Here is a 144,179-nt window from a genome sequence, read left to right as displayed (position 1 = left end):
CTACGAAACGACAACGACTTCTTTTGTACAACTGATTAATAGCAAGATGGATAAAAATGAGTTTATTCTCGGACTGTTTTTTGACCTCTCGCGTGCTTTCGATAGCCTCAATTTTGATTTTATATTGTCAAAATTATCAGCAATAGGATTACGAGGTAATATACTTGATTGAATTCGGTCATTCCTACAAGGGCGAAGACTCATTGTCAGGGTGAATAATGAAATTTCAAACGAATTCCTGGTTAATTCGGGAATACTTCAAGGAAGTGTGCTCGGTCCCCTGATTTTACTATTATTCATCAATGATCTACCTGACTACATAAGTTGCGGCGAAGTCTTCATGTACACATCTATAATCGTATCTAGCATAAACGAAGATGAAGTGATATTTAAAACGAGAAAGGTCCTCCACGAATTCGATGAATGGTGTCACCAAAATGGCCTGATGATGAACCACTCATAGACAACACTACTTAGATTCCACAGACACTGTGTAGATCCCATAATCGCCCAAAATATCACATTTAGACAATAAAGTTTCCTATTCAATTCCAAGTTCAATTTTTTAGGCGCAGTTCTAGATGTAACTCTCAACTGGGACGAATACATCAACAACATGAAAAGCTACCTGAACGAAGAAGGGCTAATCGCAGTCTACTATGCCCTCGTCTACTCGACTATTAGTTACAACATCTTAGTCTATGGGCTAGAAACTTCCAGTAACAGAGTTTCTCTGGCACAAAAAAGAATAATCCGTGCTATGTTCAGACTAGACCAGTGGTCGCCAACCTCTTCAATGTGTTGAGCTACTTTGTTAATTTTGGAATAAACAGCGAGCTACCCACACGGAAGCCACGTAACGCAACGTAAATGAAATAATCCGCAGTTAATTTATCATTATATGTATTTATTTTACTATTCAACTGGTAACACATAATACATAGGTACTAATAATGAACTAATAACAAAATAACTAATATTACTAGTACGTACTTGTTCATATCTACATTCCTACCTATCAAACGAAGGTGTTTGAGAAATAAACACGAACTTTTATCCAGCCACAACGGCATGTCACGTATGATTTAAAAATAGTTAATAATAACAACAAAAAAGTAACGCACTATCATGAACATAAACATTGAAAAATAAAAAGCACGTTCAATGAGAAGGCTGACACTCAGACTCATCGATAATTTTTTTAATGTTTGCAGTATAATTTGATGCAGCCATTCGTATACAATTATCCAAATGTTCATCTGTAAGTCTATTGCGATATTTGTTCTTAATTAACTTCATATTGGAAAAAGAAGATTCACACCAATAGGTTGAACTGAATAATGCTCTCACTTTCAAGGCAACCCGGCATAGAACTGAATATTTACTTACAATAGGCCAGATACTTTCAGTAATTGAGACTAACGATTTTAAGGCTAAATCATTTTGAAACTCAATGACTTCCATTTCTGTTGCAGCGATGTCTTCGCCAAAGTTCTGCATAACACAAGTTGCAAACTGTTGGATATCAATTTCCATAAAGGGTGAAACAACAAACTGCGCTACTTAAGCCATTTCATTGAAATCCTTAAAACGACTTTTGAAGTTATTTTTCAGGGTAGAAATTATTTCTATATGATATTTGTTGTCATAGGGTTCTAATGGATTTTGAGATATTTTTTCCGAAAGAATAGGAAAATGCTTGGCATCGCTGTTAATTAGGTTTTGTTCCCAAAACTCCAGCTTTTGATAAATGCTTTTATATCAGAAATCATTTCCGCTAGTTCTTTGTCTCTCCCCTGAAGCTGCAAATTAAGTTCGTTTAATTTCTCTGTGATGTCCACGAGAAAACCAAAATATCTAAGCCAGATTGAATTTTCTAGTTCCGGAGTCGGTTCATCGCGTTGTTTGAAAAATTGAACTATGCCAGATAGGACATCATTAAAACGTTTCAGCACCCGTCCTCTACTTAATCATCGGACTTCAGAGTGAAGGAGTAGGTCCCCGTATTGACAGTCAACTTCATCGGCCAAGGTTCTGAATAATCTTCTTTGTAACGCTTGAGCTCTAATCTTGTTCACAATTTTTACCATCAGTTTCATAACGTTGTTTAGTTTCAGGAAATTTCCACATAATGCTTGCTGATGGATAATGCAGTGGTAACAGAAAAATTGCGGAAAAGTTTCATCTTTACGACATAACGCCACCAGACCCTTATCACAACCCACCATAGCTGTAGCGCCATCGGTTGTCAAGCCTACCATTTTCGATATTGGAATTTTCTCGAAAGAAATAATATTTTTTAAATGAGAAAACAACTCATGTCCAGTAGTGTGTCCTTTCAGTGGAATGAACTTCAAAAGATCTTCTTTAATCGTAAAATCACTAAAAATCATCCTGACGAACGCCGCCATCTGGGCAGTGTCAACGACATCTGTTGATTCATCCAGTTGAAGTGATAAATAAATACAGTTATCTAAGTCAGTTCTTAACTGTAAAAAAATATCATTGCTCATTACTTCTACACGTCTCATCACTGTATTAGCAGAAAGTTGCATAGATTTTAAAGCTGAAACTATCTCGTCTTTATTTCTAAAGTTGGCAAATAACGAATCAGCAGCTTCTAAAAACGCCTGTTTTATCATTTCCCCGTCTTCATAAGGTTTCTTTTTTTGCAATTATCTGGGACACACGGTACGATACTTCAGTTGCAGCCTTATTTTTGTCGACTGTTCTTAAAAATATGGATTTTTGTCCAATTAACTGCTTTTTTAACTGTTTCAGTTTCTCCTTTCTGGCGGCAGAATGTAGTGGGAATGATTTTTCAAAATTAGAATGTACAGTTTTATGATGTCTCTCAATATTTCCTTTTTTAGCAACGGAGACCGAAGTATTACATAACAAACATAAATTTTTATCTTTAACTTCTGTAAGAAAGTAATGTTCTTTCCATTCCGAATGAAAGTGGTATGTCTTTACCTTCTTACAACTGCTTGCCATAATATTATTTTTGTTGTTCTCTACTAACCCAACTGCTGGACGTTGGTTACGCGTTCAGTTTTAAACTAAGCGCAATGTCGCCGCGCCGTGCATATTTATCCCGTTCAAAGCAATCCAGATCGTTCTCGAACACTAACGCGCTGGTCCGGCTGGTCGGTTCTAGCCGATTCTAGCTTGATAGCGTCAGCGGCACATCGCTCACCGCAACGCTGCCGCTGTTTATGTTTGAAATTATGACAATTAGATTTTTTTGTGGAATTTTCGGAAGCTTCTCTGATTTTTGCAGTTTGTATTTTTTAAATTAAAATCGTTTTGAGAGCTACCAGAATTGCCTCCGCGAGCTACCGGTAGCTCGCGATCGACAGGTTGGCGACCACTGGACTGGACTATCGTGAGTCCTGCCAAGAAGTATTCAGAACAAAGCAATTATTAACTTTCACAGGTATTTATTTATATAAACTATCAACATATTTTCACAAGAATAAAAATAACATTGAGCTTAAGAGCGACATTCATGACTACCAAACACGACAAAAAAAGCAATTCAGATCGCAAAAGGTGAAATACTCTAGTTATAAAAAATCACCAGTAATATTTAACTTCTTCAATTACTTGTTGAATGTTAGATGATTGATCGCTATGTATTAAAGTTGTGGCATCTGCATAAAGAATGGACTTATATGAAGACATGAAATTACATCATGTCATTAACATAAATAACAAAAAACAGGGGCCCAAGTATTGAACCTTGTGGAACACCGTGCTCAACAGGTTCAAAATTTGATGTAACACCATTACACGAAACCTCCTGATACCTATTTGAAAGGTAGATTTGTTATTAGCAGTTATTATTATTACTGTCATTGAATTCTCAGCAGCATTAAGATTCCTAGTATTATGTGATAAAATATTCAAGAGCATAGGGCGATCAGAGAACCAACACTCCTGATGAGTACGTGTCGCAAATAACCTCAAATCGTTGCCGAGTTTTTCTACTTTGTTTGATAGACTGGATTTATTGTTTCTCTTGTACTGCAAAGCAATTATGAAAGTATGAGTTATTCTGAGCCTCTTTTTGTTGGTTAAACATTCCAAATCTCTTCGAAATCAGATGATAGTATTTGAGAGGGCAGTTGAATAGAGTAGGTATTTTTTAGCCATAGATTCGAAGCAGAAGAGAGATCCCCATCTTCAGGTGGTAGAATTCTTGATTAGCAGTAAAACTATTCTGAAGGACTAGATCCATTCTGATTCCTATTCTTTTGAATTTGCGAAGGTCTTCTATTCCAGATGAAACCAGTGCTTTGTATAATCTCATACCAGATAGTCATCTCAGACTTTTTGTATTTGGTGAAGAGCTTTTGAAAATGAGACCCAGATCTGTCTATCACCTAGTAATATTCTTTGGAGTTTCGTTCCGGTTTTGCATCCATCATCTTCACTGAAGCTAATGGCGATTATGGACTTCAGAACTTTTTTTACTATTGATGAATGAAAAACCTTCAATTTGTCATTCACCGTTATTTGTTTATTGCATTTTATTGGTATATATTTGGTCTTGTATATATTTCTTGGGAAGAAGAATTTGCAAATTTCCATGAAATCTGGGACTGATGTTATCGATGCAATGGCAAATAATTTAACGTTGAGCATTCCAACCAGGTGAATTCCATTTTTGGTCTCCAGTGGTGTTATTGCATTGCTATTTCATTAATAAAAAATCATCAAGGTGAAAAATAATGTTTAACATACATATGTATAAAAAACAAAAATCACAATATAATTGACAGGTAAAATATTGATAATGGAAGTATACTATAGATAGTGATGGGCTGAGTATTTCAGAATTAATTTCGGACTGTCGATGAACAGTATACAGTGTACTCCCTACTTTCAGTGTTGCTTGGTTTGAAAATGTTTTTTGAGGTGTTTTATTGTTTTATCATTCTAACATTGCTCTGTTTTTGACTTATCAATACAGTGTAAATTGGTGTATGATCAATAAATGTCTATCAATCTATCCATCTATGGGTTTCTTTGTCTATTACCAATGGTCCTAGAGTCGGCAGGACAGATAATGCGTTTTTTTCTTATTTAATGTTAATTTATTATATTTGAACCAATCGCATATATGTTTTAAATCTCGTTCTACTTCAACCTATGAATCTAGCCAATTTTCCCCGTCGTATAGGATAGCCATATCATCTGCAAAACTCATGAGCCTCCCTTCATTTCTGGGTGGCATTATGCTGTTTACATAAATATTCAATGAAAGTGGTTTTAGTACCGTTCCCTGAGGTACACCGTACGTTATTGTCCTCAAGGAGGTTCTAACTCATTCAATTTCAATAACTGTTTCCGATCTGATGAATACTTCTGCATTAGCTGATAATGTGGTCCTCTTATACCACAATAATATAATTTTTGTAATAGTCTTTTGTGGCATACGATATTAAAGACTCTTGCTAAATCAACAAAAATGCATATTATATGTATTTTTTCATCAAGAGCCTTATAAATACGAGTATACATAATTAATACAACCACTAGAAGGTCTAGTCATCCACTTGAAAGGCTTTCCTTCCATTAGAACGGAAATGGCAGACAGTCCCTCAGATTTCACCACAAATTAACTTCTGCCACTGTTCTCGGCGGAGAAATAAAAACGAAGTAATTCGGGAGTGCAAGGCGGACCTCGAATACATTTAAATGGAAATTTGAAGATATTTCCAATGACATCCACCCTTCGCAAGGAATTAAAACTTTGTAACATTAAAATACGTCATTTCCACAAATGATTGAGTATTTGGATTCGACGACGAACAAAGTGAATGGGGAGCGACATAATTTCGTTTTTAGAACTCGAGATTGCTTGTGATTTTGCATTTTCCTCCGAGAAAATTAATTTCAGAATTGGAAATGTAATCAACGGAGGGAAGATGTAAATATTTTAATTTCGGAATGCTGAAGAATCTTACACAAAGAAAAACAGTTGTCTCTTTCCTTCGTGGATCTCATCAATATGCTAATGAGAAAAATAACTTTTGAATCGGTAATTTTCAAGCAGAGAATTCCGGTGATGGATTCAAATGAAAGGGAGTTTTGTTGATGAACGATGGTATTTTTGATCATTTTGCTTGAAAATAAAAAAAGTGAAGAGTTTGATGTTTTGTATAGAGATTGAACAAGTTATTGAGATTTTCACGTCATGTGTTCGTTGTAAAATATCTTATTTCTGTTTATTTTATCATTCTTTGTAGTTAGTTGTAGTTCCTAATGATAAGCATTTATTGTTTCTTGAGACAATAAACTGAATTGAATTATCTGAGTAGACTTTGATTTGATCGACTGTGTCGATCACAGGATCTTGTCAAATACATTGTTACCGATCATCAGTGTATATTCAAATCCGTAACTCAAATTTTGAAAATTGGGATCCCTCAGGGGTCTGTTTTGGGACCAATATTATTTATATTATACCGTAATTATGTGAATACCGCAGTCGCTGATAACACAGCTCACCAAAAAAAATGTTTATCTTGCTGCCGAAAAAAATCCATTGATTTTGGTTAATTCATCTGTGCTGATTCCAAAAATACAAACCTTTTCTTTGTATTAGCTCTAGTTTTCGAGATATAACATACTCATCGGATACTTAAATATTCTTACATGTCTGTATATTCCACCACTATAATTGCAATATGTTTATAAACAAACTTAACAAATTCTAAGACAAATGCACACTAATGACTTCTATTTAAAATGCACTTATTGGAAATGCCCATAACATGAAATTAGCGCTAATTGCTTCTTACCTATTGTCCGATAAGTAAATAGTATTTTCTCGGAAATGGCCTTACTAAATTCCTATAAAGTAGACTGCATTCCATTGTGAAATTCAGTCTGAACTTGAGTTTCGTTGCAAGAGTTTGTTTGTGACAACTGAAATCCATGGTTTCTACAAGCAGGCGTTGTTGTGTGAATAACCAAAACGTTTTTTGCTACATATGTGGCGAGTACATTGTAAAGGAAAGTAGAAAACCAGTTTGTGATTTTATAAAAGGGGCATATCAAGCCTATTTTGGTGTTCATTTAGGAGATCAAGATAAATCATGAACTTTTCTTAAAAACTTGCGACAGTAGACGAAAGGACAACGAAAATGTTTAAAGTTTGGTGTTCCAATGGTATGGAGGGAACTAATAAATCATTTTGATGCTTGCTATTTCTGTCTTGTGAATATAAAGGGCATTGATCGTAACAATCAACATACGTGGACATATCCTAACCTGGATTCAGCAATAAGACCAATTCCACATCAGCTTGAGCAGATACCTACGTTACCAGAGGATAATGTTGAAACGTTATCTGACGAACTACAGACTAATAGAGTTGAGGAAGACGACAGTGATTTTGAAGGGGATTCAACACGTCCTGAGCGCTCTACTCAGGAAGAACTAAGCAATCTTATTAGAGATTTGAACTTTCCAAAGGGTTCTTCCGAGTTGCTTGCCTCCAGACTAAAGGGCGAAGCTTGGATGGTATAATCAGGGTCAAAATCAAATCAATCTAAAAGACAGAATTGCAAAAAAATTGCAAAGTTCGAAAAAAATGATAAATTTTTAAAGACTTAATCTCTGAAACTATTGGGTCTACAGAGACAATTCTAGTATCATATTGTAGCAAATTTAGTCTACCCTGAATACTTCAAAGCAAGTTTTTTCAAAAACTAGTCCTTCAGGATTTTAATCGCCAAAATTTGAAAAAACCCGATTTTTCGCGGTTTTTCAGAGGTCATAAACTTGGATTATTCATTAGGCCAACATCATAAATAATAATAAATAATGTGATGTATAAAGTTACTGGACTATATATCCTTTCCAGAATTCAGAAAAACAACTTCTCAAACAAATTATGAGATAATATTACTTCAAAACTGAAAACTGAAGCCATAAAAGAAATCGACATCCGTAACGCCGATACTGTTCTCTTTTAGTGGTCTATGGAGGTCATTATGACAGCAATGAAAATAAATGAAGCCGGTACGAAAACTACGCCCGCTCCGGGGAAAAACTTATAAAACCCTAACTGGATTTCTTTAATGGAACTTTGGAGATATTGTTGAGAGCAACCAGAGGCAGGCAGGAGGATATTATTTGCAGGTGTTTCCAACCCCGCTGGACCTCCTCTAAGAGAATAGCTTTGGTCGACCGCCATTCGGTTGTTTTGTTGCCACATAAATAAGATTGATGTTCGTGGGAGATTAACAAAAGGAAATTTTCTAGGGAGTTTCTTTGCCGGCGATGCGATCGGGGAGAGAATACCAAAGTTGCTTTCCACTTACAGCACACAATGTGGGGAATATAACTGAAATATACAGAGTCAGCGGATGAAAATAGAACAAGGTACATCTTATAGTGGCTTTAAAAATATTGCTCTAACCTAAATATTTTCATTCTGGAAGATGAATCTTTTATGCATGCAGGGTCTTTCACGACGAGAGTTCGTTAGGAATATATGGAGAACGATTCAAAATAAAAACTTGAAATTTTGTGCTAATGGGTTTTACAAAATAGCCTTCTCAACTGAAATATTTTCAACTTCTGGTCTCTTTCCGTTATACCGGAAGTTGAGGGTAACTTCCTTATTTCAAAAGAAACACCCTGTATTTTATTACGTTTTTGATTTTCTCAGCACATATTAGGCCCATTTTGTATAACAATGCCTATACCCAATATATAATAATTTTTTTCTGAAAAATTTGACAGTTACAGCACCACACCGAAGAAATCATAACTCATAGACAGTAACAGTTGAAAATGTGAAATTTCACACCTTAAGCATCAAGTAATTGAAGAACAGGGTGGTCGAAACTTCCACCTAAAACATAACATCGAGAATACTGATGAAACACAATTTTTTCAAATGGAAACCATACACTATTCTATTATTTTTGAATACTACGAAAACAAAGATATCAAATTCATGAAGAATACCTAAAATACACCCCTGGCGAGATATATCCGATTTTGGGAAATATTTGAAATGTAAATCATTCGAAGCAATAACAAACTAAGGAAGCTTTGAAAACAAATGAAGTTACAACAAATATTTCGAATTTTGATGCGATATAATTGACGTGTATTCCGTAGTTTTCTATTTGTGTGCAAAATGTATCGTTTAGGGTATTTTAATGAAGATTCCCTGATTTTCCAAAATCGGATATATCTTGCCAGGGGTGTATTTTAGGTATAGGACATTCTTCTTGAATTTGATATCTTTTTTTTTTCGTAGTATCCAAAAATAATAGAATAATGTATGGTTTCCATTTGAAAAAATCGTGTTTCATCAGTTTTCTCGATGTTATGTTTTAGGTGGAAATTTCGACCATTCTGTACATTATTTTCGAAAATTCGATGGACCTGTTCATGACTTGATGCTTGAGGTGTGATTCTGTGAAATTTCACATTTTCAACTGTAAAATCTGAGTTATGATTTTTTCGGAGTGGTGCCGTAACTGTCAAATTTTTGTGATAAATATTAATATCTCGAAAACCAACAAATTTGGGTATAGGCATTGTTATACAGAGTGGACCTGAAATGTGCTGAGAAATTCAAAACTGTAATAAAATATAGGGTGTTCTATTTGAAATAAAGAAGTTGCCCTCAACTTCCGGTATAACGGAAATAGACCGGAAGTTGAAAATATTTCAGTTGAGAAGGCCATTTTGTAAAACCCACTACTGCAAAATTTCAAGTTTTCATTTTGAATCGTTCTCCTTATATTCCTAACTGACGCTCGTCGTGAAAGACCCTGTATTTTAACCTAGTCACTTCCACCATCCGATCAGAAATGTTTTCCAAGGGCAAAACACAAGCACTAAAGGAAAATCCTTGAGGCGCTCTAAGAGCGGTGCCTGTGCGAAAGTAGCGATTCACATTGGATTTGATCGCTGGAGATTGAGTTGATTTGGAATAATGTTCAAATTCAAATTCAAATTTATTGCATCCATATCCTTTTAACAATAAACAGATCGGATTAGTCCAAGTTCACAAATTAAATTGTGTACGATGAATATATACAAATAAAATGACATACATAAATAATGGTTTGAAAAACAAAATTACATTCTTGAAAATTATGAAACATCGAGTCAAAAACCGAATTTGAATCGGGTATTTCAGTGATGCATACTTCACCGCCTGTGAAAAATCACACAAAAATAAAGCAAGAAATGAAGAAATATGAGAAGGTCAATACTGAAAGTCACTTACGACAAAAAAGTTCGAATTCACGGAGGGAGTAAACGCATCCTTCGGCCAGTACTTTCTTTAATTTGCGTTTGAAGATATCTGGACTTCTGCTCTCTCTCAATTCGAGGGGTAGAAGGTTGAATAGACGAATTCCAGTAGTCACTGGAGCTTTTTTGCATGGAGTGACAAATTTTCTTCGGTAGGATATTTCTTTTGTTTTTGGTGTCATACATGTGAATATCGCAATGCCTTCTAAAGCTGCTTAGGTTATTGAAAATGTGAGTCAGAAGTTTTAATAAATATATACAGGGCACCGTGAGAATTTTATTACTTTTGAAGGTGTCTCTGCATGATGTTCTATAAGATAAGCAGAAAATACGTCTAATAATACGTTTTTGCTACACAAACACTCTTTGTAGTTCGGACGCTTGACCCCAGACAACGATACTATATGAAATAGCGGAGTACCCCAGTGCATAGTAAACTTCAAGCAGACAATCTCGTTCCAGCATGTTTTGGAGTGTGGTGACCACATAAAAACAATTGTTCAGCTTGCCACAAACTACATCGACATGCGAGTTCCATGATAGGTTGCAGTCGAATTGTGTTCCTAAGAACTTCACCATTATAGATGGTTCAATTGACACTCCTTCAAATGAGAGCGGAAAATGCAGAGGTGTTCTATGTTTGCTACAAAACTCTATATATTTCGACTTATTATGATTAATCATAAGTTTATTTTTAAAGCACCAGTCCTTGAACTCTTTTAGGATTGTGTTGACCTTCTCAGATAGTCTTACAGATGAAGTATCTGACACAGTAATGCAAGTATCATCTGTGTACATAAGCACCCTTCCTTGAGATATGTGAATGTGAAGGTCGTTAATGAAAATGAGGAAAATTAGAGGACCGAGTACGCTTCCCTGGGGTGTACCAATATCTGTTTCAAACTCCTCCGAGATGACGTCATCAACCTCAACAATGAACTTTCTTCGTTCGAGGAAGGACACGATCCACTCATTGATTGGGCCGCGGACACCAAGGTTATTCAATTTATCAGATATGAAAGGAATATCGACCGAGTCGAAAGCTTTAGTAAGATCAAAGAAAATTGAGATCACAAATTCGCCAGAGTCCATTTTGTTGTTGACATATTGAACAAATTCAATCGTGCTTGTTTCAGTTGATAAACCACTACGGAATCCATGCTGATTGTCACATAATACCTGATATGTGATGAGAAAATTTGTGATCCTATTGGCCATTACTTTCTCTATCAGTTTAGAAAAAATCCTCAAAAAAGCGATTGGTCTATAATTCTCAATATTACTTGGATCGCCTTTTTGTTCTCAGGAATTTCATTTGACATTACCGCAGTTCTTCAAATAAAAGAGTTATTCAACCGAAGGAGTTCGAGGTTTACTGAGTTGAACCTCAACACGATGAGCAGCCACAGTCCGTCACTTATTTCTTATATGTGCCACTCTTGGTGGAATCAAATATGAACAGCTCCCGTTGAAAATATCTAAAAGAGAGACAAATCTCCCAACTTTTCTTCATTGTTCGAGACTATCAAGGTTGCAAGTGATGTTGGTGTCTCCAATCGGGCGGATAGCTCTTTTCTGTAAAGAATCCAGTAGCTTCAGCGTGAACAATAATCCAAAGAAGGTTTTATCTGAGCTTCATGAAGCATTTGAAGTTGCTGGTGTTTGTACAGCTTTCTGGTTCGGAACAGTTCCAAGCTTTGCCTGGGTTCTCTGCATCTGTAGAGTAGGGAGGGTGAGTGTAAGCCCACAGCACTTAGGCCACATGTGACCCATTGTACATCTTTTCGAGGAGTTGTCCTCCTAGGTCATCGTCCATCCTGTCCTGCCAAGACTCGCCGAACACTCACTCCCTTATTGACGATAACTCCGGATACTCGCATGCCTGACAGTCTCATCTTCCTGTTCACACATCCTGCATGGAGATGTGTACACTAGTCTCATATTATGGAGGTGTTTCCTTAGTTGACAGTGGCCAGTGAAAATCCTACTGTTAAGCGTAGTTTTTTCCTGGTCATCGCCAGATATTTCTTCAGCGCCATCTTCCCAGTGTCGCTCAAGGTGATCCTGGTAAAATTGCAACCTTTGATTCCATCCCATCTCTGTAGGTATTGAGCATGGGTGTAACATTGAGCATGGGTATGACGTTTGGCTAGTTCCGCAGTTGTCATCAGGCTGTAGGTGCCACTGGGTCCTAAAATCCTTAGTCCAGTCGCTTCCTTCGCTGAAGAGTCGGCAATGCGATTACCTTCACTCCTGTCGTGCCCATTCATCCACCTCAGGATAATGTTATTATCTACCAAGGCTTTGGCTGAATCTTGATGGCACTCTAGTACTTGCCCTGAAGTAACACGTTGTCTGTTCAAAGCTAATAGATCTTGTCTGCAGATTGTTATGTTTTTGCCAGAAATTCCTTTCCTGGTTATTTCTTTTGAGGCGATTGAGATACCAGACAGTTCTGTTTGGACCACGCTGGTATTTTTTCCCATTCCCCACTCACTCCTTTGGCTTAGTGATCTGGAGTACACTCCACATCCTGAGCCTTCGTTAGTTTTTGAGCCGTCTGTATATATGCGTATTGCATCTGTAGCATCTGACTGTTCTGCCTAATTTGTATTTTGTGGGGTTTATTAAACACAAACCGGGGTTCAATTGCATCACTGGTTGCCTGCAGCAGAAGTTGCGCAGTAAGCGCTTCCCGCCATAGGCCCAGCCTCAATTGACCCGTTTCTACTTCGAGGTTCACACCAGCTGTGCGCAATCGTACCATGGCCATTAACGCAACCTCCTTAACATACAGGTCCAGAGGGGCCAGACTCGTAATTAATTCCATTGCCGCAGTTAGTGTTGTTCTCATCTCTCCTGTGATGTTCAAACAAGCCAGTCACTGTATTTGATATAATTTTTGGATGCCGTTCCTTGTAGGTCTTTCGGTCCCCATGCAATGGCTTCGAACGTTAACATAGGTCTTATCATTGCAGGATAGATCCAGGTGACCACACGGGGTGATAGACCCCATGCGCGTCCCACAGTCCTCCAACATTGCTCATAAGCCACATATGCTTTACAAAGAGAGTGGAATAACAAGTATTTGGCAATATTCGAAAGTTCCTCAAAGAAAATGGAACTAAAAGGCTGATAGCGGAGTATTTTCCTCGGTAAAACCCTGTACATCGCTCATCAAACATTGGGTAATTATTCCAGTTACTTTATTAGCATTATGAGTAATATATTTTCTCTTCATGTCTACAATCGCATAAAATCAAACCATCTATCATTTCCTTCAGTCTTTAGTCTGTGAAGTAAGCGTCTCATGTTTTGACTTTTACAGCTTGATAGCAATAATAACGGATTTATTGCCTTTCTCGAATAGATCATTCCTTTGTTTCATCTCCTGGATATTTATATAGAGAACAAAACGATCCGTTATGTTTTATTTCTCGTATATGCATAATCTCTTGAGTCAACAATGAGTTGTTGGGAGAATGGATTCTATCAATAGGTGCAGATGTTCGCACGCCTAGATTAAAATAGAAATTAAACTGTATTTTGATGTGCTCTTTATATCGCCAGCTTCATTGTAGCATTCCCCTCTATTTACTCTCAGAAATGAAATTGAAAACTTCAATCACACAGAGTGAAATTTCAGCCGATAAGTTCCACAATTTCCCTTTGACTCCGGATCGAATATCAATCGGAGGAGAAGATAATCATCTTTGTTAATTTTATATGAAATAATAATGATCATTATGATGAAGAGGAAAGTTGAAAAAATCGTATCGATTTTTGAATAAACTACCTGAAAAGTATGAGAAAACAACACAATTTTTTTGCGATCGGTGCCAGCAATTGAAAAATTCATTACCTTCTCATTAAAAAAATTAAGTTAATTAAAATTTCCACGAATACGTATTTAACCTCGGGTAAAAGTGTTAAGCTACTGGGGGTTCATATAGACGACAGATTGAACTGGTCATGTCATGTTGACAAACTGGCCAAGAAATTATCAAGTGCAATAATAATGATTCGTAGACTGAAGGATTTCGCCGGTATCAGAGCGGTCAAATCTTCGTACTTCGGACTCTTCCATAGTCACATGGTATATGGCATAGTGTTGTGGGGGGATTCTTGTCATTCCAAAAACATTTTTATATTGCAAAAAAGAGTTATACCTCTAATATCTAATGCCATCTTTAAAGATCATTGTCGCCCACTTTTTATTCATCTCAAAATAATGCCGCTTCCTACAGCTTTAGTATATGAAACATTGATTGAAATTCATAAAAATAAATCAAAATACATTTTACAATCGCAACAACATGAATATCCTACAAGATCAGGAAATCTGATAAGAACTGAGAGATTCAGACTGAGCACCTCACAAAATAATTCATTGAATTTGAAATTCTATTATTTATAAGTTACCATGTCACATAAACCAACTCAGTTTCTATTGTTTCAAGCAGAAACTGAAATCATTTTTTTCGAATCACTGTTTTTATTCTACAGATGAATACATGTCATACAACATAGATAATTCATGTGACTTTGAGTGAGTAACAATTGTTCTTATTTTTACCATTACTTGATTGATTGTTTTCATTATTATGTACACTGTTCTGTTATACAAGCACTGTGATAGTTTTATTTGTATATATGACGTCATATTTATGAATTTTTGTGTTTTGACTTGCTACAAATATTTGTTCAAATGTATCACGTAGCCAATAAACTATTCTATTCTATTATATGTAATCTAACAAACGAAACGTTGCATTGTCAATTGGTTTATATCAGACATTACAAATATGACACAGTATATCATACGACGGGTAGGCGGTAGCGCCAATAGACGAAATTCAACAATTCTAGTTTTTGGCGAGTATTTCAAAAATAACCGCTCGCATTCTCAATCTGAAGAAGGATTATTCTAGTTCTCCAGAATAGGAAAGTTTTGTCCACTTCAACCGACCTTGTAGGTCTTACCATTTCTGAGATAGCAATAGTGGAATCAGCTAAAAATAACAGCCTCTATATAAAATTATAACTTGTGAGTCGATTGATCTACCCAAGTTGACAAGAATGCTGTATATTCAGTTCTTCTACCGTTTTCACTCAAAAAATTGTCGCTCAACCACTAAAAGATTAATTTTAGACCTGACTCAATTTGACGATGAAACTTTTACCCACGTTTTCCCGACAAAGAATATAGCTGTGTAATCAGCCAAAGAATTGATTTTTCTATTGAATTCGGAAATGTTGAAGATATTGTTCGTGTATATGAGAAATAAGGTAGGCCCCAGCACAGTATCTTGAGGAACTCCTCTTGTTATCACTGCCGAATCACTACCTGAGTTATTCACTTCCATCCTAAGGACCCCATTTTTCATATATTCTTTGGAACCATCTAAGGCAAAATGTATTCGTTCGAAAAGTTCCTTATAAGATGAAACTGCAAGTGGTATAAAAATATAAGAAGTGTTATTCGTCATTTTTCATCTTCCAAATAAGAGCTTTCAATTTGGTAACCCTTCTCAGCACTCATAATTGAATTTCTTCAAAAAATCAAAAATCGACCTGCATAAATGAAGAGCTAACTAATCTTTCCAGCTGGGCACATGTACCGCTTTTTCGCACAGGATCAAGAAACGAGTAAGGTTACATCGAAGAATCGATTGAAATAATTGCCTCTCGTATGTTCTTGTATTACTATTTGTGAGTTCGTTTATATTTTGCCATTTTGGGGGGGGGGATTTGGAATAAGTGGATCGATTCATTTATGTCCAGCAGCAGCCAATGTGTAACCATCACCAATGTGATTGAAGATGACATAAAAAACAACTCTCAACGGATACCACTGTCACTAGCAGTACCACAAGGTTCAGTCTTGGGCCCTGTACTATTTCGAGTATATATAGATTAAGTTAATGAATCTGTACCTGATGGAAAATGCGTGAAGTTTGCTGATGACGTTGGTGAGATTTCAACAGACTCCGGCCAAACGAATATTTCCGCGAGCAAACAATGAGATCTTTGAACGGGTGGTACCCCAGTAACTAACTTGTTTTTTATTCAAATGAAGCAGGTATTATTTAATTTTGTGACTATAAAAAATTCTTGACCCACTATATATTGATGTGGATAATCAGCCACTTCCATTGTTGACATTGAGACTAACAAAAACCTGAGTTTTAAAGCAATTTACGATGAACATATACCAAAATTACATTCTTCAGCAATTGAGCTACAAAATCTTAGCTATATTTTCAGTTCGTACTAACTAAAAGTTATATAGTATGCTCAAGTGGAGTTGAGGTTGCGCGATGGTGTCCGTTTCTGGCGTTGGTCAAGTAACGCAGGTTTGGCTCAAAAAACCATCATCAGAAATTTCACTGTTGTAAGTTACTTGGAGACCTGTAAACTTTTTTTTAAAGAAATTCGGAATACCGACTATACGCTGTTGTACATAGAAAGCAAAGCATTAGAGAGGTTTAAAATAATAATTATTAATAATAATGATAAAATTTATTCATCAATCAAAGGTTATACAAGGCATTATTCATACACACATGCATAACACTTATCAGACTAGTCAATAAAGAAAAGAAGGTAATCTACAAATAAATTGTTAAGATAGTATAGTCGCAAAACAAACCAGAAAAATTGTACATACAATAGTCAGTCTCACAATTATGAGATGTCACGAATTATAAGATTCTTCAACATTATAATATACTTTTTCAAGAAGAAAATGTTTCAATTTATTTCTGAATAGAATGTCATTCAGATTCACATTTATCAAATTTCTTATTTTATTGAAACACTTGATACCAATATGCTTTGGTGAATTTTCACAGACCGATAACCTTGAATAGAGTTGTCGAAGTTTTTCTTTATTCCTAGTATTATACATATGAGTGTCTTCATTCCTCATTAGTTCATTTTAGTTACGTTTTATGTACATAATCAGTTCAAAAATATATAAACATGGAAGGGTTAGTATTTCGAGATTCTTGAATAAAGGTTTACATGTTGTGGTTGGATGAGCATGACAAATCGTTTTTATTATCCTTTTTTGAGATACAAATACTCTTTCGAAGTGACAAAACGACCCCCAGAAGATCACGCCATATTGTAGAGTAGATTGTACCATCCCAAAATATAATAGTCTCAAGATGTCTGCTGATACAGTATCTCGCAGATTTTTTATTATGTAGCATGTAGTGCCTAATTTCGAGCATACAGTATTTATGTGTGCTTCCCATGCTAGCTTACTATCCAAAGTAACACCTAAGATCTTGATGGTTTTTATAGATTATATAGATCTACCAGATGAGGTTAAGTATAGGTCATAATTTGGATTCGTGTTTTTTGTCAAGAACCTGACATAATTGGTTTTTTTTCTATTCAGGCTGAGGCCATTCTCAAGGCTATACCTTTCTATTTCATTAGATGCCTTGTTACTTAATTTTGTTAATTGATCAATGTTATTGTGTGACATCAGAATATTAGTGTCATCGGCATATAATATCATTTGATTTGCGAATTTATAGGTGTCTCCAATGTCACTCAGAAAAGCTACAAACAATAGTGGTCCCAGGATTGAACTCTGTGGAACCCCTGAATGTATTACTCTTGAATCTGACTTCACACCATTCACCACTGTCGTCTGGGTTCTGTTTGTTAACCTTTCGGCGGTCGCATCCAGTTTTCAGACAAGAAAGGTCGCGAGCGGACTGTCCGTCACACATTTCACACATGAAAATCAAGTTGGTCTATTTTTATTTCGATCGCAATAGGCACAACGACCACGAGCATTATCTAAAGTCGGAGGAGGTAGAGGTTCTCCTAATCCTAAAATTTCTCTTATTCGAACTTTCATGATGTTTGGAATTTTCTGAATGGCACGGCGACGAAGATGGCCTTCAATTAGTTGAAAACATAACGTTCGTAAAAATTGTCGTCTTTGAAAGTTCCATTTCGAATTATTAGTTGCATATACGACAAAAGAATTAATTCCAGCAACATTCAACAATGAATAAAAGACCCATGGTGGTCTTCGAGTGTTTCTTGAAACATCATGAGCTGCACAGAGCTTATCAACGCAGTCAACACCTCCTTTGGTCTGATTGTAATTTATAATGATTTCCGGCTTATTAGTGTTTTCATCAATTTTGTCGTCAAAATGAATGCCCGATACCAATAAAATATTTTTGTTCTTTTTTGGTATATAAGAGACTAATGTTGCATTTTTCTGAAAAGCAAACATGCTTGATAGAGGAGGACGACTTGAAGGACGAGCAAATGCTGGAGGCAGTTCTCTCTTGTTTTTTCTTATGGTACCCAGAAGAGTAAAGTTGAAATTTTTCTGCAAATTTTCAAGAAGCGCCATGCTGGTAAACCAATTGTCAACTGTAACATTTCTGCCTGTTCCTCTTATTGGTTCACAAAGTCTTTGAACAACATCTTTCGGCGAATTACTCACTGCAAAAGGTCCCTCAGGTTGCCTGCCAACATACACTTCCAAATTGGTCGTATAAAATGTTTTTGGATCGGCTAACGCCAACATTTTTATGTCATATCTAGCAGGTTTGCTGGGTATATATTGACAGAAACTACACCGCCCGCGAAATGCCTCGAGTTTTTCGTCAATGGTTACGTATTCAAACGGAGAGTAAGCAGTTTTACAATTATTGATGAAGTTATCAAATATTTCTCGAATGGGAGCAAGCTTGTCGTATTTCTTTCGTGCGTCACGTGTAGTTGAATCATCAAACCTTATATGTTGCAAGAGGAAACAAAATCTTTGTTTAGACATCGTAAGTCGAAATAGCTCTACCCCTGTACCATTTTTATCCCACAATTCCTCAAGATTCAGGCGACTATACTTTAGAACTCCGTATAAATATACAATTGTAATCCGGAGACCTCTCATAGAATGTCTATGTTCTATGTTTAGGAATTTTCAATAAGTTGCCGTGTCTGGTGTTATATTCATGTTTCTCAGAATTACACGGATAATTATCTATATTCTGTTTGGTATCTTTAGCATCTCTTTCTCGTTGATAATGAACACGTTTTTCTTGTATGTGTTGATTTGTGTACTCCACAATTATATTCAAAATTGTATCAGAAAAAAAGTGAGACCAAATTTCTGCTTCCTTCTTCAAGTTTGTCACTGGTGGTTTCATACCAGGAAGATGGTTTATCAGGTTCTGTCTCCTAGTTCGTCCATGTCTGGGTATTGGAAATTTAGACCAAATGGTTGTATTGTCTTTTCCTGTGAATGTTGGTCCCTGAATTGGAGTTTTATCATTGTAATATTCTAGGTCTGAAATTTCTTGTTCTGTGTCACTATCGATATTTTGTGTCTCAAGAATATCCTCTTGTGTTTCGACATTATCCTCGTCTGAAACGTCATCTTCAAAATCAGCATCAGACGTATCATTATCCATCAAACACTCTGACATGAGTTTTTCCAAATGCCTTTGTTCTTGTTCCCAGGAGCACATCTAAAATTTTTGGATGAATTGAACACATTTCAGAAATCGAATATTATAGACTTACCTTTGATGACAGCAATTACTGAAATCTCACTTCAAGTAAAAATAGGTACTTGAAATAAGAATAGGTACAAGAAAGGTCGCGCGCGGAGTTTCACTCCGCAACGGACACAACACTGGAACAAATGCAACCACTGACCTGTGACTCTATACTGATCATTATCAAGATATTCCAGGAGACTACTGTTAGTTGCAGCGCCGCCAACATGCTTATCAAAAAACTATCGCAAAAATGTTAAACTTGCGGAGTGACAGTCCGCGCGCGACCGCCGAAAGGTTAAGTATGATGTCACCAATTGAAGCGGAACACCCTCAACTCCTAATCCTTTCAATTTCATGATTATCAAAAGATGATCAATGGTATCGAAAGCCCGACTGAAGTCATAGAACTGTCCTAGAACATTATTTCTATCATTCAGTGCACTGTAGATAAACTCTAGGCAATCAGAAATTGCCGAGCTGGTTGATTTGTGCTTACGGAAACCATTCTGAGTTGCTGGGATGAGTACTTGGTCAATCTATCACAATAGGATGCTTAGAATAGTTTAGCGATTTGATGTATGCATATAGCCCTATAGTTATGTATGTCACAACCAAAACCCTTATTTTTAAATACAGGAATACATTTTGATTCCTCAACATCTGGAAATGTTCCAGATGTGAAAGATTTATTTATTAAATATGATATAAGATCTATGCCAGCAGACTGTTTAGCTGTTGTCTTATTCATAATGGATGCTACTTCTATGGGTGTCGCTGGTGTTAGAAAAAAGCTTTTGTGGAATCTGTTGATTTTTTTATTGGGTTTGGGTTTGTTGAAATTATGAGACGAGTCTATGAAAAAGTCATTGATGAAGTTACTTTTTATCACTGGATCAGTAATTGTCTGTTCTTGATTATCAACAATATTGACCTTATTTATCTGCTTGATACAATTTTCCTCTTCAATAATTTGCCAGCTCTCTCTTGAAAATGGTTTTGAATGCGTTTCACAACATTAATGATTATTTAACGTAAGTATATGTGTGTTGTATGCATACGTTTCCGTGTGTGTGCGTGTGTCTAGTTTGAGTGTAGTAGTCTGTAATCCTACTTTGTCTTTATAATTCAGTCATTGAAGTCAATTTGTGCTTTGGCAAATGCTTCGTTATTAATTTTTCATCGTCATGATTAGCTTCCAACGACATCGAACGAAATCCAAAATATTCAAATTCAGCCACCTGATCCGTATGAACGGTTCAATCGGCCCCTCCGTCCAATTTTGGAGACATTTCCCTGTTACATTTTAGTAATTATCCTTCCTAACATAATCGAATCGCCAGTAATTCGAGGACGGATGTCAATAGTAGTTATATATCGATTGGGGTGAGCATTTGTCATAGTGTGGCGGACGGCCGCCGTATATGGCCGGGGCTGACCGCCGGTCAGTGGCCCCCCGGGGTCCGGAGGGGGAGCGGGGGCGGCTGCAAGGGGAAACTCTCTGATCAATACCAGGTCTACCGCCGTACTGCCAACAAAGCAACTATAACGGATCCTGGACTATTGTTCATCTGGAGATAAAACGGGAAAATGGATTTTCCGAACGCGCTCTTTTCTTTCCCTCTCTTCTTGTTTCGTTCCGTTGTTTTATGGGCACCTTTCGCGCGTCCTCGGTCCTTCATGTCTCGTAAAAACTAATGGGGACGCGTACACTGATTAACTACGTGATTATTCTCGTTGGGCGTTTTTGAGACGCCGTCGAATGCAATAGTTAAGATGTATTCCCTTCAAGTTATTAGTTCACAATCATTTCGAGAGAATTGATTTTCGATATCAGGACAGCGAGGAAATTTATTTATTTCTTTCGAAATATTAAGTTGTTTCAAAAGTTGTATCCGTTTTAATGTCATGTGCTTGTGTAGCGGTAGGACTGACTAGGCAGAACATTGGTCCTTCGAGCAAACGAAAAAGAACCAAAAGTAATCAATTTCAATATGTCCATGCCTAAGGAGGGTGAGGGGAAAACTAAAGGAGTTCCTTGGGAAAGATATAGCGACGTATGTTATGACCCACGACAAGTTTCGGAGTTGCAGAAACGTTCTTCTTCTCTAGAAGACCCATAAAATGCCGAAGACAAATCAAAAATTACGAAATCTTCAAGCTCTAGACGACGAATGTTGGAAATAGAATTGGAGGAAATGAGAAAATTAGTCGAAGTAGAAAGGAGGAGAGCCAAAATTGAGAGAAGGAGAGCCGAAATTGATGCTGAACTAATAAGAAATGAAGCACAACTACAACGTGAACTGATTCAAGATTCTTCATCTAAAAAGTCCACAATCTCTAGTGGCAAAAACATTATTGATTCGGAAGAAAAGATGCTACAAGAAAAAGTTGCTGAGTGGAAAATCGAAGAAACAGAAAATAAAACCGATTTCGTACTGACAAACAATTTTATTACGATGACTGTTGATAATTTCAACCAGATTTTAGACGTACTGAGGATAAATAAATCAAAATGTTCGGAAAAAACAGACAATGTTAAAACAAATTTGCCGATTTTCGATGGGAATTCAGAGGATTGGCGTTTGTTGTACAGTCGGTTCGAACATTCCACCAAACTTTTTGATATAAGTGAAGATGAAAATATAATCCGTCTACAAAGATGTTTAAAAGGAAGGTCTAAAGATGCAATACAACCTCTTTTTGTTTCACCAAATAATATCAAGACATAATAGAAACTTTGAAAGTTACATTTGGACGACCTGAATTTATAATTTCGAATCTAATAGAGAAAGTTCAACGAGTCTTTCCTCCGAGGGAGAAACGGTTCGAAACATACCTACCATTTTTAATGTTATCGAAAACTCAGTAACTACTATGGAACTCTTTGAAAATACGGGACATATGAAAAATCCATCAATCTTGAATGAAATATTTATCAAATTACCCCCATTCCTAAGGCTCAAATGGGCTGAGGAATCGTCTTTACAAAATTAAATTACTATGAAAACCTTTTCTGTGTGGATGAGAAAAATCGCAATAGCTGCATCAAGTTGTGCTGACTTCAGCAGTTACCACTTCTCTGAAATAAAAATGAACGAAAATGGTCAAATATTGCTAATTTCGATTAAAGTGAATGAGTATTTACTGAGATATTAGAGTTTCAAGTAGACTCAAAAAAACGAAAAAAACATTTGAAAAAATCTAATACTTTAATTTATTGTGATCATATTTTTCATTTTCATCAAAGTAACAAAATGTTTGCATTACTACTTATTACTTCCCAAATATGAACGAGAATAAAAAAGTACCTTTTGACATGAATTTCACTAGTTCGGACTTCCATTGTCTATTATATAAAATGATTTGAAATCCCTGAAACAAGTAAAAAAGAATAATTGAAAAAGAATAGCTGAAAATAACAATTATATTAAGCAACAATAAACCTGAACTGAAATGATAGTGTTTCATTTCAGGTTTATTTCAGGTTTATTGTTGCTTAATATAATTGTTATTTTCAGCTATTCTTTTTTAATTATTCTTTTTTACTTGTTTCAGGGATTTCAAATCATTTTATATAATAGACAATGGAAGTCCGAACTAGTGAAATTCATCACGAAACATTGTCAATCACCTTCAAACATACCTTTTGACATTTTGCATGCATTATAGTCATTATAGTTTACCTAGAATATTTATTGGATTTCCGAAAATACAAATCAACCTATGTTATTCGTTGATGATGAAATGTATATCAGTGAATTTTTTTATTGAAAATTGGTTAAAAAGTTATAATTCTCGCGATTTTCGCTATACAGTAGGTTTTTCAGGCCTGTGAACGGAAATACACATTTTCGTTTCAGATACAAACCAGTAGAGAAAACCCATGGAAACAACTGATATCCACAATCACCTATAGAACTTCGGAACTTTGTTTTTTATAAATGCATTTTTAGATTATCCTCCACTCTTATACATGTTCTAAAAAAGGGTGGAACTAGTTTGATCACACATTCAATGATCACACATTGAATGAAAAGACCTCAATAATCCTTAGCTCACAAAAGCTCAGATTTTTTGATGCTGTCATTTGTATGCAACAGCTGGTTAACTAAAAACCTATATCACATACATACAAACGGGATATACATAAGAGAATCACTGATTTTGTGCGGAAAACTGCATTTTTCACAGTTTTTGATCCTTCACATCTAAAGGTATGCCACAATCTATACCACTATGTTCTTTCTGATCGAAGACTACTCAACTATATATATATATATATATATATATATATATATATATATATTAAATGAATGGCTAAGTATGTAAAATGATCATTTTTCGTAACTGTATGATACGAATATTTTTAAGTGACTAGCGATGAAAAATATTTCGAAGTACTGGAGGCCTTCATCATAATATGAACTTCAAATCATATAAAGCTATTTTCAGACAATTTCTATTTTAGATGTCTGCAAGAAAACTGTTGTTCATATCAACAACTATACATGAATCAAATTCTCAAAAACTTAGGTTAGGTTAGGTTAAATTAGGTTAGGTCAGGTTATTACGTCAGAATGTTAGGTTGGGTTAGGTAAGGCTAGATAAAGTTAGGTCAACTCAGATAAAGTTGGGTTAGGTTCACTTAGATTATGTCAGGCATGGTTAGATGAAGTTAGATTATATTAACTTAGATTATCTATAGTCAGATCAGGTCGGGTTCGGTCAGGTTAGGTTAGGTTAGGTTAGGTTAAGTTGTTAGGTCAGAATGTTAGGTTAGGTTGTTGTGAGGTTAGGTTAGGTATGTTTAGACAAAGTTAGATTAGGTTATGTATGGTTAGTGAAAATTAGGTTAAGTCAACTCAGGTTAGCTGAGGTCGGATAAGGTCAGGTCAAGTTTTCCAGGAGAAAAAAAACACATTTTAGAGACGGTCTGAAATCTTAGAAATATCAAGTTAAACTACCCGAGACAATATGTCTTCGTTTTTGTATTGTATTATTCCAAAGACAAGTTACATTATCAATTTGATCGTCGTATCTATCTCAAATTCATTCGTCATGGAAAAAAAATCGTATACTCTTTTTCAATTCAGGTAATACCTTCTTACTTTTACCACGTATCATCACTCATTTGGTAAAACTACATTCTTTTTCAAAATCTTCGGAATGGGTAAAATCAAAAGCTGAACTGATTAATTTGAATCATCATTTTGAGCCACAAGACTCAAAACCTAGTTATAGTTTATCCTTGAACCTAATACCCGACGACAATATGCAAAACTCTACAGTTCCCCAATCCCTATAAGAACGCAAGAAAGGTGCCCTACGTGCTACTTGTACCCGTATAATTTTTTTTAGCTAACAGAGTTCTTAACCAGAAATTTAGCAAACTTAGGACTTTGATATATACCCGTTTCGAAGTGGGTATATTTCTGAATGTACAATAAAACCATTATGAACAGTGGACCTACTAGTTTCATCTAAAAAATATATTTTAGTTAATTGACTCTGAACCATATCTCATATCTCAAACCAGTCACATTGTTTACTCTTGTCATCATCCACAAAACGGAATTTCTCGATAAACTCCTTTCCTGCACAGAAACTCCGATCATTTTTCACCACTTTAGATGATTTACAGACGTTGAGCTATTAATCTTCCGGCATCAGATCCATCAAGAACAGACGGATTCAATGACCATTACATCTCTCAACAGCATGTATTGTAGCGATTAATCACAGTAAATGTCAAAGTTTCAATAATAATACAAATAAATGTTGGTAATTGTGAACAGTGCAAAACGGGGAATATTTGTTAATGACACATTCCATGTTCGATCCTGCAGTGTTATTAGACAGTCAGCTGAGGGATTAAGCGGTGACTTGAAGGGGATGTTTGAATAGGGTTGATACTGACCATCGGTCAGTGGAATATAATTCCGGTTCACGAAGAATAATAGACACAAATTGCAATTTGGAAAATGACAATAAACAGTAGAAAGTATCCCAGAGTGACTCATTATTTCGAAACCAGCTTCAATATTCAACATGGTTCAACAACTCTTTGTCAGTTTCACATCGAAAAGAATACCACAAAATCCCAGAATGTTATCGACTTATTTCCAGTTTTCAACAAAATCTGCCATGAGAGCAAACAACATGATGAAATCACGAGTCCATATATTCAAGAAATATTTTAGGAGGAGATTTTCCCTTAACAGTTTTACAAAAACGCAAAACGTGTTTCGCTATACAATAGCTTCTTCGGGCGTATCTATAGTTAGTTTATTTGGTCTCTAGTTGTACAGACACGACTAAAGAAGCTATTGCATAACGAAACACGTGTTGCATTTCACTTAAACTATATAATAGCTTCCTCGGTCGTTTCTATAGTAGCTATAGACTGAATATACTAACTACTAACTGTAGACGCTCTTAAAATATCCATTGTATAGTTTTACCAAAACGCAACACGTGTTTCGCTATACAATAGCTTCTTCGGGAGTATCTATAGTTAGTCTCTAGTTGTACAGATACGACTAAAGAAGCTATTGTATAGCGAAACACGTGTTGCATTTTGATGAAACTATACAATAGCTTTCTCGGGCGTGTCTATAGTAACTATAGACTGAATATACTAACTTTCAACTGTAGACATGCCCGAAAAATCTATTGTATAGTTCTACCAGAATGAAACACGTGTTTTGCTATACAATAGCTCCTTTGGGTGTATCTAAAGTTAATATAGTTAGTCTATAGTTATTACAGTTAGTCTCTAGTTGATACAGATACGCCAAAAGAAGCTATTGTATAGCGGAACACGTGTTGCATTTTGGTAAAACTATATAATAGCTTTCTCTGGCGTGTCTATAGAAACTATATACTGAATATACTAACTCTCGACTGCAGACAGCCCGAAAAATCAATTGTACACTTTTACCAAAACACAACACGTGTTTCGCTCTACAATAGCTTCTTCGGACGTATCTATAGTTAGTAAAGTTAGTCTCTATTTGGTACAGATAAGCCTAAAGAATCTATTTTATAGCAAAATACGTGTTGTATTTTGGTAAAATTTTACAATAGCTTCCTCGAGCATGTCTATAGTGACTATAGACTGAATATACTAATAACTAACGATAGACACGATAGTTTTACCAAAACACAACACGTGTTTCACTATACAATAGCTTCTTCGGGCGTATCTATGGTTAGTATAGTTAATCCCTAGTTGGTACAGATAAGCCTAAAGAAGCTATGGTATAGCGAAACACGTATTACGTTCTGGTAAAACTATACAATAGCTTTCTCGGGCATGTCTATAGTAAGTATATACTGAATATATCTAAAGTTGATATAGATAGTCTATAGTCAGTGTAATTAGTCTCTAGAGTATACAGACACGCCTGAAGAAGCTATTGTATAGCAAAACTCGTGTTGCATTTTGGTAAAACTATATAATAGATTTTTGGACGTGTCTATAGTAACTTTAGACTGAGTATACTAACTATAGACACACTTGAAGAAGCTATTATGCAGCAAAACAGGTAATGCATTTTTGTAAAACTGTTTAGTGAAAAATCTCACAATAAAGTGTTTCTTGAATACGTAGACCTGGTGAAGTATAATAAACCCGTCTATACCAGCTGTGACAAATCATAACAACATGACGAAATTTTGTTTGAGCACTCTATCAGCGTTTGTTCGAATGGAGTACCCAAAATCCCCAAGAAGGGTGTTCCGCTCAGGCCGATCATACAGAGGAAGCTATGCGAAGACAAGGGCCTGGAAGAAAGGATGAACCTATGAAAGTAATCATGGAAATACTAAGATGATGTGTACGAAACTGCTATTTTCAGCTGAAAGACGAATTCTTTTTGCAAGATGAGGGACTGAAAATAGGATCGCCACTTTCACCAGTCATAGCCAACATATACCATTACCTTCACAAAAGAGAAGGAAGTCCACAACGAATTACCATTCTGACGTATTGGTGCCCTCCCTTATGTCAGAGAATTGTGGAAAAGAATAAGAAGAATTCATTACAAGTACAACATCAGAACCTTCTTCAGATTCAGAAACACCATCCGTAGCAGCCTCACAAGTACCGGGTCACCAAACGCGGACTGCGATTCCAACCATTACATTTTCCGGATACCCTGTGAATGCGGCAAATCCGCATGAAACTAAGAGGCCATTGATAGTTCGCATTGCCAAGCACAATAGAAACACACAGCAGGAATAGCAGAGCAAGTTTGGACTCATCAACATAACATCAAGTGGTCCCAAGCTGAGATAATCCACAGGGAGTAACACTGGTTCAAGAGGAAGTTCAAAGAAGCTGCATATATGTTGTACAACGACGCAATCAGCCAAGCTAGCGTAGAGTTTCGAAACATATGAAAATCTGTAATCGAGCAGAAAAAACGCTAAACCGGTGAAGTGGAGAGAGGGAAGAGCAGATAGGAGAAAGCACTCGAATGGCCTATAAATAGTCATCTCTCGGAGAAATAAGTCGAGTCATCACCCGAAGACGATTGTGAATACTAACAATCGAAACGTCGTGAAATAACTTGGTTTGAAATGTTTTTTGCTTTTTGAATATCTTTTTAATTTTTTACTTATTTTTTTTTTGCACTGTTCATTTTCATCTTTCATCTTGATCATTTTATTCGTTTAATTGTATGTTTATTTCACGTTTTATTGCTTAATATGATTGATATTTTAACTAATTTTGTTTGTTCTTTCATAGATTTTGAATCATTTTAGAATCGTATGAGACAATGGAAGTAAAATGAAACATGTAAAATGACTCCTAGTAACATAAAACTTTTTCAGCGTTTTGCATTTACAATGACCATTAATTATTTTTTACCACCAGGAAACAAAGTAATGGTGAAATTCATCCACCAGAGAGTGTATAACTTTTCTTGAAACCCTAATATGTGTCAAATTTAGAAGGTGTTCCACTGATTGAAACTAATTGATCCATCCCAATGAACACTCCCGATGCTCTTCGTCTTCGATACCTGTGGCTGACCGCCAGTCCTTGGTCCTTTCACTCCTGCCGTGCCAGTCAAAGGAGGCGACACTCATCGAACCGGAAGTAAGAAACTTCGCTCCGTTTCTCGCCACGGACGCTTTTCACGGCCTTCCGCAAGATCTGCATACCGACTCCGGTCTCTTAGTCTTTTGTCAGTGATCTCGTTGCCAAGTTTTATCTGCTTAATGACGCGTGGGCTCAAGTGGCGAAATCCGAACTTGTTGGTTGTGATTTCCGTTCTGGCGATCTATTTTCGATTTGGGATGTATAGGGGAGTGTAAGAGGAAGAGTGAGTGTAGGTACTGAGTGAATCAAACTGAGCTAATGTCAGAAATATGGCCAAACAGAAACTAATGATCTGCTTGAGAATGAAAATGGTGCTGATCAATGGAACTAGCTTTTTGTTGAAGTTTCGACAAATCCAAAATTCCACTTAACAGCAATCATTGCAATATTAATAATAATAATCATTTATTGATGCTAATATACAGCAGTATTTACACAAGTCGAAAAGAAAAGAAAAAAAAATACGTTATTAGATAAAAATTTACAATAAATGCATATAAACAAGTATACTTGACAACTAACACTTACAGATATAAAAAAAAAAGATGCACAGACATTGTTAAAAAGAATTAAGTGATTTAATGCATGTCCCTAAAGTTATTTTGAAGGTACTCCTCAGTGCTATAGAACGCTTTTCTTTTTAGGTATAGTTTTATTTTGTTCTTAAACTGTGTGAAAGGTAAGTTTTTCACTTCTTCTGGAAGAAGATAGCTGCAATGATAGCTAGTTCCGTCTCTAGTACGGGAGAGTCGCAAATAGTTTTGTACAATTCTTTGACTGTTTTGAGTAGAATAGTTGTGTAAATCGCAATGTCTACTATACATGTTTTGATTTTGTTTCATATACAATAGACATTCCAATATGTAGACACATGGCAAGGTAAGTATACATAGTTCCATAAACTTTTGACGACAACATTCCCGGTAACCTATGTGGGCTATAATTCGTGGGCATTTTCGCTGTAAACTAAATGCTTTGGATGCGTGGGTTGAGTGGCCCCAATTTAGTATAGCATATGACATAGCTGAGTAAAAAAAACTATAGTAAGCTGTCATTAATACACTATACACTAGATTCCTTATTAGATAGATAGTTCTTGAGAGTTTACCCGAGAGGTACGCAATATGCTTTTCCCATGTCAGTACTCATATTATAATTTACATACTGTAATCTGTCTGAAAGGTAAGACTTTATTAGTGTTAGACTGTTATTCTCAAACTTATAAGCTTCGAGTTTTTTCAATAAGATATCGTGAGACACACAATCAAAAGCTTTTGTTATTTATTGTTTATATTTGTTTATAGTTATATAGTTTCTGCGTTGGGAACAATTCGAGCAGTTCACCGTTACCTCATAGCCTTTGATAGATAGATGTCTACTCTAGAAGTAATTATATCTTTTTCAGAAATAGGCTTAATCGAGTTAGTCAATGGATCAGATGTAGTTTCGAAAAACTTTTCTTTCCCAGAAACGTGTTGTGTCTTTTTTGTAACCATGGTGATATCGTACTTTCAAATATGCTAATCTAGACAATATGAGGGTTTTTCAAGTGGAAGTCATAATATCTCTACTTTGATAATAGAGTTGACGTAAGATACTGTACGAGCTACGACAAAGTGAATTTATATGTTTGTGAAACCTCTGATCAGCATCTAGCCACAAACCCAAGTTCTTGCTTTCTGTAATTATTTGTAGTAAGTCTTGTCCAAGTTGGATTTCAATTCTTCCTTCAATTTCCCACCTTTTGTGTTTCAGGCCAAAAAGTATCAGCTAAGATTTTTCAGAATTCAATTTCAGGTTATGGGCTATAGATCGATCCAGTAACTTTTGTAGATCGCTGTTAATTTTTTCCATTGCCACCTGCTAGTTATTTGGAGGAAATCGATAATATAACTGAGTGGCGTCTGCATAATGATGAACTGTGCAATGATCAATTATTTTATGGAAGTCAGATATATATAGAGAGAACAGAATTAGGCCAAGGATAGAGCCTTGAGGTACTCCATAGTCAACAGGTGAAGCACTAGAACACTTTCCATCCAGACATACTGACTGAGCCCGATTTCTGAGGTAACTTTTCAATAGATCTACAGTCCCTTCACTAAATCCGAGAAATGACATTTTCCTACACAGAATATTGTGGTCTAATGAATCGACTGCTTTAAAGCAACTGATAATACTGTGAAACAACTGAACAAATCTTGGATGATATTGACAAGAGTGGTGGTGGTGCTATGGAATGTCGAAATATAGATTGAACATTTGTTATTAAATTATTATTGTATACAAAAGAATCAATTTGATCTTTCAGAATCTGCTCGAACACCTTAGATAGGATAGGCAGTTTGCTAATTGGCCTCAAATGAGATAATTCAGGCAAAGGGAGTGAAATTGCATGTTTCCATGCAAAAGGGAAATGATTTGTTTCTATAGAAGAGTTGAATATTTGTGTTATGTGGTTGATAAGGTAATTTTCAATATACTTCAACATAATGAGAGAAATGCTGTCAAATCAGTGGCTTCCGAAACTCTTCGTACACTCTAACAAGTGTTGGACAACTCAAAAGACAAAGTGACGAAGAAAGATAATTCACGAAAAATGCTATGAGGATTGCGACAAAAACTATATAGATCAGACTACGCGAACTAAAATAACGTGTTTCAAGAAACGTATTTCACATATTTGGTTTAGTAGACCTGAGAAGTGTTGCGTCGCTCAAGATGTCTTAGAGAAAGGTCAATAATACGTGAAAATTGTTCGAAATTGTTGAGACAACATGACAAAAAGCTTTGAAAGTTTAGGGATCTGAAAATTTCGAATGAGATCTATGGACTGCAACATATTCCCTATTCCAAATAGCTCATTGTTCACTATCTTACGCAATAATCAGAAATATAAGCCAGGTTAATAGTAAATAACAACTAATCACTAACATACAGTGTCACCATTAAAGTGCGCACCATATGGGAAACTTTTTTTTCGAAAAGTTTCAATGAAGTTTAACTTCGGCACTTGTTTGTGCTTTAAATTTGACTTGAAATGATGCGGCCAACTGCGACCGACTGACGTTCAGTGTTTGTCAAATTCAACTTTTTTTTTGGAAAAAAATTGAAAAAGTGCATTTCTAGATCGAATTTAACAAAAAGTTACTCGAAAAAGTTGTGTCTACGGCAATTTTATATCCATATGCCAAATTTTATGCAACTAGGATAGTGTTAACGTTCTGCTTATTTTTGACAGATATCCTCTTTATTTTAAAAAACAAGTTTGGTTAATTGTCATCAATTCATGTATACATAACAAACTCATCATAGAGTTTAACTTTTCTGATACATTTTTACTTATACGGACATTTTTAGAGAGAAATTAAAAATTTGCTATAAAAATTTTAACATGACTTGGCTATTTTCTTGAACAAACCTTTGATTTCGAAAGAGCAGAAGCAAATGAAAAAAATGCAAATAATTTCGATAAAACTATTATTATTATTATTATAAATTTCAAATAACAATAATATTATAGAAAATACAAATGGGTACAAAAAATTACTTATTGATCTAATTGAGGTTGTCAAACACTTATAGCGTACATTTCAGTATGTCGTCCTCCACGTTCAATACAAAATATGGTCCTTCTACTGACATCTGTAACTGCATTTTTAATAAATCGGGGATTTATATTTGCACAGCACTCGCGAATGGTATTTTCCAAATGTTGTATGTCAGTAAATGGTCTACTTCGGCACAATTTTTGTTTCAGGTAACCCCACAAGAAAAAGTCTAAAGGCGTCAAGTCGGGTGATCTAGGTGGTCAATAATGTTCCCAGTTACGTCCAATAACTTTGCCTCTGAACATTTGTTGGGACTGTTTTACAGCAACCATGTGATGTATTGATGCGCCATCAAGCTGATACCATAGGTTGTATTCAATATTTAAAGGCATATTATTTAAAACTTCACTAACCTCATTATTCAAAAGGTTGAGATAACCGACGGATGATAAATTTTCCCTAAAGAAAAATGGCCCAATTATTTGGTCATTAAGTATCCCACACAATACATTAGTTTTAAAGGAATACTGATCACCACATTCAACTGTAAAATTGGGATTTTCTTGGGCCCACCATCGGCAATTTGGAGAACTTACCGTTCCATTTGAAGAGAACGTTGCCTCATCTGTTCATTAAATTTTATACCGAAACTTTACATTTTCTTCTCTCTCTCCTTGACACCAGAATGAAAACCCCAAACGGACATCAAAATCTCGTTCTTTTAATGTGTTGATACATTTTGGCTTGTAAGGCCAAAATTTATTCTTTAATAAAATTTTTCTAACACTTTCTCTCTTGTAATCGGAATTTTTTATAATATCGGTTATGCTCGTTTACCCGTGTTCAATAACTTTTAAATGAATGTTAAGTTGGGCCTCCTTATCATATTTACTTGGAGTGTGCTTTTTCTTAAATTGATTTGCTACGGATCCTGTTTCTCTGAATTTCGACATTATCCTTGACACAGTAGTATATTGAACATTTTTTCCTGGATGCCGTTCATTAAAAATGTTAGCTACTTGCCGGTATGGTGTATTCTCACCACATATCAAAACTATTTCTATTCTTTCCTGAAGAGACAACATTATTGCAACAATAACTATTAAAAATTTGACAAGTAAATCAACAACTTGACACTACCATAGCATGCATTTGGTTTGTCAAGACCTACTTAAAAATTTTATTCAACGTGATTAAACATCCTTACCGCCCTAGTTAGTGTTTATAAATAATCTGTAAATACTGAATATTGAAATTTTAATGTAACTTCAACTCTAGTAATGTTATTGATACTTATTGCAGTTTTTGAGTTGTGTTTGCTTTTTCAAAATTGAAGGTACTGACGTTTGTTCAAGAAAATAGCCAAGTGATTGAAACTTTCCACCAGTCATGTTAAAATTTTTATAGCACATTTTTAATTTCTCTCTAGAAATGTCCGTAAAAGTAAAAATGTATCAGAAAAGTTAAACTCCATGATGAGTTTGTTATGTATACATGAATTGATGACAATTAACCGAACTTGTTTTTTAAAATAAAGGGGATATCTGTCAAAAATGAGCAAAACGTTAACTTCATCCTAGTTGCATAAAATTTGGCATATGGATATACAATTGCCGTAGACACAATTTTTTCAAGTAACTTTTCGTTAAATTCGATCTGGAAATGCACTTTTTCAATTTTTTTCAAAAAAAAAGTTGAATTTGACAAACACTGAACGTCAGTGGATCGCAGTTGGCCGCATCATTTTAAGTTGAATTTAAAGCACAAACCAGTGCCGAAGTTAAACTCCATTGAAACTTTTCGAAAAAAAGTTTCCCATATGGTGCGCACTTTAATGGTGACACTGTATAAATCAAAAATTCATTATAAAGATATCACTACAAATTAGTACATTACCGGGAGTTCATTCACTCAATATAGAATAAGGAAAATATCTTTTGGTCTAGTTTCTACTAAGTGGACATCCCCTGTAACTTGTATATTGTTAACTCTTGAATGCTTGTCCAAAAGTCTGAGTAACTAATAACGTTTGACAGGTGTCTGTACCAAAACTGATGTTCTTCATCGGAAGGTCTATCCCGGAAAGGAAAACCCGAGATCATCCCCCTTTCCTGGTCGCTCCGCGCCCCGGGAAAACCTGAGACCGTCGTGAACCAATGGCCGACCTCCTGCTTATTACTTCCATAAATCCATCATATTCATAGCTCGCGGTTCCGTCGGAGTCAGCCATTGGTGGACGTGGCGCATTGCGGGCATCTTTCTCTCCGCCCTGCCTGCCGCCGGCTCGCTCCGATATTAATATCGAATTTTTGCCAAGTCGAAGTCGCGAGATGCGCGCGCCTCTGCCGGACACTCGCCGGACCTCATTACAGAAGAGGAACGATATTTACTTGTGGGGGCGGCGGGAGGCAGGGGGCGGCGGCCGCTCCGCTGCTGCTGCTTCTGGCAGCGGCGATTCTGAAAGATTTCAATTTAGCGCGCCGATGGCTTGTATGTGTGTTATGTGTGTGTGAATAGTGGACAGGACATGGGCGGGGAGAAGGGGATCGAGGAAAGGGCTTTCCTTTTTTTCTGAACTGTACATTCATGATGTTCATCTTAGTATTATTTCTTGTATGAATAAAACAACAGTGAATTGGTCAAGAACAGGATGACAAATCCAAATCTACGCCAATTCATCGAAGCTCTTTCAAAAGTCTTGTCGATTTTTATGAGTCTACTTTAAACTGTAATATCTCAGTGAAAACTCATTCAATTCAATAGAAATAGGCTTCATTCGAATCAGTGAACTTTTGCCAACGTAACCCAAGTTGATCAATTCCATCATCATAAAAATTGTGTGATCTGGATTCGACGAAGTCGACGAAGGCTGTTTTTACCTGGTCCTGATCGGCAAAGTTTCTACCGGTGAGAAAGTTAACGAAGTGCTTGAGCAGACGATAGTCGTTTGGTGAGAGTTCTGGAGAGTATGGGGGGTGAAGCAGAATTTCGGCGCTCAATTCGTTCAATTTTCAAACGGTGATTTGTGAAAGTCCGAACGGGCTTTGGCGCAGGATCAAACCTCTTCTGTTGACAAGTGCCGGCTGCTGCTGATGCAGTTTTTGCCGCTGGCCACCATACAGTGATCATGATCATTTCGTGGTGTGTTTCCGCCTTTGCTTAGTGCCTGGGTGGCACCAAAGAAGAGCAGACTCCAAAACGTGACGATTCTTGTCGATCGTTCAAATCATGGACACATGACGTTGTTCAGGATACGCATAATAGCGTATTATTCCAGTTAATCAACTATTGAAGCTACCATGTAGTAGAAACTGCTGGAGTCTATGGAAATCACCATTGTCAAACCTGTTTTCATAATACCAGTGATTGTATTCTCATACAAAAACTTACTCGCTGCTCAAGATCAGTTCAAATTGTAATTGGCTTACAAATTCTACCTGTTATCGCTTTTACTACGAGTATTACCCAATTAACTTAGGTACTTACTACTGTTGTAGGTATATAAGAATTGTGATTCAGTGTGTAATATTCATTTCTATCGAAGAATGTATGACCCGGTATATGACAACAGGCTTCTAGACATATTCTAATGTTTGGAAATCAAAAAATGTGGAAAGAACAACGAAATAGATGAACACTTCAATCTAGCAGACCCCTATTATAATCTCCATGCAGACATTGTTCACTGTGGTTCTGGCGATGCATTGAATTCAGTGGAGCCTCCGGAGACACCCTACATTTTCTTTTATGGGAGAGAGGACATTGCCAGATCGAGATCTTCAGATGATGTGCTGCTGCAGTTTTTTCCGGGTTTTCCTGCAGCTGAAAAAGCAAATGCGCCACTGGAATCAATGAAGTCGCCCCGGAACGCCAATTAATTTTTGTTGTTGTTTTTTAATTTCATGATTTGTATTTTAGAATTATATTGATATAATGGTCGTAATTACATTTTACGACAAAAGTCCCTTCCTAAAAAGCCACTTGTTTCTTTTTGTACCATGGGAGCTGTCTGACTTGTCCATTTAGTCCAAGTCTCCAGAAAACACTGCAGCCTCTTGGGCTTATTGCGTTTATTCTCCCATCTTCTCATGACACCCATTCCATCAGTCTCGTTCCCTGTACTAGTTTGTACAGGTTCCGTGTTGGATGTTCGTCATATTCTTCTGGGCGTAATTTTGTACGTCCATATATTGCCTCCCTCCTGAGATTCAGAGCCTCACATTCGCATAAGTGACTGTTGCCAGGTACTTTTGTCCAGTACTCTGTGTGCTTCTTATTGATCCATGTCCTAATCTGGTTTCGTACCAATGATTCTGGTACCCCCAGAGCTGGTTCAGGACCTATATATGAAGTTGATGATCCGCGTCTAGCGCATTCATCAGCTTTATCATTACCTGTGATTCCTGAATGCCTTGGCACCCAGTACAAAGTTAATTTGTTCCTGTTTGCAAGTTCATTCAGTTCTTCATGGCATTCCCAGACCAGTTTTGATGTCACCTTCGGGTTTGTCAGAGCCCCTAGTGCGCTCTTGCTGTCTGTGAAAATATTGAAACGCTCATTTCTTCGAGGTCTCAATTCAATAAGCCTTGCACACTGAAAGATAGCATACACTTCCGCCTGAAAGACGGTATATCCAGCTCTCGTTCCATGTTTGGTGTTCGACCCATCTGTATACCAGGTGTTTTTTCCAAACATGTTTTCGGGATGACTAATGGTCTCCCACTCTTCACGGCTCATGATTTTGGCCGTGAAGTTTGTGTTGAAGGTGTAATTCGGTGTCAAGTGGTCCGTGCACATATTCAATATGTGCTCCTCCACTTGTTCCGAAATTTCTGTTCGGTCCGATCTTTTGTAGTTCGGTGAGTTTTCCAGTCTGAATTTGCCCATCCTGGCCTCCCCCATCATCACAAAGTGTGAAGGAGGTAGATTCAGGAGTGTCTCAAATGCAGCTGTTGGGGTAGTTCTCATTGCTCCAGTCATTCCCAAACATGCAAGTCTTTACACTTCGCCTGGTTTGTTGATGGCGGTCGCCTGCTTCATCTTTGGCCACCAGACCAGAGATGAGTATGTTATTATGGGTTCAACCACCATCGTGTATAGCCATGTCTGGTTTCAGCCCCCATGTTTTTCCATATGTGCGTCTGACGAGCATCAGTGCTACCTCCGCTTCCTTCTTTATCCTGTCCAAGTGTTGGTTCCAGGTCAATTTGGAATCTAGGATTACTCCCATATTCAACCTCCCCCGACACTTGTATTTCTTCTCCTCGAAGTTTTAGAGGTCTGAGACCCTCCGTTTTAGTCCTCTTGGTGAATGCTACTATGGACGATTTCGATGGGCCTATGTTAAGCCCTTTTTCTTCGGTCCATCTTGTTATAATGTTCAGGGTCTGCTGCATGAATCCCTTCACTACATGATTGTATTTACCCTGGACTAAGATGACTAAGTCGTCTGTATAGCCCAGTGCTTTATACCCATTATGGTACAAGAGACATAGTAGCTCGTCCATTACAAGGTACCATAACAGAGGGGATAGAACCCCCTGAGGACAGCCCCTTGCTACCCGTGCCACGACTGTTTCCCCCATAATGGTTGTATATACCAATCTTCCTCTAAGCATGCAGTCTATCCACCTACAGCTTGTCTTGTCGATCCCTCTTCTCCTCGACTCCTGAATGATTGATTCTAAAGACGTATTATCAAATGCGCGTTTTGTAGCGTTTTCAACGCTACAAAACGCGCATTTCTCTCTCTTTTCTAAGCGCGAAGTTTAAAATTCAACTATAAAACATCTCAAGGAGCCCGTCGTGTTTCCTTTTTCTCATGTATATGATAGAGAAATTAGTTTTGAACAACTGTTCTCATTTATAGCAAAAAAATAGGGGCATCCACTTCTTCGTTGCCCATGACCTCCATCTATAGAAAACTACTTTGTCGCCGCTAAACACCAGCTGCATTTTGTTGAGAGAAAAAAATAGAGATCTTTAGGATAACTGCAACAATGGAATTCAAGGTAGATATCAACAAATTTTTATATAAAAGGTAATCATTTGGCATACGCCCCAGGAAAGTTGCTAGTTCAAAATAACATCTCATAATTTATAAAGTTTTTATTCATCATTTCTGGTGACCCGTACTGTCGACTTCTCAGTACACAGCAGTTCAAATGAATCATTGACTTCAACTAATTATTTTTCCATTACTAGACTCTACAGATTGAATTTTTGTATATTTGTTTGTAGTTAAGAATCCCAAAAACTACTCAATTTCTTCGGTGTGAAAACTATATTCGTCATCTCGTTCTCGAGACCTGACACCACTTGACTTCGGATTCGAACATATCGAATATAGGGATCTTGCTGTGACCATTATTTTTTGAGACTCCCTCCTCTGGTCCCGCCGCTGCCGCCAGAAACGGACAGGACACCGTGCGCTCGGCCGCACAACTTGAAAATCAATAACATCTTTGAGCAAACACTTGGCAGTGCACACACGCATCGCTTTCCCAGGGGTGCGGATGGATGTCGGGGGGACGGGGAGGCGGTAAGGGTCAGCATCCCCACGCGCCCCGGACCGGACTCGAAACTTTCTGCCGACTACAGCTCGACGTCCGAATCCGTTGAAAAGCCCGAGGCGAAGACACGGAACAAGACAATGGAGAGTGACTTCGGTGCATTCTGCTGGAATTTCGGCAGTGAGTTATAGACATTTTAGGGTTCGCTGGACGAGATGATTTACCGGAATTATTTTTGGGGGCAGGAGTGGGATGATCAGGATAACATTGAAAATGTCTCCGATGACAATTTCGAAGGAAATTTACCTTTTTAATATATTTCAGGAATCAACTCTGAAATTATTACTGACATTTTCAAAACTTGAGTTTAACCTGAGAAAGATTTTCAATTCCTGATTCTGCTGACGAGTATGAACCTATCCCTATAGTTCCCTGCATGCATATCAGTTCACTAGATTTTTTTATCGACATTATTTTCAGTATCAGTCTGATATAAGTAACTATTTTTCTTTATTCTGTATTTTTATTTATTTGTAATCAAAAATTGCACTCGTAGCTACTAAGAAACATATTACTAGGCTGTGCTTGTTTGTTTCGGAAAAAATAGCATGAGAGTGAAATTTTTCTATGATTTTTTAAAAAAGCGTCAACTATGTGACAGTTTCTTGTTAGGTAAGTAGGCACAATAATCCATTACTCACAACTCCGAACCAATCACTGTTGAAAATATTCGTAACCTAACCTAACCTAACCTAACCCAGTCACAGATAAGCAAAGTTTGTTCCAACCGAACAAAGATGGCGTTTTGCGACGATTGAGAAGATAACAACCTGAGGGGAATGAAATAGAAGAAAACAAAATAGAAATTGATGAATGAATTAATATTCTTTGAGAAACATGAAAATTCGCCTCATTTTTTGAACAGACCGCGTATATAGTTTTGAATAAAAAAAACAGGAATATAAATATTGCGAAGTGAACACGAGTATATTCCGACAGAAATTTGTAATAATAATGATACTTGAAAAAAATTGTGTTGACTTACATCAAAGTATAGAAGTAATGTCCAAGTTTTCCTTACCGATATGTGGAACAATGCGTGCCTCAAAATTCAATTAGAGAAGCCAGTTTGAGATAGAATTCGGCTCTTTCTGCAGTATTTGATTGCCAGGGAGTGGATTGGAGAAGAATTTTTATATCGTCTTCGTAGAACGATTCGTAACTTTTCATGTGAAACTGGAATGGAGCTTTAGGGATCAGCACTTGTTGTACATGTACACTCATTTACACTCACACAAAAAGGCTATCGCATTAAACAATCCATCAAAACATAGAATGAGGTTTACTTGTTTATTTCAATATTATAAAAAATATCAGTGGGTCAACAAAGACTCCAAAATATTTATCGATCTCATCAGTAACAAAATATAGGGGTTGTAATCTGGTTGTAATCCTAGCTCCAAGTACAATGAAGGAAACAACGATTTCCTTCTTGTTACTCCTTTGATATGCAATCCAAAATTTTGGCAAGTTTTATCGGCAGTTATGTAGGATCTAAATGCTCCTATATTCTAGTCAACTGTTGAAAGAAGTACTCAATATCGAGATCCAGCTTTGGTTTCTATTCCTCACTGATAACTTAATCACAACATTGATTTGATTAAGCTCAGAACGTCCACTACAAGCCTGATGTTGACCCAAAATCATAACGTCGACCTGAACCTCGATTTCGCCTCAAAGTTTTTTTTAATTTGCCTGAATTCGCCTGGCAGAACTCTATCTACCATTAAAAGAGAAAATAAACTGTTGTTAAAGTCCTAACGACTCATTTATTAGTAAAAGTTAACTGATACGGAAGGGACCATTTCAAATTCCATCCTTCACACAGAATCGGTTTCAGTTCAGAACCCAGACAATGTTACCATCTATTCCATCAGTCCTTTCAAACGTATACGCAGAGGGCGCGCACTGATTCTGTTTCTTGTCTGTTCCCCACTTCTCACTCTGGCCCAATAAAAGAAGAAGAATATTTGACATTAGTCAATCTAAATAGTGACTGGCGACAAAGAACTTCAAAAGAGGCGGCCGACGCTGTTTATCATATTACGTTAAATATAGTATTAATAGGCGTCGGACTGGGGGTATTAATATATATTGAAAGCTGATTTTGTTGGAATATTTTATTTTGAAAAGGACAATTTACATTCGAAATAGTTTTTTATTTAGAATTGTTACCTTCTATAGATCTATAAAATAATCAGAATATTAAATTTTAAAACAAATACAAATTTAGAAATTACTGCATTTGATAAATCAACTATTTAAAAAAAAAGATAATCTGTCAGTAACTTAAATTTATAAAATTTTGCATATAAAAATAGATATGTATCATCCGGTGATGTTTTGAAGACTATCCATTTTCTTTATCCATCCTATTCAAATCAAAACATTATAATTTGTAGTTATAATTCGTCTTTTTATATAAATCAATTTGACTTTATTATTATTGACACTGATGAATCCATATTGATCGTAGGTTTAATAATGAAGATGGATTAAGTCTTCGAAACGTCACCAGATAAGTTTACAAAAAGAATGGGTTTCCGTCTGATTTTCGGTTTGAGCCGCGCTCAAAGTTTTGCATTGTTCAACGTTTCGGCTTCGACTTTGAAGCCATTTTCAAAAAGTAGAAAGTTGGCTGTACTGAGAGACAAACTTTAGGGTTTTGAAGTCCTGGTATTGTCAAACCTCCGAGACGGTATGATATGATCCTCACTGACACATGTTTCATCCAAATAAAAAATAGATTTACCCAGTGTTCTGGCTTTCTTCATTTGTCTTGAATAGTTTCTTCTCCAAAAGTGAAGTTCAGGTCTTGTTATATAATGTAGTAGCTTGGAATTGGCCTAAAAGTATTCTTTGACACCTCTGAGATATACAAATTCATATTTTTTACATATAATCTACTACAGTGATTTTTGTGGGAATGGAAAACTCACAAATCCGGTCCATTTATCCCATTTGGAAGACGAATTCTCCTGTTGCATTATAAAGAATGAGAAATGCAATATCAACATCTTATCTCCTAGTCCATCTTGGACAGTTCCTTTGACTGGACATGGCATCTAAAGCGGTCCATTTTTCTCGAGCTTTCTCAACTCCCGAGGGACAACAAAGAGGTGCCGTTCGACGGAGATAGTAAGTGCTTTCGACAACTTCACTTTATTTCATTACGATTTTCTCGGGCTTAAATACGCCAGAGGTTACGAGTAGATCGGGAAATCTAGCGACGCGCCAAGGAGAAAAAACTATTTTCGAGAGGTTCGGGTTGAATGAATTATTGCGTTTTTATTTTTTGAGATCATCTGGAAGTCGTTTTGCCTTGACATTGATCTGAGAGCGTTCAGAACGATGACCTGGATAAGTGAACAGGTTTATTTATGAATTTTATGTGGACATGTATCACAGATTTGTTCTGTCTAAGAATGTCATTAATGGGGATATCTGACTGAATTAAAATTTGGCATACTGATCAAAATGAATAAAATAAAAATAAAATAAAATAAAATAAAATAAAATATTTATTAATCCTTTCAACTATTGTTAACAATAGATAGGATAAGTCAAAAACACTGTCATTAAGTTTTAATTGACAAACAGGACGAAACAAGCACGATGATGACTAACATAGACTATGTAAAATACACTTCGATATCATCTCAAAATTGAAAAGTTTATAGGAGTTCCCTAAGTCTATACTTAAAATCCGCCGGGGATCCCGCGTATTTTATTTCGTTCGGAAGACGGTTAAAAAAACGGCAGCCTGCATTGATGGGAGATTTTTTGTAATAGGAGTGTTTGGGCTTGTTCAATTTGATATCATTTTTATTTCTGGTGTTGTAAGAATGTGAATCACTATTGATGGGAAATGAATGTTTGTTATTGAAAATATATGTTAATAGTTTCGTTAAATAAACTGAGTCAGTTTTTTGCTGTAGTCTTTGGCGATCAGTGTCAGACACCACAATAGAGGTGTCATCAGCATACATGAAAACTCTACCGTCCTTTATGTTATGAGGCAAGTCATTGACGTAGGTAAATAGATTATTTGGTCTAAAATAACCTTCTGTAAATATTATGAACAGTCGTATTCCAAAAAACGATTTATTTTGAAATCAGTTCGGTAATCGGTCCAAATGATATAGGGTCATTCGTTCTATGACTCTGGCACATTAATCAGTCTGAATTTGACCGATAGAATGGGTTATGTTGGCTATTTATAAATACCTCATCTTGAATTTCAACTACTTATCAATTAGTTTTTCTCTCTTTGATGGCAGTTCTTCATCGTTAGATTCGAGAAACCTTTCCAATTCTAATTTATCTTCAAAATTTTCAAGACCTTCACCTTCTTCGTCTCAATTATTATTTCCGGTCTGGTTATTCATTCATTCATTCATTCATTGGTTATTCAACCAAGTTTGAAACTGATAATATGCCCTATAACAATATTATTCTGTTACTCTTTCTATAGGTGGGAGGTTTGTCAAAATGGAAGATGATTTAATTTTTGCCAATTAATATTTTTGAAATCTCAATTGATTCAGTGTTACTCTTCATTTTCACATTTATAAAAAAAATTAACAAATTTTTAGCGTCTAATAATCAATTTACGATACTTTTCTTTCCTTTTCCGGCAAATCCATATGTTGTATCGCAACCTGAAAAACAATGCAGAAATGCAACAATATTTTTGAAGGATTCATGGTTGAAACTATTAGACGTAAAAAATAGATCCTTTACATTTCCAGAACCTGGTTTGAGACAATAAATGTCCTGATTATTTGATTTGAAAGGACCAAAAGATCAATATCTTCGCCCACAACAATGATAGTTTTATTGGTATCTCCAGCAGTTCATCTAGAGGTCTTAATTATGTCAGTAACAACATCTTCTTCTACTTGTTTACAGGAAAACCCTTGTGACTGTAATCTTTTCGATGAAAATTTTATTATTTTGTCCTTGTTTTTCTCGTTAGATAAAAATTTTTCTTGAAAAAATTATATTTTTATATGGTTTCAATAATCAAACTCTTTGATAATCAAAGATTTTTTGAACAATCAAAGTGTAAATTCTAATAAATAGCTCAAAATCATACATAATGATTGAAAAAAGTTTCGAATTCGAGTTTTTTTTAGAACATTTACTACAGTAATGTATACTTTTTTTACACCATCAGAAAGTAGAGATTTCATCGACCAAAAAGCACACCGATTTTTGGAAAAAAGCTGATATTTTGACGCGAGAATTATCTATTGGAAATTAGGGTGCTTTTTTGATATTAAGTCAAAATAAGGTGAAAAAATTATTATTTTATATCAAATGAATTACAGTGTATTTGGGACAAATTATATATGAAAAAATTGGTTTTTGAAAAAGACAAAAGTGAAAAACCAAAAACTTGGCTATTTGAATTTTTTTTTGTAAATACGAAAGTTGTAGATCTTTTTATTACCTACATTACATACATATTTCCCTCCTTTTCTAAAATGTTTCATCCTACAATTTTTTTTCATTTTTTATCATTTTTGAAGACTTCATTACGTTTTGCATTACATTTTAGTTTTTTAGTGTATTTTATGGAATTTTCATCTTAATTATTGCAATAAACCTGAAAGTGATAACATTTTTGAATAGAGACAGAATAGACCTTTCAAACGATATATGACAAACCTATACTTCCCATTTAAAAAATAAGGAATTGTAATAATAATAATAATAGTCATCATCATCTTTATTTCAGAATATGTCAACAATACAATAAACCAAATCAAAATCAAATCAAAATATACTTTATTGTCCAAGAATAACAATTCTTATGACAAAGCATACAGTCACCATTATTTATAACATCACAAATATACAGTTAGCAAGGAGATCATAAATACACATAAATTCACACTTAAATAAGCGGACATAATTGCCTATACAAAAGCAACAAGATTTACACCACTAAGCCAAATAACATCGAACAACAAAACTGTGCCAATTGAATGAATAAAGTAACATGCCGGAAAAACAAAAAGAAAAAATTTTCACATTTTGTACATGAAATTACAAGGACTACCTCTAAATATATGAAGAATTAGGCATACGTTATATGACCGCCGCCAAAGATAGAGATCTCAGCAAAAAGAATCCTGAAAGTATTCTTCCAGGGTATAGTAGGCCCTCCCAACTATGAGCATTTTTACAGATTTTCTGAACTTGACTTCGCTTTTGATGACACGCAAGGTTAGGGGAAGGTGATTGAAAATTTTCTTCCCCTCAAAAATTAGAGAGTTGCGAATTAAGTTTGAGGAGGGAATTGGAAGCGAGATCAAGTGAGAGAAGCGAGTGTTATAGGTTGACTCAGAAGTAATTATAGCTTGGTATTTCTTGTGCATGAGGCAAGTCATTTCCAAAATGTAAATACAAACTCCATGTTGCATAAACAAGGGACGACAGGATTCACGGTAATCAGAACTACATAGGTATCTAATTGCCCTTTTTTGCAGAGAGAATACTCTTTGAAATAAATACTGAGCACAAGCGCCCCAGAAGCAGATTCCATAACGAAGATGAGATTCTATTAGTGCGTAGTATACGTTCTTCGCTATACCCAAATTCAACTCATTGGCAACGACACGAACCGCAAAGCAACCTGAAGCTAATCGATTGCATAGTTTTGTAATATGGTTACCAAACTTCAATTTATTATCAATCAGAAGTCCCAGAAATGTATTATCCGTAGAAATGGAGATTTGTTCCTTGTCCAAATAAACATCATCTAAGTCGCCTTGAATGTTATGATATTTGTTTTGCTTATATTGAAAGCTAGAAGATTGGAATCACACCAATTCTTAACTTTTTCTATATCTATGCAATAAACATATAATGACAACATATAACGAAATGACGTCACTGAGGGTTACAAGACACCATAATTTTACGTAAATAGAAATATAAGATGCATAAAGGAAAATAATTTTAAAAAATATGAATAAAATATTCCCCAATATTATAAGGTTCCAGATGTATAAGTACCTTTTTAATTTTTCTTTTGAATTTATTGATGCTGACCAATGCTTCTATTCCATCTGGTAATTTATTGAACAATCTAATGCACATGTATTGTGGGCTATTTTCAGTTACTGTGAGTCTGTGAACAGGGTAGTTGATATTTCTAGTCCTAGTTTCATATTTGTGAGGGGCGTAATTTATAATAAACAAAGATTTATTTAAAAAAAAAAACATTAAACATTCATAAATATAAATTGCATAAATGGTCAATATATTGTTTGATCGGAAAATACTTCTGCATGATTCCCTATATGGCATATTTAAGATTATTCTTAACGTTCTCTTGTGAATGATAAACACTTTTTCCGTATCAGAACTACTTTTCCAAAACATGATGCCATATTTAGCAGCTGCTTCAAAGTTTGCATGATACATAATTTTCATTGAACTGAAGTTTAGAAATGTATTGAGAGTTCTCATGGCAAACACGACTGAATTTAGTTTCGTGCATAGTTTTGTTATTTGCTCAGACCAGCCCAAATATTCATTAATGTAAGCACCTAAGAATTCAGTACAAGGAGCTATCTCTCTCTTTCTATTTTTCATATTTATGCTTGATGGACGTTCTATCTGTAGCTGTCTTGGACGAAACAGGATCGTTTTAGTTTTTGATTCATTAAGAATCAATTTATTACTTTCAAACCAATGTTTGGTACACAGATTACTTGCATTTTGCATAAGATCAGGAAAATTATCACCCCCGCATAAAAGGTTTGTGTCATCAGCATAATTTGTAATAAACTGATCTTCTTCAATACTGGTCGCACATAGATTATTCATGAAAATTATGAAAAATATTGGACCGATAATACTACCCTGTGGTATTCCGATATTTGATGATAATATTTCAGATTTATACATTTTTCCTTGATTCTTAATGCACACTCTTTGAGTTCGTTCAGTGAGATAAGATTTAGCCCATTTCAGAGCATTCCCTCTAGCACCATATCTCTCTAGTTCAACCATCAACAAGTTTCTATCCAAACAACCATAAGCCATTATTCCATTTAGCTTTTACACACTGTAAAGTCGATACAAGTGGAACTAGTATGACCATGGCTAGAAGTAAAAACTCTAGTTGGATCCACTAGTGGTTATCCAGAAGAAAACAATAGAAAGGCCACTCGTATTTTTGTCTGATAACTTAAGAAAATCTACATTAAATTAATCTGAATGATCCGTAACCATGCTTATTGCCTGGGTTAAGCAATTGATGAACATATTAATGCAACCATCGGGTAATTCACACACAGATATAACACATAATTTTTTGCCGTCATATACTTCACAACAGTCATTTAAAAAACAAAAGACGCCGAAATTGATCTCTATGATTCGAGATATGTTTCCATACACGCCTCGGCGTTTCTCCACCACTGAAAATCGCGCCGACGCCCAGCGTCCCGACGGCGTCCAACCCCGTCGGTATATAATTTCATATTTCATCTCGATTGGTGGCTCGCCCGCTTCTCGGCCAATCCCGGACCGCATATGATATTTCATAAGTCGCAGTTATGATTGGTAGAACGACGCCCCGATATCATAACTCGTCGTCGGTATGGCGTCGGGACGCCTCCGAGGGTGCTTGACCTTGGCGCTATTTCGAGACAACGGTGCGCAGCTGTTTTTTGTTTACATATTTTTTCCGGGTAATTTATGAAGATCTCGGAGACATTAGCAGCCTTTATGACATTGATGTACGCGAGAGGACTGGGCCCGTTGTAGTTTCGAAATAACGAAATCTTTGGGAAAATGTGTTTTCGAAAAAAGACCTATAAAAGTTAATGAGTGAATGGTGGATGGAGAAACACAAAACATATTCGTTATTTTCGGACTGACAAATGGCGCGGTTGTAATATATATGAGGTGTTTGTTGAAAGCTGGAGATTCTAATTGAAGTCTTCTGCGGTTTTTGACGTCGGTCCATTCATAATGCAGAGGGCTCATATTTTACTCTTTATGTGAGGAATGCAAGCACAAAGAACTGCGGTGTATCATTTATCAAACATTCTAAATGTAAATATCACCTGCTCGTTTTATCTTTTGACAAGAAGAAACTGATAAATTATAAACATACACAACGTTATGAACACAACACAAAGGGGTTAATAAAATTGTCAGTTGATAAAATTTTGAGAAAAATAGAAGTTTTGTCAAGTTGACAAATAAAAAGATTCAGCGTATTAACCTCCCAAAAATACTGTGAATTTATGCAGTAACTGATTGTGGTGAACTAAAAAGTTAGCCCTTTCTACACGTATTTAAAGTTCTCCATTAAAATTTTTACATTTTTCAGATTGTGGAAGGAAAAATTACAACAAAAAATGACTTCGGTTCAAAATTCAAAAACATCACACTAATTGAATGAGGGTCAAAAAAAAGTCAACTAATACAATTTGAAGTTTTTCACAACTAGATGTTCGGCTGATATATCTTAAGTTTCATAAAATGACTTCTTATCATCACGATATACAAAGTGTCCATGATAAAGAGGGCAAGCATAGAAAAATCGCAAACTGTAAGAGATGCAAAGGCGGTCAAATTAGGAAAAAGCTGATCATTTTCTAGCGTATTTACACTCATATCGATTCTTTGGTCAGGTCCAAATAAAACATTCTAATTAGCGGTGGTTCCTCGGAACGAAACGTGGAATTGAACGTCATCCTGTGAATGCCATCTTGTATAGTATGAAAAGTCGCAAGAAGAACGTTTCAAAGTATATTTTCGAATAACTCCCGACAGGACAGGACATATAGAGGACATTAAAAGAACATTGACCGGACATTGACAGAACATATACCTGAACAGAACATGGGCAGGATCTGGACGGGACATGAACAGGACATTAGCCTATACATGAAGAGGACATGGACAGGGCATGGACAGGATATAGACAAGACAGGATATCAACAGAAAATTGACAGGACATAGACAGGACAATAATAGAATATAGACAGGACATGGACAGGATATGAATAGGACATGGACAGAACATTGTCGAGACATAGACAGGATATTGACAGTACATGAATATGATATGGACAGTACATTAACAGGACATTGACAGGACAGTGATCGGACATGATCAGGACATGCCATGTATAGGACATGTACAGAACATTTTCAGGATATAGGCAGCATCATGTCCATCATGACCGGATATGAACAGGACTTAGACGGGACATGGACGAGACATGAACAGGACATTAACCGGACATGTACACAACATTTTCAGGGCATAAGCAGGACATTGACAGAACATGACGTGGACAGGACATTGACCAGACATGGACAGGACATTGACGGAACATTAACAGGACGACATTGACTATTTACTCTATTGAATACATAGCTATTTTTCTGCGTTTTGAAAAAAAAAGTGTGATTTTTTTCATTTGCCATTTATGTATATTTATTAAATCAAAGTTAGTGCAACAAACGTTAATTATTGAACATTTCCATTATTAAAAAACAGTTGTGTTTTTTAGTCTTTGAAAATGGTAAGTATTTTTGGAAAAGAAAATTTTTGGTTTTCTACTACTCCATCTTGATACAAAAAAATGAGGGTATCTTCCAAAGAAAGAAAGGAAGCAATTCATTTAATTTATATTGCAAGCTTATGAAAAACAATTGTGAATACTTTATCGTATATTTCAAAACAAATTGATGCTACAAATTAGAATGTTATAGTAAAATAAAAATAGCAATTATCATTCATGATATAAACTTAAGTTATTAATATTACTAATACTTGTTGTTACGGCCTCATATCAAAGATGACATTGAAATTTTGGAGCTCTGTAGTGAAAATGATCTTTGACCGATGGCTTTTCCAGCTTTCACTGTTGTAAATTCAGAATGCCTTGTATTGTATATATGAATAATGTTTAATATAATTTTAATAGCGTATATTGTAAATTTGGAACTGAAAAGGCCTCAACACAGAACCCTGTTATAACCTCATTACTTTTGTTATCATTAATTCCTTTATATATTCTCAACAAATCTCAAAATACTATTTTCATCAGATGATGAAAAAATCATTCAGAACGAGTAAAATACATGACTCAATTTATTAGAACCCTGTGGTACACCCCCTCCTTCCCCTTCGAGCTACGCCTCTGCATCGAAGTTCTCCGATCGATACCACGTGAGGCCGATATCATATTCCATATAGCCACTCGATGCTCCGGATAAAACAACTAAGTACTCACTTACCATGAAGGTGTCGCTCTGATCTTCTTGTACATTTAGATGCGGTTGTTCCAAGGAATCACTCGAATCATCACTAGAACACTAGCAACTCGCGGCATTAGCATGCATACTGTAATCAATAGGACAGAGTGACGGTCGGCGTCGTCGACGTCGGCAGCGTCCACGTGGAGCGCTCGCTCATTCCTAGACGACATGGGACACTGTTGTAATGGATAGTTTTCTGGTAAGAAGCTATTTTGAGTGCCAAAGAAATATGTTGTTATTGTAGCACGAGGATTTTTTTGGAAATTTCAGTTGGAGCAGTAGCGGATCCAGATATTTTTGTACTAGCATTCATTAAGGTGATCGTTAATTATCAGGTTTCTTCAACAGTTTCATCCGTTTTTACACGATTTATATCAGCTTCAGCTGTATGTATGTATGTTTGTTTGTTTGTAACTCACCTTTTCATTTCATGTCTAGATCTGTATTTGACATAATTATTGCTTGATCTATTCGCCCATATTTTCTGTATATCAAGCGCCTGTCGCTTTTCTCATAATAATACTAGTATTTTCCGTTCGTTATTGTTTTACGCTAATTACAAAAAAATATTTTTACCTTTTTAGTTCGATCTTCTTTAAAAGGGTGTTTTTTAGTTTTCCAAATAAACAAAAGCATTTGACTGTGTAAACCATAAAATTCTACTGCGTAAACTAAACCAGTATGGTTTCAGAAAACAGAGTTATGATGGGATAGAATCGTACCTTAAACAGAGAACTCAGATTGTGAGAACACATAGGCTCTCAGATGGAGGTTCCGTCGAGTGTGGGGTTCCTCAGGGCTCAGTGCTGGGACCAATTTTGTTCGTACTGTATTTTAACGACTTAGTAAATATTACAACCGACGGTTCTTTCACAATCTTTGCTGATGATATTACCATTCTATGGTACGATAAAGATGCTGATAACTTGCACTCAAAAATAGTTTTAAGGATTACAAAGATCAAAGAGTGGTGCGATGCTAACTTACTCTCCTTCAATATTAAAAAAACTAACTGCGTATCATTCCACTGTGCTTTGCCGGATATCCCTCTGGGTGATGGTGCAATAAGAAATAATGCATGTAATAAGTTTCTAGGGGTGCACATGGATGGGGAACTAAACTTCCAGCATCATGTTAGACAGCTAGGTTCAAGGATCGCCTCGGGTGGTTATGCACTACGCATCGATATAAATGAACTAGGTACAGCGACAGCAATGCAGGTTTATCATGCCTTGATCGAATCGCACATTCGATATGGAATCGCTTTCTGGGGAGTCTGTAATCAAGTACATTTTAGCTCAATCTTTGTTCTTCAAAAACGTGCAATTCGCTATCTTTGTAAGGTGGCTCCCAGGGTATCTTGTAAAGAACTATTCAAAACTCGTAAGTTGTTAACTCTGCCCTCATTGTTCATTCTCGAAACTGCCTGTCTAGTATATAAAAACAAAACACTTTACAAGTTCGCTGATGGAATCACCCGCCAGAGAAATGACATAAAACTTCGAATCCCAAAAACAAATTTAATAAAAAATTCATGCTTATATAACGCTGCCAAAATATTCAATCATCTGCCAACAGAAATGAAACATTCTGAAACATATGCTGTGTTCAGAAAAAAATTGAAAACTTCTCTTCTGGATCTGGCTTTATATAGTATTACGGAATTTTTTGAGACAGTGTTCACTGACATCTAACATCAGCTCAGTATGTTATATGTGTTATTTAATTTATTTATTTTAATACTTAGTTATAACCAATTGAAAATTAATGTAATTGATAGTCCTATATTTTATTGACAATATCATGTGAACCATGATATATCAAGTTTTATGAATGTCTACACTTTGTCGATAAGATTATTGTATCTTCAGACAATAAAGTATATTTATTATTATTATTATTATTATTATTATATATTGTACCTATTTTTAAAAAATGTATCAAAATCTGTTGCGTAATTTTGAAAATCTAAGCATATATGGGGACATACAGCGGAAAGCAACTTTGTTTTATACTATGTGAGGATTGTTATCATTCTTACTAGTAAAAACATCAGGCCAACGGTGTTCACCCTATATTCAAATTGTATGTTAATCAAATTATTTCAATTACTTCATCAAAAAAAAACTTTCTGAAGGATATTTGTACTTCACAGATCGACTTGTGGCCACTTAATATTTCTCCTATCCTATTTTTTCCGGTTAAATATACAGGGGTGCGCAAAAATCCGGAATAAAATTAATATCTTTTCAACCAGTATTTTAGAAAAAAAACGCTGAAACACATTTCACGATTTCACGTTGTACGCATTTTTAGGCAATAAAATGAAATATTTTTTTTAACCCCTTAGCTGCAACCCTCCCCAACTTTTTGTTTCAATTGCAAACCTATGTCGTGTATGGGCTCATTGAAAAGCTCATAAAAAATGAAATCTGACCATACCCTTTATTTTTTTTTACTCATGCGGTTACGACGAAATGAGAAAAAACTCTTTTAAAACTAAAAAAGTTAGAAATACCTACTTATTGCTATCTACGGGTGAATTAACGTTGCAAAAAACAAATAAATGGTGATGATGTACATTGCTCAACAATTGCTAAGGATCACCAGTACCTACTTCCTGAAAGTTTACAAATTTTAAGAACAGACCAACCGGGCCAGGCACCACAACAAATTTTATTGATTCATATGTAAAACTGATAACGTAATGTAGCATCAACATTCTGTGGATTTTATTTTTTCACCAAAAACTAACACATAAAATTAGTTCCATCCCAAGCAATTGTTGACCAGTGTACCTCAAAAAGAGAAAAAAGGTTGTTGCATTTTTTGTACCAAAATGAATGCCCTGATAAGAACCTTGACTCAGTTTTAAAATTGTGGCATTTCTGGGTTAAATTGAAAATATGTATGTTTAGTTTATTACTTGGGTACCTTCAAAGTGTTTTTTTTTATTTGCTAAACAAAAATGGTATTGTCAGAGAGGCAGCGTATCGAAGTCTTGATATTGTTGGAATGTGGGGATAGAATGCGGAGTCAAAGTGAGGTGTACTTTATTTAATGCAAAATATCCGGAAAATCACATTTCCCAGGCTACCGTGTGTAAGATCTTACACAAATTTGAAGAACATGGTACAGTGAAGGACTTGCCCAGAAGTGGCCGGCCACATGTTTTAGACGAAGATCAAAAATTGGACATTGCCGTATATCTGCAAGAAGATCCACATTTGTCAACGGTTTCATTAGCCAAAACAATCCTGCGTCAAGACGTACGATTGGGAGGTTTTTTAAAACAGAAAAATACCTCCCATATAAGGTATGTCTTGTCCAAGAGCCCTTGGAAGATGACTGTGACAGGCGTTTGCAATTTTTTGAGGAAATAATGAGGCGATGTGACGAGAATAATGGGTTTTCACTCAACATACACTTTTCGGACGAAGCTACTTTTTATTCACATGGAGTAGTTAACAGGCACAACTATCGATTCTGGAGTCAGAAAAACCCACACTGGATATACGAAGCTCGTACGCAGCGTCCTCAGAAATTAAATGTATGGGCAGGCATCATCAACAACAGAATATTAGGGCCATAATTTTTTGAGGGAAACTTTACAACTGCACGCTACTTAAGATTTTTTACGCTTTGAATTAGTCCCTGCTTTACCTTTTATGTTTCCCAATGAAGCAGATCCAGATATCCCCACTGAAACACTTTGGTTCCAACAGAACAGCGCTCCCCCACATTTTGGTATTAATGTCAGAGAATATCTCGATGACATATTTGCAAGACGCTAGATTGGACGACGTGGTACAATTGAATGGCCGCCAAGATCCCCAGACCTAACACAATTAGATAATTTTTATTGGGGATATATGAAAGACAAGGTTTATCAAAATAGGCCGGCTAATATTGAAAATCTAAAAAGCAGAATTAGAGTGGAATCATATAACATACCGGTCATTCAGAATTCCGTAGACGGGTTTTACCATTTCCTAGGAGCCTGCCAAGTAGCGGGTGGAGACCAATTTCAGCATCTGTTACGTTAATTCACCCGTAGATAGCACTGAGTTAGGTATTTATAAATTTTCAAAAAAGTTTTTTCTCATTTCGTTATGATCCCAAAAAAAAAATTAAGGATACGGTCAGAATCCATTTTTACGAGCTTTTCAATGAGCCCATACACGACATAGATTTGCATTTGAAAAAAAAAGTTGGGGAGGGTTGCAGCTAAGGGGTTGAAAAAAAAATCATTTTATTGACAAAAAATGCGTACAACGTAAAATCTACTGACGTGTTTCAGCGTTTTTTTCCTAAAATACTGGTTAAAAAGATATTAATTTTATTCCGGACTTTTGCGCACCCCTGTATACCATATACCATAACATCGAAAGTGTGGAAAAGGCGGATGTAGCACTGATAGTGGCCAGAAGTACTTTTGGAAAAACATGGAGGCTTAAACAAGGCATGATCTATTGTTGCTACACCATAGTAACATTTGCACCTTCTGTCTCGTGGCCAAAGATGTAACAAACAAGCGCTCTGAATAAACTGAGCAGGGTACAATAACGGGAGCAATACCAATTTAACCAACACCTATATTGGAAACACTCTTGAGTCTTCCATCCTTACACTGGGGAAAGCAAGAGTTATCCATTCACCGAGTTACGAAGATGTTAGCCCTACTTTATAAAAACCCACGGTGGGGTGACAAAGTTAAACTTGTCTTCTGAATAAAACTTAGGGTCAAGTTGACAATTTGACAATTCGCAACTTACAACAATTCGCAACTTGTCAGCAATAAGGCATTAGGCGGTTTTTTCTGCGACGATAAGTTAGGTGTAGTTGACCAGCGATTCTTTTCGTAAACAATCTGTTTGAATTTTCAGTGACAGACATATCTCAACCAGGAACCCCAATAACCAGGTTCAAAAATCAATCCTAACGAGAAGTAAGGCTCTTATATCAAGGAGAAAATAAGTTAGGCGATTTCTTTCGTAATCTATTTGAATATCCAGTAACAGACAAACCTTAATCAGCAACCACGATAACAAGATTGAACAGAAATAAGGCTCTAGTATGGCTTTGTATCAAGACAATAAGTTAGGTGTAGTTGACCAGCGATCTCTTCTGTAAACAATCTATATGAATTTTCAGTAAGAGACAAATCTAGGAACCCCAATAACGAGGTTCAAAATCAATCCTAATGAGAAATAAGGCTCTTGTACGGTATTGTATCAAGAAGGCAATAAGTTAGATGTAGTTGACAGGCGAGTTTATAACCAATATATTTGAACTCTCAGTGACAGAAAAATAAAAAGCAGGGGTCAAAACTCTTATCTCGATTAGAATTGAGGTTTTTGTAGGGCTTTGTATCAAGGAGGCAAAAAATTAGGTCTAATTGACCAGCGATTCCTTTCATTAATAATCTATTTGAATTTTCAGTGACAGACAAATCTTAATCAGGAACCTCGATAATGAGGTTCAAAAATCCATCGTGATGACAAATGAGGCTCTTGTACGGCTTTTCATCAAGAAGGCAATAAGTTAGGTGTAGTTGACCAGCACCATAAACGTGCATATTCCTGGTTCAACCGTCCAGGATAAAGGGCCGGAATTTGTTGGCTGCGGAAAATGACGGGCCTATCCATTTGCGGTTTGCGTATTAAGCTGGAAATAAGTGGGATGTAGGATGAGCGAAAGAGAGAGAGGAGGTTATAAAGCGCCATTCGGCGTTCAATTACGTTTCTGTTAAAATTTAATTTGTGCCTCGACGAAATGTAACTTTGTTTTGTACTGTTAAGCCGTTGGGAGATGATTCGCAGTCAGGATATAATTTTAGTACGGTTCAGGGTGAAATTATGTAAGTTTCTCTATTGACGTTGGTGGGGTATGTGGTTCCATTTTCAATGATACAATCTGTGGCAAAAGTTTTCTGTTAAATATTGTTCAGTTTGATGTTTCCACTTTACTGTCGAATTCAAATTCGAGGTGTAATTCCAACGTGAAAAATTGGGAGTACACTGTCTCATCAACAAGAAATTTTCTTTAAAAACGTTGGCAAAGGAAATGTAGAAACAAAATATACTCTTCCAAAAGTTTTGATAAGTATCCTCGTTCAAACACATTTTGTTTCTGTACGCATTAAGTGACGGTGATACGACTTCTGCGCTTTTTAAAAAAGTGAAAAAACACATTGTTGAGGGAATTTGGGAAACTGCAGAATTTGGATCGACTTGCAGCAGCATTTCATGAAGAAAACTGTCCGTTTCTAAGTGCAACAAGTGCAGCAGCTCGCCAACATTTCAATCGTGTTTATTATCAAGTTCAAACTTGGTTAGGGCATGATTTGGAACTCCAGGAATGGGTTTTGACCATGCGTAACGAGTTCTTGGAACTTATCACGACAATTTCAGCACCTGCTCCAGAAGAATTGTTCACGATGTGTGTGCAGGAAATTGAGTTCAGCTTGTGGCCAGTATAATGGGCAAGCTTGTCTCAATGCCACCATAACAGAGCGACGTCAATGTAGACTGAACCTTTGACCCCAAAATGATGATAGACAGCGGTTGGAAGATGACGATGAAAAATTCAAGTATTTTGCTTAACGATTCTATAAGTACACGAGCAGGAAAGTGTTATTGAATGAGTTTATACTTTAATTTCACTAGTTCAGACTTCCATTGTCTACTATATAAAATGATTTGAAATCCCTGAAACAACTAAAAAAGAAGAATTAAAAATGAATAACCGAAAATAACAATTATGTTAAGCAAAATAAACCTGAAATGAAATAATATGAAATAAAATACAAGTAGAAATAGAACAATTGAATAAATAAAAATGAAGAAATGAAAAAAAAAGTGGAGATATTCCGTTAGGTCACGTTAGTTCACGACGTTTCGATTGTTAGTATCTACAATCGTCTTCGGGTGATGACTCAGTTATTCATTTTTAATTCTTCTTTTTCAGTTGTTTCAGGGATTTCAAATCATTTTATATAGTAGACAATGGAAGTCCGAACTAGTGAAATTCATCATGAAACATTGTCAATCACCTTCAAACAAAAGTTTATACATATTCAAAAATAGATCAAATATAATGTAATAGTTGATAAAAAATGAAAATTATTGATAATTATGTATTTATCATAGATTAATAAACTTTATATATCGTGTTTTCACGCTCTCCCTCCTCTATCTCAAAACGATTGAACGTATAAAAAATGGTTGAACCAAAAGTTGAAGGGATGAAGAAATTATACTGAAAAAAATTACATTCAATTCAACTAAATTCACGTATTACATATTCAATTGACAAATTACAAATGATACCAATAATATAAATGAAATAATATAATTAGATTCAATTGACATATTATAAATGAATTAGCCTTCACAATGTTGACATAAAACAATTAAAAATTACATTAAAGAAAAAACTATAAATGAACGGTTCTATGTAAGATAGAATCCTTGATGAAGTTCAAAGAGTTTTCATTAGTCACACATGTTACATACTAAATACACATTAAATTTACTGGTGCTTTGAGGTTCACATTTGTTCTACTACTCTGACAATGAAATGTTTTCTCGTATCTTGAGTTGAGGCGTGATACATACAAATTTATTTTTTGTAGAAGCGGAGCACAGGAGATGTTATTATTTATTAAATGATATAGAACCGTAATGAGGATTCTGCGTGTATTCACTGATATAATAATAAATTGGTTTAAAAGGATAGAATAGTCAATTCTCAGGAACTTTTTTTGGGCAGCTTCAATTTACTGTATGTGAAAATTATAAATGGAATACCAGATCATCGCTCCATATTCTAGTTTGGACCTCACATAAGCATATAATAGCGTGATTATCACCTTTATATCTCTGAATTCTCTGGTGTTCCTCATTATGAAGCCCAACATTCGACTAGCGGACGAAACAGCTTGGTCTAATATGTGGAACAAAAGTGAATTTCTGATCAAAATTAATTCCAAGGTCTTTGCTTTCATTAACTCGACTTATGGTATTGTTATCAATTTCGTAAGTAAATTGTATTAGACATGTATTAAACAATACATGACATTTAGCAATGTAAAGATTCAAACGATTTTTGGAACACCAATCATATATCAGATCTGATTCATACTGTAAGCCTAAGCAGTCTCCATAATTTTCTACCATTTGAATATTTTAAGGTCATCGGCGTGAAGCAGTTTTGAATTGTTTATTATTTCAGTTAAATCATCAATGAAAATCAAGAACGAAAGAAGTCCTAAATTCGAGCCTTGGGGCACTCCGCAACAGAGAGTATATAAAGCAGATTTGAAGCCTTCATACTCTACATACTGTTTTCTATCGAGTAGATAATTCAACATGAGTTTCACCAAATTTGCTTAGAAACCAAATTCTGATAGACGGTTGAGAAAAATGAAAAAATATATTTGATGAAAAGCTTTTTGCATGTCTGTATAAATGACGTCAACCTGCAGTTGATTGATGAAGCCAATTTTGAATTAAAATAGGGTTTTCTTTCTTAGGCCCCGGACTTTTTAGCCCATGTTAATACCTTATAAACGGTCCATTTCAGTGTTTTCCTGCTTCTGGGTCTGTCATAAATATGTGTCCAATATCAACCAGGGGAAGTAAAAGTTTTTTTATTGTACTGTAAGTAGGTACGTTATGAGAATTAAACATTTCATGATTCCATATCTTGATTTTCGTTTTCTTTTTTTTTTAGCTTATAGATCATTACTACGAAAAACAAATCTGCCACCAAACCCCTATGAATAGACTATAACTGTCCATTATCAACCACTAACACTTTCAAAACAAAAAACACCATGGTATAGGAGGGATATCCAGAATTCATATCCTTTCTTCTCTCTCTTTTTCCCTCTCCGTTCTCTTTCCGAACATGGAACAATCCAAGTCAATTAGTTTGATGCAAATAAACGACCAAATGTATTTCTCCTAGGTACCATTTCGGAGAAATATCGACGTCAGTCGCCCGGCCACTGTCCCTCGCATAACCCAATTTCGACAATTATCCGCCCTTATAACCCCCGGACATCCATCTCATTGATGGTCACTCCAAGAAATGCTAACACAGGAGATGAGATAATGAATCCCACTATTTCTCAATCAGAAGGCACTTACGGTCGAAATGTTCGGACTCTTTCTTATGGATTCATCTCCGGAATGGGATGAAAAAGTGGTCTCCCAGGGGTGTTTGAGATCGAGGAACTTTGGAGGATTTCTTGTGAATTCGTTGAGTTGCACAGTGCTTTTCTTTAATGTCCTCCCTCCTTTTATTTTTTGAGAAGGTCAACTCAAAAAATTTAGGATAATGAAAGAAAGAAAGAAAGAAATTTATTCATTCATGGACCAACTACATGGTATCGAACATGTCAACTTATACTTATAAATATGTAAACAAACAAACATGTAAATATACATTCAATACATATAAACATAGAACCGTAAAATTCAGATATATATATATATATATATATATATATATATATATATATATATATATATATGATGAGCTGTTTTCTCGGGTTTCGCTCCGTGTTCTGTGTATTTTCTCCCCATAAGGATTATTTTCACAACGTTTCGGCAAAGTCTCATTTGCCATCTTCTGGTGATGTCTGGTTTTTTCAACTAGACTGATTACTTCGAACTCTGTGTCTCAATTTATAGGGATGGATGTTTCCCTTTACCTGCGTTGCTGCCACTACCTGTGTTTGTTCGACTACCTGTTTTGGTCTTATTACCTGAACTGCCTCTCCTGTCTCTGTTATTGTACCTGTATTGTCATGTACCGAGTTTTGCCTCTGAAGTTGAGCGGTCTGATTGCTTGTGCGAAGTGATAAAACGGATCTCCATGTTGATGGTAATCTTTGCGCATCATCCCTCTTGTTCATATTATTAGGTCGTTTTTCAATTTCGATTGCCTCTCTGATTGTTCGTGAGTAAAAGTTTTCGTTGCTTGCTAGCATTTTTGTGTTGTCAAAATTGATGTTATGTCCTGTTTGAAGTACGTGTTGGAAGAGAGAAGACATGGTGACTTTTCCCTTCACTGCTAGTTTGTGTTCATCTTTGCGAATGTTGATTCGTCTGTTGGTCTGGCCGATGTAAGTCCTGTCACAATCATGGCATGGTACTTCATACACTCCTTGTGATTCCAGTGGTATCTGATCCTTGGGATTACGGAGCATGGACCTTATTGTTCGTTCTGGTACGAACGAAGTTGATATGTTATGTCGGTGAAGAATTCTGCTGATTTTATCTGTTGTTCCTGCAATATATGGTAGTGTGGTTGTTATGACCGGTGTATCTCGAGTTTTTTGTTGTTTCCGTGTGGTCTTGGCAGCCGCTTTTATACTTCTTTCTGAGTAGTTATTCATTTGTAGCGTTGTTTCGATGGTGTTCAACTCTTGTTGTCTGTGATCGTTGTCTGCCAGCCTCCTCGAACGTGTAATGAGTGTTCTTGCCACCGCGTGAATTTGTTTTGGGTGGTGGTGTGAATTTGCGTTTAGGTACCTGTTCGTGTGTGTTGGCTTTCGATATACCGTGTGACCTAATGTTCCGTCTGGCTTTTTCATAATCAGTACATCGAGAAATGCGAGCTGGTTGCCTTCTTCAACTTCTTTCGTAAATTTAATGCGTGGATGGATTTCATTCAAATGATTAAAAAACCTGGACAGTTCCTGGTGACCATGAGACCAAATCACGAAGATGTCATCGACATACCTCAGCCAGAGTTTAGGTTTCAAGGGTGACGTTGCTATTGCTTCGGTTTCGATTTCTTCCATAAAGAGATTGGCAACAACGGGTGATAGTGGCGAGCCCATTGGTGCCCCTTCAATTTGTCTGTATCGTTGGTCGTTATAGATGAAGTAAGTGTTTTTGATGCAATGTTCCGCCAATGTGATGATATGCTCTTCCGGTTTGTATTTCTTTTTGATTATTTCTAGTGCCTCTCCGGTGGGTACCTGGGTAAATAACGAGGTTACGTCAAAGCTGACAAGGATGTCGTCCGGACTAACGGTTTGTGTTTTCAATATGTCTATGAGGTGGTCGGCATTGCGCACATATGAATCGACCTTTTCCGCATGTGGTTGAAGTACATGAGCAACGTGTTTCGCTAATTGATGCACTGGTGAACCTACCGAGCTCACGATTGGCCTGAGTGGTGCCCCTTCCTTGTGGACTTTGGGGAGTCCATAAAGTTTAGGGCACTTGGATGATTTCTCTCTTGGAATCAGATGTCTTTTGATTTCGTCGTCGATAGGAGAATTATTGATGGCAGTTTTTGTGGTTTTCTCTAGGTAGGTAGTTGGATCTCTAACTATTTTCTTGTAGGCTGGATCCTCTAGTAGTTTCATCATTTTGGATTCATAATCTATGGTGTTTAACAATACTGTTGCATTGCCTTTGTCTGCTGGTAGGATGATGATATCCTCATTCTCTCGTAGATTTTTCAGTGCTTTATCCGTGAGAATCTTCGAGTTAACATATATATATATATATACATATATTTATAAATAAAAATGTAAAAACCTTAGCCAATAAGAAATCTTTCAGTGATTTTTTTAATTCGATATTATTACAGGCCTTCATTAGATTAGGGAGTTTATTATATATTTTTACCCCAGCATAAGTTGGCGATTTTTCAAATGCGGATGTTCTGTGAGTCATTGTTATTAAATTTGAAGCATTTCTAGTGCAATACTTATGGTGGTAATTGTTTTTTATTAGCTCATTTTCATGCTTTTTAATGTGTAAGCAACTTTTATAAATATAAATGCCGCAAACTGTCATAATCTTTTTACTCTTAAAAATTTCCCTGCAAGAATCACGTGGCTTCATGTTGAACATCATTCTAACAATTCGTTTTTGTGTAACAAATATCCTATTTATTTCTGTAGCATTTCCCCATAACGTGATGTGAAAAGATAGTGCAGAATATACTAATGCATAATAAACTTGGATAAGTATATTCTCATGAAGTTCATACCTCAATTGCAGAATTGCGAAGTATGATTTGGAGAGTTTTTTAGATAAACTTTCAATATGCTCAGACCATGAGAGTGATTTATCAATCATTACACCCAGAAACTTAGTGGAGTTATGTGTCTGTAGGACTTCACTATCGATCAAATTGTTCTTATTGAAATATATAATTTTTGTTTTCTGTGCATTTAGCATCAGTTCATTGGAATGAAAATATTTTGTCATTTCACTAATACAGAGTTCGACCGATAAAATCATATCCTCCGTAGATGACTCAGCTATACCAAATGTTGTGTCATCAGCAAAATTGATTAGATAAAAGCGCCTATCGACATTAATTGGGAGGTCATTGAGAAATAGTAAGAAAAGCAATGGTCCCAGAATTGAACCTTGCGCTACTCCAACATCAACTGAATATCTTTCTGACTCAACACTATCTATTTCTACAAAGAATTGTCTATTTGATAGGAATGAAATGCTCCAGTCAATGAAATTAATGCATGAATACTTTATTTCGAAGTGAAATTGACAGATGAAATTGACAAGATGGCGACTGGGCGCCATTTGGGAAAAAAATTAAATGGAAGGGGGATCTTGTAACAAATCTTTTTGAAGCTCCTAGCAAATGCTTCACAACCCTAGAATATAATGTCAATATCTTCAACTACTACAAAATGGCTAAACTTTTAATAATTGCCTGAATACATTGATATTCAACTACATAATATGAGGTATTGAGCTTGAGGTCAGTTCAGAAGATGCTTCTTGACATATCAACAGCCTATTCGATACTTCACGATTCGATTATTCTCTGCCGTATATCCACTATTGAAGCAGGTTCAGTTTCATACACCTTTTGCTTGAAATAGCTCCATACAAAAAGCTCAAAGGTGTCAAATCTGGCGAGCGAGCTGGCTATTCTGTAGGACCTCGAAGGCCAATTCAACGACCGGAAAAGTAGTATACAAATAGTTTCTTACTTGTCTGGAGTATGTGGTGGTGCTTCATCTTGTTGGAATATAATATCCATATCGAATTCATTAGGATTCGCTTCGACGATTTCAGTGATGAGAGGGTCAACAGTAGTTTCCAGCATATTCAAATACAGTTCCCCTCTTAAATTTTGATATTTCACAATATCCCTGCCCAAACGCTAATTTTTTCTGGTAATCGAGGAAAACAGTGAGCAAAACCTTGACATTTGGTCGAACTTGGCGTGCTTTTATAATAATAATAATAATATTAATAATAATACGTCTTTATTCATCACGTCCCAGGACTGAACCTTGTGGTACACCAATTTTTTTTGTTATTATTGTTGATTGGTTACCATCAAGGTAAGTTGATTGGGTCCTTCCGGACACTGCATTATGGGTGAAACCAAAGCACTTAAGTTTTATGGACAATAAAGAAGGATCCAAGGTATCGAATGCTTTACTGTAATCAAGCATTAAGAGACATGTGAAATGTCCTTCATCAAGTGATTTGAATATGTCGTCAGTGACGAGACTCAGAGCCGTAGTAGTGCTATATAGAGGGCGAAATCCAGACTGAACGGAGGTAAAAAGATTTTTTCGTTTAACGTAATCCGAGAGAGTTATAATCATTTCAAAGACTTTTGAGATGGCAGCATGTTTTCATTGAGAGGGAAATTTACTAGTCTCAATTGCAAAGTTGAAGGTATATGTTATGTATTCCAATAAATGGGGCAAAACTAAATCCCACACAAATCTTAACTATAAACCCATGATTCGTCACCAATTATGACCCTTTTCAGCTATTTCGGAACGAACTTCGCTGCCACACGCTTCATGTTCAAAATTCCGGAAAAAATTTTGCTCGTCGTTTTGAGATTCAACTCAGGACACCTCGAACTTCACTGTTTCAGAACTCTTTCATTTGGAGAATTGCGTTCATGTGGAATACACTTCCTGAGAATGTTTTTCCAAGTGGATTTAATCTCCACCGATTCACTATAGGCGCTCTTAGAGCGCCTATAGAACACTATAGGCGCTCTAAGAGCGCCTATAGTGTTCTGACCTTAAAAAAATTCGAACAGACCTTCTGATACGAAACTTAATATAAAAATATGTTATTTATGTACAAGTTATTATATAATTTCTATTCAGTAAAATTATTTTCACCCGGGGGTTCTGGAAACAATTTCAGTATCGCGTAATGCTAGATAATTTTTTTTCTAATGATTATTTCATTTCAAACAGATTGATAGTGCCAATACTTCATGAGAGGAAATGTCATCTTCTGTAATATAAGTGTGAACGAAATTGGCAGAATGCAGAAATGAATGAAAGAAAAACTGAATCAATGGGTCACACTTTTTCAATTCAGTTTTTTTTTTCATTTATATCTGCATACCGCCAATCGACTATCAAATACATTATTCTTTAATAAATTAATTCTAATTATTTACAACACGTTCATTGGGCGACATCTATGAGTGAATGTCCCTACTTGTGACGTTTGTTTAATCAAGTTTACAACCGTTCAGGAATATAATAGTCTTTGTATACAAAGATATCGTTATTACATTGTTTGAAGAAAGTTGGACTTTTGTAGTCTAGTAATGCACTGTTTGGAACCTTTGGTGTAATAATAAATATTATCCCAACACGAAACCGTTATTTTTAACACCTCGGCACGTGCTTCAGTTTCAATCACCAAGAGAAATCATCTTCAAGAGGAAGATTAAACAATTACTCTTGAAGATGATCACTTGGTATTTTTATTGTATTTGTACCTGTTTTATTCAAACCTTTATTAATTGCCGGTTTTTATCTATACACCATTAGTTATGCTTATATTTATACCTACAAAGCTTTGTCGTTGGGATACAAAATCTTCTGACAATATAGTATATTTTGATTTGATTTGATACATATGGAATATTATCAGCGTTTATTGTTCTTCTTACCTTTTCCACTGATTATTTATGTTGGTTCTTCTGATAAGAAGAGTGAAATAATCAATAAATTTCGTTTTTGTTTTCAAAGGTCACGAGAAGTCAACAAACCATTTCGTCTCAGAGCAACAAATTAATTTCTGATAAATACATATATTCATTCATATAAATAAATAATAAATAAATAATTCACAAAGATGTTAGTCCGCCAAGATGTATTCAAGTGTTCTGCTTCTGCTTTCCATAAAATATAGGAGCAAATTCGCTTCTTTCATTATTGTAATAACCGGAGTAAGGACTGTTGTTTCTAACATGCCCATGACGACCGTATCTATGAGGTATTTGATTGTAACCATAACCTTTCCTGTCATGATCCTCCTCACTTTCGTACTTGTCGTACAAGGGCAACGTGATCACCTTGACCTGGGGTTTGGAGCTACCGTTTTCGAAGATCTTTTTCAGCGTCACACTACCCACTATAATCAGGGCTGCTTTGGAAGCTAGAAGTGACTGCGCAGCCATGATACCAAGGATCTTCATAACCAGAGGTCCAGTGAGGAAAAAAATTCCCAAAAGTACCATGAAAGCGTACTGGTAGTATTTTCTCTCCCGCTGAATCGCTTTTTTGTCCATGTTGAAGAATCCAGTTCCCCCTGAACCTCCACCGCCTCCCGTTCTGGGGAATTCCCACTGGACTCCATCGGAGTGTCGGTCTTGGGTCAGATCAATGGAGAAAGTATGAGTGTCGATAAAATTTGATAGGGCTCTGAGAAGTCTTCTGAAGCCCTCCAACGATTTGGGGTGTCTGGTGGGAATCGGGTATTCGTTTCTAGCAAAGGTGATACCTTCTGAGAGCAGGAATGTGTTATTTGTAGCACGTTCGCTGGATCTAGCAACTTTGCTGGTATTACAGGAAACGCTGAAAATCACATTTATATAGTAATATTTGATTTCATAATTATCGATATCACTATGTCTTATGTAAGACGATCCTTCTGTATACTGATTTAATAACTATTTTTAATGAAATTCTACCTGTTTTTTCTATTGAAATGAAAAGCTCTAGTTGAGTTCTCAGCACAGAGTTTATTTTCTTTATAGACCATTATTACAAGATTTCGGAGGATAGTGTTTATAGCCGACAATAGATGGCACTACAACATATATTTTGGGCATTGTTTTGGGCTTTTCCAACACTTCCACTAGCACAAAATATTCAAGAAAGGATTACTTCACATCAACACTACCTAATAATTTTATAAATTCAGAATGTTTAACTGAACTAAACCAGATCAGATGTTTGCAAGAACTTAACACTAAATAAATTATTTTCAATGGCTTCTCTAATGAAATGATGACAAACATCAGTGTTTCGATCTTTCATTTATAATAGGATTAACTGCTAATTTTTGAGCACTCTGGCTGTTATTAAACAAAGTCACATAAAACATCACACTAGTCTCTTTTAATGGGCTTGTTTCATGCTATGGAAAATGATACTGGTTTGCTTATAAACTGATCGAGTTAGGGATCTTAGATTATACTTATCAAGCCTAATCGGTCCCAAAATCTCTTTATATTTGCAGAAAAAAAAATAATTCGAAAAGCAAGAATTTAAATTAGCCGCGTGTCTATTGACCAATAAAATTGATCGTGTCTAGAGCGGAGTTGACAAGTGTATTAGTTTTTAATCCAATCACTGATCTGATGATCTAATTAGACAGACGCCATTTTTGTTGTTATTGTTGTCAACTCGGTGTGAATACAACTGTTACAATTATCTAATTAAAGAACGTTTTTTTGTAAAAGGTAGGTCTCAGGCTGCATATTCCGTGTCATTAGTTTATATTCCGAAAAATATTTTTTCAGGTTACTTTTGGATTGATATGTTCTGGAGTAATTCTACATTTCACTATACATATTTTTGTTTCTCTTTTCAGTCACGATACTGCTCATTGGCCGAGATAAAATAAAAATTAAATCAACACTTTCCATCCTTCGATAAAAGACAAAGTCTGAAATGAATGTCATATAAATAAAAGGGACTTACTAAATATACCACCTACCGCTTCAATTTTTCATTCTTCATTTCGGTACCAGAGTATTGCAAATTTTTCAAGTAAAATTCATCGATCATTTCAAAATCGACTCTTGGTAAGTTGTCGGGAGTCAGCTTTAACAAAACTAGGCTCAACATTCATTTCGAAATTATTTTAACAAATCAGTGTCACTGCTTTTCGAGTTTGAAAGCCGTGGATTTTTGGAATTTATTTTGGAAGAAATTCCAAAAGAATGTCAAAATCCAGTAAAAACTCTACCTCGTATTCCTGTCCAAAGACTCAAATACTGTATCAAGCACAGTTCCGTTGGAGTCCTTTTTCTCGGAGATCACTTCAATCCGGCACAAAACAAGAAGAACCAAGAATTTGTCCAACCACATTTTACAACCAACTAGAACAGGAAAACGGACTAATGGGTGAATTATGGCAATGCTCACGATTTTATAGCTTCGCTGGCCAGTTGCATGTATGACTTAACCATGCAGATCGTATTGCATCTCGTGCAACATGCTTTGACTTTTCTTTCCTCTGGTGTTAACCCAATTTCTCACTTTTACCGGAATTCATCAGATTCGGTATCTTTTGCACGAGAAGATTTCTTGTGAATAAACAACTAGCGACTGAGATTTTGCTGTCATTATCATTCATGAGTTGTTAGCATATCCATTAATGTGCACGCTGCAATAGAAAGTTATTGTTGATAACTAATAACTTCACAATCATTTTGAAATCATGAAAATGGTGATTGTTCTTTGTTTAAATAACTAGTTTCCATCCATCATATAGTTTGAATAAATTCAATTGATCTATAGTAAAATAGGCTTCAGTAAAATGTGGTGATATCTTATAGTTATTTATGTATCAAGGGAATTAGGAGGGCCTTAATTACCGATGGCAAAGTTTGCGTCCCGAGGGCCTCTGGCCCGAGGGACAGCAATTGCCTGAGGTTATTAAGGCTCATTAATTCCCGTGGTACATAGATAATTTTATTTCTGACCGATTTCAATAAAATTTTGTTCATTTTTGAAACGGAAAAATGTACCAATTCATTACCTTCCCGGTATATTTGAATCAGGTACCTTTGATTATAGTAGAGTTTTCTTGTTGCTAGGTTGTTGCTATGTTACTTGTTTATAAACAGAACTTTGTTATCAAGCTGTGTTTGCGGTGAAAATGTGTTTTCTACCCCAAATATAATGGAGGGTATTTTGAAAAAAGCTGAACAAGCAAGAGAATCATTAATTCCATCGAAAAGTGAAGCCGTATACCAAAAAGAATACAAGATATATCTGGACTGGCTGACACGGAAAAATGTTATGCCAAAAGATGTCACTGAAACTGTATTTCTGGCATATTTTCAAGAACTGGTAAGGAATTTTCTATGTTTTTCGGTAGATTTGGTAGTAATTGTGTTTATTCGTTTCAGTCAGAAACGTATAGTCCGAATTCTTTATGGACTAAATGGTCAATGCTAAAATCGATGGTGACTATACATGAGAAACGAGATATCACCAAGTTCAATGAACTACAGGCTTTTTTGAAACGGAAGAGTAAGAGTTATAAGCCGAAAAAGTCTGCTGTTTTATCTCCTAAAGATGTTATCAGATTCCTAAAGGACGCTCCTAATGATATTCATTTATTGCATAAGGTAATTTTTTTCTCATTTTCCTTTTTGTGTGTATTTATTTCCTTTTTTTTTTTGTTATAGGTTGTTTTGATTATGGGTTATTTTGGAGGATGCAGAAGTCAGGAACTTTTGAATATGAAGATATCGGATATAGAGGACCGGGATTCCGTTATGGTAGTGAACGTACCGGAAAGTAAAACTGGTGTATCGAAGAAATTTACAGTTGTGGATGAAAAAGAGTTCTCCGCTTTGCCTTTATTAAGACTTTATATGTCTTTGCCTCCTAAAGGTATTGAACGATTTTTTTTGAGCTTCCGACAAAATAAATGTACATCTCAGCCAATTGGAAAAAACATGTTTGGGAAAATCCCCAGCAAAATCGCAATGTATTTAGGATTGCCAAACTCATCTTCCTATACGGGACATTGCCTTCGTCGCACTTCTGCTACTGCTCTAGCCAATGCAGGAGCAACTATGACTAACTTAAAAAGACACGGAGGTTGGAAAAGTTCCACGGTGGCGGAGGGGTATTTGGAGGATAGCATCGAATTGAGAAATAAAACGGCGCGTATGTTGTCTACTTTGTCATCAGAAGAGGCAGGTACCTCGACTGTAGTGAACAGAAGCTCCAGCCATACAAAAGAAGAAATTGTTTCCAGTGGCGGAAGTAATTTTCAGGGAACATTTCAAAATTGTACATTTATTATTTGTAATGACGTGAATAAATAAAATATGGTTCAGTTTTCATTTCTATTTATTTTTACTTGTGAAAGGTAGAGGGAATTATAAAATCTATAATGTCCCAAGGGAGTTATGACCCGCTTTATTGATTGCGTAACTATGACGATATAAGCTTATAATATCCCGGTCAGAAATAAAAGATTTTATCTAAAACTTCATGGGTATGGACTCAACACATTTTCTTCAACGTTGAATCACAGGTGTAGACACATAAGCGTCATGTAGTGACATCTAGCAAGTAAAGGATGAAACTGTATGATGCGTTCTGAAGTAAACTATGTATATTTTCTTTCGAGAATTTACTGCTTTCTTTCTTCGAAAGATGGCGCATGTGTTGAAATACATGAAACATTTCATTTTGTCGTGTAATAAAGTTTAGAATTTTATTTAAACTGTTTCAATTGATGGCTATCAGTGAAGGTCGTGTGGCTGTGTAAAAAATTCAATCGTTACTGTTTTCCGTAAAAGATATGATTGCAATATTTCATTAAGTACAAAAGTATATATGATTTAATCACTAGTTGAATAATCCTGACATCTTTCATGAGTTCCGACTTCCATTGTCTAATATAATGTAAATTGATTTGAAATCCCTGAAAGAATATTTGAAAAATTAAAAACATTAACCAAAAAATAACAATTTTATTAAACAAAAAATTGAAATTACAAAGAAATAACATACAAGCAACAACCACAAAATATAAAATTGAAATATCAAAACAAGCTGAAAATTAATAAATATTATTAAAAAAAAAATGGAAAATTGAAATTAAAAGATTCCAAACCAAGTTACGTCACGACGTTTCGATTGTTAGTATCCACAATCGTCTTCGGGTGACAACGAGATCTGACTATTTATAGGTCATTTGAGTGCTTTCACCTATCCCCTCTTCCCTCTCTCCGCTTCATTGGTTTTAGCGGGAGATTACATTTTGGCGGGAGTTGGCCGTTTTCCACTTGATTGGAGGTTTCCATATGTTACGTATCTCTACGCTAGCTTGACTAAATGCATGGTTGGACAACATATACGCGGCTTCTTTGAATTTTCTCCTAAACCAGTGTTCCTCTTTGTGGATGATTTCAGCTTGAGCCCACTTGATGTTATGTTGATGAGTCCAAACATACTCTGCTATTCCGGATTTGCTGTTTTCTCCTCTCTGTGTGTGTTTCTTGTGCTCAGCAATGCAAACTTTCAATGGCCTATTAGTTTCACCGATGTATGATTCTCCGCACTCGCAGGGTATCGGGTAAATGCAATTCTTGGAATCGCAGTCCGCGTTTGGTGGCCTGGTCTTCATGAGGCTGCTACGGATAGTGTTCCCAGATCTGAAGCAGGTCCTGATGTTATACTTGGACCCAATCCTTCCTTTCCGATAATCCTCTGACGTAGGGAAGTACAAGTACTGGTTGTGGCAGCTTCTTTTCCTTGTGGAGCTCTTGCTGTCTTCTAGCTAAAGCCTGTTCTACCATCACTCTGGAGTTACCATTCCGTTGAAGGTCATTTTTGATGATGCCGAGTTTTTTTTACAGATAATTTTCAAGGATTTCGAATAAATTTATATTATATTAGACATCATCAACACCTTCAAACAATCCTGACATCTGTTGTAATTTCGCTTGGTGGGTAAATACCTTCACCAAATACTGGGTTCTCAATGAGGAAAAACGCTGAATTTCTTTAGTTTTTCCACATAGAAATATCGGGAAATTTTATGAAGCGCCATCTCAAAACTAATAGAAAAACTAATTCTTATAAGGTTTTCTACATACAAAGCAAAAACGTTCGTTCAATGACACTTCAACTTCTAACTAATAGATGACGGTAGTTGGATACAATTGTTTTCATTTATATTTTTAATTTTAGTGTTTACACAAGCCCGTTTTCTTTCAATAATAGTAACTGTTACTTATGAAACTCTGGAATTCTTTATTTTCAATCGAGTTGCAATCTAGGTAAAAAACAAATTTGGTTTGAAAAGAATCGCAGAATTACGATTTTTAATGATGTTGACCATTTTTGGACTTTTGCTTACTGCATCAAGAGTTCTTTCCACATGGTCGTACGGTCAATAAGAAGTAATATCTAGAAGTTGTAGTGCTGCTTGCGAGAAGCAATGTGAATGCCTGATGAAAAACTACTTCCCTTCCCTTAATCTTCCACTCGGAGATGATCACTTGGTGTTCGAAAAACGTGTCGATGTGTCTAAAATAAAGCTTTAGTGTTGGAAAGTAATATTCAACTACTTCTCTGGCTAATAACTGGATATTGAATTATATCCGACAGACATTTATGCAAAATACATACCTCACAGAGGTTAGTCTGGCAGATGTTTCTGGTTCATACAGCAGCAGGACTATGCTGAAATCATTCAAGTAAGTCACCTACAGACCAGTTTCGAGGTACTACCTCTCATCAGTGCAGGAACGATCCGACCCAAACAGCAGTATGTCTGAGACTCGATTAATTTTAACGCAGCACGACTGCACATATGAAGCTTTCATCTAAGAGAAAGACTGCTAATTAGTAACAGCTCCATCTCGTGAACAAAGCCCCAACCAGGAAAGAAACATCAAATATATCTGTATTCTACTCAGCTACTGTCAGCCGAACAAAATCGTTCATCTGACAACAGTGAACCACATTAGAATAATACAACCAGTAGGCTCTCTTAGGCTGAGATTCTCATCCAACGCGTTCAGTGCTGTAGTATCGAAGGATTCGACGTTACCACGGGCATCGGATTAGTTATAATAAACGATCGGAAATTGATACCGAGTTTAGTTTATTCGCTGTTGTTATTATTGTTCTTGGTTTTTTAGTTGGTTATAAGTAACTTACCACAAAATCTTCTATATCTTTAATTTCGTTTTTATATGAGCGCACGCCTATGGTAAAAGAACGAAATTGGCTCCGCACTTCATTTCGAGGTCACCGAAAACTTTGTGAATTTATGAATGAAAGTAGTGGGAGTAGACTTGCTGGTTGATTTTTCTATGACTGAACCATCAGTCATTCTACTCATAGTAGAAAATAGTCTTGGGAAAGTTGAAGACTCGGGTTAGATTGTCAAGTCCGATTAGACTGCAACCTTAATAAGAACAGTTGACCTGGAAATCAACCTCCTATTTCACTATAACACTACAACAACAACAAAAACAAATAGTTGAAAATACTGTCGAAAATAATATCAACAATCACTTTAATATAATTTTTCAACTTGACCAATTACACAGCCACCTTGTCGCATCAGACAGTATTATCACCACCATGAAAATAACATCCGCAGAGCGACAAGCAAACGAATAAATAACCTTCCCCCCTAAACTAACACCCTGATTTGACATAATCCGGCGGCAAGCTCTCCAAGCTTTCCAGAGAAGTCGCTGTCGAAATACCATCACCGAGTTGCGCCTTGACCGATTCGAAATCGAGCATGGGCTCCTTGATGACGGGTTGAGGCGGGGGACTCTGGGGGTTTTCGGAAGTCGCGGCCGCCAGGAGCCGGAGCTCCTTCTGCGACCCACGCGCCTCCACCAAGAAGATGCTCTCTTTCACCTCCTTGTTGTTGTATTCGTGGATCTTGTCGTAGATGACGCCGTGGAGTCCGAGATCTTTGAGGAACTTGATGGTGGTGGGGTCGGCATTCTCGTCGCCCCAACAGAAGATCACTAGGCCGTTCGATGTAGCCAGCTTCACCTGGAAATGGAGAAAAAGTCGTGAGTGTTTCTTCCCAACTGGACAACTTTATTCCTAGAAATCAAATGAGAAAATGAGATATACGAGGATGGCCTGAAAAGTTTCCGACCTCAACATGAAGATGGCAGCACTCGTTGTTCATCTGTTGACAGTTACTCACCAAAGTTTCAGCCATTTTGGTCGCATAGTTGTTTACAGATTCCGAGCTTGAGAGTTACAAACGCACAAACAAACATACATATATACAGTGTGGTCCAACGAAAACTTAACACCTCGAGTTTCCGGCGTTAACATGAAAATGTGGAAAATCGCTCGAACCCGTCAATTTCTGATTCGAGGGGGAACAACTGTTCCACTGTTTTCATCCCCGTGACTTCAACCCCCTAACGGGGGTGAGCACAACCCCTTGATTTTGAATAGGGATGAGGGGTGTTGAGATACCTCATTTTGAAGATCTTATCGTGTACTATCTGACCGTAAAATTTCGCTCCAAAATATCCATCGATAACGACATGACAGGTAAAAGAGTGGAAGAGTACGTACTTTTGTGATTACTTTATTAAATGTTCGAAATGGGCACCATCCACTTCCATGCAGTAATATAAGTTTTGCTGAAAACGTTCACGTACATTACTCAAGATGTCTGGTGTAATTTGACGGCATTCATTAATGATCCGAGTTCGCAAATCATCCAGTGACTCAGGCTGGGTAGCGTAAATCTTGGATTTCTAGTGACCCCATAGAAAAAAGTCCAGTGGAGCCAGATCCGGTGATCTGGGTGGCCACTCAATATGTCCCCTTCTTCCAATCCAGGCGTGAGGAAAATTGTCATCTAAAAACTGACGCACCGGTTGAACAAAGTGAGGTGGTGCGCCATCTTGTTGGAAAATGATCGTTTGATGGTCTTCTGCATTCTCCAATACTTGCACGAGGGCTGGATAAATAGCGTTCTCCAATAGATCGAGATAAAGTTGGCCTGTGAGATTACCGGGTAGAAAAAAAGGGCCGATTATGTGATTTCCATAAATACCCGCCCAAACATTTAATTTTTGGGGGCGCTGTGTATACACCTCACGAAATAATCGTGGATTTTCATCTGACCAATACCGACAGTTATGCCGGTTTACAATGCCGTTAAGGTAAAATGAACACTCGTCCGAAAAACAGATATCGAACATGTAGTTTTGATTGCAGTTAATTATTTCACTGATCACTTCACAGAACTGGAGTCGGCGATCGGGATCATCCTCATTCAGTTCCTGAACCAATCGTATCTTATACGGATGGAATTTATGTTGTTTCAGGATTCTCATGATTGTTGTGCGTGAAACACCAGATACCTCGGACAATTTCCTAGTACTAACGGTCGGATCCATTGCTATATGACCTAAGACAGCCACGTCCCTCGCTTCGTCTCTTTCATGCACCCTCTTTTTGTTTCCAACTGACCCAGTAGCGTCAAATTTGGCAACCAGTTGCACAACGTAAGCAGCGGATACATTTTTTCCAGGATGTCGTTCGTTAAATAAAGCCGCTGTTGTGCGCGCAGAGTCGTTATTTCGGAAAAATAATTTTATCATTTCCACCCTTTCTTCTACGGAATACACCATTTTAATTCCACTACAAATTTACAATCGCTTGTACACACTTGTACCGTTCTTAACAATTCACGATAGACTAAGGTACAAAAACAAGGTCCGTCTACTTTTTTGGACAAAAAATTAACCACTCAATACCTTTGAAATGCGTCGGATACGAATAATATTCTCGAGATAAATTCCATATTGCCTCTTTCACTATTTTCGCTGTTATTTCATTATCGATGGATATTTTGAAGTGAAATTTTACGGGCAGATAGTACACGATAAGATCTTCAAAATGAGGTATCTCAACACCCCTCATCCCTATTCAAAATCAAGGGGTTGTGCTCACCCCCGTTAGGGGGTTGAAGTCACGGGGATGAAAACAGCGGAAAAGTTGTTCCCCCTCGAATCAGCAATTGACGGGTTCGAGCGATTTTCCACATTTTCATGTTAACGCCGGAAAATCGAGGTGTTAAGTTTTCGTTGGACCACACTGTATAGGTGAAGCTAATAAAAGCGTGTTAAAAACCTGTTTCACCAAAACAACGCACTTCTCATACCTCAGTGGTTGCCATGGCGAAAGCCCACGAATTATGGTTTGAACTACTTGACCATCCGCCTTACTCACCATATCTAGCCCCAAGTGATTTTTTGTAAACCAAATTTTATTCTTATGTGACTATTTGTATTAGATACACGGTGCTTTCCATCTGAGAGCAAATTATATAGTCCGTTTTTTAGCCGATCCCACTATTGCTATCTCGGAAATGGTGAGACCTACAAGGTATGTTGAAAAGGACAAAACTAAAATAATTTTTTTTCAGATTGAGAATATTGATTGATTGATTTGAAATATTCGCCATAAACTGGAAATATCGAATTTCATCTTTCAGCTCTGACGCCTCCACTTCAAATATAATAGAAAAAAGACCGAGGAACCTTCCCAGGTTCTGTCTTTCCTGGAACGGCGAACTGGACGGTATAACAAAAACACCCTCACAATATGACTGGCAATATGCTAGTACAGTAATTGATGAGGACAAAATAAGATGGGCTATATCGGGCTTTTCCCCCTTCAAGTCACCAGGATCTGACGGTATAAGACCAGCCCTACTTCAGTGGGGACTGGACACTCTTATGCCGCACCTGGTTGGAATATTCAGAGCCTCTCTAGCTCTGAGGTATATTCCCAGTAAGTGGAGAGAAGTAAGAGTAGTATTTATACCCAAACCAGGTAGGATCGACTACACCCTACCAAAAGCATTCCTCTCCATCGTTTTTCTTAAAAACCATGGAGAGGCTATGTGAGCGGTACATAAGAGATGAAGTACTTGTTCACAACTCACTTCATCCAAATCAGCATGCATATACTGCGGGAAGGTCTACTGATTCGGCCCTTCACCATGTGGTTGGCAGAATCGAGAGATCAATGGACAACAAAGAATCCACCCTGGGTATATTCATAGATATCGAGGGAGCGTTTTATAAAACAACCTTTCCAACAATTACCCAGCAACTACACTCCAGAAATGTACCCCTGGTAGCAGGAGAATGGATACTCCAGATGCTCTCTAGTAGAGCAATAAGTATTAATGTAGAAGACATCACAGTGAAAGGACTGGTCATGAGAGGATGTCCACAGGGAGAGGTCTTGTCACCCCTTCCCTGGAACATAGTTCTGGATACCATAATTAATCACCTTAACAAAAATGGATTCTACACAATTACATACGCAGATGACATAGTTATCTTACAGACCGGCAAATTTGTAATACGCAAAAAATGACATAGTTATCTTGCAGACCGGCAAATTTGTAAACACACTGTGCGATAGAGCGCAGGATGGGCTCAAATTAATAGAAACATGGTGTCAGGAACACTCACTGTCGATCAATCCCAAGAAGACTGAGATGGTCATTTTCACCTGGAAAAGAAGTTTATCGGGCTTAAAACCTCCCGAAATCTTCAAAAGCAAACTAAACTTCTCTGAAGAGGTGAAATACCTTGGTACTATCCTCGACAAGAAGCTAACATGGAACTCTCATCTACAGAGTAGAGCAAAAAGAGCATACGTGGCTTATGAGCAATGTCGGAGGACAGTGGGACGCGCATGGGGTCTTTCACCCCGTGTGGTCGCCTGGATCTACACTGCAATAATAAGACCTATGTTAACGTATGGAGCCATTGCATGGCAACCGAAAGTTCTACAAACAACGGCCATCCAAAAATTATATCAAATACAGTGACTGGCTTGTTTAAACATCACAGGAGCCATGAGAACAACACCAACCGCGGCAATGGAATTAATCACGGGTCTGACCCCTCTGGATCTGTACGTTAAGGAGGTTGCGTTAATGGCCATGGTACGATTGCGCACGGCTGGTGTAAACCTCGAAGTAGGAATGGGTCAATTGAGGCTGGGCCTATGGCGGGAAGCGCTTACTGCGCAACCTCTGCTGCAGGCAACAAGTGATGCAATCGAACCCAGGTTTGTGTTTAATAAACCCTACAAAATACAAATTAAGCAGAACACAGAGTCAGAGTCAATACGGATTTATACAGACGGCTCAAAAACCAAAGAAGGATCAGAATGTGGAGTGTACTCCAGATCACTAAGCCTAAGGATTAAGTGGGGAATGGAAAGAAATACCAGCGTGGTCCAAACAGAACTGGCCGGTATCTCAATCGCCACAAAAGAAATAACCAAGAAAGGAATTTCTGGCAAAAACATAACAATCTGCACTGATAGCAGACAAGCACTATTAGCCCTGAACAGACAGCGTGTTACCTCAGGGCTAGTACTAGAGTGCCACCAAGATTTAGCCAAAGCCTCGGTAGATAATAACATTATCCTGAGATGGGTTAAAGGGCACGACAGGAGTAAAGGTAATCGCATTGTCGACTCTTTAGCCAAGGAAGCGGCTGGACTAAGAATTTTAGGACCCAGTGGCACCCACGGCCTGATGACGTCGACAGTTGCGGAACTAGTCAAATGTTACACCCATGCTCAATCCTTAAAGAGATGGGATGGAATCAAAGGATGTAATCTTGCCAGGATCACCTTGGGCGACCCTGGGAAGCTGGCGGCGAAGAAATATCTGGCGATGACCAGGAAAAATAAGAGAGTGTGTGTTCGGCGAGTCTTGGCCTGCCGATATAAAGGAGATGTCTCCCAGAGACCTGTCCACCTTCCTGTAAGGAACAGGATGGACGATGACCTAGGAGGACAACTCCTCGGGAGAATGTACAAAGTGCGTGGACTTACACTCACCCTCCCTACTCTACAGATACAGATACAGGCCGAGGAACTTTCAATACTGTTACATATTTGTTATAATCTGATTCAATGGACGTTTCGTTCATTAGATTTCATCAACTTTATTTTTTTAAATACGGACCTGTATTGTAATACACAGCTGAATTTGTTATTACAGTGGCTACAAAAATCGATGAAAAAAACTTAGAGGTCATTGCAGGGAAATAGATAAATCAGTTTTATTTTTTACAGTGAAATTTACAATCATTCTACCGCAAATTTCGACATGAAAAATTTTGTGAGGCCTCAATTAAGATATACCACTACCATTAAATCTATATAGACTTGCTGGTGATCAAATTGATGGCGACATTGAAATCAGTGATGGCATAATCCATGATTATGTGTGAAGGTAGTTATTAAAATTCATATATTTTTTTAATTGTGATTTGAGAGTAGTCAATCATTAGATAATAGTGGTGTATGCTTAAAACTTTCAATTCTAAAGTGGTTATTCAAGTTTTTGAGGCATCGATTTCTAATCTCATCATCTAAATCGGTAATATCATCAGAAAATCGTTTGCAAATGAGAAGCAAATTTTGAAGAAAGGAACAGATAATGATACACGAATTATAATATCTATTTTTGGATACAGGTGAAACTACATACACTTTCTAAAAATATATATATTGGAACATATCCACTGTTAAAAATAAACAAAAGTAACAATCATCATATACGAAATCAAATTCTGTACAGAAATGAAGAAAAATATATTTGCCCTTGAGATAACATATATAATATTTGTAAACAAAACGAAATTGAATTGTTATAAAGAGATCACTTTTCTGAATGGGACAATTATTTCAATTGGAAAAATAAATCTCATGAAGCATATCCAATCAATGAAAAATAGAGCTTATTCAATTTGTTTTTTATGCCAAGTGATATAAATATTCTTATTGCAACATCAAGCCGCATTCCGATTGATTATATTATTGTTGGAAACAGAGATGAATATCCATTATCAATTATTACATTGTGAATTGAATTTGAAAAAATAATAAGTTAGTCAAGGTATTTTCGGTGATGAATAAGAACCAGTTTAGAAAAATGTATCTAATGTATAAAAATAGATGTTTGTTGGTTGGTTGGTTGGTTGGTTGGTTGGTAGGTGATAAACTTCTGCATCGCTCAACCTATCGTGATGAAACTTGACATGTATAAGTAATTTTTCATAGAGGTTTTTAGGCTATCAATTTTACTGTAAACCGCCACTAGATGGCGCTGTAGAACAATTTTTTTAAAGCACTGTTCTATAACGCTGCGCACGCCTAAGTTCGTTGATTCTGATTCTTTCACGTATAGTCAGTGGGCATACTTGAAGACTGGCTGTAAATCAAATCATCTAAAAGAACAATTCGTTCAGGCCTGTCTCAACACCCTACACAGTAGGTTAATGGACTGACACCTTTCAGAAAACAACTACTCCCCTGGCTAATACCACGAAGGGTGTTGGATTATATTCGACAGGTGTCAGTGCAGGATTCTTCACTGAAGTTATTCCTGAATATGCTGTTGGCGATACAGTCTTCAAGTATGCCCACTGACTATACGTGAAAGATTTCTTTCCTTATACGAGGAACTGGGCAAATTTCGGATATGCAGTTGGTTACCTCGATCACAGGCAGATGGGGCGACGACAAACCTGTTGTTTGTTGTATGCTTCAGCTTAGTTCAAGGAATGATACTCTGACGGAATTCGATTTTCAATTATCGGAAATCATCGACTTTATGTTGATGATATACACTACCTTGCACTGACGAGTGGCCAAACAGCCCGAAACCGGTCTGCAAGTGTGTTCCAATAATTGATAATCTATTGCGGCAGTTGTATCGCCGCAGCATATGCAGGAATAACTTCAGTGAAGAATCCTGCACTGACACCTGTCGGATATAATCCAACGCCCTTCGTGGTATTAGCCAGGGGAGTAGTTGTTTTCCGATAGGTGTCAGTCCATTAACCTACTGTGTGGGGTGTTGAGACTGGCCTAAACGAATTGGAACATTGGAACAGCAGCAATACAGCAACATAGTACTAATTAGTACTACAACTACCAAATTCTACGCGGGCGAAGCCGCGGGCAACAACTAGTATTCATATAAATTATCAAGAAATACTGGCTAAGAGTATAAAAACGGAATGCCAAAAACTGACAGATGATAAACTGGAAATGGATATAAAAACTGAAAAACATATAAACAAATACTATAAAGAGAAAAATGGAATGGTGGAATGAAGAAATGAAATTGACACAAAATAGATCTGAAGAAAATGTAAAATGATTCAAGAAGAACAATTGGCTAAACAAATTAACCATTACTATTATGACACTTTGTTTTTCGATACTTTTTTACAGATACAACTAGTGCAAAGTCTAAACTACTAACAAAGTACCATTCAGAAAAACGATGAACAGCTTATTACTATGTTTCGACTTCCATTGTCTAATAACATATAAAATGATAACAATTATATTAAGCAAAAAGAAACTGAAGCGAAATTACAGTAAAATAAAATACATGAAAAAAAATAGAACCATTAAACATAAAATAAGGAATTCCAAGCCAAGTTACTTCACGACGTTTCGATTGTTGTATGAGTACTTTCACTTTTTCCTCTTTCCGCTCCACCGGTTTAGCGGGAAATCACCGTTTGGCGGGAGTTGGCCATTTTTCGCTTGATTATGGGTTTCCATATGTTGCGTATCTCTACGGTTGCTTGGCTGAATACATTATTGGACAACATGTATGCAGCTTCTTTGAATTTCCTTTTAAACCAGTTTTCCTCCCTGTGTATGATCTCAGCTCGGGAGATGAATGCAAATATGCTCTGCTATTCCTGATTTGCTGGTTTCCCCTCGCTGTGTGATTTGAGAACCCTGGTCGAGACTGACCCATCACAATCGGTGCGTGAGATGACCGTAGAACTGAGCGTCAGTTTTCATACAGTTTTCTATGGTGTGAAACATATTGGAAAGGTGAAAAAGCTCGAGAAGTGGGTGCCCCACGATTTGAACGATCGACTGAAACTATCACGTTTCGCTCTCTTTGCCTTTGCGCGACCCAAACGATCCTTTTTTGGATCGGATCTTCACGAGTGATGAAAAGTGGATCCTCTACAACGACAGGGACGTCCAGGACAGTGGTCAGACACCGATGAGCCACTCTGGCACTTCCCAAAGGATCTCTTCTGTTGACCGCTATCAGTCAACAAAACATATCCTATCCTGCTACACGACAACGCCCGTCCGCATGGAACTTAGCGTCTGCCTCACCCACCACACTCCCCAGACCTTTTGCCAATCGACTACCACCTCCGGCAATCAGGACCAGGCAAAAACGGTCGACTTCATCGAATCCCGGGAACCCAATTTTTATACTGACGGCATTAATCGAATTGTGTTACGTTGGCAAAAGTTCACTGATTCAAATGAAGCTTATTTCGATTGAATTGAATAACTGTCCCCTGAGATATTACTGTTTTAAGTAGAGTCATAAAAACGGTCGAAACTTTTCAAACAGCCTACATATTTCATTCATTCTGCTTAGAGCTCAGCTCTTTGAGAGGGCCCTTCTAACATTTTATAATTGAAAATTTTTTGCCAAAAAAATTATCCTATCAAATTTGTCTATTTCTAGTCATGTGTGTCGAAATAACCAATGAAACCATCATTACACTGATAACTACCCATGGATAGTTTTCACGGATAGTTATCACTTATGTCATGACATTGCTAAGCAACCAACACAATAAAGTTGTTTGACATTTCAGTAATTCAATTTATTTCGAAAATGTCACTTCCTCGCTTTGGTGTTCAAAATGTTGCGGCAATTGACAAAATCATTGAAGAAAATACACCAAAAAATACTGTCAATAGTAACCGAGGCAAATACAGCAAGATCAACGGAATATCATTATACGAATTGTTCTTTTAATAACTGTGTGTTCAATAAATAATTTTGTTCGAATTGCAAAAAATTTTCTCACCGAATATCCCTCGAACATTGATAAATAACTCATAATTTTATCACAACTTCCTCAAGCACGTTATTTTAGGTAACATCCCTCCGCCTTCGGCGTCGGGATGTTACCAAATAACGTGCTTTCGAAAACTGATAAAATTATTTCGTTAGTTATCAATGTCCTTGGGATATTATAGCTGATAATCACTTTGAAACAAGTTTTTCATAATTAACATACGTTGGTTGCCTTTTATATTTCGGGATTAGAGAACAAAAACAAATATTAATCATCGAAAATCACTTTATTGTTTTTCAAAATATTCCCCATGAAGATCTATACACTTTTGCAGGCGTTTGAACCAATTGTCGAAGCACTTTTGCCACTCTGATTGAGGTATCTCCAAAACGTGCATTCTGACTGCAGCAACCGCTTCTTCAGGTGTCGAAAAACGTTGACCTCTCAGTTTGTTTTTTACGTGCGGGAATAAAAAGAAGTAATTTGGTGCCAAGATAGGACTATACGGCGAATGACTCATCAAATCGATGTTTTGGGTGCTCAAAAATGCAGTTGTTTGAGCTGATGTGTGAGAGCTCGCATTGTCGTGGTGATCCGTCTTCGCCGGTTGGTTTTCCCGATTTCTTGAAAGATATCTGGCAAACAAATGGTTGTGTACCCCTTAGAATTGATTGTTCCGCGTTGTTCTAGAGGTACGGCTGCGACATGTCCAGTATTTCCAAAAAACAGGCGACCATTTGCTTGGAAGTGCTTCGTGCGCGAACGTGGATTTGGCTCATCGTGAATCACCCATACAGTCGACTGCTGTTTACTTTCGGGCTCATACGCGTAAATCCACGATTCATCACCTGTCACGATGTCATAGACGTGTTTCGAAGCACCGCGATCGTATTTTTTGAGCATTTCCTTCGACCAATTGGCACGAGCCTTTTTTTGAGCGATTTCATTCCATTTTTGGGCCGAGATTTAAGTTACTGTAAACAACACAAAAAGCGCGCGTATGCCAAAACGTTCTGAATACGTATAAGCTCAAAAATGTCCAACTTTACGATAGAGCTGTCAGTTGTCAGATTGCAACACTAGGGTTGCCAAATCCCGAAACATAAAAGACAACCTATCGTAATAAAACAAACTTCAAACAACATATCGTATTCAAGAATTGTATCTAATAATACCAGTAAACCAAATAATAAACAGTAAATTTACAAATCGGATACTACATGCATACTTTGAAAATAATTAGCAATGAAACAGTCATACTGTAATTCAATTCATTGATATTTATCAATATAAGATTTTCAGTAGACTAAATTTCTAAACACGTGTTGCAATACAGCAGAAACAATGGAAAAATAAAACGTCATAAGGCATATCTAATCTGAGAAATGCAAAATGTAAACAAAACATTCAATTTGTTTTTTATGCAAACTGATATGAATGTCTTCCATTATATATTTTTCCTCAAACTGTATTTCATATGAGGTTCTGCTGAAGGAATTATGAGACAAGTTGAAAGAGGGAATCCTAAACTGATATCTAACAGAAATCAAAACAGTTTGATGGTAGTGTCAATGAGAGGCATTTTCAACGTATGAATCGCTAAGAATAAAATTCAAAACATTCATGTCCCCCAGTCTTGCTACACGGTAGAAGTAGGCAAATGTCTGCCTGAAAACAACTACTATCCTGGCTGATACCACAACATATATCGATTTACATCTGATGAAACATTTGTGAACTTTTTCTTGCAGATGAAATTCTTGTTGATACTGACCGGAAATAAAAGATTTCGGCAATTTAGTTAAAAAATTTCAGTCTGAAATCAGAATAAATCTTAAATTAGTTTCGATTTATCTTTTAGTTTGTTGCTAATAAAGCGTGTTCTTTTTTATTTGGTTAAACTATTATTTGTTTAAATAATCCTTTACTCGTCAACCCTTCCATGGCGGGCACACTGGTAATTTGATAGAATATTGTAGGAGAGAGAAAATGAAGTGGGATGAATTCGTATTCCCTGCAGTAAATATCATACAAAAATCAACCATATTGGATGAAGATTTCTTTTGGAGCACATCTATCTTTTCTAAGTTGGCTACTCTGTGTATTGCTATAAGTGTCAGTTGTCAGATGTGGTTGATATTTGTATTTGTATAGAAAAGAGATAATAAAGTGGGTGAGTTCCTGCTCCCTGAACTGATTGTTGTGTAAATACAACAAATCAATCATATTGGATTAGGATTTCTTTTGAAGCATATTTATTTTTTCTAAGTTGGCTACTCTGTGTATTGCTATAAGTGTCAGTTGTTACATGTGGGTGTTATTTGTAATTGATTAAGAAAGAGATGAAAAAGTGGATGAAAATTTCTTTAGGAGTATTTGTATTTTTTCTGAGGTGGCTACATTGTGTATTTGTCATTAGTGCCAGTTGTCACATGTGATTGATATCTCTATTGTTCAGGTTCAAGTTTTATTTGCTATTGTGATCATTCCGAATAAAAACATAAACTTACAGGGTACATGGATCGTGACAGATATGCTACTTGGAAGAGACAATTCAAAAGAAATTAAAAATATCACAGTTTAAGGCGAGATTTTCATAATTATTCAGTTTGCCCTTTACTACACTTCTGCAGATTATCTACTGATTTAGCTTTGCTTTTTTCAGATTGTAGATGGTTATAAACCCAAAATAACAGTTTAAAATATTGAGTCCTCCACAATAAATGTCGACTAAAGAATATATAATTCAACATGCTTGTCGGCACGACGAAGATTGTTAAAGTGAAGCAGCAAACGTCAGGATGAATTAAAACGTGGGAGGAAAAGAGAAGACAGTAGCTTGTCAAGTCAAATTTATGGTCAAGGGCTTCTTTTGTAACTCTGGGCCATACTTAATTGGCCTTCCGACCAGAGTAAAAATGAGGTGATAGTTACGTCATCGCCATTTAATACTGAGCCACAGTGAAAAGCAATTACAACATAACTATAGTGGAATCAGATTATATTTCATTCACTTACCAAACTGGAGTCTCTCAAAATATCCTCCGTATGCACGTTGATCCCCAAAATCTCGCTCATCTTAGCGAACTGCACGGCCGAATTGATGGACCAACATCTCGGATCCTTGTACTGCTGGTAAGTTTTACTCTCGCCGACCGTCAAAAACATCACGGGATACTTGTTCTGCTTCAATCTAATCACCTGGCAGATATCTGGATTGAAACACGAGAAGATTATTCTCCTGTCGCCTCCGTAGCGAAGGACGACGTCGAGGATGGTGTCCAGGTACAAGTTGAGGTCCGTGGGGTGGTACAACTCGTAGGTGCCGTCCTTCAGTTGCATCGTCCATTTTATTTCGATGTTGAACCCGGTGTGGGAGTCCAGAGTTTCCAAGCATTGCTGCAAGGTCGGGAACGGCTGGTGATCGTCAAGATCTTCGTCGAAGAATCGGGGGTTTTTCGATTTGCCTTCTGTTAAATGATAAACCTGAAAGTTTTCCATAATATAATGTTTCATTATTTTCCAGATTTAAATGTCATTTAGAAAAAAGACATGGAGAAGTAAAATTCTTTTGTTTTCGAAAACAAACCAGAAGGCAAAACATAGAACTGAAGAAAACTAAGTTTTTTGGCCATAAAGAGTATGCTAGGTGGTAATTGAAAAACGTACCGCAGTGCATAGCTGCCAGATAAATAACTTTTCGCAAAGTCATTTCTGAAAAATGAGGTTTTCTGAGTTACCGGAATGTTTATCTCTAGGTGCGATATTCACCATTAAATTTGTTTGAAGGTGATTGACAATGTTTCATGATGAATTTCACTAGTTCGGAAGAAGAGAAGATCTTCATGGACCAATCTTTGCCAAGAGTGAAAGCACGTGCTTAAAGATTCGCCAAGACATGGGGAATACCCACAACAGAAAGTGAGGAAAGTTAGTGAGGAAACAATACCCAAATACAGTCCGAAAACAGGACAACTATGAAGCCGTCAACGTCATCAACATGAGTTCCCGCCCGCTCACGGGAATAGAGGAATCCTTGTTGAGGAAAGGCCTGAATTTCGCCATTACGCCAACATCTGTGCCCACTTTGGAGATAATTACTGCAGTGGAATCCACCAGTTCCCTTATTGACCAGACCGAGGCAGAAGAGTTCAGACGGAAAATTAGAGAACAGCTGGATCGAGAACCAGTTCCAACATCTAACATCAGCAGTGAAGAACGTAGAGCTCTGAACTGCCTACGTAGAGACAATATCATCAAGATCCTATCTGCAGATAAAGGAAACGCTACTGTGGTAATGGATACCGTTCTCTACGAACAGAAGATCGAAGAGGTTCTTCAGAAGGGACGATACACAAAGATCGTACAGGACCCTACTGCATCAATCGAAAAGAAGTTGTACCAGATTTTGAAAAAACACCAAGCCTATTTTTCGTACAAGGAAAGATCGTGGCTAACACCCCACCACAGTAAGCCCCCTCACTTGTATGGACTGCCCAAAATCCACAGGAAGGACGTTCCGCTTAGACCGATCATCAGCTCCAGAGATTCGGCTACTCAAAACTTGTCTAGATTTTTACTTCCCTTAATACAACCATTACAAGGAAAAACATCGTCTTTTGTGAATAATTCAAGGCATTTTGTCGAACTGCTAGGGTCAATTGAGGTCACACAGGAAGATCAACTAATTAGTTTCGACGTGGAAAGCCTTTACACCAACGTTGCGGTCGAAGAAGCACTCCGAATCATACAAAGAAAGCTATCCGAAGACGGGAACCTGAAAGAGAGAACGAATCTACCTATAGAAGTAATTATGGAATTACTAGGATGCTGTGTACGAAACTGTTATTTCCAACTGAAGGACGAATTCTTTACACAAGATGAGGGACTGCCAATGGGATCGCCACTTTCACCAGTCATAGCCAACATATAAATGGAGTGGTTTGAAACTCTGGCCATTGAAGAAGCCCACAAGAAACCTCGAGTCTGGTTGAGATATATTGACGACACCTTCATAATATGGAACCATGGGAATACTGAACTAGACGCCTTCCTGAAACACATCAACAGCGTGAGACCTTCCATCACTTTCACAATGGAGCAGGAAATCCACAACGAATTGCCATTCTTAGACGTTTTGGTGAAGAGGACCGACACTAAGTGGGAAACATCTGTATACCGAAAACTCACTCATACGGAACAGTATCCAACCACCATCAATCGACTAAAAGAGGAATCATCAAGACTCTATTAGACCGTGCTTTTGGGCTCTGTAATACGAAGGAAGGTCTCGAGAAGGAACTAGACATAATCAAAAATCATCTTCAACGGAATGGCTATTCCAAAGCGACGGTATAAAAGACTTTCGCTAAAAGACAGCAGGAGCCTCGCAAGGAAGAGAAGCCGTCACAACCAGTGCTTGCACTTCCCTACATCAGAGGAGTATCGGAGAGGATAAGAAGAATTGGTTCCAAGTACAACATCAGACCTGCTTCAGATCCGGTAACACTATCCGTAGCAGCCTCACGAAAACCAGGCCACCAAACGCGGACTGCGATTCCCAGAATTACATTTACCGGATACCCTGTGAGTGCGGAAAATCCTATATTGGTGAAACTAAGAGGCCATTGAATGTTCGCATTGCCGAGCACAAGAAACACACACAGCGAAGGGAAACCAGCAAATCAGGAATAGCAGACCATGTTTGGACCCATCAACACAACATCGAGTGGTCCCAAGCCGAGATCTTGCACAGAGAGGAACATTGGTTTAGGAGAAAATTGAAGGAAGCCGCATACATGTTGTCCAACAACGTATTCAGCCAGGCCAACGTAGAAATACGCAACATATGGAAACCCATCATCAAGCGAAAAATGGCCAACTTCCGCCAAAACGGTCATCTCCCACGGAACCAGTGAAGCGGAAAATGGAAAGCAGGGATAAGTGAAAGTATTTGAACGACCTATAAATAGTCATCTCTCGGAGGAATCAGTCCAGTCATCACCCGAAGACGATTGTAGATACTAACAATCGAAACGTCGTGAACTAACGTGACTTGGAATCTCTACACTTTTTATTTTTATTTTCTTTTTTCATTCCTTTATTTTTGTTTTTATTTATTCAATTGTTCTATTTTTACTTGTAGTTTATTTCACTATTATTTCATTTCAGGTTTATTTTGCTTAATATAATTGTTATTTTCAGCTATTCATTTTTAAATATTCTTTTTTAGTTGTTTCAGGGATTTCAAATCATTTTATATAGTAGACAATGGAAGTCCGAACTAGTGAAATTCACCATTAAATTTGTTTTACCACAGTTGGAAGGTCCAACAATTATACGTTGATGGAAATAGAATACCATGCTTATTGAAAGTTTCCTCTGTTTCAAATATATCATTTAGAATTGGTAAAGCGATTTTCTGCACAATAACTCTTATACCTACCTTTCATATCCATTTTCAACAAAATACTTGAGATAACTGAATTTGTAATCAGTCAACTTTTAAACGTATACGCGAAAAGATCTAATATGCAGCGATATTATAGTGGTGATGGATTAGTAAATAGTGCTATTAATAATCTACTGGTTGAATTGCATATACCTGGATATAGATATTGACCTGGTACAAAATTACAAAAACGTCTTGCTCTCGGACAAAAGGATTTAAATGGTTTAGATGAAGCATGTAAAACTCATGACATGAGTTATTCACAAACTAAAGCTAATAAGGCTATGATGCGATTCAAATCGAAAGACAATTCTTCAGGAGAAAAAATGGCTGCCCTAGCGGTCGCAGGGACAATGAAAACTAAGATTAAAATGGGGATGGGTTTACGAAAACGTCAACCACTAACTGCGAATATAAAAAAAATGTATCAAGCTACCGAGTGGAATGAAGTAAGCGATTGAGGGATGTAACAAGGAATATTGAATAGTTTCTTGAACTTCTCAATAACAACAATGTAAATTAAACCATCCGAGTTAAGAAGAAAAAATCTAGGACGAGACGTGAACGACACAACAACAAAATATGGATGTTGATATAACAGATGATTTGAAGCGTGCTACAAAAAGAAAATTCCAGAAGGATATAAATGTTATTCCAGATAAAAAATTAAAATAATCAATTCAGGTGAATAAAAACATAAGTTATCTGCAAAAAAAAAATTGGAGCGACAAATCGAGACAAATCTCCAAAAAAATTATGAGCAGAATGGACTGAAGCAACCGCTGCAGTCAAATTTAAAAAAAAAAGAAATTTGGAGGAACAGATTGAAAATATCAAAAATTAAAAATTATCTCTATAAAAATACTGTAATGTGGTAAATCTGGTAAATCTACCAGTGTATTATATAATTTCCAACGAGATGGTTGTCAAAAAATCTAAAAAGAAACAATCGAAGAGAAAGAATATCTCTAGGAGAAAACAAGGTTGAAGAAATGTAGAATCAAACGAGGGATGTATTTTACGAAAGCAACACGAAAAAAGAAGAGTCAAATTATTAATAAAAAACCAAAGACTTTAGGTGAAGCGGATTTAAAAATTATTTAATTAATTAATTCCAGTTAAGAGTCAAAAGTATATGGTCACAACTACCAATAATGAAAAATACAAAAAAAAAACAAACAGAAAAGTTTCAATGTTGAGTATATGGATTTTTTTTGTGCAAAAAATACTGTGAGAACGAAAAAGCCTCGGGCAATAAAACCAAACATAACCTAAATTGAATTTAACTCAAACCTAACCTTACTTTGGCTGAATTGAACTTAAAACCCAACCTACTCAAAACAATTGCTCAAAATTGGTCGCTAACCTCAATGCAACTTGAACCTAACCTCAACCCTGATCATCAGTCTCATCTTTGCAGTTGAAATTTTCTCCCACAGACGTAACCTCAAAACTCGTATAACTTTTTTAATGTTCGCCATTAGGGGTTGTCACAATAGACTTTTTGTCATATTTTTGGACGAGTAATTAAAAGAAATAAATATCAAAAGAAGTCAAAGGAAAATCTTTTCGTGATAATGAAGTGTAAAAAACATTCAGAAAAAATCGACTAACCTAAGTTGAAATAAATATAAATCTAACCTTACCAAAAAAACATACTTCATCCACGAAATGATTGCCTAAAATGGGTGGCTAAGCTGAATCCAACTAAACCCTGATCTTATTTTCACACTTGAAATTTTCCCCCATAGACTCAATACGTAACCTTAAAACTGGTATAACTTCTTTAAAGTTCATCATCAGAGATATGGTGTTTTTGAATGAATTAAAAAATATAAATATCATCAAAATCGGTCGCGGGGAAATGTTTTCGTCCGAATGAAGTTGTGAGGACGGAAACCCCTAAAAAAAGAAAACCTAACCTACATTGAATTCAACTTAATTCTAACATATAACCTATCCTTAATCGTTTGTTTGAAGGTGATTGACAATGGTTCATGATGAATTTCACTAGTTCGGACTTTCATTGTCTGATATTATATAAAATGATTTGAAATCCCTGAAATAACTAAAAAAGAAAAATTAAAAATTAAAGAAGAAGAATAAAAATGAATAGCTAAAAAAACCACTATCCAAAACGCTAATCATCTTTACAAAGATTGCTCATAACACTGGTCTACAGTGGTTTTGTTGCCCTAGATATAAGATTGATTTTGGGTGTATTTATACTCACAATTCATGAAATTATCAATGGTTTTGTAACATTTGCTCTCGTTTTCTTTCAAACATTCATTTTCATTCTACATTACAAAAATTCGAAAACAAGAAACAAAATAACAGATATATTTATAATCTCAGTTTTATTTGGAAAAAAATATGATACTTTGAAGTAAATAGAGAGGGAAATTTCGAAAACATGTTATATTTTCATGAAACGCCTTTTAAGGGCGTTTCTTTTATAATTTTTCAGAGGACAATCTATTTTTAAAGACCAGCAGTAATCGGCCATCATGTGACAATCACATCGACCCTGATATCTTTCTTCCATTACTTTTAGATTCTGGTGGAACCGCTCTCCCTGCTCCTCACTATAATTTCATAAATTATCTGAAAATGTATCCAAATGGTTGCGAAGATAGTGTAACTTGATACTCATATTTGCTCCTAGAATCTGAAAGTTTGTCAGCATATTTTGTACAATTTGTTCATAATTTGGTGCTTTATGGTTACCTAGAAAATTTTCGACTACCAACAAGCTTTACTTTCCGGAACAGTCATAACTTTAATAAAATCAGTGTCTTTCATCAATTGCCGTATTTGAGGACCATCAAATATTCCACCTTTCAACTTTTCCATACTAAGTTTTGGAAATTTTCTACAAATATATTTCAAACAATCTCCTTCCTTGTCCAAAGCTTTTACGAATTGCTTTATCATTCCTAACTCAATATGCAATGGTGGAAGTATAATTTTGTCTCTGCTCACCAACGAATCTCTTATTACATTAGCTTTACCGACAGTTAAAGAATTTCTTTCAGGCCAAACATCTTGTTCCCAATGACGTTGCTTTGCTCTACTGTCCCACATACAAATGAAGCAAGGGTATTTCGTGTATCCACTTTGTTGACCATGTAAAAAATTAACCATTTTTAAATCCGCACAGATCGATCATTGATGCTCCGAGTAATTGATTTCTTTTTTTCTAACTAATTTGACATTTTCATATTCTTCTTTTAGTTTTGTAGAATGGGCAATTGGAATTGATGCAAATTTATTTCCATTATGCAGTAAGACGCATTTTAAACTTCTTTTACAGCTATCAATAAAAAGACGCCACTCAGTAGGTTTGTATTCTTTCAAACTCATGTCCAGAAGCAGCTTCGCAATATTATTACAGTATACCAATCCTTCATTTTCATCAAAAAATTGTAATAGCTCACTTTCTCGCGTTCTGTACGTTGTAATTGTAACTGTCGGTGCCAATAATTTTTTTTCTTTCAATCTTGAAGCTAACAGTTCTGATCCTTGTTTTGATAAATTTAGATCACGTATTAAATCACTGAGTTCATTTTGAGAAAACAACTTTGGCGTAGATGTTTCACCCTCCCATTCACTTCCACTGGTAGACTGATTCGATTTCTGTGAATTTGGCAACATCATTATTTCTGAGGGCATGCGAATCACTTTTGAAACATAAATAGGCCGAGGGAGATTTTCACTGTGTAAGACAGGACATTTTGTAGAGTGCGAGTCTGGATATCTCCACGTTTGATTTCGATTAAAACCTTTAGCATCTACTACGCAAAAGTAACAATCATCGAAATGATTCTTAGGCTCCATCCAGATCATAGGAATACCAAAGTCAAATCCCGATCGTTCTCCTTTTTTCCACAACCGCAAAGACTCAACGCAAGACTTACAAACTTTATTAGGAACCCATGATTTATCTAATGTGTCCATTTTAAAACCGATATATTCAGCATAAGTTTCCTTAACAAAGTCTGTGATATTTCTTTTTTGTTTTTTTGATATATAAATACCACAAATATAACAGAATAAATCACTACTATATTTGCACTCAACAATTGAAACAAAATATTAACATATAACAGCTTATCCAGATTTCCGTGTTAGTACTTCAATATTATCAAATAACTGAGTTCTCAGCTGTTTTGCAGAGCAAGGAGCCCGAGAAGTGGGGATCACGTGATGTTTGTACGCGCAAAGAAGTTGCGCAGAAGCCTAATCATGACTGAGAAAATAATTTTTTTTTACTAACAAGCCGATTATTATTAAAAATACAAGATACGTAAAAATCATAAAAAATAGAGCACATTCAGTACTTTTATAAATATATTCGTGATTTAGGCACTCGAAAACATAAAAATTTGCAAAAATATCAAGGGCAACACAAAAATTTTTTTTTTGTAGAGCTGTGTAATCGGTAGCTAAGCTAATTCCAAGAAAAGAATCGTTAGCATTTCGAAGCTCCATAACTTCGAATCGAAACAATCAACTTTCAAAAAGAAGAAACAATGGAAATCAAAAGGTATTTTCAACTAGGTCTTTCTCACTCGGGGATAATAACACCGACGTTATGTAATATTTTCGGGTCTAAACTTGTCACCTTGCAAACAAACTTGGAGATATTTTTGAATTATTTTTCTGACAGCTATGTCTTCTGGTATATTTTCAACAACTCAATCTGTACAATAGTGAATTTTTAGTCAATTGCTGGGCCATCAACAGGGTTACTTGTTGATGGAGGTTTAATGCTTCTGGGAATCGAGTCCCAATACAGATATATTTCAACCTAAAACTCTTGAGGCTAGTAAACTGTTCCGCAGAACATTCTACAAAGTTAAATTGCAAGTCTACAATTTCATTAGGTTGTTTCAAAAGTGTGTACGTTTCAAAGTCATGTGTTTTTGTAGCTCCTTATCTCAACAAACATTCATTCTACTGCATCGGTATACATACTGATCAATAAAGAATGTTGTACTGTTCATTCAAATTCGAATTGAACCAAAGTACTGCCGAAACAGACCAAAAAATCAACCAGGAATTTGGCAATGATGGTGTTAATGATCGTCCTGTTCGACGTTGGTTTGCGAAATTCCGTTTCGGAGATTTTAGCCTCGAAGATTAGCCCCGAAACGGTCGACCTACATTAAATCAGGACAAGGATTTGAGGCCCCTGGTGGAGACTGACTCATCACAAACGGTGCGTCAGGTGGAAAAAGAATTGGGCGTCAGCTCTCATACGGTATTTGATGGTTGAAAGGTCAAAAAGCTAGAAAAGTGGGTGCCCCACGATCGACAGAAATTCACGTTTCGAGGTCTATTCTTCTTTGCTTTTGCGCAATCAAAACGATCCTTTTTTGGATCGGATCATCACGTATGATGACCAAACCTAGCAGTCTAACGTCCTTCCTAATGAAAATCGTTGAAAGGTTACTGGATCGATACATAAGAGACGAAACGTTGAATGAAAGACCTCTTGGTGCTCCTCAAAATGTGTACCAGCCTGGGAAATCGACAGATTCAGCGCTGGACGACTTAAACAGACTACTATCCAAGTGGCTGGACGACAAAGAAATGGCAGTAGCTGCTTTTCTAGACATCGAAGGTGCATTTAATAATGTCTCCACGGACGCACTGGGAAAAAGAGGAGTACCAGAGAAGTGTCGATGGATAAAAGCCAGGCTAGAAGGGATGATATACATCACTCTAGGAGAGGATAGGCCTGGGATATGCTGACGATCTGGTGATAGTCACAAAAGGGAAATTTGCAGGCGTCATCTCGGAACGCATGCAAAGAGCCTTGAACATCGTCGGCAGATGGTGCGAGCATGAGAACCTCTCAGTGAATGCCCAAAAAACCACTGGCGTCGTGTTCACAAGGAAAATAGTGATGCTACGACTAAAACCATCAATACTCAATGAAGTGGAGATTCCTTTCGCCACGAAGGTGGCGAAGGTGTGACTTTCGATCACAGGCTCACGTGGAACCTCCACATCCTAAAAACAGCACATAAGGCCAGCATGGCCCTGGGAATTTGCAGAGGAATGTGCGGGAAAAACTGGGGGCTGAACCCATGACACTCTGGTTATATACAAGGGTAGTGAGACCCATGGGTGTAGTGACTTGGTGGACAAGAACAAAGCAATCGGGTACGGCTAGGCTATTAGGCGGCACATAAAGTCCTACTCGGATTTCCACCATTGCACATCTACATACAAAAAGAAGCTCGACTGGTGACACACAGGCTAATGCAGGAATAAACCCAAATCGGCCAGTCACACGGTGCAGAATACTTGAAACTGTACAATGAACTGAAAGCAGATCCAATACTAGGAATGCCCGTGAATAACACAGTTGTGCCGTACAAATTTCAAAAAGATTTCAAAATCATCATATCAAGTCGAGAGGACTGGCAAAACGACCCACCGGTAAAAGAAGAAGAAACTTGGTATACAGATGGCACTCAGCCTCGGACATAATGCAACTGTGTTCCAGGCAGAAGTAGCGGCCATTGAACACTGTATAGGGGAAATAAACAGGCAGAAGGTCACAAAAAAACCATTGGCATTTTCCCGGCACCCAGGCGGCAATTAAAGCGCTCAGCTCATTTGAAGTCTTTTCAAAACTAGTGGGATGCTGTCGGGGTGCACTCAAGGAGCTAAGGGTCCAAAATAGGGTCACAAGGGCAATGAGAAGGTCGATGTTCTAGCCCGTGAAGGCGCATCCAAGGCCAAGATCGGTCCAGAACCGTTCTGCAGGGTAGCGAAAGCATGTATAAAGACATGGATGCAGGCCGAATCGATAGATTGGTGGAATAAGCTCCCAGGAATGGGGCAGGCGAAAGAGTTTATGAAGAAGCCATCGCCCAGATTCACGGAAGACTTGCTAAACCACAACCGTAAGATTGGAAGGGTAGTGGTGGGTCTACTAACGGGGCATAGCCGGCTCAGGAAACATATCAGCAACATGGGTCTGACAGAAGAAACCCAGTGCAGGTTATGTCAAGAAGAGGAAGAAACCGCACTGCATTTGCTTTATGAATGCGAAACGATAGCAAGGCTGAGACACGGAAGATGCAGGGAAAAAAACCAGAGGCTTCCAGCCATATGAAGGGGTCAGTGTCAAGGCTAGGGAGTCTCATCATGGAGATCAAGCTAGACAATGATCTCTAACAACCATGGAGCATCACAATAGATCTGAAAATCAGGCCATGGGCTAGCTCCCCGACAATCTAATCTAATCTAATGATGAAAAGTAGAGCCTCTGCGACTCTGCGACAACAGGAGACATTCAAGACAGTGGTTGGATATCAATGAGTCACCCAGGTACTTCCCAAAGGCGAAAACCCAAAAAAAAGACCAAGATTACACGTTGAAGCAATGATTCAAATGGAGCTTATTTTGATTAAATTGAATAAGTATTCACTGAGATATTACTGTCTGAAGGCGACTCATAAAAACGGAAAAAACATTCAAAACAACCTAATAGAAATTATAGGTTTGTTTTAACTTGGTTAATTCGTAATACACAATTAGAAAAGGGAAATGTCGAAACACTATGTTATTTCAGTTGAAATTTTTGAAGATAGTTTTTTCCGTAAACAATAATAAATAGCCAAAATCGATAAACGCAGTAATTAGCAACAATCTTTAAAAGTAACTGGAGCTGATACTGACAAGACAGTATCATCTCCACTACTATTTTAACAACGTCCCATTTGCCTAATCACTAAAAATAATATACAAACTGACACAGTGATATGAAAATATTAACACTCTAACAGCTAGGAAAGTTGAAGTTCGAGGCGCTGATGAAACCGTAACTATGAATTAATTCCAAAAAAGTTCTGTAAATGAAATTGAAAAATTCTGTTAATGTTTTTGTCGTGACACCAATTCCAATTTATAACATACATTTTTACTTATTATAGAGCAGTATATAGTAAAAACTCCTCTAACAATGAGTATGCTCAGATGCAGTAAAGATCTCAAAGGTTTTCCTGCAGTTACAACTGCGACTCTAAAAAAATGTACCGCAGTTCTTATATGAAAAGCCATAGCTTCAATTACTCATGAAACAGCTTTATCCTCAAAACTATTCGACTAGCTTACTCTTTGAATAATCTTCAAATCTTTAAAATATCAGTTTACCGCTTCAAAAACCATATTCTTGAACTAGCTTTTTTAGCTTGTGCTGTTATTTTGGGTAGAAACGTATTTTTGTAGCGTTTCTTGAAAATGAATAATGAAACTGTTCTTAATGAAGGAAGCCCACAAAAATTTTGTATCTCATTTATGAACTTCTGAAATGAATTCGTAATTACAACTTCATAGGCATGTTAGCTATCAGAGCGATTTTATTTTCGATTCATCATGTTTATTTATGATGAAGAGCTTTCATACAACGTAAAGAGTTTGCTAGAAGTCTAGCAAATTTACAATCAATCAACAAATACAGGCTTGCTAGGGATTTTTCAAAAATGTAGGCCGAAAAGCCAAAGCATTTATTTACAATCGAATACAACTCAATTTGATTCAACAAGAAATTTGTTTTAATTATGTTACTTCATGAACTCCTTTTGCACTCCGCACGCTGGTTTCTTGCTGTCAACGAAAAACATCATCTCAGCGTCCGAAGCCGTCAGGGTCCATGGAAAAATCCTAAAAAATAGATTATGAATGTTTTCAGTAAATCCACAATAGATCTGACCCGATACCTCAGCGATTCTTTGGAATATTTTTTAAAAAAACGGGAAAACTATTATGAATCAATATAAAATATACTGTTGCCTCACTATATTTTCTCTATTTCTAAGTTGAAATACATAAAACTGACCTACCGTGATTCACAAAAACTCCATTTCTTCTCTTGGATACATAGTAAATATCCACTTTTAAACTTGGAAGTTTTTCTGTTCGGCTTTTCACTGAACCTAATTCTTTGGGCTTAGATGTCTCTCATCTTTTCATTCAGGAACCACCATAGCTTCCTTGTTATCTCTCTTGGTCAATTCGAGAATTCTTTTAAAAGAAAAAGCACCACACCATTAGATTTCACTCATGTTTTGAGGTATAACGATAAATAATTCTCTAACCCATGGTACTCAACCAGAATATACAAGGTGTCTCAGGACTGAATTGCAAAACCAGTTAGTTGAGATACCAGATAGTTCATGAATCGCCACTTGTGACATATATTCAATAATTAGGCCAATGACCTCGTAGTCGACACCTTTGAACCACAAAAAAAATTCATGTTCTAATCTGTGTAATGAAAGAACAGTTTTGGCATAATAATGAATGATTGAAATAGTAGAATAGAATATTTGTACCTATCCTGTAATCCATAAACTCTGCCTTTTGCCACATTTTTTCATAACAACTTTTGTTCCTTACCCTTGGCATTGTATATTAACTGTATTTTGTATATAATGGTCAATAAAAGCATCAACTATTATTATAATTATGTCACATGAAAACATGAAACTTTACCTTAAATATCAAAGTGAACCGAGGGTTTTTTTATGAAAAAACTACAATTTTTTTTTACATTCTTGCTATAGTCAAGTTTTTCCGCATAGAAAAAAGCCGAATGAAATTTAATCAATACTGCTTAAGAATGATTTTAAAACTATCAATTAACAATACAAAACATTTTTTATAAATGTACGTAATAAAATAATTACCCAGTATGAGGCGAGGTACAATTTGACTGGGATAACAATGCACATATCAGGTTTTTTTCTTGTAAATGCAATTTTGCAACACCTTGTGTATCTCAACTCAGTGAATTGTGAATCTTAAATTTTTAGTATTTAGCCTAGAGTTGCCAGCTCTGAAATTTCTACAACAAAGCAGATTGTTTTATTGCATTATTTTTATTTTAGGTATTGACAACTAATCTTGTTCAAGTTATTTAGTATGTCATTATTCTCAAGGGTCTCCCAATCGGGGTTTTCCAGTTGGTTTTCTAATGTATGTGTCTTTTCTAATCCACTTATCGTCATGAAATTTAATATTCTTGAATATCTTTACCCAAACTACCCTTCTATTTAGGCCTATTTCCATGTGAATATTGTAAGCTACAAATAGCTACATTTTTAATTCCTTTATTGTTCCTTGTGCTCCTTATCTTGGGACTAAGCCACTATTATGACCTTTTCCTACCTATGTTAATTGGAACATCTTTTCTCTAATGACTAAGCTGACTCCCTCTCTAACTTGCTAGGTGAAATATTCATTACATTTTTGAACTTTGTAAGAGTACACTCAGAATAAATCTTGTCTTGTCTACAGTACATCTTGCCAGTTTTTTTATCCTACTTTTTCACAAGAGTTAATATAATTCTTGTGTGTATTAAGTATTAATACTCACGATAAAATAACCATGAGTCAAAATAACACCAACTTGAAGAAAATGTGATTTTTCATAATCATAATCACCATAACAAATTTCTCAACAGCATCATCACATTATTACTATGTTATAATAAAATTGAAAAATAGATTCATGTGGGTTTTACATCTTGTACATTCCTCACCATAATTTAACAAAAATATGATACAATCAAAATTCTATTAATGATATTAATTTGTATGAATTCGTCAACTTTGAATTGGAAACAGTGACTCAAATTCATTGTTAAAGTGTAGCATTTTGACCACAACAATTGGATTAGTACAGCAATATAAATACTAATACAACTTCAGGTGTTACTGAACATAAGTTCAATGACATTTACAAAACTCTATAAAATACATCAATGCACTACTTATCTCAATGACGCTCAAGTGGCTTATCATTTAGATCAAAGTACAAATAATTGTGTAATATTGACATTATTCATATTTGTGTGTTATTGACAATATGCCTTTTTCAAATAAAAAATAACAAAATTTATTGCCATCTATCAAAATTCAGAAACGTCCTTTCACATTCCCCAACAGGAATATAATTTTTTGAGCAAATAATTCAAAAATTGTATTTTCTTTAGAATCTTTGGCCTGGAGAGTTTTTGGAGTTATTATTCATGATTTTCATAGAAAAAAAGTTTAATCCACAGGAATGTGGAAAAATTTCAACAACAGTTACAAGGCTAAAAGGCCCCACAGTATTTTTATTTTAAAATCAATTGTGCAATCAACAGTCAAGGGCCAGTTGACAATTTAAATTCTCGATTATTTAATCTGCAGCTTCAACTAGCAATTCCCTATAATTAGTTTAAACTGTCGATTATATATATATATATATATTAAACAGGAACTGTCAATTAGCCATTCAACGATTTAAACTATCAATTAGCCATTCAACAGTTTAAACTATCAATTAGCCATTCAATTGTTTAAACTGTCAATTAGCCATTCAACAATTTAAACTGTCAATTAGCCATTCAATAGTTCAAAATGTCGATATGCCTTTCAATAGTTTAAACTGTCGATTGGCTTTATTTGATAGTTCAAACTGTCAATTATACAGGCATAGTAAAAGTTTAAGCTGTTGATCACCTATTCTAATAAATAGTTCAAACTGTCAATTACCTATATGAGACATTCAAATTGTTGTATGCCTTTAGCACCTTAATTAGTTTAGGCTGTTGATTACCTCCAGTCGATAGTTCAAACTGTCAGTTACCGATATGAGACAGTTCAAATTGTTGTATGCCTTCAACCAGGAGAAATTTAATCAAATAGAGTAAAATATAAAATACCTCAAACATCTAGCACTATTTACTCACTTTCAGAAGTCTCAGCTGATCTAGGGTGAGCTCTTTTAAAGGAATCTCCAGCATATCCATTTCGCACAACTCCTTCTTCTTCTTCATCGAAATACACACATGAAAATCATGATATATGATAGGCACCAAGTCCTTGCTCAGCTGTACATCAAACTCTACAAAATCAGCCCCGTGTTCGATAGCGTTCTTCAAACTAGCAATAGTATTCTCCCGAACCTCGGCACAGTTTTGGACCTTGGCCTTGAAGCTGGAGCCGGAGCCTCTGTGACCTACATCCAGCCCTGCGCGGGTCTTTTTCCAGTGTCTGGCATAGGAAATACTCATATCACATTTGAAACTAGGCAGAGGCCCAATGACTAGATAATCTAAACGAATTTCCCCTAAAGGCCGATGTTTGGTGCTGGTAACAGGCAAAACTATACTACCCTCCGAAGACTGTAGCACAGTAGGAAGCAGATAACTGAAGCCGGCGTGGTAGGGGGGTTCCCCGTCGCCGCACCTAGAGCTGTATATATATAGATCGATAAGAAAAGCTACGTTAGCAGGAAATAGCACAGTCGACTGGAAAATAAGCATGTCGTCTTTCCTGATTTGATGGCCAAACTGACTCTGGGGTTGGAACGTAGGGTCTTCATCGTTCAAACTGGCCACCTCAGTAAAAGAGTGCTTGGGGTGCTCTACGGAATCCTGAGTATCTGCACTTAACGATTCCTCTAAAGCCTCCGAGAGGGATTTTGGAAATGAACTATGATGAGCCAAGCTCACAGGCGTTACTTTCATATTAATAATTCTGTTTTGATACTTTGGTCTGAATAACCCGAGTGAATTGTTATACATTTTGAGTTGTATGACAGTTTCTTTGTTCAGCCAGCCTTTGTCCATTCTCTCCTGGTAACTATAATTTCCGTACTCAAGGGGTTCGTCTTCTAATGTAGGCGAAGCGGAAGAAATCGTGTCCAATACTCTAGGTGATAAAATAGTTTCCCAGTTACGCACAATAACCTGAATACCTGCTTCGATCACAACGCAAATACAGAACCTGAATTCTATTTTCTTTTTTTCTGGGATTTCAATAACGCCGGACCATATTGTTGGATCGTCTTCTTTTGTTAGCGGAATACATCTTTCGGCCTGCCACGAACCTAGCTCGGGCAGGCCCCCTATGACACAAACACTCTCTTCATTTCTCAGGTCGTGTACCCTAACACGGAAAAGCCAATTTCTGGGAGGATACTGGATTGACCTCAATGATGTGTCGGAGATACTAGCTTCTCCCTTTCCTGCACGAATTCCAGAATTACTGGGGTCTTCAAGGAAAAACCAACGTTGCATTTTTAGTTTTTATCACAAATTTTCGTTAGAGGTTATGAAGTAATTTTCTAAACTTCTTGCTAATACTGACAACTGGGGTCAAAACAATACAATTTTTGGCATTTCCTGAGTCCTTTTATATCTACAAACAAACCATTAGTAATTTATAACAAAAAGGAAATTGTTGATATCACCTGGTCACCCTATTGATAAAATACATGGTCCTAATTTTTATTGGTTTTTTCTTTTAGATAGCCCAAACCCGAAATTCAAAGAATACACTACCTGCCACAACTCTACTGTGACTCTGCTACAATACTGACGGGAAACCGACAAAGAGGGGCGATAATAACAAAGTGCATTAATTTATCTATAATAATTAGGAAGTAGTAGTAGAAGGGGAAAGCTGGAACTCAACGCTTAATGATGAAAGGAAAATGTATCTGTTTTGTCTCAGCAATGACGAGTGAAAATAAAAATTACTCAAGCTTCAACATTCCCAATTCCCATACATGCAGAAAAAAATTTGCAAATTTCCTAAGGAATGCAAAACGGAAAATTATTCAAATTAAAATATAAATCGATTATGCAACTGTGTTATACGCTATAGACCTATAAAGATATTGAAAATCATTATTTCATTGGCGAAAATTGTAACGTACGATATTTGATTATCCAATAGAATAAAAGGAGTATTTTTGAGCTTCCAACAATTTCAAGATTATACAGGTGGCAAGAGTTCGTTCGTTTGTAAAAAAATATATAGCTTCGTGACTCCGACCACCAAACTAAAATCCAGTACAACCAGGACTGTCTAGTGTCAGTAGAAACTTGGCTCCTGTGGTTATGATATCAAGAGTTCCCTAGGTCGAGAGTTTTTAATGAAATATTTCACATAATAAACTGAGATTTGTTTACATAGTATACTGACTACGAATTTAAGGTAGGCGCATATCGGATCAATCGGTGGACTTATATATAAATTCAAAAACTCGCCTACATTGTTAACTGTCAAATATAATGTAAATTGTCATAATGAGTCTATCAAATATATTTTTTGAATTCACACGTTTCAAAAATATAATCATCATTCCTCTGCTATGTTGATAATTCATTTAACCGAAAATAATCCTGAAATTGTATTTTCAACATTCCTTATTATAATAGACGTGACAATCATATCATATCAAATGCTTCATCTTTTGCTGAATGCCATTCGATTTACAGCACTCTTGATTCTTCATTAAATAGATACATTAAACACACTTCGTCATTCTATTCAGAGTCGCTAAGTGTACACCGTGTACACAATAGTTTTATTTGGAAACGGTTTCGTTCCATCTACCAACATGTCAACAAAGTTGGGTCATTCTCATTTCTCACGTCGAGGGATTTTGACAAAACAACGAATCGGTTTAACATCAGAGTTTCTATGGATCTTCGGTTATATGCACAGAACTATAAATACATTATAGTTCTGCAATGATTATGGACGGTACCCATAATCGTTGATAGTTCTGTGCATATAAATAAGTTATAGTTCTGTGGTTGTATGTAATCTACGGCCAAATGTCAAAATTTCAATGGGGAAAAATCGCACGAATTGCCAACCTTGTAATTACATGAAAAATTACTGCCTCTCATTTTTAAATTATTTGACTCTGTTCGGATAGAGCTTTTTGGCGTTTTTCAATTCTAACACAATTTGATATCATAGAAAATGGAAATGTTGTTACGAATAGTTCACATCATAGATCATATCGAATTATAATCTCGTTTGAAGCACGTGTATTTTTTCTATGTTGGCTATATTCTATTTGTCATCAATGTCAACAGTGCGTAATGTTGGTATTGTCTATTTTCGAGATTCATCTGCTGTTTAAAAGTTATTTTCAATGTTTTGTCAGTTATGATATTGTTTATTTTTGAATTTCATTTGCTGTTTTAATTTCATTCACTTCCATCAATATTCCAAATATTCAGTTGGAGCTCAGAGAATTGAAGTAATGGCGTGAACCGTTTATTTGACAACTGACACTAATGACATAAACAGACTAGCAGAATCGAATAATATACAAGTAGTCCAAATTCTGATTCAATCAACTTATAAAAGCGAAACGAATAAAAAAAGTATTGTTGCGCATAAATTACGCCATATTCTATCTGGACAAAGTAAATTATTTGGAATTTGATAAGCTGTAATTTTTCATTTAATTTTTTTAAGGTTAGCTATTCGTACGACTCTCCCGATTCTGAAGATATTTTCAAAAATAACAACATTTCATTTCTAGTTTGAGTTTATCGTTATAGTTACATAGAACGTTGAAATGAATGAATTGGATGTGATTGGGATAGGTAACTTCATAAAAGAATAATTATATTTACGTCTTAGAATAGTACTCGACTACTCAGTACTTCGGAATGCAGTTCTAAAATGTATTGGATCGCTTCATTATTTTTTCATCAAGAGTTCTGTACTTCGAGAGTGCTCACACCAGAGTTATTCCGATATTATATTCATCTTGCTCTCACAAAACTCAACAAGGGATTTCTGTGCCTTTGAGATTCTGTGCCACAGAATATATAGTATTATACGTTTTGTGGTGAACCGTTTCCGGTAAGAAATAGTCATACGACGTACTTTCATTCGTGATTTTGCGAAATTTCAATACAAAAATATACACAAGGAAAGATAAAAATTATATTGTATCGAAATTGCTAACAGGTCTCCAGTATCTATCATCTTCACAAAATCGTTCTCGAATTGAGGCTAAACGACATGCGCAGTGATGATTTCCGGATTCCTTTCTTATTCGTCGCTTTCTCGTATGCGACAAATATTGATTCTCTTCTCATTTGATTCATTTCCGCTTAGAGGTTGAAACGTAAAGTACGTTCTCGTGTTGAAAAGTTGTAAATGATATTTTTCAATAGTTAGTCTATATATTTATCATTTGCAAATTCAAATTTACGCAACAATACGTATTACTTAACAAAATTTTATTTGTTTTGGTATTTAGCGTCAAGATATATACTTGTTTTGCCAATATGGAAGTCTTAGGGCGTTGGCTTGCCATATGGCGTCTCCGATATTAGGTGAATCGCGTGAAATATCTTTTTAGAACTGAGACTGAGTGAACATTTCAAGTGCTACGTACGTTTACGTTATAGTAGGAATTCTAAAAATTAAAAATGGTAAGGAGTTCATAACTCGCATCAAATATGGCTTCCATTTTTTTAATATTCGCTATTTCGATGTTCCTGGTACCCATACGGTACTAAATAACGAGGTTTTCCAACATTTCCACACAAAGAAGGTATTTCTGATAATTCAATCGAATTTGGCGAGGTTTTGTGAGTATCTACAAAAAATGTGTTTCTTTTCGAAATGACTTGTATTTTTATTATTAATTAGTAATCACAAAAAGTGAAATATTGAGTTTCTATATTTGGTTCACGCCCAATATTGAAAAGGAAAATGGCGCTGATGAGCTTGCGTCATCAAATAATCATAGTCTTATTTTGTATGAAATAGGGATGTGTATAGAAGACGAGTTCTTTCACTAAATGTATAGTAATGGTAGAGCAATTCTGAATAGAAATAAAACAGCTTCATTAAAGGGTGTTATTTGTAATTAGGTGTGACCTACATTTATCAACACCAGCCATCACACTTGACAACTATAAATCAGTGATGAAATCAAGATGTTTGCTAAATATTGGATTATGGGTCAGGAAATGAGTATCTGGATCATTCAATTACATTTTTAAAATCCCAAGAGACTGAATATAATGATTTGAAGATGAACGAACATATCAAACTACCACAAAAAGGAGCAACTGACTGCTCTGCTGTAAAAGGTGTGTCACAAAAGCTGGGACTAGGAGCAGCAAAAAAGGTTGTGCCAATCAATAAAAAAGAACAGTAAAGTGCCTTAGTGGTCCAAAATACTTGGGCTTTTGTTACGTCAAACAAGAAAGCAAATCGTGTGAAGTCAAAAACTAGGTTCCTTAAAGAATTGAAGGAAATGTAGCTCATTGAAATCCAAAAAGAATGACCAAGAGAGAAGATATGTTGATTCTTCTGATTATTTAAATGTAGAAATTTTTAGAAAACCAACTATAGGAAATCGCGAATTATCAGGTGTTTTCGAGATTATTAGCAGTGATCTGCAGGTTTCTACTTCTGACATTTTGTCTGCTAGGATAATGTCTTCTGCAGTAGCAGACTAAACATCATAATTGGATTGTGAATGAAATGGATGTATTCAAAGTACTGTCAACTATTTTTTCTTTCATATTTGTTTTCTAACATCATTACTTAAGAGAATTTCAATTGAAGAGAATTCACCGTTTTTCTGATACATCACGACCAAATTATCATACATTATCAATGGACAAATAATGTAAAGTCAATATACTAGTAGTACAATTAACACAAATAATTTATTAATTGTATCTCTCGAAAACTTTACATGATATTATATTATACAATGACAATTTGAGTTGAGCTATATTCCCAGGTAATAATACAGAAACACTTTTGGGAATTGTATAAATAAATTGGAAAGTAAATAATAATGGATGCTTGGACCATGTAAAATATTTATTATCATCTGAATTCATAAATATTAATTTAAAAATTCTTTTACCTCAGTAACATTTGCTAACCAGAAATTTCCTCAATTAATTTTTCAATTTGTTGATATAACTAAAGAGCTTGTATGAATTGAAAGTAAACTACATTTGACAGAAAAGACAAAAAGTGGCAAATAGGATAGGGACAGCATTGAAGGTTCCAAAACAACTTTCCCATTTTATTTCCACACTGAAGTAGAAGAAAGTGATGAAAAAAATTAAGTGTCAAAAATCTACCTTGATATATCAGTTTGAGTAGTTGAAATACGCCTATTTTGCTAAAGTTATCTGAGAATATATATTTTATAGGGAAGAACTGTGTGGGTATAGAAAGGTTCAACCCGATACATTACTTGAATTCCATGTATTTTTTTTAATCACTGACTTCATCATTAATTATCGCACCTAATAGCTTTGCCCATAAAAAATGGGCTAATATCTAGGTAACTTATCAAGAAGAACGGTTACCCTTGCTATACTTGTATAAATTTCTACTTATTATAATTTTTATTTTCATCAGATTATGGAAGGTGGGAATTCCAAAAAGTCAATAAAGAACTTTCATTACCAAAAGGATCAGTTTGGAACAGTTGATAGATTTTTCAGCTGCAAGTTTTGTTTGAATATATCTTATATGCTACAGAAATGAAGTCTTGTGAATTATCGACTATTATTGAATTGGAGGTTTTGTTTACGAACAAAATGATATCTATTACAACATTAATTATGAAACAATACAGTGAAGAGTATGTTGGCTGATTGACCCTGATAGAACTTTATTGAATAAAAGTCTGAGAGAATCATGCAGACTAATATTTGCCAATCTGAAAATTCTCTCTTTTGCTTGTATATTCTAGAAATATCTTGTTACATATTTAAAAATAAAAAAAATCATTTGCACTCAATAATAATGATCAGTTATTCAATCAGATTAACCACCATCTTAAAACACTTGAAATAATTCTAATGTAACTCTCAGGGGACCTATCTCTGATGGTGTAAGAATGTACAATAAGCTCCCCGAATCAATTAAAAAGACTTCAAATTCAGAAACCGTCTCAAAACTTTTCTGTTGTCGAAAATGTTTTATAATACTGAAAAATTTTATTCCAGCTAATTGAATATTTTCATTCAATAATATATATTTTTAAAATTGTCAGTTTCAAATGTGAAATGTCTACTTATATGTAATTTGTGACGTGTTATATATTACTTTCACTGTAATCTGTAAAACCAATGAATGAATTGAATTGAATAGTGTACACATGATATCATCATTACATTTTTTTTCTTAGTAAGATACAAATGTTTCAAAGTATATTTTGATGTGAACCACAGAAATAATGAAAATACACTAAAATGGACTGAAAAAAGTTATGGATTTATATAAATGTTTCTTCAAATCATTTAATCTACATGAAATCCTCCCAATATTCTTATGTGGAAATGATGAACCTTCGAAATATCGAATAATGAAACGTATTATAGTTTGGAGTAGGTTGATATTATAGGAGTTGGTGTAAAGTGGCAGAATTCCTGGCTAAAATTGAATGATTGGAAACCTAATTTTCAAATTGAAATCAATAGTTCTTGATTGCAAGTCTTGACATGTTCCTCCAAATTTTCCTGGGCTATAACTTTTCCTGAACTATATATAAATGTCAGTTTCAATAAATAAAAATAAATGTTAAAAAGGAATTCTGGTACAAATGAGACCCCCACCAACCTGCAGTTTTGAAACTTTCACTAACCAATTTCTTTTGTTACAGCCCAGAATTGATCCGTTGAAGCTGTTGGGGTGCCTTTCGATACTTCTGACCCCCGAGGGCGGCATTTTATCCAGGGACGAAGTCGTACGCCTAGTCAAGTGAGTATTCAACTTCCTTATATCTTTCCCCTTCATCATGAAAACTTTTACTTGCAGCCTAATGACTAAATTCTCAAAAAAATTAGTCAGCAAATGCGTGTACGTTCTGATTTTAAAAAGTACGGAAATTGAACTGGTCGATATGTTTATGGCGGAGGGAGGATGGGCCCTGATCCAGACTTGGTTACAGGAAGCTGTGCAGACCGGCAATTGGGATCTTGTGAAGGAAATATTAGGGCTGCTGCTCATCACCCCGGTGGACGTAGAACGTCTGAAGCTGAATATCTTGCCAAAGCTTATCAAGAGTTTGTCGAGGCGAGGCGAACTGGAAGGTACTTTATTGTTTTTTAGTTTACAGCGGCAGCTGAGGGGGTTTTGCTGAAAGGTGAATGTTTCTGATGGTTCGTTCTCATTTTTGTGTTTCATTCCTTGATTTCCAGGTTTATTCTTCAGTTTATGTGGTATTGATTTGCATGGCTGTTCCTATTGTAATAATAATAGTGTTTATTCGACGATGTAACTGTAATAGCATCCCTATTACTTTATTTCGGAAGATTTCATCACTTTGCTACTTTCACCCCATCTGGTGTTTTGTCATGAAATATGATGACATAATTGAGAGACTTTCTAAAAACTTACATTCTGTGTTCTTGGGATTCTCAACATATTCAACCCATTCACTGCTGATGAATTTTCATTTAATTTTTTTATTTACCGCATTGTCTATTTTTACAAAACAATTAATAAATTCATACATATGTACTATAACTATCAGCTAGATGTAAGGAAAGAATATAAAAAAAGAAATGCCAAAGTAAGCCAATCAATTAGTCAAATCAAATCAAAATATGCTTTATTACCCAAGATATAAACATCTTATTGGCAAAGTCTAGTAAAGTAAAACATGTATAAGGGACAATTAACAAATATAAACTATAAAATAACGCTTAAACACCGGAGCAGAGTATATGGACAGAACAATATTAAGTCCAGCTGAATAGCTACAAATATAAGTACATGAATTTATGAATATTAAGTAAACGTAAATATATAATAAATAACATAATGAACATTGATAGCCATTTTGTGTTGGTTTCAATAACTTGTTTACACAAAGCTACATGTCAATTATTCGATAGAGCCTTGGTAGAATCCGTCCACACTATAATAGAGCCTCCCAACAAGGGAAGGTGGTTAAATAACTTCTTGCTATTGAAAATAATAGAATTTTGTGTAAGGGCTAGAGAAGGTGTGGGAAGGGAAACGGAGTAAGACTGACGTGTACTATAAGTTGCGGTGTTCCTAAATTGATTTTTATATTTTTTGTAGATATGACACACTGTTTCCAAAATAAAAAGACATACTAAGGTCAGCATTTTTTGCTTCACAAATAATGGGCGGCATGAATCCCTGTAGCTAGCCTTGCATAAATATCTGATGGCTCTTTTTTGTAGAGAGAATACCATATTGAAACGAAATTTTGCACAATTTTCCCAGAAACAAATTCCATAATGTAAATAGGATTCAATTTGTGCAAAATAAACTGATCTTTTGATAGTAGTGTCTAACTCTCTTGCAACAACTCTCACTGCATGACATCCTGCTGCTAGTCTTTTACATAAGTAGTCGACATAGAAATCAAATTTTAGATTTTCATCAATGAAGAGCCCTAAAAATTTGTTTTTCTCCAAATTTTCAATTTTTACATTTTCCAAGTGTACTTCCCCTATGTTACATCTAAACGTGATCACCTTTGTTTTATTGATGTTCAATGATAAGAGATTGGAATCACACCACTCTTTAACCGTTCTTATGTCGACGATGATTTGATCAAGTAAATTGGAGGCTGTATTGCTATGCCAGAGGATAGTGGTGTCGTCAGCGAAACATGTGAATTTACCACTTATGTTAACATGGACCAAGTCATTGACATAAATGAGAAACAACACCGGTCCCAAAACGGAACCTTGTGGAACCCCACTGTCAATGAAGCGTTCCTCTGATGAAATTCCATCTAATAGAACATTCTGCCGACGATGAGAAAGGTACGTCTCAAACCAAAGTAATGCCGATCCTCTAAATCCGTGAACTTCCAGCTTGCGAAGAAGCAGCATGTGGTCTGCACAATCGAAGGCTTTGGCTTTGTAATCAAATGATTACAAAGAAGAATTAAAAAGTTCTTTGAATTCACATTGTGTTTGCAAGTCTAAAAATTCTACCTAAGACTTTAGTTGGTATGATAAAAGGGTACTGTGAAGATTTCTTTATTTCTTGTTCTCTTTGGATTCACATTTAAAGTTATAAGTTCAAAAAGTTCCGGTGAATTAATGATACCATTGATTATTTTGTGCATTAAAGTAAGATCTATGAGCCAGAGTAAAGTTAGGAATGTCCAATATAATTTTATATTTATATACAGCAATGTACCTTTATCTGGTGGCTACCTTATATTTTCATGGATCTCTTATCGGTTTCATCAAATTATTGCTGTAAATGGTTCAAAGATATGCTTTTTGAAAAAATATATCATGACATGTTTGAAGGCGTCATGTCATGCACACTAGGTATAAATAAAAAGTTGCATTTGGATGCTCGTGATGTTCTTGGGCGTCGTTTAATTAGAACACTTTATTATTTCACACAAACATTGAACTAATGAAGGTTATATATGAAAATTATAAACAATACATAAAAAATGAAATGTGAATTATACAGCTTCATGATACTTTAAAAACAAGATACCGGTTACACATAGAGCAGGTTGTGATGGACAATATGCGGAGTCTCTTCTTTTTTTCTGTTTGTAGCACATTACACAGCGCCAGTGTGAAACTTTTCTTGCTCTGGTGAAAGCGTTCTTCTCCAAAATGTGTTCAGCATTTGCCCGTGAATTAGGCTCCACACCTATCCTAATTGTTGGCAGCATTATTATTATTATAATGTGAAGGCGGAAATCATAAAAAGGCATGCGCGAGTTTCCACTATTTTTTGCAATAAATAGTATGAATTGATTATTAGCATGTGTAAAATATGGATTCCTACTTTCTTATAGAGTACTTTATTTATTCAACAATGTCAATAAAAAATAGAGAATGTAAAAACAGAAAAAAAAAGCACAAAACAAAACAAATTAAAGCTAGCAACTGGAGCAACTTGAAAGTATCAAAAGTAATTGGTCTTTCGAATAGCTTGGTTTTTGAAATGGGCAAAAGTCGAATGTTAGATGTCAAGGAATGAAACGTTTTCAGTATAGTTTCTTTGTAGTAAAAGCAGTATATCCATAATGGGTTCGATGATTTTGCATACAGAAAAGCCATCTTTGACGGGTGGTTCTGACATTCCACTGACATGAATGAACAGCCTCTTTAATATATCTGAGGTATTTTACCATTTTGCATACAGTACACTAGTGGCAAGTCACTAATACATTAATCCTCGTTCAGAGTTACAAAGATAAAATCACTTACTAAAAAGAAAGTAAGGAGAATACGTTAATTAAAAGCATAAATAAAAAATTAATGAACTGAGGATTTAATGAGGTTCTTCGCAAGTTGAAGACCCTGCCACTTCAATATTTTCCTCAACGTTATTAAAATGGTGTTGGGAAAGAAACATTTTAATTAATTTTGCAAGGGTTTGTGCTATCACAACGTCTGTCAAATCTCTTTCTGGATAGACTTCATTCATTTTTAAATGAGCATCCATTTTAAACCAAGAGCAATATGGATTTTGTCAATAAAAGTCTACTGACGCAGCAATGTTTTCAATAATAAATCAAATAATCACGAATATTGATGCAGGTGATTATCCGGCAGTGATTTGAGCTGTGCATTCGACTGTCAACATGAAAAACTGTCTTGAAAATTGGAATATTTTGGTATATGAGGTGTTTCACTCAGTTGAATGAATTCATTTCTCCAGAACCGGGATCAATTTGTGTCATTGCAAATGACAAATAATAGTACCTTCAAATTTAACTCTGACCATAGGAACATGACAATGGGCTTCAAATTAGGTCCTATTCTGTTTATTCTTCGTGTGAATAGCATTGACTTTATATTGAAGACAGTAGTTGAACAGCCTAAGCTGATGATTTTCCATTCATTGTCTCTGCATCTGATCTGCAATTTTAGAAGATGAATGAATCAGGTATCCGGTTTTTTTTAATGGGTACGGTTTATTTTCAACACCGATGAAACACAGGTTTATCATATTGACAAGTGCCAGAAAAAAATTTAAAATCTCAGTTAATTGTAAATGACATATCTTTGAAAAGCGTTGGTAGTAGTGTCGAATTTTAGGTATTTATAGAAATAGAAATAGTTTTATTCATTACTAAAATTTTCACACATACACAATCACAAGATTAAATACATGAGAAAACTTATTGGACTAGTCGAAAAAGTAAAACGCTAAAAGCTAAACACAAATGTTTGATCTTGAATAAATTTAAAAAAGAGTACATGTATAAAAGAAACTATGTATGTCATTTATCTAAGCACTGAAAGCAAGAAATTCATCCATATTGTAGAAGCAGTTATCCAACAAGAAACCATACAGTTCCTTACTCATTACAGTTCTACTTTTATTGGTCCCTATAAAAGTTATTATTTTATTGAAGCATTTGATACCCAAGTATTTTGGGGAATTCTAACTCACACTCAAGCGAGAGTAGGGGTGATATAAAGTATCTCCACCCTGAGTAGCGTAACTATGTATATTAGAGTTTTTTTGAATATAGCTGTTTATTATCATAGATGAATAACACTAGCTGTAATATGTAGAGGCACGGCAATGGTAAGATGCTAAATTTTTTAAATAGTGGTTTACAAGAGCTCAAATCGTTATTGACTAGAGCTCAGTTATTTGGTATCTTACTATGCTTGTGTAGACTCTTGAATGACGTATGGTGTTTGTTTCTGGGGAGGGTCAACTTCAGCACAAAATGTATTTGTTGTAGAAAAGCGAATTGTACAATGCATGGCGAATATTTCCCAAAGACATTCTTGTAGACAGTATTTGAAAACATATAATATTTCAACTCTAGCGTCAGTCTAAATACTTGAAATGTGAGTATTTATATGTTTGAAAAAATAGCCAAATTTTATATTAAAAAAGATTATTCACCGCGATAGGAGAATCAAAAATTAATTCCATATATCAATTACAAAATTAAAAGTGACTTATGCTGCGGCCAGAATACATTGGTCCAAAAATTTACAATAATCTACCTGAATATGTGGAGGCTACCATCCGAGAGTTTTTCTTTCAAATGGATAATAAGATAGCATTCCAACTATGCCGTCCATATTCTCATACTGAAGAATAGGAAGAAGGGGTTTCTGCAGAATTTGTTGCCATCTGTTTTCATACTCGGTTTCAACAACTGATCATTTGTGACAAGGTTAGACAAATGACCTTTGAAGATGTCGTGCACACTGTACTGTAGTAGCTGTGTGACGTCCTCGGACGCCATGAGCAGTGAATGGGTTAACTATATTAGAATTTTATGATTCGTAAAGATGGGTTGACAGCTGTCCTGAAATTTGACACCAAAAATTTGTCGTAGTATTCGCTTCTGAGCTGAAAACCTGTCGCTCCACCCCAGACCACAATCAAAGGAATATGCTATTGCATAATATACAGCAAGTAGAAGAGAATTATCTTAATTGGGTTTCATTTGTTGCATGCCTTGTTGATCTGGTACACTTTTCTGGTGGAGAAATTTCACATTAGTTGACTTTGATGTATTCAGTACCAACGTTTTTCCCATCTATACCAGGCTGAAAATTGATTAGCAACCGTTTCCATTTTAGAGATGAGTTTCTCTACACCGTACCCAGATATTGTCGTGGTTGTATTGTCAGCAAACACGGTTATATGAACATTTGTGATGTGCTGTGGAAGGCCACTGATATACAGCGAAAATAACAGGCCCAAGAACTGAACCTTGTGGTACACCGAGTTTCACGTTCTGGCTACCATAATTTGTACCTTGTTTGTTGCTGCTTTCAACTGCACAAAATTATATCCAAAGGATATGGTTAGCCATTATGTAGCCGAATTTTTCGTGGGCGGATGAATCCCGCTAGAGACAGCAGATTTTTCATTGCTTTTCCGCACTTCTAGTCTTTTAAATTTTTTTTTAAATATAAAACATATTATTTTGTATGACATGATTTTCTTATGTGAGTGAATAACGAATTATTAATTAAGGTATGCAATAATTAGTTGGATACTTTACACTTTGTACATAGAAGAGAGATAGCAATATAGATTTTGAGACGAATTGATGATTATTACTATTACTATCGTTTGACAGTTTAATAGCATTGAATAGTTTCTAAGGTTTCAGTTCTCTTATACCACACAATTTCACAACAAATTTACTGTCGGCATTTTTAAATTCTAACCTAAAATTGGGAATGTCTGTATAATATTCGCATACTGGAATATTTTTATGCCAGATATTTGGAACCTAGGGTTATTTTTCAGTGGGTTTTAAACATGAAAGCAATTCTCCATTAAAAGGTTAGGTTATTCGGAGCATTTGCTACCTCATTTCGTTTTAATTACTTTGTCCACTAATATCCGATGCACAAATGTATGATGCATGTATAATCTTTCAATGACTCAACTGTAGATTACTTTTTTGAATTTTATGAGGTAATATTTACATAAACATAGAAACAAGTCGAAGTTTTGAAGAACTTGAGTAATTATTGAATTGAATTTTGGATTTTCTAGTCAAAATTTGTAAATATAAGAAAAACTTTTTTTTTTTAGTTCGTTATTTTCCATGTCAATATTGATCGTTAGAAGCCTCAAAAAACTTATGTCCTCAGTAATATAGCGCAGTGAATTTTTTATGGCTAGAACTCGATAGTTGGTATTTTAGTCAATAAATCAGAATTAAACTGTCGCAAAACCCTTTAAAAGCAACTGGTTTAAATGAAAGTTCAGAGAAGCCTCTCACATACTTAACGATACAGTCGTCACCCTAACATGGATGTATGGGAATCTTTAATCATGAGGAAAGGCCATCTGGAGTTTACTGAACTGGATAAACTAACCAAAATTAGACTTGTGAATAATCTTGGATTCAAACATTCTTGGTCGTACTTTAGATCTGTCCACGATGGTTTTATTTTTCAATATATTATTTTATTAAATTTTTTTTGCAAATGTCATATGCACTAACAGCTCATGCAATTCTGCAGTCTCAATTCTAGATTCACTGACATCGATGTAATATTTTGTATCTATTTTTTGATTACTGACATTTTTCAGTTGACAATTCAAAGATCATCATTGCAAAATATAGTATACACGATTCAATTTTGAATTTTCTCTTTTAAATTTGTTTATAAGTGATTAGAGATTGTGAAATCAATTTTTACAGTGAAAGGGCTAAACGTCACTTCAGCTGAACATGTAAGAACCAGACCAAAAGCTGATGTCCATCATAAATTGATATCTGTTTAAAAAAAATCTGTTTCAAATCTGTTTTTCCGTTAATCAGCTATCGCCCCTGTTCGAACGACAACTCTCAGAAGTTGAGAAACTTGTGCGAGCTAAGGACTAACGAGGTCTTACCTTTTAACGTGTGATTCCTATTCAGATGATAATGAGCTCATCATTGGAAAATATTATATAAATGATTTAAATTTGAACTTTTTCTCATATTTATATTCATTTGAAAGCAATTGGAGATGATGACTTTGATTTTTATAGTAGAAGGGCTAAAATTTACTTCATGTAAGAACCACACCAAAGGCTGGAGTGTATTTGTAAAAAGGGCTAAAATTAACTTCAGGTGGACATGTGAGAACCAGACCAAAGGCTAAAGTTTATCTTTATTGCATCATATATTATTTTATGATAAACATGATGTATTTGAACCAAATTATCTAAAAAACAATTCGTTCAGGCTTTTCTCAAATTACCTATACTGTAGATTAATGTACTGACAACTATCAGACAACAACTACTCCCCTGGCTAATACCACGAACGGTGTTGGATTATATCTGACAGGTGTCAGCGCAGGATCTTCACCGAATTCTTCCTGCACTATTGCCTGGCGAAAACATCAATGCTGTCAGGTTTGAAAAAATAATATCAACCAAATTTTCAATAGTGGGGATGAAAAAGATACAAAAATAATAAAAGTTCAGATATATAACTTGTGTTAGAAAGAATTGATATGTTCTAGAATTTTCAACTAATCAACTCGAATCAATTCTTTATTTACTACGTTATCTATTAGGGTCATACATTACAAAGAAAAAAGTGAAGAATAAAATTAAAAAAAAGTAATACAACAAAATCAAATACGAATTTATGTCCAGCTTGTTTAGTTATCACCTTCATCCTGTATTCATGTTGTTCTGACTACATGCAACAGTGTCAACTTGTTTCTGAGATCGATTTTGATGGTTAATTCCAAAATTAACAAATGGAAGCCGATTTAAAACAAATAGATATTTGGCTTAATACACAAATTACCTTTGAATTTTGAGAGATCGTCATTTATGTTTATTGATAAAAAGCCCTCTATGACAACTTCCAAATTAGTGTTAGAACGCAACAAAAGCGAAAGGTCCACTAGCGTTCAGTTTTTAGGTGTACACATAAATGGAAACTCTTCCGTAGAATATCCAGATCGATGTCATTCGAAAAAAGCTAGCTCCAACGTTACTGCGTTAGTTACAAATAAAAGTGGTGATTTCCTACCAAGTAGTAACAGCTACATCCATCAATTTAGTAGCTCCAATCATTGGGATTCTATATAAAATAATGAACGTTTCTTTGAAGCATCTGAAGCTAATTTACTACTTATTTATTCAAAATTGCAGTATTTAATTAGTATATGGGAAACTGCTTCAAATACAACTTTAAAACTATTGAGAAGTTCACAGAATAAAGCTGTTGAATGCATTTTTCATCTACCTTTCTTTTAACCAACACTAAGCACTCTTCTCGAGGTGCCATATAATGTAGTCCAGAAGAGTGTTGCAGTTCTAGTATACAAGAGTTGTTTGTTGCACGCTAATTTTCAATTAATTTTTTTAGCAGCAGAGCATACATTTTTAAATTCAATGTGAATTCTAAGAAATGGGAATTCAGGAAAAAATGAAAATCAGGATCATGTATTCGATATTGGATTCAGACTTCCAAAGGACAAAATGAAAAGTAGAGAACAGAAAACATTTCTCTCTAAAACTTTGCGTTTTATTATTTTGCTACTTTGAGTTTCGAATTTGTTGAGTTTTCATTCAGTAAGGCACTCTGTATGGAGATATTTGATTTGTATGGGAGCCCTTTCTTTTGTTGTATTTGCAGTTTCAAGAAGTTCTTCAATTCAAGTGGTTTTCTAGAGAATGATCATGAATTTAAAAAAGCATAAATGGATTGTGTTGTTATTAAAAAACGGAGTTTGTTAACAGATTTTCAGTAGATCTACCAGTTTATCATTTGAAAAAATTCAATTATTTAATAATGAGGAATTACTTGTATAGAATATTTTTTTCTAAGTACTAGGTACGAAGGTTAGGGTATACCAATAATAAAAACTGTATGATATACAAATAGTGGTTTTCAAAACTAATGAAATATATGCACTTCGGATTTTGCTTATCTTATCCTCAATTTGGGAATGGATACTAAAATATTTGAATCGTCCAACATAGTCAATAAATTACTGAAAAACTTCATGAAACATCCAAACTCGTGTAACACGGGATAATTTTGAGTAGATTTCAAAAATGAAAGTATTTCTTTATTTAAAAGTTGTTTGAAGCAGTAACCACGACCACAAACATTTAATTCTTATGTGTACAATTTACAATATACCAAACCTATCATATGAACTTTGTAAAAATGCTAATGGAAATTATTCATGGTGATAATGAAATTCAGGGTGAACATTTTTAAATTAATATCATGGAGTTCCTTTGTTTCAACAAGGAGACTTTAAAAAAACAAAACAATAAGATATTTTCAAGTGAATATTTTGAATATTATCAATTTTTGGTCTCCGTAAAATTGCATTTACATGATTTTAAACTTTGAGCTTACAGTATAAATATTGATTTGGATTTTAAAGAATTGACCGCCTCAACTATTTATTTGTAAGAAAAAAATATATTATTAACAAACAAATAATTCTAAATATAATAATAATAATATCAAATGCTTTTATTGAAAGGTTACTCAGTACAAGAGATACTAATCTAACCTAACAAATGGCAGAATTCAACGTCTCCACATGATAAATCAAGGCAGAAATTGCTCTTCCATCCAACCAGTATATATGACGAAAAAAATAATTTAACATCCATGTACAAACCTTTAGAAATCACAATACGAAATTTGCTTCTGCTTTACAATTGGCTACCTAGTAAGTTGGTATACCTGCAAAGTAAGAATTATTAATATTTCAAGTACCATAACCAGTATAAATTTAATCATTCTGAAAGCCTAAATATACCTTTGAACTCTGCATTCAAGGATATAATTATATTTTGTTAAGGAAATATATTGAAGTCAGTTTATCGTCGTTTATTCTCGTTTTTTTTTATGAAAAATTAATATTGAAATGGTGGCTACACACACATATGGGCTTAGGCAAAAGAAAAAAATCAATTATGGAGTCCTGCATCATGGAGAGATAGTGGAGAGTAAAGCTAAAGGTAACTCCTTGAAAATATATATATATATATATATATATATATATATATATATATATATATATATATATATATATATATCAAAATAATATTATATTATTGTATTCAAATAACACACTTTACTATGTGTTATTTGAATTAATTATAATGGATTTTCATCAAATATCAGTCAGTTCTATAATATTCTCATATTATTTTCAAAAAATTAAGTTCCAGTCCTGTTGTACATAATATGCTATTATGTGCTAAAACAGACCTTCTAGTGTACTGAAGTGGTGATTTTCAGAGGTCTTACTTACTTGTAGTATATTAAGAATGCCGATTTTGTCATTCCCAATTCACATGATTAGGTCTGAAAATCTACCTGGAACTTCCACCTTGCAATTACCTACCTACTTGTTGGGATGTCTGGAAAGTAGGAAATATTGTTGCAAGTACCTGCCAGTAGTACCTGGAAAGTATGAAATATTGTTGCAAATACCTGTCCAATAGTACCTGGTTAGTCAACATCAGTTTATAACTGTATTTCCTCAAGAAAGGTTGTACCTGGCAAGTTGGTATGCCCGGAAAGTAGGAAATATTGTTATTCCTAGTACCTGTTTGGTTCCTAGTCAACGAATCAGTTTATAACTGTATTACCTAAAGAAAGGTTATACATAGTTGTACAGTCAGTTTTCAGTGATAGTAATGAAAATGAGTAGTAAAATGTTGGTCAAAAGCACATATGGGCTTAGACAAAAGAAAAGAGTTAATTATGGAGCTCTGCATCATGGAGAGATATTGGAAGCAAACTGTGAAGCTAAAGGTAACCCCGTGAACTCCCAATAGGTCAAAGAAATATGTACAAAAGTTGATATTCTTATATAAATTTTGTCTAGGGCGAAATTCAGTCCAATGCCTGAATAAGTTCAACAATCGAACTGTTCTTCAGTTGCTCACAAGTAACATGTGGTCCTGCCTTTATTTTCATTGAGGTTATAGACTTTCCAGTAACTAGAGAGAAATGATTGCACATTTTGAATATCCATCAATTTTTTAAGATTTATTTGAGAGGTAATTCATGAATCACCATTTCAGAAATATAATCTTATACAGCCCATTCAAAACTCTTCAATGTGATACAATGATTATGTGATCATATTTGACTAAAGGTGTTAGTTTCTATCCCCTGTATCGACTTTCATGTTCCAAAGGATGAATATATACCATATATTTAGAAAGTTTTAGCAAGGTTTGAATTACCGAAAAAACTACTTTCAACATGAATGTGTAGTTGTGTTTACTTACGAATATTGATATTTGTTCCATATTATTTTTCATAGAAGACGAAATTTCAACCCGAAACCAACCGACGACATTGATGATTTGCTTTTTGGATACTTAACCCATGAGATGTGGCATTTTTTTAAAGAATTGTGAAAGAACTTCATTTCATGAGCAACTTTTATAAATAATAATGTCAGTTTTTTGAATTCAAATGTGAAAAATATATTTATGATTTTTAAGTTCATGGATTTGAAGAATATTAAATATTACTGGAGTTCTTTCCCAACACCAAATCGTTATTTTTAACACCTCGACACGTGTTTTGATCATCAAGTGATTATCTTCAAAGAGGAAGGTGAGTTTTAATCTTCATCTTTGAAGATGATCACTTGGTGATCGAAACACGTGTCGAGGTGTTAAAAATAACGATTTGGTGTTGGGAAAAAACTACAGTAATATTCATTACTACACCAAAGGTTCCAAACAGTGTATCATTGAAGAATATTGTCGAGATTTTTCACATTTTTCTGTTTCAACGATTTTTTGTAGTTTTTATATTAGAAATATTGATATTCTTCATTACTAACAACGAATGGCGGCAAAAACTTTTGTTCACAACCTAATATTATTCAAAGAAACCTTTAAAAATTTACCGCATTTGATTCCTTTAGTATTAATTAATTATATTTTTTCGATTCGTCATTTTTACACTTACATCAGTAGCATTGTCAGGAGGTGTCAGTAACATCTGAAAAACCAGAATGAAGCTAAGACAGTTTATATAGTATATCATTCATTCTTTTCTGAACGGGCTGTGCTCAAACTTGTCTACGAGTTCATTTCTGTTCTCCAAAAGAGGGCAGCAAGAGTCTTGTAGGCGCCTCTTTGGAACAAACAATTTTGTAATTATACGCGATTTTCATATTAAGCTTAATACACAGTTTGCAAGAAATTTAAGATAACTTTATTTAGGTATCTTGTATTTTTTCTTCATTTTGAATTGTCATACATATCGGTACAATGTAAATTATATTTATTATTATTATTGATGAGAACTAACCATTTGAAGCACATTTTTGGCAGATGTTAAACCTCAGAATCAAACAAGTTCAACCAAACTAAATTGTGGTTATTATTTTAGGTGTGGCTGAATTGTCTACGAAACTTGTGCAGCATTGGCTGGTTATTGTTAAGGGATCCAACAATCCTTCTCCTAAACAAGCCGTAGTGGCATCTGATGTAATTGAGATTTCTAATGCCGATACTACTGTTGTCGACATGAAACCTGTGTCTGAAGAAGAAAAAGGTGTAGAACTAGAAACGGTTAGTACTGAAACATTCTACAAACCTGCAGACAAAGAAGTGAGATTGAATAATAGAAAACTTTCGGAAGAAGAACCAGAAGCGGCAGCTGAAGAACCACTAAAAACTGAGGAGGAAAAGAGTAAATCTTCGTCAAAGGGTTCTAAAAATAGTTCCAGCAGTAAGTCTGGTAGTAGCAAGGATAAGGAGAAAAGCAAAGATAGGAATAGGGACAAGAGTCAGGACAAGGGTAAAGATAGAGATGACAGAAACAGAGATAAAGATAGGAAATCAAAAAGCAGTTCTTCTAGCAAACACAGAAGCAGCAGTTCAACAGATGAGAAGGATAGGGAGAGGAGTAGTAAAGACAAAAGTGGCAGGGAGAAGGATAGAGACAAAGACAGAAGTGATAGGGATAAGCGCAAATCTAATAGCAGTTCAAAGTCCAGCGGTAGTTCCAGCAGAGAAAAGAGTAAGGACTCTAAAGATAAGGTCAAGGACAAAGATAGTGGTAAAGATAAACCCGTCGAAAAGGAAAATCAGGCGGAAAAAGACAAGGACACCTTGGAGATTATTAAACCACCTACCATTGATAAACTTGGTAGGATTCCGAAGAAACCCAGCGTCGTGGCTGCAGCCGCGGCCGCTGAAGAAGAATTGAGGGAATCTAAGAAAAAAGCTTTCTCCATAGGTGTAAGAAAAGATCGCGAAGAACGTCCTAAAACCGTTAAAATCTTCAATTCAAAAATGAGATCGACGGGTTTGGAGGAGGAGGTGAAGCCAGCTCCTGCTAGAGCAGTGAAGAAACCCACCCCTTCATTGCAGCTGCCGACGATTCCTATGAAACGCCCGTCGCCCCCAAGAGACATCAAAGACCCCATCATACCGCCAGAAAAGAAGTTGAGAATGGATAAGGTTGACATCCCCGACAGGCCAGGCGCCATCAAGCTGATCCCCCCTAAACCCAAACGTGAGTTTCTTTTAGACATACTCTTCTCACTTTTCGTTTTATTTTTCAGGTATCGACGGAAAGTGGAAGATGGTTGCCAGCCACGATCAATTGGCGGGGGACCGTTTTTCTCTGCTGACTGTCTTCGAATGGGAAGTGGCAGTGTTTCACAGTTTTGCTCGTTTATTTTTCTTTTTTCCAGTTCGGTCACGTTTGAGAATACGAGACCTGTTGTCAGTTGTAGCGTACGTATTACTTGATATTTTCAGCATACTATAAAGGCATAGTTATAAAGTGATCAGTGAAAGTTCTCGCAAAAGCCCGCTAGATGGAGCGTCGGTCACGTCTTTGTAGGCTTTTCATAAAACTAATCATATATAAAGTTTGCGTAGGTCTCCGTATGGTAAGTTGATTATGTAAATTTGACTGTACTATCATAACTGGAGGTGAATAAAACTATTTTTGATAAGGTATGTGGGATGAATCCTCTCTCTCGCCAGAAAAACTAACGTGACAATCTTAGAGCATGGTAGAATCCGTCCACTAGTACATAGCGAGGAGTCGGATCGGGTATAAGAACACTTATCCTCTCCTGGATGAACAACTGCCTGTCATGTTTCCTGTCAAGAGTGTTGGTTATGGAGTTCTCTCAGTGTTGCCAAATGACTTCAAAATAATCGGCTATGTAAAATGAAACAAGTTTGATGATATGAAATGTTATAAAGTATAGGCAATACAATATAGAAACATAGCTTACTCTATAAGAGCTGAATAAAATAGAAGGGCAATTCATATGGGTAACAAAATAATTCAAAGTTCAAGAAAAAAACAATCTATTGTGGAATAATATACGGGGACCATTCAAAAAGTAATTTATTTAGAAAATAATATTTATTCAGTTCTAATAGGCTTTTCAACCAATAATTTCCAAATACAAACGCTGGTTTTAACCTCCTTTCAACACGTGCCCACAACTTTGAAGATGGTTGGTCTTAATCCGAAACTTCAGAATTAGCTAGAAGTTCCTAGGGGTCTAAATCTTGGACCCTTGGTGGGTTCCCATTGCGATGCTGGATCTATTCCAGAATTGATTTTAATGATACTGGCTCTCCTGCCAACATGTTTTTATAGCACAGACATGCTTTGTCTGGTAAGATATCTTTCATCCAGTACCAATTATTTTGTACAAAATACTCGACATCATGAAGTAGCTGACAGCCATTTTTTTGGTAATTTGTAGTTCTTCATTTGACAATTAAAATACATAAAGAGCAATTATGGGAAAACTAATAAGATCAGGAAATCGATGCACTCATAGAAATTACCGTTATAATAATAGTATTGCTTATTTGCAAGCCAGTTGACTGAATCAGGCTCAACTAATTGAATTTGGTAACTCACAATAACATGAGTAACAATTCCTTGCTCAGTTACACCCACGATTTTTTTTATTCTATGGTATATTCAATGAAAAGTGAAGAATTCAAAGATGGCATTGTAGTTGCTGGATATTGGACTACTCGTGAGTTTTTTTTAATTTGGGAGTAGCAATTGTACGATGAGAAGAGTGATATCTAAAGACTGATTTTTTTAAAGTAATGCAAAGTCAAAACATTTGAAATAGTTCCAATACATTTCAACTCTGAGCATTCCCAGAACAGTTTGTTGTTTTAAGAGGTTTTGGAGCTGTTGCTTTACGTCAATACCAGATCAGGTCTATGCAGATTGACATATTTGCTAATCTGGTTTGTAGTCAAATATTCCTATAATAGAAGTACAAATATTGATAAATTATTACAAAAGCTCAGTACAATATGTTGGATTGTATTTGATTTGGTTGTAATCGTTTATTGTGAAGACTGTTTTGTAAAAAGTTGAAAATAAAAACTTGATAACTGATTTGTCTTTGTTTGGTTACATTATCGTCCTACAAAAACAGAAATTGCACCACAAGCTGTTGGAGAGTATAAGATGGGAATGGGGTAAAAAAAATATTCAGAAGTGGGATATTAAAAATATATGATTGTGGTCAGACAATTTATGCAAACATTACTTGTGAAATGGATTAAATTATTCTGGGGTTTGAGCTTGAATTGCAAATAATTTTGAATAAAATGGCTTCATAATACGACATTTTGATTATATATTTTTAAGGTTAAAAGCTTTCCAATGGCTTAAAAGTAATTGAAGGGGATTTTGATTTTATTCAAAACGAATTTCAGTGATTGAAACTGGATTCCATTTCAAGTTAATGATTTTAGAATCGTGGGTAACGGTTACTATTTTGAAGTTTTTTTTTGCATTGCTATGCTTTCTGAAGGAATAAGAGATTGTGTCGAGTAAACTTTGAGAACATGTTTGTTGGAGATTCACTGATTTTTGTAAGACGAGAGTTGAACCAAATTTAGACAAATGTGCAGTATTTTCTGAGAGAGCAACAACCATTTTGAAATTGTGAAACAAGAGCGTTGTCTCCTAAATGGATGGATAAGTGTTTTGCCAGAACCCCTTTCTGGCTTTATTGCAAAACCAAAAGTTGATTGATAGGAAATTTCATGTTTTATATGCAATATTGCTTGACCGAGTTTCCTAGGATCTGAAAACTTTTTTGGGAAAATGTATAGCAATGTCAGTTTTGTAAAATTGGCCGGTCAACAATTTAAAAGTACAATTTAAACATCTACGAGTTTTATTTTCTCGCATTTTGAGGTATGTTGATTGTTATTTTCCTTGACGAATTTTGACCGGTCAATTGCTTACATATATATACTTTTATATACTCTATAATTTTGAATTTTACAAAGGACGTGAATACATTGATTTTAGTGGCTGTGAGGATTTTTTCATGCAGATTATTTTTCGATATTTGAGAAATTCTGCCAAGGATTGAATTCAAGCTCTTAATTTAGAAAAGTTATTGCATGCAAATCTATTACTGACTAAACTTATGAGCTTTTTAAGTTTGCTTGGGTTAAAATTTTGGCATTTATTGATTGTTTCAGGATATGTGAGTGAATGTTCTGTATTACGATCTTCGATAATAAACCATCTGTGATAGTGAAACTTTTGCATTTTCTCACGAGGACATGTCAACCTAATTATTTGCCTTACCACTAACGAGAGAGAAAACATGATAGCTTTACAGTGTCAAAACTGGAAGGACCAAATTTTAAGAAAAAATCACAATTATTGCGTATTTAATGAAAATTGAACATACCAAAGAGTCATCTTGAAATTTCGAACATTTTATACTTGGTTTGCAGCCCAAATTTTCATTTTTGTCAAATTTATCGATAACTCGTAACAGATATATAGAACGAAAATATTCAACAATTTGATAAGAGAATTTCATAAATGATGCCGCCAGTTTTATCGTGAAAATTACCGCCTTGAGGAACTACAGTTGCTAAATTTTGAACGCTCGTTAAAACATTTAAAATTATTCCATATACCACGGCAGGATAACAATTTTTTAAAACTTCGTTTGAAGCCAGTAATTTATGTTAATCACTTTCCTTTATTTTTTTAGAAGTAACTGCTATTTATATGAATTACAGTTTGACACAATAGGTGGTGCCTATTATGATGTTGATATACAGAAAGTGAGGTTAGTGTCGCACATTATACGCTCGTCCTCTATTATAGATGACTCGTTTTGGTTGAACCCAACATTGTGGCAAAACTTTTATCAAGGGCAGTAGTTGAAAATTCAAATGATGTGTTGTCTGACAAGTTATTTCAATAACATCATTTTTTGACACTGGATTTACAGTAGCCTTTCTTGATAGATATTCATTTAAGACAATTTCAATATCGACCATTATCTTCATTAGTGATATTTTGATATATTTGAATATTTTCACGTCAAAAATGAATATAGAAATGTAGGTTTTCACGGCTGTGGCCAATGTTTTGGTTGGTTTCAGAGTTTTGCTGTGGTCTTTTTTGTCATAAGCTCCAAACTTTTCAACTGCAACTGCGGCAGTCATCTTCAGTGGCGTGATCGAAGTTTGTATCAACTGATATGTCAAGAAGAGTACTTATAACATGACACTGAAGATGACTGCCGCAGCTGTAGTTGAAACGTTTGAAGATAAGACCACGGCAAAACTGAGAAACCAACCAAAACAAAAATGATTATTTTGAATATATATATATATATATATACATAGAGAACGGTCAAATATAATCAACAATTCAGAAATTGATCATAGTAACAAGTTTATTGTTTGATAAATCGAATAATTTGAATCATTCGAAACGTCTCCCAGTTTCCCTACGCAGTAGGATTTGAAAAATGGCTGCCAGAAGACCTTGCTTTCCTGGCTAATACTACACAGATATTGTATGAGAGAAAATATTTTAGATTAATTTGAGTATTACTCCTTATTGGTGTAAACCATATCAAACCAAGACAGCATTGCTGTCTGGTATTTCCGATCCTCAAAGTTATACCGCTCATATAGTCTAGGAAGGGGTCCGAGGTCGAGATCTTGCCTTTTGCTGTACAATTAGGGGCAAGGATCGGGCGTTAGAACGACCCACTCATGCCAACCAATAGGCTACTACCCTTCTATGTGGGTATTCGATTCAAAGAGAATTTGTCGCATACTTTGCATACATTCGTTTTTGAGCATCGCATAAAACATTTGCAGTGGCCATTGAACATTGAGGACATCATATGAAATACCTACTTCCTGGTATGTGATGGTGTTGGCCAATACTGCACGAAAATACTATAACGTATTTAAGTAACGCTTTGAGATTTTCGCCAAACGGTTTACAAAACACCATATCGTGGAGCACGTGTTTCGGTTTTGTAAACTTTTTAGTCGACATGTCGCAATACTGTTGAATACATCAGTTCTTGGCTTTGTCAATGATGATGTAAAAAATAGAACTCGGCGAGCACCTAATTAGGTATTCCTAATTGTTAAGAGTGAGGAGTGGGTATCATTTTCTACGTACGTACGTCGTTTTGCTTTTGTGAACGATTTTTTTGGACTTCAGCAAAACTAGTGATACTATATCTAATCGTTCTAACTTATTTTTTAATAAATCTGAGTCATTGGAACCTAGTATATATCAGAACATAGGCGTTCACGACCGAAGTCGCGATTCAAGAGAACGAAATCCTGGCTGGTAGGCCATAGTCAAATTGAACTTTGAGGGGACCAACCGTTTCGTCTGCTACTGCGGCAGACGAATCATGTGACACACTTTTGAAATATCCTCATCGACAAACTGCCGAGAACAATTGAAAAGGTTATTAACGTAAAGAAATTTTCGATAACTTCGAAATTCCAAAATTCCTTATCAGTGATGAAATATCGATATTTCTTGTATCCTGCAGATCCGTAGGTTCAGCTCTCGATATAAAATCTTATGGTTTTATACTGAGAGGCGAAGGGTGACTGAGGAAGTTGTTGAATATGTTTCGATCTGGAAGAATCAACGATATTTGTGTGAGGAAGATGATGTGACTTCTTTTACCGATCTGTTAATTCGAAGGTTAGTTATATTTTATGAATACGAATCGAATACATGAAACGCATGTTTTTGGCCAAATGTAGTCTTCATACTGGTGAAGACTAGCTTTGAAATATGTTGAATGTATACGTGCGATTCTAATTAACTTCGTACAAATAAACGGAGAGTAGATGGTCGTGCTTTTCCACAAGACTGACTCCAACCCTGTATAAAATATCATTTTGAGGAAATACGAGCCATTACAAAACTGCCTTTAGCTTTCCGCTAATAACTTATAATTTTCTGCCTTCAACACTGCCATAAATAACTATAACATAGGGAAAGGATTATAACATTTTTATATGCCATGGTAGGTTCTGGTAAGTTTGCCAGAAAAGAACTACTTTCCCGGCTCTATTATAGTATTATTGGTACTTAGGAAGTTTCTTCCCCGCTTGGGGCTTTATTCACGAGATGGTGCTGTTACTAGTTAACAATCTGAGAAGACTAGGGTTTCATATATGCAGCGGAGCAGCCGCGTTGAAATTAATCTAGTCCCAGGCACTTTGATGTCTGGGTAAGATCTTTCCTGCATTGATGAGAGGTAATACCTCGAAACCGGCACGGTTCTGCTGCCAGGTGAACAAGAAACAACTGCGATACTAACCTTAGTAAGGTATCTTGCATAACTGTCTGTCGGATATAATCAAATATCCAGCGTAGTATTAGCCGGGGAAGTAGTCGTTTCCAGCAGGCATTTACCAGAACCTACGGTGTAGGTAGTTGGGAGAGATGAAGATTTCGAAATGTTTTCTTGTACGTATGTGTTTCTTCTCTCTCGATACTCTTCAGACACGTTTTGATCTGTACTATTTAGTTTGGATATGTCACCATTACAGGTGTTCGTATGATTTTACCTTGAACAATTAGATATAATATATACCATGTGGTACGTAAATAGGCTACTACTAACCAAGTAATGTTATCAATCGAAAATTTTTGTGTATTAATTATACTTGAGTCGTACGTTAACTGAATAACTTCTCACTCATATTTTTGTAGGATAGTGTGTGTGATTACGGTTCAGATTCATGTAAAGGAACGTCGTGATTGTTGGGTAAGCGATTATATTTATATTTTCCTACCTAAGTACTGAATTTTTCAGGATGTGGCTTCCTTTCAGGCCCGGCGTTCACATTTGATGATCGCGTCTAGTTATGGAGACGTGCAGCAAGAGAAACAGTGCAAAATTGGGTTGCACGAAATTCGTTTAAGATTTACGAAATTTGATTTTGAAATTAGGTTTTAGCCTCGAATATTGTACTATTAAAAAGATGATGAAATCGACATAAGCAGTTGCGCTGGTAAAGCTTTTGATAAATCCGGCAAAACATGAATTATTCAGTAAAATATGGAGCATAACTTTCAAAATTGCCTTGAATTCGTTTAGTATTATGCGATTTCCCCTTTTTATATTAAGAACAATCTGAAAATTCACCGAAATATACGTACCTGGGTTTAAAGCATTTGTTTTGTCTGAAATAATTGAAAAGAATCGAGAAAGAATCGTTTTGTGTTGATACTGTTCAACATTGTTTAGTGTGGTCGTTGCTATGGCGATTTTTATACTCTATCGGCGTATAGCAGAATTAAGTTTTGCAGTGATGCAATAGCCAAATCACCATCAAAACGTAAACATTGGAAAACTTTACTGTCTGGTACCAAATTAGCAAAACAATACGTTTGAATTATTTTCGCAAGAGTAAATATGGAAATATCGAAAGTGAAATATAGAACTTTAAAATTAGAAACCAACGATGAGGAAAGGTTCAATAAAATAAGATTCACGTGACATTTTGAGGCCTCTAAAAGCTTTTTTTATTTCTGTTTTTCCCTAATCCGCACTGGCAATGCAAAAATAGAGATCTTACACATATTGGGCACTTATGTAATTTTGAAATGGTAACAAACAATGCTCTGTGATATTGTACATATACAAATATTAATTCGGATATTTGAAAAACAAACGAATATGGTAGTACCGAAACAATTTCTGACTTGACAGTAAACGTTTCGCCCTAATTCAATTTTTAATCGCATTCCTATAAATAGGCCGAAGTAGTCTTGCTAGTTTTGAAACGTCTCTCAAACATTTTGAATTGGTTTGAATGGATCGCTAGTCAGATTTTTTGTAAAGTTGGACATTTTGAGAATGCCGGAAGTTTCGTGTGTTCGATTTTTGCAAATTTGAAATTCTTAATAAAATCTGCAATGCTTGGACACTTGGCAACATTGCGCCGCGATGAGTCGTCGCCAGTGACGTGGAACTAGGTTTGGCGTCGTCCTTTTATCGATTATAATGCATTCTGAAATGTAAGGTATCAGGGAATAATTATGATTTAGAATCGTTTTTCTAAATTCTCACATATTTGAGCGTATTTACAATTAACTTGCTCAATTCAACAAATCTGAGCTATTTACATTTTATTTCGGGAAATAAATCAATATGAGTAAACAACAAAATGATAATCACTTCCTTTGTTTTGGATGGTTGATTAGAAAATAAATAACTGTCTGATTATATGTTTCAAGGTTTTATCATTTGTCTTATTTAATCTGAATATAATTATTTTTTTATGGTTATTACATATTCATACGAACGTCTATGATGGTCATTTAAATTTGATAATTATAATTTGTATTACAATTTTGAAATGTTGGGGAAAGAAAATCAATGTTTATTAATTGAATGCTCAACAATTGATGAACTGAATAGCTACAAATTAATGATAGCTAGTTTCTGTTGCAAAATGCATTTTTGAAAGATTCTTACATTGATGATATGAAAATATAATAATATAAAACGCTATAATATTAACGCTATTACAAAAAAATTATTTTGTGATGTCAATATTCGACATTTATAATCTACGTTAATAATTTGCAATTCTATCCAGTAGTCGAATAGGCTCTCGTTCCATCAATATTTTTCAGTTATTTTTCACCTTTCTCCATCGAAATCCAAGCTTATAAATTTCTTTTTGCAAAGATTCCCTAATCGTAGGAACAAGTTTCTTTTTGACATGGAAATCAGTTATGCATCTGCGTGAATTTGACAAATCAACATCATCCATCACAATTTTGGAATTTTTTACACATCCTTTAGGAGTTGAAAATGTTTTATCTCACCATTTCTTATTTTTCCATCTCCAATTTTTCGTACAGTCCCCACGCAAACCCCTGTGGGTTCGGCTACCCGTTCTTGAATCTCAAAGTTGAAATACTAGATTAGTTACAATTTTACTTATTTTTACTATTACTTCTTACCTTCGCAGGGGGACTTTTGTTCTATCCAGCACTGCTTCCGCTTTCATGAATCTTGATACGTTGTTCACAATTTCTATGCTGGTAGCCTTGTTTTTCAGTTTACTGTTCGATAGCATTTTCAAAGACGATACATCACTCACAGTTTGACAAACAGAATAATTTCTCCACTTAATGTACTAACACGATGTTCACTACACGAGCCCCTCGATGTTATTGAGCAAGTATATATTGTGAAGTTTGGTAATTATCATCATGAATAGAATTTGAATGTTAGATTATTTTGCCTTCTCTAATCAGACTTGTAATAGTCCTAAGGTATTCATTGCCTTCTGCAGTTATAAATGTTTCATATCCATTTTCCCAGAAAGTTTTATTGATATATCCATTCAAAAGTCTCTTTTCAAACTCGTAATTTAATTCATTATCCAAAATTACTGCCAATACTCCATATAGTTCAAAACTACGATTTCTCAAAAACCGTATAATGTTTTTTCCGTTAACCAGCTAACGCACCCTTACGAACGATAACCCTCAGAAGTCGAAACTTGTCGAGCTAAGGACTAACGAGGTCTAACCTTTTAACGTGTGATTCCTAACACGGGTTGGACGATAGCAAGTGAATCTCGATCGTTCAGTCTGCGGATTGAACCATCGACTCGCACATCGGCCGATTGATTGAGTGAACAAAGCACCCACGTCGAACCTTTATCAAATTGAGTAATGTCATTAATCCAATCACACTCCATATTTATAAATGATCCTGGAACACTTAATTTTATATTTTGGAATTGCATTCTATTGCGTAAAAATTTCGTTCTTGAATATAAAAACCTCTAAATTTTCAAATGGAACACAAGTACCAAAAATAACTTGTGTGTTAGGAATCACACGTTAAAAGGTAAGACCTCGTTAGTCGCGCAAGTTTCTCAACTTCTGAGAGTTGTCGTTCGTATGGGGACGACGGCTGATTAACGGAAAAACAGTTTTTTAACAGATTTGCTCACATCTATTGGCATAAAATCGGGTGACCGTGCTTGCTTTTTGAGTGACGAATTTCATTGCCATTGTTTATTCTCATGATCTAAATGAAATAATATCATTTGCAACTTGTCAGAATATTTTAACGATTGAGAAAGCTATTGTATAGCACGCGTGTTGTGGTTTGTGTTAAACCCTTTACAGTGAAAATCATACAAACAAAACTGTATTAATTAATAAGTTTTAACATGGATTTTCATCGGGTATTGACCAGTTATATCCAATTATCGAATATTTCTGTTCTAGTGTTTTTTTATAAGAATTTGAATCTGTTTTAAGGCATTGGAAATCCAAACATCATGATATTGATCAAGAAAATTTTGTGTGTTGAATTTATGAATGAAATTTTCTCGCAATAGGATGTGATTTTGAAATTTACTTATTTCACGATTTTTTATATTGAAATCAGGATCAATTTGGCAATTCCATACTGTATTTTGCAAAATCTAGTTTTGAAGTCTTCAGTCTGGTTAAGAAATGTACGGCATATTCTTAAAGACAGACCAAAATTACAGAGTGAATACGAAAAATTATAAAAAATGATCGTCCCTTCAAAAAATTAATCACTACCATAGGCAATTTCTGTGGTTTGGAGTTTTTGAAGTATATTTATTCCATTATATTTTTTACTAGTGAAGGTTCATATGGTATTTGAATTTTTTTTTTAATCCCGAACATATGGTAGTACTTTTATCGATTTGTCAGAAAATTTTACTTGTTGACTTACTTTGCATCATGTCAAATTTAGATAACGCATATGCAATTCCAAAAAACCTTTCATCATACAGGGAGGATCATGAATTTTAAATTGAATTTTCAAATTCATCATGACATATATCGTTATGATTCACTCGAATAAGAAGCCGTAGCCCTTTAACCACCCCCCCCCCCCCGAAACTACGGTTATTCACTTTTTTGGTCAAAAAGTATAAATGTTTTATTTTTCAACGTAAATTGTTATGAAAAGTTATGAAAAAAAGCAATTTAGTTGATTCTTTTGAAATAGCGGATGAGAAAATTGAGAAATTGGCAACAAATGTTAATACAAGTACTTTGGGTGCTAAAAAACCATTACTTCATACCCAAAAAATCTAAACAACTTGCCCGGATAAAATTTTTCGATGTTTGGAAATTTAAGGGTAGTTTTTGAATTGCTGATTTTTTTATTTTCCGTGTATGACGGAAAGGTTTTTTCGAATTTCATGGGTGTTATCTGGGTTTGGGATGAACATTTTGGTAACTCGTAGAGAACAATTTAGACACACTGTATAATGGAGTTTGAAGGAAATTTGAAAATTCAACCTTTAATAGATTCATCTATTTGTTAGATAGAAACTTGTATTGATGCTGACTAAAAGTTTGGTACACTGGTTCTCTCCATAAAGTATCTATCTACGCCTAAGAACTAGACGTGAGAGATGACGGTTCACCAAAGAAAGAGAAGGAAATGCCAACTGGACCTGACATTCGCATTGGGACACGAATGCCGAAAAATATTTAGTATTTTATAGTCTAGAAGCATAGGATGGGTCTTCGTTCTCGTTCCTAAAATTATTTGTATTTCTATATATTCTGAAGTTTTACTTAATTTTCATGAGTCCATGAAATAAGCAAATTGAATTTTCCAGATGTTTTGTTCTCACTTTTGAAAAGATAAGGGAATGTGGAATGGAAACCCATTCTATTTCCCTCCAAATTGATTTTATAGTTAACGTGTGTTATTTGAAAGTGTCAATTTGAACGAAAACGAATAAAGAGGTACATGGAAGGTATTTCATTTTTGTTTTATGTTTCATTTCCTCCTTTGAACATAAAAAAGTATTTATGAAATGATTTACATCGGAGGCAGTTAATAAATATCGAAATAAATAAGCATGAAATCGCTCTGATGGCCATATCAACAAAATCTGAACTGGAACATTATTACACCTTCAATGTTCACTTAAATTATATTGACCTCTCTTTCGCGTGTATACAATTTTCCAGTTCACTTATCGATATCATCGGAAAATAGGTTGATGAAATTGATTTTTCTCAGGACATCACAATTCATTTTTTTTAATTATAACAATCGAAAAACTTGGGAACAGTTGGTGATCGACTCTAACTGTTCAGGCCACCCTGTATATTATATTTTTTGGGCCACCCCAGTACATTTACTCAATGAGTCGTAGCACCAGGAAACTAATCATTTTCTAGCGTGTCCAGATTCTGGTTATTCACGTGATTTTGGGTTTTGAAACCGAACAAATAATCATAGTTCCTCGTTGCCAAATGTTACTGATATAATGTAATGTAAGAGGAGGTGGAATGCTACCGAATCGTTTCTATTGAAAATGAAATTTTTCCAAGACTTCGTTGATCAGAAAAGATTTTATACGACGCTTTCAAATCAAGTACAAAAAATCTGTTCCAAAACTCTAATAGAAGTTTTCTTGCAAGATGTAACGTCTAAATGATATTTAAACAATGCTTTTCATAATTAAAATCTGTTTATCCGTTAACCAGCTGTCGCACCCCTACGAACGACAACTCTCAAAAGTCGACATTTGTGCGAGCTAAGCACTAACGAGGTCTTACCTTTTAACGTGTGATTCCTAACACGGAAATATTAGAAAATATTTGAAACAACAAAGACAACATTAAACATCAACATCTCTGTGGTTAAACATCGAGTATGGAAAAACACTTTTTTGGAATTCCATACAAAATCGCAACGTATTTCACAAATAGGCATGTTCATATAAATTTATCACCATATTGCATCTATTGTATAATGAAATATGTCTTGATTTCCTGAATTGTAATTTACTCTTGTCAAATCAACTAATTATTATTGGCATTGAAGCAACTTTTAACGTTTTATTCGCAAGTAAAAATATCAATTCTATTATGGACCATCACAATTTTTTTTTAAAAGATTTCTGGCATATATTTTTTCAACTTCAGAAGTTATTCCTGATGGTCCACAGTTTTTGGATTTGATCATTTCGATTTTGATTTGTTTTAATCAATTTTCAATATATTTTTTCAAGTATAAAAAATAACACCGATACCTTGATGTTAATTATCATGTAAAATACTGGCAGTAGTTGAATTCTTGAGAAACTATCTGAAATTTGGTAAAAAAGCTGCATATTTCGACCAAAAATACAAATCAATTGCTGAATTTTTGAACTAAAGTTACTCTTCCCTGATCCATTTTACACGCCTGAAGAAGCTTTTGTACGGCGAAACAATTGTTGCGTATTTGTAAAGCTATACAATAAAGTGTTTCTTCATAAAGAATATTTAAATAAAATTTTATATTCCCTATAGTTCATTTTTAAACAAATAAAAAATGTTGCCGTTAAGTCAAACTGGCTGTTTGAAAATTCAGAAAAAATGTTTCCATTTGCTTGAAAAATAAGTGATCGAAATTGCTTTACAACCACTTCTTTCAAAAATAAGTATATCGATTTTCGTGATACTTGAGAATATTTTGAATTTGATTGAAAAACTATTATATCTACTGAACTGAATCCACTATTATCTAACAGTCTACTTCACAAGTTGAACATAGATAAAGTTTCTAAAAATACGAGCGATCCTGCATTGGATTAAATCCCTTTTAGAAGAATGAGTTTTTATGAATGTACGGTACAAAAATTGCAATTGTTAAAAATAAAATGAAAAAATGCGTTTGAGGTTTTGTTAATAACTCTTCAACTGTCCATACTCAAGAAATAAAAATAAAAGATTCAGAAAGAGGACATACAATGAAAACAAGTCTCGTTGAAAAAAACTTATCTTGATTTTTCTGAAGCTATACAATTGTTGAATAACAAATATAACTCTTGTATTATACCTAATAAATTTCAAGAAAAGTATTTTGCTTGCGATTTTTTGAAGTTCAAAATTATTAATGTATTGATTTGTTTTCATAAGTGTAAAACGGCGTCATTTGACGCTACTTACATTTTTTACATCATTTGTTGATTAATCAATTATAAAAAGTCAAGTTTTATATAAACAATTCCTTTGTTGCCCTTTTGTCGTCATGAAAAAATCATTTTGATTATGAGAATAAATTATTTGTTTATTTTATCTGATACTAAAAATATTTCTCAAGTACCTATTTCGTTACGAAAATTATATGTGCTGATTGTCATTGACACATATAATACTGATGATTTCTGAAACGAAATCTGTCGTTTTCAAATTTCTGCTGAAACTAAAATAACACATATTACACTAACCTGAACTAACGATAACACATTGAAAATAAGTGGATGACTCATCCTGAATATATAATTTCATATATTTGTAAAAATATTGCCTCTATGTATAAATAATAATGTAATAGAACCATTGCCGTACTAGTTTTCATTTATTCGGAACTTAACTATGCCTTTATAGTCGTAAACTGACTACAACTGACGTTTATTTTATATATATGTATGAAAATGCAGGGCCGTATTTCATATTTTTATCATTTATTATTTGAGTATCGTTTTTTACGTTATGAAATTTCGCTACATGTTGTATCTTTCTGTTACAGCTACATTAATTATTTTGCGTTTTATTTCAGGTGTTACACTGCCATTTCCTATTCTTACTGTTATGAATGTATATACTGTGACCCTCAAAGAGTTTTCATGAGGGTAGATTATTTTCATAATATTGTTTGAAGAAAACAATCATAGAAAATGGAATAGTCTCTCTTGATAACTGAAGAGACAAAAATTTGCAATTTTGTAGAAATAATGTTCCCTCATTTTGTAAGATACGGAAATAAATTTGGAATATGATTTAATTTTGGAGTCAAAATCGTCAAAGATGAAGGCTTATAAATGTCTTCGATACGTCATTGAATTTTGATATTGACTTGAATGCTATATTCAAAATGTTTAGGAGATAAAATAAGTTTATCAATAGTTTCGTTTTGCAAGTGTTTGATAAATGCTGTTTCCCGCGTTTCCATCAAGGGTGAAAAATTATCAGAAGCTTCAATTGCTTATGAAACATGCAAAAAAATTCACAGTTCCAAATGTATGTTTCTATATTTTCAAAAATGTGGGTTCTGCAATCTTGTGGAGAAAACTCTTTGGGACCCAGTGTGAACTTTTTTCCTGAAATTCGATAAAATATTGACTTTCTTCTATATTTTCAGCGGTCCTTCTGCAAGAGAGCGACCTCTTCATGGACGCCATCACAGCGGCCACAACCAAAAAAGAACCAAAGAAGAGAAAACGGAGACCCAGCGTGACTAAAGATGCCAGTCCACAATCTCCCTCTTCATCCCCATCTCGCGAGCAACCGCAAACTCCAACCTCACCTACGCAAACGGGGGCGAATACGTCACCTCTCGGCCTGAAGAACATTGCACCCATCAACTTCTACCAAGACACGCTCACCGAGGTTAAAGAAGAAGAAAAACCAGATGTCGTTGAGAATGGCGTTTCGAAAAATGCCGAGGAAAAAATGGAGACCGATGCCCAGGATAACGTAAAAGAAGAGCTATCTGGTGGTTCACCTCCAGCAACTCCCACCGACGAAATTCCGGAGGAAGCAGAATTGGGTACCAAAAGAACAAACACCGATGGCGAACTCAAGGGTGTTTTGCTTCACACTAAAAAGACGGGACCTAAGCGATCCATTTCCTGGAAGAGCGAAGCCGACCTGGTGGAGATTCGCTACTTCGAACTGGACGAAACCGAAAGAGTGAACGTCACCAAAACCTTCGGTGATATGGCCAAAATGGATATCTCCAGCGAGAGGGAAGCCCTGCAGCTCTCCCGCAAGCTCGGCGGCGAGGATACAATGGAGCCGCAGATCATGTGGAGGATCCCCTTCATTATAGATCAGGACGATCCTCTTGCCGTACCTGGAAATAAGAGTCTGGAAAAGGATATTCAGTTCGCCAGGGAGAAAAACGTCCTTCAAGCTCTATATTTTGACAAGAGGAGGATTCCGAACAGCCCCGAGGAACCCATCCCGGAGAACCACCAAATGAGTGACCCCATACATATTCCTCTGGAGGATCCTGAGAGCCAAGATATTGATCTTAGGTCGACGCCTTGGCCCGAACCGAAGGGAATGGCACCTGAACCCGTGATGCAGCCAGTGTTAATGAACATCCAGGGTCCGTTCAACCCCCAATTCAATAGTATGCCGCCTCCCTCTTTCCAAGGCATGCCGCCTAGGTTCGCCGGTCCGGGCGGGCCGATGGGACCGGGAATTCCCAACAACTTCGTCCCTCCAAACGTGATGCCTGGTGGCAATATGATGGGGCCGGGCCCCAACCATCCCAACATGGGCCGCTCAACGACATGATGATGAACCAAATGAACCCGAATATGTTCCCGCAAGGTGCGATGAATGATGGATACGGGCAGGGACCGGACTTTCCCATGTTCAACAACCCCACCGGGCCCCCCAATATGTTTCCTCCGAATAATTTCAACAACAGTCACAGACCCAACCACCGGGGCGGTGGTTTTCGACGGGGTAACGGAAACAACGGTGGCAACTGGGTGAGGATGAACAACGACCGAGGCAACTGGAGGAGAGGTGGTGGTGGTGGCCACAGGGGTGGTAGATTGTGTAAAAACGTGCAGAATCACGGATACTGTCGGAACAGGGATAATTGTCCGTTCGTACATCCATGAAGTTTTATATGTAACGACGAACAGCGTGAGATTTGTCGCGCAGATAAAATGTGATATTTGATTGCGGATGGTCGGTCTATGATAATTGTGATATTAATAATTACTGTGTATCAGTGCGAAAATGTAAATATAATGTAAATAGACTTATTCATATTGAATTGTTTTGCTTGCTAGTTGAAAGGACAACTTGTAAAGTGTGTATAGTATTTATTACGTTTTTCTATGATGTTTTCTGAAGAGTAATATTATAATTTTAAATATATTGGATATTTCTCTAGTTAATTTCCCAAAACTTCCCGAAGTGACATATCCTGAACACTACATGACGTACAATAATTATATTGAACCAAGTCCTAGCAATATGTTGAAAATACACAAGAATAACTTGGAGTTTTCTAATGTAAGCAAGTCATTAATCGAAGATGTTCATCTTTCAAGAATATCGAACAATGCCTTCGAGATATTCTTTGAATAACCCCCCTCCTTAAAGATTTAGGGGGGGATTCAATAATAGACTTTGATGGCTTGTGTGTACACTGCATACGGAAGATCCAAATATTTTTATTATTTGTTTTTTGGAAGTTACCACCTCAAAACTCGAAATTTCGAAATAAATATGGAAATTTCGCTTTTTAAGTCATTATTTCGAGATGGTAGTCGAAATTTCCACTTTTAAATTCTATTGAGACTAAAATTATGAGTGTTTAAGTTGTGATTTCCCAGAAACAAATGATTAAAATATGTGGCCATTTAAGGTCATTTAAAAATTTATTTATCACTTTGAATACTGGGTCACAAGATCCTTTTTTGGAACTTCTCTCCAAGGGCACCGAAAATTATGATCCAGGGCTCATTCGAATCGGAGTGACCTCTTGCAACTTTTTGAAGAATTTCAAGAGGGGCTCGAAAAAGTTGCAAAAGTTATAAACAATTTTTTGCAAATATCTCAGAAAATATTAAAGATGTCCAAAATTTGAAAACAGATCCTTGAAGAGGAGTAAATTCACTATAAAAAAGTCCCACCTTCCGGAACTCTATCACCAATATTTATAATTTTAATTTAGAGGCGAAAATAGCGCTAAAAGCGTGCGAAAAAAAATTAAAAATTTGTAAAAAATAGAAAAATATTTTTTCACACAAAAAGTGACACATGGTTGTTTTTTTTGGTAGTATTTAAAAAATATATCGTAAAAATTAATTTATTAAAAAAAGTTTTTTTTTCTGAATATCAAAGAGAAATAGAAATGATTTTTAAATATTTAGTAGCAAAAAAATTGTTGAGCAATCCTTAAATGCTCGAAGAAACGTTACAATCAGATAATCACCTTCTAAGCACAAAAAAATTAAGGCAAGATAAGGAAATGTTTTGCTGTTTTTTTATTTATTAGTTTGAGAGAAAGTATTATTGTATGGAAGTCAATGGAGGACAATTTGAACATTTGATTCAAATACTCAGATTTGATTTTTTTGATTGTAAGCATGATGATAACACAATTAAATTTTTCAAGAATGTAGTTTTTTGACGATTGTTCGAGTTTGTAAAAAAGGCTTAATAAAAATGGGCTTGTACATGTGAAAATAACCAAGTTATTCAAGGTGGCTCATTCTAGCTGCAAAATTGATTTTTAGCGAAAACAGTTCATCAAATTTACGTTTTTAATACACCGTTGTAAAGAAGCTTCCAAGACCTTTCAAATAAAGTATCACTCAACCCCTTTCCTCCATTCAAGTCAGAGGGGTTGAAGAGCCCCCTATTAGGGGGTTGCTCGTTCAAGCCTAAAATATACGTCAAAAGATGTCCCCCAAACAAAATCATTCGACGTGTTTCGGGAAATTTTTCCGCTCACTATGGGATAAGAAATATACGTCTGAGATGGAACACCCTGTATATTTTCACACAATTTTCCAAATAGCTGAAGACAGGGTTCATAAAGCCCAGAATGAAAAATGACAGAACATTAATCTGTTGGGAGTATTCAGTCAATAATACACTAACTACACAGTTTGGCTGCACCTTCTTTTAAGGAATTAGAAATGAAATTAACATATCTGAAAGAATTTTACTGGAGTTTTTTTTCCCAACACCAAATCGTAATTTTTAGGATTAGAATACGATATATTTGGAAAAGAAACAAGCACGTACAGGTATATTCCTGACAGTTCACCTCACTGTGGACAGCATAAACGTGCTGGGTTGAATTTTTTAGTGCATCGTCTTTTGACTTTCCCTTTAATACATGATAGGTTCAAAGAAGAAAGACGTACAATACAGGAAATAGCAGCCACTAACGGTTTCTCGAGGGGTATTGTAGATGACATAATAAGGAAGGAGAAGTTTAGGTTGAGAATGAACGAAATCTCGATTTTCAGAAAGGACAAAAACCAAGATAAATACATCTCAGTTCCATATCACCAATATACGAGGAAATTTGGAAAGATTTTCAAGGAATTATAGGTATGAAGGTGGTTTTTAAAACAAGTCATACACTACAGAGCCTTTTGGGAAGTCCAAAAGACAAAGTCGAGAATTCGAAAAAGTCTGGAATTTACGAAATTGAATGTAAGGACTGCGATGAAAAAAAATATTATGGACAGACAAAAAGATCTATTAAAGTAAGATATAAGGAACCCATAGCACACTTAAAATATGGAAGACCTGAAAAATCAGCAGTCGCCCATCATATTTTGCAACAAAACCATTCCATAGACTTCAGTTCATTAAGATTAGTTAGACAAGTTAACAACAACAGGCAACTAGATGCCTATGAGAGTGTAGAAATAAGTGACATCATATTCATATTCAATAAATGAATACATGTACCAACTATGTATTACTGGTGGATCTCTTCAAAATAATAATATTACAAATTATGTACCTACATGTTGTAAACAAACAAATAATATTACAAATAATAATTACAAATTAATAATAATACAAAATTAATAATAATATATAAATATTTATTATCCCCTTTTATATATTGGGACCTTTCACCTAAGCGCAAATGCGCTTGTGTTGTGATAGGTATCCCTTTTTTTAAAAGGAGATTTTTTATTCTGTCAGACATTTTATAAACATTTGATATTTCTGGAGAACACAATAATATTATGAAAAACGATGACGGACCTATACCAAAGAGCATACTATATAGCTTGTTAAAATAAAATAAAATAATGTTGTTGGGTTTACTGATTACTACATAAGGACACATTGCAAAAATAAATTTGGATATGCAATATTGTGAAATTAATTTTTATATAGCTGAAAATTGTTTTATATAAACTTATATTGTAAAATAATAGATAAGGCAAAATTGTAAAATTAATTTAGGTTGGTATGCCTGGATGGTTTACCTGTATAGCATAAATAGGATTAGCTCGCACTAGTCCTTAGTTTTAAACTTCCTCTTTGAAGATGATCACTTGGTGATCGAAACACGTGTCGAGGTGTTAAAAATAACGATTTGGTGTTGGGAAAACACTCCAGTAATATTCATTACTACACCAAAGGTTCCAAACAGTTCATCATAAGATATCTGAAAGAGTTTCGTTTCTGATATGGTGGTGGACAGACGTGCTAACAACTATCGTCCACAAAGAAGGTACGCGGACGCCATTGTTGGAGATATGTTTTAAAAAAATCTGTTTTTCCGTTAATCAGCTATCGCCCCCATACGAACGACGACTCTCAGAAGTTCAGAAACTTGTGCTAGCTAAGGACTAACGAGGTCTTACCTTTTAACGTGTGATTCCTAACACGGAGATGGAACTCAGATGTTTAAAGAGAAATAGCACTCTCATTCACGCCAGTTGGAGGCCGGGGTGGCAGCATGCTGCAGACTTGATTCGCTTAACAAATTAGAAACACTGTACAAAAGCAGTTATCATTTATGTGACAGCCATTTTGAAAATTATGTGATAATGAGTAGCCATAAAACCGTTATATGAATAATCAAATCTGTGAAAAAAAAACGTAAAACGTTTGCATCTGTCTAGTTGAACGACTGGGGACATGTAAAGATATTTTGGATAGAAGCTCGGGACTGATACTCAGTCCGTTGATAATTTTGAATAGAAGTATTAAATCTCTATGTTTTCCGCGATCCTCAAGAGAAGGTATGTTCAAAATGCATTTAAATGCAGTATAGTAATCTTCAAGGCATGTTGAAGGCAATATATCGCAGGAAATTGTGCTGTACGGCCTCGAGTTTAACTTTTTGTGTAACGTAATGAGGGGACCAAACTGTGGAACAATAATCGAGATGAGATCTAACGAGGGAAAAATAAGGAGATTTAATAGCAGTGATGTTTGTGAAATCACGAGTGGTTCTCTTTATAAAGCCAAGCATCTTCATAGATTTTTGAATTACAGCAGAAATGTGTGATTTATAGCTAAGTGTGGAGTCTAGGATCACACCTAGATCTTTGGTTTGTTTTTCAAACATTGTTTTTCACACAATTGAACAGGGAGACAGATGTTGGCTCAAGGTTACACTAGCGTACAAATTAAGGGACTGGATTTCATTCTATCTGATATTTTTATATTTATACTTATGTATACCAATAGAAAAATATTTTTACTTAAATTACATATATATATATATATATATATATATATATATATATATATATATATATATATATATATATATATATATATATATACGTGGCATACTTATGCATATAATGACGATTACAACTTTTACAACTTTTTGACTCGTCGTATCTCAGAAACGGTGGCTTTAAGAAAAAAAGTATCGATTTCTTATTTGTAGAGAATTCTATGATCTACAATTTTGATGTGAGATTATTTCATGATAAAACTCACCGTTTTCCTGAAAATCGCATAAAACCAATTTTTTTCGAAATTTTTGACCTTTGACCTCGAATAATTTTTTTTCCAGGCATCGCAATCATTCAGAATTTCAAAATCTTATTTTTAACCATGTTTTGAACAATTACACGCATTTGCAGCTTGTTGTAAATTTATGTACCTTCACTCTTATTTTTTAGTCTAATTTGACCGGACTACTATGGTATTCTATTCTAATAGTAAATTCGTTGAAAATACGCCTAATGAACACACGAGTATCAAATACTTAGTTGTGGATATTGTGAATATTCCATGAGATTATAAGAATAACCTAA

General features: G+C 35.6%; 4 protein-coding genes across 5 annotated transcripts; 2 read left to right on the top strand and 2 right to left on the bottom strand.

Moving 5' to 3' along the window:
• Positions 1-65,392: 65,392 nt before the first annotated feature.
• Positions 65,393-67,761, bottom strand: LOC141480738 (uncharacterized). Of its 2 annotated transcripts, none has more exons than XM_074171130.1 (2): positions 66,344-67,191; positions 65,393-66,227 (listed from the first exon to the last, which is right to left on the bottom strand). In XM_074171130.1, the coding sequence occupies exons 1-2, from the start codon at positions 66,412-66,414 to the stop codon at positions 65,528-65,530; spliced, it is 771 nt and encodes a 256-aa protein (XP_074027231.1). In that variant the 5' UTR covers positions 66,415-67,191; the 3' UTR covers positions 65,393-65,527. The 2 variants fall into 2 exon arrangements, with proteins under 2 accessions (XP_074027231.1, XP_074027230.1); XM_074171129.1 differs by lacking the exon at positions 66,344-67,191 and adding an exon at positions 67,627-67,761 and having other exon boundaries at positions 65,396-66,227.
• A 362-nt stretch (positions 67,762-68,123) lies between these two features.
• Positions 68,124-69,731, top strand: LOC141480737 (uncharacterized). The gene is made up of 3 exons (XM_074171128.1): positions 68,124-68,735; positions 68,795-69,016; positions 69,077-69,731. Exons 1-3 carry the CDS (start codon positions 68,565-68,567, stop codon positions 69,722-69,724), a joined length of 1,041 nt encoding a protein of 346 aa, XP_074027229.1. The 5' UTR covers positions 68,124-68,564; the 3' UTR covers positions 69,725-69,731.
• A 3,169-nt stretch (positions 69,732-72,900) lies between these two features.
• LOC111512440 (glycerophosphocholine phosphodiesterase GPCPD1) lies at positions 72,901-102,536 on the bottom strand. The gene is made up of 4 exons (XM_023168561.2): positions 102,031-102,536; positions 100,526-101,978; positions 85,334-85,801; positions 72,901-73,433 (listed from the first exon to the last, which is right to left on the bottom strand). The coding sequence occupies exons 2-4, from the start codon at positions 101,855-101,857 to the stop codon at positions 73,062-73,064; spliced, it is 2,172 nt and encodes a 723-aa protein (XP_023024329.2). The 5' UTR covers positions 101,858-101,978; positions 102,031-102,536; the 3' UTR covers positions 72,901-73,061.
• Positions 102,537-104,688: 2,152 nt separating this feature from the next.
• LOC111512444 (uncharacterized) lies at positions 104,689-138,838 on the top strand. Its single transcript, XM_023168562.2, has 5 exons — positions 104,689-105,031; positions 108,244-108,341; positions 108,399-108,673; positions 121,438-122,568; positions 137,534-138,838. Exons 1-5 carry the CDS (start codon positions 105,029-105,031, stop codon positions 138,694-138,696), a joined length of 2,670 nt encoding a protein of 889 aa, XP_023024330.2. The 5' UTR covers positions 104,689-105,028; the 3' UTR covers positions 138,697-138,838.
• Positions 138,839-144,179: the final 5,341 nt, after the last annotated feature.

This window comes from Leptinotarsa decemlineata, unplaced genomic scaffold (genome assembly GCF_025532065.1).
Source record: "Leptinotarsa decemlineata unplaced genomic scaffold, Ldec_3_MD MMD2_tig00000008_RagTag_RagTag, whole genome shotgun sequence".
Taxonomy (NCBI): Eukaryota; Metazoa; Arthropoda; class Insecta; order Coleoptera; family Chrysomelidae; genus Leptinotarsa; species Leptinotarsa decemlineata.
Note: the sequence above shows the minus strand (reverse complement) of the source record. Positions and strands in the feature narration are given on the sequence as shown.

Bases quoted from the DNA above. Each gene is read 5' to 3' on its own strand.
- LOC111512440 (XM_023168561.2), bottom strand. From the start codon at position 101,857: ATGCAACGTTGGTTTTTCCTTGAAGACCCCAGTAATTCTGGAATTCGT. The intron at 85,802-100,525 runs GTGAGTAAATAG...GAAAACTTTCAG, and splicing joins ATCAGCTGAGACTTCTGAAA to GTTTATCATTTAACAGAAGG. The intron at 73,434-85,333 runs GTAAGTGAATGA...CTCCATTTCCAG, and splicing joins TTTTGAGAGACTCCAGTTTG to GTGAAGCTGGCTACATCGAA.
- LOC141480738 (XM_074171129.1), bottom strand. From the start codon at position 67,748: ATGTGGTTGGACAAATTCTTGGTTCTTCTTGTTTTGTGCCGGATTGAA. The intron at 66,228-67,626 runs GTAGAGTTTTTA...TGTGATTTTCAG, and splicing joins TCTTTGGACAGGAATACGAG to CGTTTCCTGTAATACCAGCA.
- LOC141480737 (XM_074171128.1), top strand. From the start codon at position 68,565: ATGGAGGGTATTTTGAAAAAAGCTGAACAAGCAAGAGAATCATTAATT. The intron at 68,736-68,794 runs GTAAGGAATTTT...TATTCGTTTCAG, and splicing joins TGGCATATTTTCAAGAACTG to TCAGAAACGTATAGTCCGAA. The intron at 69,017-69,076 runs GTAATTTTTTTC...TTTTTGTTATAG, and splicing joins ATATTCATTTATTGCATAAG to GTTGTTTTGATTATGGGTTA.
- LOC111512444 (XM_023168562.2), top strand. The intron at 108,342-108,398 runs GTGAGTATTCAA...TTTTACTTGCAG, and splicing joins GAAGTCGTACGCCTAGTCAA to CCTAATGACTAAATTCTCAA. The intron at 108,674-121,437 runs GTACTTTATTGT...TTATTATTTTAG, and splicing joins GAGGCGAGGCGAACTGGAAG to GTGTGGCTGAATTGTCTACG.